The sequence below is a fragment of the Pelecanus crispus genome, chromosome 7, assembly GCF_030463565.1.
Source record: "Pelecanus crispus isolate bPelCri1 chromosome 7, bPelCri1.pri, whole genome shotgun sequence".
NCBI lineage: Eukaryota > Metazoa > Chordata > Aves > Pelecaniformes > Pelecanidae > Pelecanus > Pelecanus crispus.
Genome location: NC_134649.1, coordinates 41,092,940 through 41,237,118, shown reverse-complemented (window position 1 = coordinate 41,237,118; position 144,179 = coordinate 41,092,940). Strand labels below are relative to the sequence as shown.

Sequence of the window (144,179 nt, the reverse complement as noted above, 5' to 3'; positions counted from 1 at the left end):
GCAATCCAACTTTGTGCAGGGCCCAATTAATAAATAGGGCACAACAGCACTGTGGAGGAGGCAACTGAGTTTACTTCCTGCCTATACATTCATAGTTGGCTGAAGCATTTATCAATCCTGGAAAAACAACACAAAAGAAGCTATATATTTAAAAAAAAAAAGTAACCAGTGACTTGTACACAATGATACTTTAACATTACATATCACAGAGAACATAATACTGCTTAGAGGCTAATCAAGTTAATAACCCTTTGTGCAAGGTACCACAAAAACAGAATAAATATCATCCCCTGCTCCAAAGGCCTTACAACTGTGAGACAAAATAGAAAATACATGACAGTGGGATCAACATTTCAAGAAAATAAAAGCCTAATAGCAATCATGCTAAAGATACCGCAGTGAAAATTGTCCCGAGAACAAAGGCGAACAAAAACTGAAAACCAAACAATACGGATCTGGCAGTTAGAAGTTATGGAAGCAACCAAGGTTGAGATCAAAACGCAACTGCACATGAGCAAGCCAAGGAAACCTTCTCAGAAGGTTCCTGCAGAAAGGGTAAAAGAGGTTCTAAAGACAGGAGCTAGAACAACAAAAGGAAATATAGATACAGGTAGATATAGATATGTATACACATACACACAAGATATGTATACACATACACACATGTTTATAGACATATATAAACAGATACAAGGGATTAGACTTTCCTGAAGACTGAAGCAGAGCTGTGAGCTCACAGAGGCTGTGGAATAGGACAATGAAGAGCAATTCTATATGCAATCCTTTAGCTGACTCCCATGAAGCCAAACTCTCACAAACTGCCCCACAGGTTGCTGCATGGAACCACTCACCTCAGCCTTGTTCTGTGCAGGTGCATGCTGAAAGCTGCGGCCTGTCCATAGCTGATGGCATCTCTCCTACCTTTCTGCCAGCTCTCCCTCCCTTTCTCCACATACACACTATGTGTCTTTTCTGTCAAATGCATCCAATCTAGTGGAAAGAGACAACAACTTGTCCAGTAGGCACCACAGAAGAAACAAATGCAAAATGTCTCTGATCAAAACCTGATCATTTCCACCAAAAAAAATAAAATGTTTGTTCTTTAAAAAGGGTCCATAAAACAGTCCACCACTGCACAGGATAAAATATGCCCATTTTAGTAAAACTGAAGCTCCGAACAGCAATGTGAAGGATCTTCCCTCTGTGGGATCAGTTCTGCTTTCTCCCCCAAAAAAGGATTTAGAGGAGTTTTGTTCACTCATGGGAATTTTATTTGGGGTTTGGGTTGGTTTTTTTTTTTTTGGTTGTGGGTTTGGTTTGGTTTTTAATCAGTTTTAATGCCCCAAGAAGGGTGGATGCAGAGGGACTGTTGTTGCATCCAGTAGCACCAATCGTGTCTTTATTCTGAATAACCTATTACTGCCATGCTACTTACATTTGCCTGGTATTCATTAAGATTGCAAGGCACAGAGCATGGCACCAACTTTAATTCTGACAAGGAGGGTTTGCCTTAAATGCACTGGATATCTATACACTTATGCAGCTTGACCGTTCATACAAAATGGCCACCTCTTCCTAGAGAAGGATTAGAAAGATCCAATTTGCTACCCACAGAAACAAGGTGGGCTTGAGGTTTGCAGCTGGATGCAAGGCACATGGCTGATGGCAGAAATGCATTTTACATCCCTTCCCCATGTAAGCCCCTCATAGCTACAAGAAGAAAGGAAACGTACCAAGTAAGAAAGACTCCCTGGTGAAAGTAAACAAGACGCAATAAACAAGTATTCATGTGACTGTTGCTATTGTGATGTTAGATGAATGTTCAAATTCCCAAATACACACCTTGTTATAATCCTGCTGAAGTCACGGCACCCATGAAAAGCCTGCCACTATCATGTTAAAGCCAGAAGGAATCACGTTGTTCTTTTAGAATCACCTTCTCTCATACAACAGCTTTCTTACAATTTATTAGGACTTGAAACTATATTTAGAAAGGGACCTAAATTCCCACACGAGCAACCATGGCCTGATCTTCCTGTTACCTGAATGGGGAGAGGCGTTTAAGAATGGGATTCAGAGCTGCCAGCCTGCTCAGCAGTAAACTGCATATACCAGCCCATAAAGCAGCACTGACAAAACCAACATGACTTAGTTCTGGACCTCCTGAGGGATTAGGCACCTCACTCTGGGTTGCCAGAAGCATTTATGACACCTTAGGTTTCACCACCAGGAACTTGCACCAGAATTTTGATACCCAAATTGTCCCCCTCAGAAGGGAACAGTGATCAGCCTTAAATCACTGTGGAGGTGGTTCCTATAGACATCATCTCCACTAAATACAGAAGCCAGAATAATTAGAGCAGTAAGAGACTGATGTCCCAAGAACTTCCATCACTGTAGCAAAGCTGTGGATCAGAATTTGCCACACCTTAATGATTATCTGGTGTTTTGTCAATACTTTTGAGTAATACTCTAATTCAACTTTACAATGCAGTGATCTAGGGGAATAAGAATAGAACTGGACTTTCAGTACAGAATTGTGGCTTTTAATATTGCTTTTTAGTATTTAATACAACTAGATTCCTTCAAGTCCTTTTGGTTTTGGGGACTGTCATAGGAGATTTTTGGTCCTGATAGGTGCTAAAGTGACCTGTGCTGTTTTCCAGTGCTGAAAGCCAAAGATTTATGTACATTAGTAAAAAAAAATTAAAAAAAAAAAATCTTTCACAAGAGGGCAAGAGCACAGCATGTTGCCAGAAAAGCAGTGCTGCTTACTGCCGTGGCTGGAATGCATTTCTGCAAAGGACTGAGCACCACTTTGATTTAACAGAAGAGCAATGCTGCATTTCTGTATATCAGCCAGTGTAAGATTAATGCCTTCTGATGCAAGACTACTGCACACCAGAGAGAACTGACTGACAGAAGCATTAACTAATGTTTGTAACATGATGGTTTTTCAATCAGTATCCTCATATCTTTTTAACCAAGGGCTCCTATAAAGCAGTAGGCAACACCACATGTCACTTTAATAAGCCTTTAAAACCCAAGTTCAAACTCTAGCTGTTTGTGTGCACAGGTATATGTGTCTGTGTGTATGTGCACATACATGTACGCTCTATGAAATGTCTTTTAAGAGTGCTGGTAATTACTGGTACAGAATTGCACAAACTGAGAATTGCTTTTTCTATGGAAAATAGCAGCATTGTGGAATTAGGTGTTTTCCAAAACTTAGTGAGATTATTTGAGGCTCTAAAGGTACTTCCCTGAGAACACTTATTTATTTATGTCATTTTCTAACAGGGCACATGAAGTTGGTACGAAATCCTACTCCATTGCCAACTAGTAATTATGTTGATTTACAGCAAACTCAAATATGGCTTACAAGTGAGAAGCCCAAACTCCAGCTTTGATTTGTCCTTTACTGTGAAACTGAAATTGAGCTATTTGGGGGTTAGAGATGAAAGAAAGCAATATGCTTGTAGACTCAGGCTCAATTCTAAGCAAAAGCAAAATGAAGAACAACAAAATTAGTATTCTGAAGCCTGTGGTGAACTCTACTGAGCTGGAGACTTCTCATATATCTATTACTGGTTTGCAAAATTTAAGACGTGCCCAGCTTCAGCAAGACTAAAATCAAAACTATTTCTACTTTTCCTCATCACCAATGCAGATTAATTCATTAAGAACTAAGCAAAGACCATCAATCTAGCTTCCAAGTAATCAATAATAAAGTCCTATAGGTTCAGACTGACCCATTTCTATTTTCAGTGGAAAACAATTAGTGGGTTGAGTGTTATTAGAGTATATTGGACCGATTCCGATAGAGATGTAATGAATGGAATTAAACTGATTTAATTAACACCTGCATATTGAAAGACATACAGAAGAGGCCTGGCCAGAAATCTACAAGAAATGTGATCCCAATCTAAATCTTCTCTTCAAGCTGCTCTCTGGAAAAAACAACCCTGTTTTCTTGATTCCAGTCTCTGTCCCATTATTTGTTCTGCAGCTCCCCCTTGATCAGGGCAGCCTGGGAGGCTTTGCTGAGGCCTGACCATGAAGAAGTGCCCCTCTGCTGAGCTCTGGTATTTCCAAGAAGACAGTTAGAGGAGGCAGAGAAGCAATACAGAAATACAGCCAGCCAGATCAGTCTCACATGACAGCATGCAACCCTGATACAGTTCACTCTACTAACTACCATACAGGCTCTGTGGAGTAGAGTCAATGTTTGAAGAAATTTTTTTTTTTTTTTTAAATCCTTCCTCCTCTTTATGGGTTTATAAAAGAAACAAGTAGATACCACTAAATTCTGTTGTAGTCCTATTTTGCACCCAACGTTATAGCAATCTGAACCCTGTAAGAGGTGCAGACCCCAACACAAGCTATACAAAGATTCTAACAGAAATTACAGCAGCAAGAAGACATGTCAAGCCATCAAGCCCACATTCTTGCTCATGTGACACCTTAAATGTATAGAACTGAAGCAGTGTCATCTCCCCATCTTTGCTTTTATTTTTGCAGGTATGTTCTCTGTGTTTCAGCCAGATGATTTTATTTTTTAGTTAATTTCTCATTCACATCCAGTTGTCATCTTTTTTTTTTCTTTGCATATTAATAATAAAGCAGGGTTAAAAAATAAAGAAGGTTCATTTGACAGCAATCCATTCATTCTTTTTAAACTCAAAACACCAACACAGTTCAAGCAGCTACCTCGTATCTCCAGGTTCCAGCAGACTAATAGAAGGACTGATAGCCAGCCCACAAATCATTTCTATGCCTGTGAGCACGTTAAATACAGGGTGTTTCTGTTCTGTGCGAAAGAATCTTTGTATTATCATCCTGTTTCTCCTTAAGATTTTTCTGCTGCTGCTTTTATGTTTCACTTAGGGTGGGGAGAAAAAATTAACAGATTCCTGTTCATCTTTTTCTCTATAGCCACAGTTCAGAAGTGGCAATAGAGCAGATAATGTGTTTGACCTTGTGGGAGTGGTGGGGGCCTCAGGGCACCATGTTCTCATGCTCTCTTCCTTTCTTTGGGACCCTGCAAGTGATGGACAGAGGATTATGAGGAGATTAAAAGATTCCTTTTAAGTTGCTGTTGAAATTAACTGATCAGACTCTGTCATCTGTAGGGTCTTGCTCTTCCTTTTCTTACACTCTCCCTGCTGTGGGAATGAAACTCTGCAAAGAGAACAGAAGTGCCACTCAACTCAACTAAAAGGAGTTCTCTAAAATGGCAAGCTGTTAATGTACATACTAAAGATCATTTCCCATTGTGCTTGTCAACCAGTTTGCCAATCATTTAAGCTAACATTATCTTTTTGCTTTATCTTAAAAGTCTACGAGTTGCCATGACAAGTCTAGGGAAAAAAAAAAAAAAATCTTAAATGCTTCTTCATCTGGAGGAAGATAATTGGTGACATGTTAAACTTGGGTCTATAAAGGCTAAGTACCAATTCCTGTCCCTCTCAAGTCTGTAAGGTAGGGGTGCTTGGGAAAAGAGCTCTGCAGAACTCAGACAATACCTGGCTACAAAAGAACAGCTAAGTAAGTCTTTCAGAAGTTTGTATCAGGAATATTCTCATCAGTGAGCAATACCTGCAACGCTACTGCAGTAGAAGACAAACCTAAGGGCAACATTCCCAAATAACTCATTTTGATGGGTAGGACAAAAACCAAACTTACGATGCATCCACTGCAGAAAGAAGTTATACAAGAGGGACAGACTAGTTCTCCAGTATGAAGAAGCAGCAGACGAATATCACAAATCAAGACTGTCAATGTTCTGTGTGAGGGTTGTCTTTAGGTGAAACTCCTAAAATAATGGAGTCCTGATCTTGCATTAGGGCATGCAGGCAAGACTCAACATATCATCGGCCATCATAATTAAGTGTTGGCATTGGAAGTCTTTTAGTTAAGCCAGTAGTGACTCAAGAAGATGCTCATGATGGAGAAGTAGTTTCAGGGTGGACCAATAAGCATGATTTTCTGCAGGAAAGGGGCAGAAAGGAGAGGGAACAAGAGAAAACAGCTGATGAGCGAGATATCTCTGTGGAAAAGAAATTTATTGCTACAATTATTATTTTTTTTAATCTCAAGTTCACCATTAGAAACGCATGCTTCCCATACAAAGGTGCAATGCAGCATAAATTTGGTGAAGACTATGCTCAGATCAATATTCATTTAGATTGTAAAAAGGTGTCATGGCCTAGAAAGCTCTAAAATTACAACTGCTGTCAATAGAAGACTGTCCATTTGCAGACTCTTAGATTATGTTATCTAGTACCTGATAGAAAAGACATTTATAAGAGCAATCTACAGTGTTTGAGAACTTCTGCTATCTGTATATTACATTTGGCTGATGAGCTCCAATACTTGAGCATGTGCATGCAATTGTTTCTGCAAAGGGCTTTCAAGCTGAGGGAATTTTAGGACACTGAAAATTCTTTCTCTTTTCCTTCTTCATACGTGCATACACTACACTACCTAGAAATGCAGAGGCACCATAGCTTTGAGAATGCTGGAGCTCTTGTAGCTGAGGCAGGAATTTTCTACTCAGAGTTACTAGTTCTTTAGAGAATACCTTTCTTTAAATTATCTCGTCTTCCTTTCATCAAGATCGTTAATTGCATGTGTATTTGCAGTGCTATCTGTGACAGGTGTTGTCACATATCTTTGCCCAACTCACTTGACTAATTGCCTCCAAAGCATGCCTCTGGCTAGGGGGCATGCCACCTTTTACTACAATCCCTGCCAGTCACTAGCAATTTATTTGTCACATGTACATACACAGCCCTAGCTAAGAAGGGCAAGGATCCATGTTACCATGCCCATCTCATTCAATTAATTGCTTCAGTGGCAAGCCCCTGGCCAGGACAAATTTGGGTAACTGCAGTGTTAAATGACCCATGCAAACATTTTGCACATATATACCAAATCCATTTACTGGATTTACCACTCACCCATTTTCTGTCACCATACACCCCTGTCCTTGCCACTCATTTGAAGGTTAAATATCACTTGTGCAAGCTTGGCTCCAGCTGCTGATCTCAGACTCTACTTGCCCTTTGCCCTGCGTTTTGGGGCTAGAACATGCTAGGTGAGATATTGTTCTGCCCAGATCTGAATATATTTCATTAGGTGGAAAGTGTCAGCATTAAGAAGCTAGGTGGTATAAGATTTACATTATGTCAAATTTTTGGTTTTTGGAACTTACCTACATCCCTTGCTGTTTCACAATGCCCAGATAGCTGCAGCTTGCACTGGGTATGCAAGGACCAAGAACTTACCCTTGCACACCCTAAAGAGGATACAAAAGTCAGGATGGGGAGCTGCAGAAGTCCCCAGTTCAATAACTGGCACGTGTCATTCAGGCCAATAAAAGTATTAGGTCAGAGTATACATGCCCATGGACTCTAATAAAAAAGATTGACACTATAACTGCAGTTGTGACCGATGCCTATGCAATGCGAATCAGGCACAGGCATGAGGATAAGGAGAGAACATACTGCTGCAAGTTCATAGATATAGAAAATACTAGATGGGATGCCTTCATCAGAGCCCAAACTTCACAAAATCCAAGGGAGATCAGCAACTGTCATTAACTGCAGCAGGACTCCATCTTAGTCTGGCACTCTTAACTGATTTTACAAAGTCAGAATTGCAACCGGTACACATCACTTCTAATTCCTTCATAATAATGGTTAATCACCAAACTCTCCCTCCCTCAAAAGTTACCCAGTAATGAAAAAAATGTCACGAGAACAGGATTATAAATATGTCTGATAAACAATTCAGCCTGACTGCCAGCAATTATGAGTTCATAACACATTACTTCAATCTCTACATTAGAGGCAGTCAAAACCACCTGAAGTATTAGTGTAAGTAATTTATGGGGCAGGAAGTAACATTTCAGAAAAGAAACAATACTGGGAAAATCCTGCTGGTCTGGCATGGGTGACTCGGTGCTGTAACACAGAGGCAGCTGCTGCTTATGAACCCTTCCTATGTGACAGTTACTCACACTCTGCATCTCACCGGTCATGAAAGCACACATGCTATCCTCAGTCTGAATCAGGTAGAATCAGGGCAAGCAGTTATCTTCCAGGTTCACAAAACTGCACAAAAGCTCAAATATATTCTGGCCATTCTTCATTTAAGAGTCAGCCACACAGCCATGTGTGCACAGCAGATTTATACACCAGTTAAGCAACTGCTGTTCATTCTGGATGCAGGACCACACTCAGACTAACTACTGCAGTACAGCTGTATGCATTGGGAATGATACTATGATTTCTCTGGATATCAGCCACATTTATGGAGCCTTATTTATTGATCTAGCAAAGGTTTCTGATACAGTTGACCGCACATTTTTGTTACAGCAATTTAAGCGTGACACAGATTTTACTGTAGCTTGGTTTAGCAGCAATATAATTGGTCACTGGGTATTATGGGGAAGCTGGCATTGCAACAGCTCTGCTGTATCTGTGCTGCAAAGAAAGGATATTCTATCCCCCCAGATCGTTGGCCTAGCATCTTTTCTGACTATGGCCTATTCACTCACCACAACCTGCATGATTCCCCTGAAAAGTTTGCAATAAACACTATCACTCATATTCCTCAATGGAACCTATCCACAGCTTGCAGCCTGGGCAGACAGAGAGACAACAACAGTTTTAAATACCCTCTCTGCTCCTCTGATTCTGAGCAACCTCAGGACTCTGAAGCCCCCGGCATAATCTTCCAGGCTTTCCCCAAATGCTGCAAGATTGCCCAGTATTTAGTATTGCTGTCTCTAACCCTCATCCTAGCAGATATCTAGTTCTAAGGCTTGCAGAGGGATATGCAAAATCCCATATAAACTTCAGTAAGTGATCTTACTTTGGGTGACAGCAGTCTATGTTAATATGTCTGTTGTTTTAAAAAAAGTACCTATACAAAGTGAAAGAGTTAATTCTGTCAAAACAAGCACTTCCTGCTTTATTTACTGTGCTTCTCATCTACCTCCAAAAGCAGAGCAATACACAAGAGAATCTCATTTACAGAAAAACTATGTAGCATAACATGAGTTCCTAGGTAATATAGTCGTTCTGGTCTCAGAAGGCTAGCAAGCTGCATGCAGGGGGGAGCAGCTGTGGCAGGACCAGTACAGGTCCAGCATCTGGGGAAGCAATGAAGTCACCATTGCTGAACATCATAAAACATCAGAGATCTTACTAAAGAACATGGCTTGAACCCACAACTCAGCCTGGAAATGGAAGGGAAGAGAAGGAGCAAATCTGTGAATTGTTCTGGGCAGGCCCTTTATCCACAAGGCACAGCAAGCAAGAGCAGCCCTTTATTTTCCTCAGTACTCAGCTCAACATTTGAAAAATGATTGTAATCAGCTCTTTCATTTCAGGGGCTCATCTGATCACCTACCAGAGCTAACGAAGAATTTATTTTCCTCCCAATTGAACAGATATACTTGAGCTCTTAAGATTCCTCTACTTCCAGCCCTGAAGCATCAGAGATCAGCTGTAATACATAGGATGTGGTGAAGAGAATTTTCTTCCTCAGGCATCCATGTGTTCCTGGGTGCTGCAGGCACAGGTGGGAGGCATACCCCTCTTTCTCTGCCTGTGACACACATCTGCTTCTTCCAAAGGCTAAACACTTCAGTCTGTCTAAAATCACTGGGCTGAAAGTGCAGACACATTGGTGAAAGGTAATGATCTCTGTTAGTACAGAAATTACTTAATATTTAAGATGTTACAGTGCCCTCATATCACCTTTAAGCCTATGATGACAGTATCTTAAGTATGCAGAGCAGATTAAACTTGAGGTTCAGCAAGAAATACCATGGCATCTCTAAACTGAGCAGTTAACTCGCCTTTTTCCTGCAGAATATGAAATAAATTGGACTTTGAATGCTATATACTTCCCTCAAAATTCCGTAGCAGAAGTGATGAATTGCCCAAAAAGCCCCTCGCTGGAGGGAGGAAGGCACAAAACGTTCCTCCACAAAGCCAAGAATATAGGGAGGTGACCTCTCTTATCCCAACAGATCCTGGAATCATAGAATGCTTTGGGTTGGAAGGGACCTTTAGAGGTCATCCAGCCCAACCCCCTTGCAGTGAGCAGGGACAGCTCTCAGGGACAGAATCCATGGCATGGTTCCTTGATGAAACTTCAGACATTGCAATTTGTAAGCGTTACAATGCTAACACATGTGGCCAGAAGCTCTTATAACCTTACGCGTTTTTTCCCCCCATGAAAACAGCTGCTTAAATGATTCCATACCCTCTTAAATGATTCCATACCCTCAAAGAAAGTTGCTGCATTTTCCACTCTGCAGTATGTTTTGTCTCTATTCCAGTTCATCTGGGATGATATTTCCATACCTTATGTGAAACAGTGAAGCTGATCTCCCTTTTACATTCCGATTAAAGATACCGGAATGCATTTCCTGTACACTTACACACAAAATGGCTTAGGTCCCATTCCAAATTATATGTACTTACTGAAATGGGATCCAAAAATGGATAGAACTTGAGATCACACATTTATATTAATTTTAATGTTCTCAAGATTAGTCAGAATTTTTTAAGCAAATCATTCATTTACTTGGATCCCTGTTTCACATTAGAGAAGATGATTGTACTGAGATTTTAAATCAGTTTCGAAGTCTTTTTCTACCGAGGATTAAGCTTGATGATTAAAGGGACTTTATGTTAATTTCAATAAAATTTTCCTTCCCTTTTCATTTACTATTTTATCAATTCGGTAAAAGAATTTTGCAGAGTCTCAGAGCTCAGCTCTTGAGCACAACAGTTTCTTGGTAGGCTGTTCTTTCTCCCTTTTACACTGACTATGATAGAGGACTTTAGTAATGGTCTCTCTCCCCTTTGACACTAACCTGCTGGAAGACCCCTAATATCCTCCTCCCACCCCACTGTTCTCACTAAATATATTTTGGCAAAAGGTCAGAAAGGTGAATGACCAGCACGTCTCTGTGGCTGCTGTGGGTCACCCTCATAGCTGCTAAAGAGCACAAATACAAATCACGGCCTAAGCACAAAAGCCAAGAATAACTCACGGGCAGCACTGCTGGTGCCTTTAGAAAGCTTTTCACACAATAATGAAAATCCTAGATACTGCTAGACAACATAAGAGAACAACAAACCAACTGTAAATTTCAGCCCCAAGCTACCGCAACTGTTATCAGAGTCTGCATTATGATAGCCCTAGAAGCCCCAACACAAAAATCACAAAAGAAAGGGCAGGAAAAGGCTCCAGGGGCAAACCCATTCCCTACTCCAAGGCAGAAACAACACTTCTAGCCATTCTTCTGAAGAGTTTGTCTTGCCTGTTCAATAACTCCGCCCCCCTCACTCAGGGTCCACACAGCCCAAAAGGACCAGTCCCTGCACCGCAACGGTTAATAGCCGAGAACAAGAAGAACAGAAGGAAGGCAGAATTCACTCCTCCCTTGTTACTGATGGGCAAGAGGGGCCTGCCAGAGGCGTAGCCCCAAATACTTGAGATATCCCAGAACAAGGGGCAAAGCTACCCTTCCTCCAGTTAGATGATAACCCAAAATGCAGCCCTGCACACCAGACCTATGCACTCCGTGTGCACTTAACAGCCTCCAACTTCAGCAATGTTCCCACAAGAGTCTGGCTGGGATCTGGGCTTGGTTCATATGGCACTGGCCCTCCAAGTGCTTTACCGAACTGGGTGCACAGCTTATAAATACAGAGCAGAGACTGATGAAGCAAAATATAAGGACAGCTGGGAAGTCCCAGGGAGCAAGCAGGTAAGACTGGTCCGGAGAGCAAAAGCTATGAAGAAGGCTTTTCACCTAGCCAGGAGAGGAGAACTGAAAATAGAGATGTGTATCAACACAGGAACCTAAAGCAGTTTGGTCCTATACACAGATGGATGAGCTAACAGCCTTTAAAAACAAGAACACACATTTCTTCCTAACCCTAACACCAATCAACTCCATGACACAGGGCCAGCAACCTCCCCAGCCAGTGCCCTTCCTTTTCCCATCTCTTGCTGGCTTCATCAGGAGTTCCTCCAGGTAGGAAGAGTCTCCTAATACACACATCCCCCGTACTCCATTCCAGGGTGTCATGGGCTCAGTTGGGACCTCTGTTCCCTATTCTCATGCAATGAATCCAAACAGAATCAAGATGAGCAGCAATTGCTGTTAACAGAATAGAAGGATGTTCTCTAAACTGTGGTAATAATTTTCAACTTTTTTTTTTTGGCAATTTGCTTAAATATTAGATTTTGCTAATTATAAGAGAAATACTCACAAACACACACAAAATTTCATTTAATTTCCCCCTCAAAAAAATCCTTTCAATGAAAACTGATGGATTTGCAAATAGTCTTTGTTAATTAAGTTCCATTTTCACCAAGCACACCTACCAAGTGCATAAAATACTGTCCAGTTCCAAACATGATACCAGCTTTGCAGACAGAGTACTCAAGGTCAAGCCAGAGGTCAAATAGCTCAACAAATGGTGAGGGTTGGAAACATACTCCTAACCTCATGATCCCCTCCATAGCGTCTTGCTCCTGCGCAACCTCGTCCTCTTTGCTCAGTACCTGTATTAAGAGAAGCTGCAAAACTGACATCACCTATGTCCTGCCCATGGCTATTTTTAATACTTCAAATCTGTTGCAAGACTCTCCCTCATCCCTTTTTAAAGTAAATCTATGAAAGAAATAAGTCCTTCTCTCTGTAGAACATGGAATTTTTCCCCTCAGGAGGTGGGGTAGATTTAAGACCCAACACCTAATGATTTAGCAGAGCCAGAATAAAGAGCTGTTCAGCAGCAGAAAGGGAAGAATTTCAACTTTTTATTCTGAGAAGCATAGGATGTTCTTCTTCCATAAATGTTCCCAAGAAAAGTGTGCCTAGAAAAGAGATTTGAAGTAATTTTTTTAAAGGGTTTTACACTCCTGCTGCGCCCTGTGCTTCTGGACTCACGCCAGCACTACTGAAGGATTACAGTGGATTCCAGCCATTCATTCTCCACCACGCACATTTCAAATTCGTCAAACAGGAGTGGTTTGCTCTTCCTGCTTCCAACGGAGATTGCCAAGCAACAGCAACACGTGAAATGTTTTTGCTTATAGGATGAGGACAGGTTTCGTCGTTGTAAATAGTTTCTTTAGGTCTACTACTTCAAGTCATGGATCTCTTAATAAACATCAGTGCCCACCTTTCTTCCCAGAGTGTGGTTTTATCCGTATCTCAGAAACAAGAGCACCAGGGCCTCAGCCTTTGGTTGATTGCTCCCCAGGCTTCACCCCAGATCTTCTCAGCACTTGTTTCTCCTGTCAAGGGAACCCCTCCCTCCATTCCTCGTCCTCACTCACAGCAAACAGGCAGAAGCTGCCAAGGGTTAACAACAGGTCAGTGGTACTCTCCTGCTCAACAGACAGGTTCTGGGAATCTCCTTAATGGGAAGGTCCAGACAAAGTTTTTCTCTCCCCCTCCTCTCAGTTCTGCTTTGCCCAAGCCCTGGCATCCTTGTAGTCACCAGGTTCAGAACAGAATTCGAGGACCCTTTCTTCTCTCTTACAGAATACCCTGGCCTGTCTTACTGTACCAGGGAACTACCAGGCAAGAAACCAACCAGGTCTCTCACACACTGCTGTACAACGCCCTCCACATACTCATCAGTGTACCCCTTAGACAATTCTTCTCCTTACAATTAAATCTAAAGGATGCTATGCTGTTCTACTACTCAGTCCTACTCGCCAATTCTCACTCAGGCTGACTATTTTATAATGAAAAAAGGGTATAGAAACTGCATTGCCCTATTCTTTAGATAAGCAATGATCCTTGTATTGCTGTCAGCAGTTTGATTAACATGGTTACTGCTCAGTACAGACTCCTGAGCTCCTTTTGAGAGATATGTAGGTGAAAGGTCTGTCTGAGGAACCGACTGGAATCAGTCTGGACTTAAAAAATAGTTTAACATGCTAATGTGACTATTAAATGCACAGAAGCTTATGGCTTCGTTGCAGTTGTGAATGTTATAATAAAGATGGTCCCTAGCATCTCTGCAAAGATATGAAAATCCTTTGTGTTCATCTAGGGTTTTGAGCTTAGCTCAAGCTGAAGCCAACAGTATCTTTTTCATGGTGCAGGGTTCTTAAGATGCCTCTGAAGCTTTTGTCAGATATTTCAGCACACAGTTATTAAGCACAGGTGCCAAAATACAAGAGTACTTCCATCTCCGTCTGCACTCCTTGATGGAAGAAAACAGGTTCTCTGTTCTGTGCCACTGCTGCCATCCAGAGCCGGTACGAATGGCTGTTTTTCAAAAGTCTGACTCCAGCAGTACGATATCTGCTAGAATTTCATGCTGCAGCATTGCTAGATTTTATTTGCTGCATTTGCAATGCCATCCTTTTTCCCTTTAAACAAATTGACCATTAGAGAACATCCTCTGTGAAAACAGCTCAGAGAATGCTGGCAGTTTGAATGTTATGCTGGAGGATGGGAAATTTGTATCTTTTGATGGAACAAAGTCACTGGTTTTACTTTGCTGTCGCTTTTTGTTAAGCATGTGTCCAGCTTCATTTACATGCCTGTCAACATCCCTTTTCCCTTGCTTAGAAACACTGAGGCCAATACCACAGAGCTGACACTGGAAATGGAAACACAAGAATGCATCTCTGTATATTTATACACTCACAGCCCTAATGTCAGTGCCAGCGGGCAGCCAGAAGAAAAATACCCGTGCATTTTAGCTATGACAGACACTTAAGGACCAGCTTTTCTGAATTTGGTGCCAAAAATATGCAGATTTAGTTTTCTAAATAATCAAAGCAGTCTTTGCCATGCACTGAGAGCTTTTGTTGTTGTTGTTGTTATTCTTCAGAGGGATATAGGGGTGTGGAAAAGGGGAGGTTATGCATCCTGCATTTTACTGCTGGATCTATTACATGGTCCTGTCCACTACATTCTGTTCTCTTCTACTTTCCTAATTAAGACAGCTTCACAGCAAGCTCTCTTTGGCACAAAATTTCCTGCCAACTACTGTCAGAAACACAGAGTATGTTACAGTTTTACAGGTTGGATTTAGTTCCCAAAGATGTCAGAGCTCTAACTTGTGACCAGAGTGGACACTGGTCTTGGCATTTGCAAAACTATGCGTGTAGTAGAGGATGGTCACCTGGAATCAAGCAAATCAACCCATCCGGGGTAACATTGCATCAGGTAGAAAATGGGTAAGGCAAGGGCATATATGGGATTTAAACACAACAGAAAGCTCTTTCCGTATATAATATGATGCAGAAAACAGTCTGATAACATGCAAGTGATGCAGGACTGCATATACCAGCCTAACCCAGGTGGTGTCACTGAAGTTACTCAAACCACCATCTGCTGGTTCACCAACATCTGCCATCATATTGGATGGTCCTTCAGAGTAGGACCCCAGTTCATCTACATAGACTCTCAACAGCACCGTCCCATATCAGCATTCCATTAAAATGAACAGGACCATATAAAGACAGAAATAAATATTAATAAGGTGGGCAGAATTCAGCCCATAACAGTTTCAAAAAACATTAAGTATTTTTAGGCAGCATGTGGGCTGTTGTATCAAACTGCTGAATGCTGTAGAGGCATTCACTCACTTCCACAAAATGACTGCCTGTCTCAGTCACGTTAGACTTATTTGTCAGTGTTCTTGGTAGAATAAAATTTTTCTAAATTCAGAAATTCACAGCAGGGAATCTCACTTTGTTTGCAACTTTAGAACATCAGCACCTTCTAGACAAGTTACTACTAGAAGTGTAAATCAAATTTATTTTTTTACATCTCAGTGCTAATAATAGTGGAAAATGCACCAAGCCTATTCAACAGCAGACAAAATAATTTTTGTTATGATTTCCAAGGGCTGTATTGTGTATTTGCATGATGATACACTTAATCAAATCAATCTTATGCTGCAAAGATGAGTATTTAATTTAGTATTTTAAACCATGTTGTATCCTGTGTTCTACATGAGAACTAGCCAGGGTGTATGCCTGTGCCTTAATGAAATGGAGTTGGTCTTGATTAAGACACACATTCCCTTTGAGAAGAAAGGTGTTAGGATGGGATTCAGCAGGTGGCACTGTTACACATAATTTAACACTTTTTTACAGGATAGGTATACTTTTTGATTTGGAGATGGGTTATGCCTTTCTTAGTTTTTCCAGTGAATTTTCTTTCTGGAGAGCAGGAAAGAGAGAAGGACAGCTCTTCCAAAGTGTAGGAAGTTCTCTCTCCACTTTACTCTCTCTCACAGGAGTCAGCAGTTGAAGCAGAAGTTGAGGTATATATTGGAAACACTGGGAGACATGATACATTTAACTTTAAGACCGTTTCTGTTTCAGGAACAAGGTGTACATTTAAATAAATCTCACATCACTTTTAATACAGCCAACATCTGTATTACTCAGCTTCCAATGGGGAGTCAACTTGCAAAAATTCCTGATGGGCAAAACCTTCACATCAATGATGTTCACAATATTCAGTAGCAGTCATATTAAAAAAAAAAAAAAGTTGAGTACCTAATGCTGTTTCTTATGGTGAATGCTACTTTATTGTACTGAAATTGGCTTGCTCCTCTATATGAGCACCAGCAGGTCTACTGGGGTTAACAATGTAAGAAATTTGGGGATACTACTTGAAGTCTACCCTCTTCTCCTGCCCTTGTATTTTTTCTAGGTTAACTGCAGTCCAGGTCCAATAGATGTCAGAAAGGATTTCCTTTCATTATAGCTGCTCCTTGGCTTGGTACCCTCTATCATAACTACTCCCACCACCAGATCTGCCAAGAGGAGATGCACTGATTTGTAGTTCCTCACCAAGGAAGAGTTAAACATTAGGAGAAGCCTTCTAACAGCAAGGAAAACAAATTGTCTACTGTTTTGGCATATCCATCACTCTCTAGTCTACTCTAGATCACCAAGCACCTCCCAGCAATGTACACAGTAGTATTTGAATCGGTCTTGAAGGTGGAAAGCTGGGCTCCAGGCTCCAGCCTTGTTTTCCTAGATCTCTCTCACTCACTCACCTCCACTGTCAGTCATGACAGAATTGGCCTGCTCCCAATCCACCTTCAACAGCATAGCTGGGTCCCCTACTGACTGCCCATCAACTCTTCCCAATAATTTTTGAATTTTTTAAAATGTGATTTCAGTTTCAAAGAACCGATTCTTTATCACTGTTGCTAGTATTGCAAGGAATGAGATTTTGAATCCATGCAGTTTTGCTGCACAGCCAGTGATGGTAGCCAATGCTTTTGAATCAGACCTAGCATTTATTTTTTCCTAGCTGCTTACATAGAATTCACCAAACATGAAACAAATTAGCTTTTTCCAATTTTTTTTTTTTTTTTTTAAATCATACTGTTTCAACTGAATTGTGCTGGCATCAAAGGCCTTGAACTCTATCTAGGAGGTTGAGCTGAGCAAATAACAACAGATACTGCTGCCTAAGCTTTTGGGTAAAGACAAGGATGTGGCAGCATCAGGAAAGATTTACGAAAGAGAACAGTTTTGTCTATTTTGAGGCAAATCTATACTGATTTTAAAACAGCTTTTAAAATGGATATTTGAACCAGGAACCACAGGTGGGAAGAGTCAGATGACATCCTCCTATGAAGCCTAAAGGAAATCAGGAGACAAGATCTGTAAAAGGCACACTGGTATCCATTGCAGACACTGAAGCAAGGGGCCTCCTTGGCAGGCGCTATGTGGGAAAAATTTGGGGAAGTTACCAAAGAAAAAAGGAATTATTGGATTGTTCTGTTTTACTTGGAGGCATTCTTATTTCTTTACCTAGAGGGTGGTCAAACACTGGAACAGGCTTCCTAGAGAGGTGGTCAATGCCCCAAGCCTGTCAGTGTATAAGAGGCATTTGGACAATGCCCTTAACAGCATGCTTTAACTTTTGGTCAGCCCTGAAGTGGTCAGGCAGTTGGACTAGATGATCACTGTAGTCCCTTCCAACTGAAATAGTCTGTTCTATTCTTATTAATTTTCATGCAAGAATAAATGGAACTGAGAGGAACTCAGGCTTCTGTGTATGAATTGTAGAGAAGTTATCAACCTACAGTGGGAACAATTTAAATATAATTTGTTCCTGGATATTGGACAAGAAGACTGTACTTCCAAAGACATGCCTACTGCTTCAAGTTAGCATTGGCCTTTCGAACTCACATCCATTCGTAAAGTTAAGCCTTTGGCACCAAGAAGAGCATCAATGCTATACAGAAGATACCTATTTGGGAATGAATTATCCATCACCAAGGTTCCAGTGACCTTCACAGGACATGATTGATTTCCACGTCTGCAAGTTACTCTGATAGGAAACTAATATATGCAATTTGAAGGGAGTATGTAAGCTAAGAAAGCCAGCATAGAAAACTCAGGCACCAGTATCAGGTGGACTCAAAGAGACTTTTAGTATGGCAGGACATGCAGGGCTATTCTCTCTGTAAAACAATACCATCTGCCTTCCCCCTTTAAAAATTAAAATTCAAATGAAAGCATAATTTTGACTGTTCCAGCCTTTATCAAACTCAACTGTTCAGCACAGCATTAAATAGTATGAAAGGACTCTTGGAGGACTGTGCATACTGCATGAAAGCATTCATTAAGTCTAAGTTATGGTTACTTCTGCTGTCAAGTCAACAATGCACAATCAGCGATGGCTAAAATTTTAGGCTGGTATGTTAGACTAACAAATAGCTTTTGAGCCTATATAAATTCTGTTTCCTGCTAATGAGGACAAATTATATGTCACCATGGGATTAATTTCTTTCTTTGCGCTAAACAAAATAACAGGAAGAAACTTCTTGCAGATACAACTTTGTAAAAACTTGTCATGATTTTTGCTAGAAACAGCACTTCTGTTTTCAGCATTTTGGTTCAGCATAAGAGCATGCAAAGATAGGGCAAAGGCAATGACTAGAAGATTTGGATTCAAACACATCCAGGCTTTGAAGAGAAAAAAACAAAAAGAAATTGAAATTCACACCTATACATGATTCTGCAAGTGCCCCATGTTGTCACAAAGATATGGATTCACATGAAGATGAGGCATCTCTGAAGCTCAGGGTGCACTGAATCCAAAAACAAATTTTACAACCAGGACCATCACTAGTTAGGATAGTCATCCTACAGTATCACAGACCATCAGCTTGAGCTATTAGATTTTATTGAACACTCTTCCTAAAGTTCATAGGCTGCTCTTTGCTGGCTTGACAAATGCTAACTCAGAGTCACTTAAATCAGCACTGCAAAACAATGTCCCTATCTCATTTCTCTCTGACTCTATCACCACCACTTCCTGTAATCCACTTTACATCAGGCACAAAACCTTGTCTCTCCAACTGGGCCTGCCACAGCCAGCCCTAACAGTGTCTCTAATAATGCTGCTGATATCTGTCCAGCCAACACTGCTGGCTTCCATCACCTCAGAGTACTTTTTTCGTACCTCGGTGTCCCATAAAGCTCAGAGAAATTCCCAGCGAACAACCCACCTTCCCTTTGCTGCAATGCACACAAAGCACTTAACAAGCAGGCTGCTGGCACAGTCTGACAGCTGCCTATCACACTAACCAGGACTGTCTCATTAATCTCAGGTGCCACTCATCTGCCCACATCCACCTGTTGCCTCCTCTCTTGTATTCCTATTACCTTTTGAACCAGGTCCTTTGCATTTCAGTACCTACCACAGCAGGACTCTGTCCCAGTATAGAGGTACTTGGGTGTTACTACAGCATAACAACATGCTATTACATATGTTCTTTTCTAAGCTCATCAGCTAGGCAACACTAGTTTGCTGCCATTAGTGCTAGCAGCAGGTAGAGGAAATTCTCTATGCCTTGGTGAAAGAACAGACTACAAAACTAGCCATGTATCTGAAAAACCATTAATTAAATCAAAATAATATGGCAAACCAGGAATAAGAGATCCTAGATGCAAATTAAATATATAGCACATATCCCAAGATTGCAGCAATGCAGTTTTGGATTATACTAAGCTTATATTATCACTTTAACACCAGCTACATTGCTAGTGTACCATATTTATATTGCACTCAGTGTCTTCCAGGCAGGATTGCTAGCACTGAGAGCTGAATCTCCACAGATTTTTAAAATTTATCTAGAAAGTGTTAGGTATATGGTGTTTAGAGTAGGAATCAGGAGTAACACCACTGGCCACATCACCATGGATCACATGAAAAGCATATTACTCCTCATGGAGAACAAATCTTATGCCTCAGGGGCAAAACAAGAATCACACAAGCATTTTACAGTTAGTATGCTTCCCCAGGATCACTAAAACAAAAAATTACATGTTTTGCAGCCCAGACAATGCAGCTGAATCAAAACAAAATGGCCCATGCCTCTATAGAGCTGTACTCTTCCAACGGGCAAAGAACCCCAGAAAGCAAGCTCTGTGTTGGGGCTGCAAGGTGCACAAGCCAACTTGTGTAGAAAAGAAGGGCTGCTTTTCCATGTAAAAGATGGCAAAGCTTGCTGTTTGAAAGAAAACACAAATAAAAGGATAAACCTACCTTAAGCTCATATTGCACTAGAATGAAGGTGAAAGTTTGCACAAAGCAGCCCAACAACAACAGCTTCAAATTTCATCCTGTAATACAAACACTCCTACCCCTATCCAGGTTGCAAAATACCTGAAGGCATTAGGTTGATAAAAGGAGTTTAACCTCTGACCTTCAGCCCATGTGCTCCTGGGAAGTGTAGTTCAAGGTAGTTAAGTGACAAAGTCTGTGAATCAGAGTGAATTACAGAATGGGTCTTCACAGGATTATTTTTTTGTATGCAAGAGAAGTCATTAATTACTTGATGGCTTGTATTATAGAAGATTAAATCAAGTGTTTTCACGTGAAAAGACTTAAATCTTTGGGTTATTGCAAGAGGTTAAATTTCTCCTACAAAATCAAATTAACCTCAGCTCAGGTAAGGGAGTTGAGATGGAGTTATCTTAGCAAATGGCTCCATAAACTTTGACGTGCTTATTGTTATATTTGATAGGAAGTTCTACAGACTGACCTGTGTAGGCTTAAATATTTTATATTAAGTCTTCTAATATTTTTAACTAAAAGAGATATTTTTAACCATCTTTCCCATTTCTCCAAGAGCAAGCCTGCCAGTTGCAGATGATTCCTGATTTCCCAGTGCCTCACAAGGATGTCATCCCCTTCATTCCAAACCAATTCCTTTCTAGCATTTCAGAAGACAGAAATAAAATCATCTACTCACAGTTTTAGCTATAATAGTTCTGAATAATTTATAGGTAGGAAGAGATGGAGATGTACAGCGTATGACTGATCATATTAGCATAGTACAGCCAGATAAAATGTTTTCCAGAACAAAGGCAGTTTAGTTGCATCTTTGTAAATTACACTCTGAAAACTGAACAAGCAATCACTTTCAAAATTTAAAAATTTCTAATGAAAGTGCTGTGTATGAGAGTAGCTTCTCCTACCTTATTGCATGAAGTAGATACTGATTATCTTTCCCATAAAAGCAGAAAAGAATTATTTGACTATTTATCAAAATTCCCATTAGATCAGGGGAAGGTGCACTGAGGTATGGGCCTGAGAAGCATGAATTCAGGTCTCACCTATCCAGCTCACTGGTCTTTCAGAGACAGTGATGGATGGAGCATCATGCTGAAAGTCAGAAGACAAGTTCTGTTCCCAATTTTGCCAAGTGATCCCAGCCAAGACACTTGTCCTGTTAAAATGCTATGGTCTTCACAATATAACAATAGACTTCTATGACTTTAAAATCTACAAGACATGAAAAATCTGCTATGTTTAGTGAAATCAAAAAATAAAAGGGACCTGGTACTTGTTCTAGCATGAAAGAATTAGTGAATTGCCCGAATAATTACATATAATTACCCACTCTGGTTAACAAAGCACACAAAACCTCACAAACAAAAACCACAACTCTCAGTCCAAATTTGTCTACCCCCATGTGCCTTTGTAGGCTGACATCCCCATTAGTAATAGAAATTTTCCAATATATGCCTACTATGGACCTTACTAGGAGGTGAGTAAGTCCTTGGGGATGGGAATAGTCCTTTGCTCTTCAAGTGCAGCCATACAGATTTAATGAAATGGGACGTTTAGAGTTTAACAGGCTCAGCAGATGAGGCAAATTTCACCCTTTGTCTCTACAGTATTTCCTGATTGTTTCATTAGCAGAATGGCTCCCACTAGGAGAGAAGGAAACATGGGTGTGAGTGCAAAGACTGCATGTACTATACACATACAGAAAACTACAAGGGAAGAACTTGATGTGAAAAAAATGAGTGAAATGCCTGAAACAAGACAAGAAGGAGTACACTATCATTTATATGTTACTCTGTGCCCCTCTGCTCCCTAATAGCATCCATCATGATGGTCACTGGAGTGTACATGATGGAATAAATATCTTTAGATATTAAGAAAACCGTTTCTACAATTGGGTCAGACACCTGAGAGAGGAAATAGCACAAGAGCCACTTGACCAAGTCCCTGGGAAGGGTGAAAGCATTGCCTTTAAAATTTAGTCCAATGTGACTGCTCTTCCTTTTCTGTCTCAGTCTTCTGAAGTTGCTTACTGGGAAGTGACAGCTTCCTCACCCTCATCCTGAGCCCCACTTGCAAAGTGGATTCTGGCAGGAAATAAAGGTGCTCAGCTCCTATTTGGACGAGGCTGTTATGTGTTAGTAACCCTGTACAGCAACCAAAGCAGGCTGTATCGAAGTGTCACATCTCAGCCAGTCCCTGCTTAGCACACTGGCTTAATGGAAAACAGTAAGTGAAACACTCTGCTTTCTCTTGTGTCTCTGTAATAGCAAAAAACAAAAGTCAAACTTAGTAAGTCACCAGGAAAAGCGAATCCAAAATTGATATGCAACTTTTCAAAGACTTTTTGCATTCAAGGAGGTCTCTTCTAATCACCTCTGGTACTTCTTATTTTTCAGAAATCCTAGAGACTGCCATGAGGAAACAGGTAATTGATTGGGGCCTCAGGATTTAATGTATTCACTGAACCTTGGTCTACTAACAGCTTATATTCATCTCAATAAGAATTGAATCAGCAGGTCACACCATACCACCAAAATAATTACAGACAGAATGTATGAGATTTTTAAAATCCACTATTTTTTGTGTAGTTTTAGTTTATATCAAGCATGAACAAGGAAGGTCCAAAAGGTTATAGCAAATGCTCAGCACAATAAATGGACAGCAGAATACCATGATATTCAGATCCAATCCTGCTATCTTTATCGAGTCAAAACACAGTTATTTTCAGTTGGAAGATTGTTTTTTCCAGAGTTTTTTGTTTGCCCAAATAACAACTGCAAGATTTGGCCCTATTCACATCTGAACCTAGATGCACTTCATTGCAATTTATAGTGAAACTCAGAGAGCAAATACACATTTAAAAGTATTTATAAAAGCAATCACTTCTACAGTCCACAATTTCCACACTTCAATTTGGATCTTATTTCTTCACATTTTGTTATTTACTCAGTAATTTCTGTTTATCCAAGAGTGCACTGCTCAGATGTAATATCTCGCTTTCAGCAAGCCTCTGCTTCTTACCCGATTTTTCACAGCTAAGTTCACTGGAGTAGAAGAAGGTCAATAAATGACTCTCTCAAAAGTCTTAATATATAATCCAATTATTTTATGCATTTTTTTTCCTTGACAATGTGAAGGGTTGACAATACCAGAGTTAGATAGACACACCAGAAACAGAAGTTGGAGGCAAACTCTTCTGGCTCCCTGGTCTCTGGGTGCTGGCCCTTGGCCAAATCATAGGACTCTTGTTCATCCACACCAAGAACAGTTCCTTTAGAAAGCACATACACCCACTAAGCTACATGTCTAGCCCAATGACTTCAACAGATCCATTCCTGTGTCAGAGTTAGGTGCCTAAATGACTTTGCTGAATCATGAGGAGGACCAACCTTGCAGTAGCTCTTGTAGAGCAGCTGGTAGGTGCTGGCATTTCCACTGTGCATATTGTTAGCATACAGGCAGGGGAGATGATACTGTCAGAGCATTAGAAGCTGGACAGAGCCTCCTAATATTACCAGGTACTCGCAGGTGTTATGGAAAAAGAACTTAGCCCTGAAGAACAATGTTTAATATAACCTAGACCTTAATGTACGCAGACAAAATTGTGTTTAACAAAAGGCCAGCTGACAAGAGGTAAATCCTACAAGAACAAGCTCTACTGACAGACAGTCTTTCACAAAAGCCTCATCCCACAAAGCCACTTAATAAACTATTAATTAAACCACTTGTCACAGTTGTGTTATAATACAGTCTAGTTTTTTTTTACTGAAGACCAGTATAGATGGAATTATGTAGGTGAAAGGTAAATGATGAAGTAAGGAGAACACTGTCAGTAAGTCAGGAGAACAGAAAAACGGCTTCTTGGTTGGTCAGCAGTAACTTCTGTTGAGTTTTGTCCATTGCTACCAAGCAAAATCAAAATACTCCTGTAACCTTTTTTCATCCAGAAAAATCTCTGCTTATCCAGTCTTTGGTCTCTCTGAAGGAAAGGTAGTCTTTTGCACATAAAAAGTGCAAGAAGTATAGTTAACATTGACATGTGTAAGGCTAAGATCTAGACAATTATTCTGATTCTTTGTGCAGCTGAAGACTTAGGTTCAAAAAATCCCATACTTCTTTTTAACTTAAAGATTTTTCAAGGTCCTTCCAGCATGCAAGTATAGCACTTCTTTTGATTTATCCTGTCTGGTCAAAGTAACAGAATGATGATGAGATTTAGAGGATTAAAGGTAGGACTTTGTTGTTACTGTAATAGATTTAATGGAGCTGAGGGAATAGTACGCAGAACTCCAACTTGCTACCCTTTCTGCTATAGCTGAACGGCCTTCTCTGCTGAAGTACAGAAGAGACCTTTTTTTTTTTCAGGACTTTAAATAAAGATATGGGAATTAAAATTCCAAGAAACCAAGTGGCACACAACAGTATCTTTGAATATACATTTAAATCCAGCCTCTGAAAAACTTATGAATGCATCTCTTAGACATCATTATTATGTGGTCTCTCTGCTGATATTTCCCAAAGAATTTTTCCTTCCTACTCCATTCAGTTTATTGCTGTCACATAAACAGGATGCATGCATGAGGTGGCAGACATTGGCAGTACTGGAGTGGTGTCAGTAATAGCTCTATGGCTGGGGAGGTTCCATCTTACCAGGCACACACATGGGAACGCAGCCTCTTCTACAGAAATGACGTCTCAGTCCCTGTAATGGAGCATCATCAAAGTATATACCTTAAAGTCATGGGTACCACACAAGCATACCACAATCCCTCTTAGGACAGCTAAGGAATATTTGACTGGTGTCTTGATGTGAGAAGGCATGTGTAGTAAGTGGGACAGTACAGGAGGGACATGGAAATAGACTCAAGGACAAAAGTCTCTTGTTATTGCTTCAGACTAACTGACAGCAATGGCTGTTTCAATCTGAGAACTATGCACATCCCCATGCCATAGGAACAAGGGCTGTATAATGAGATGACACCTATCATGCTGTGATTGCCATAAAAAATAAAAAGGCGTAATGATAAGATACAGAAAAATAGAGCAGCAAAGTTTATAACTGGGCAACGTGAAGTCTCTTGAGTGACTGAAAGAAATGAAGGAGGCCTACCTAATTTGACTACATCATAGGGACCAAAAGGAATTCCTAATCAGGACAGGCAAGCCTGGCCAGCTTTTCTCCTAAGTAGTGTATCTGCATTATTACAGTCTGTCATTTGTTCACAGTTAAGCCAGAATAGCCAAATTTCCTTTGAACATTCCTTCTTCCCAAAAAATCCTACCAACATTGTCTCTAAGTCTTGGTTAGGGCACAAAGGCATGCCTGTTCTCCATATGTGTGCAGAGATGCTGAGGATTCATTATAATTTCGTATCTTCCCTCAACTGTTTATCATTTACTTGTACTAAAAGTCCAATTCTGTGATGTAAACTTGTGTGCAACATTACCACAGCTGATGGTAGGAATTCAACACTCCACTATATTACCTGTCTACAGCCACATGAGTGACAACAGAATTGTCTTCCTTTTGTTCCTCTAAATAGAGTGACCATCATATGAGCCTCTTGCTATGCCTGGAAAAACAAAAACAATAAATCATGTTGCGCTTTCACTACAGGTTAATGTATAATTTAAGTGAAAAGTTCTCCACAGACAAAAAACAAACACACTATGCATTACTGCTGTGTTGGATGCTTTATTAAAGTGTCTCCTGAGGCCATTAAGTAGTTGACAATGTCTGCTGAAAGTACAATGTAGAGGAAACTTCACCTTGTATGGAGATTTGGTAACGATGCACCCCTTATATACCTTGAAAGTTCATAGGGTATGCATTTCTCCTCCAGAAGATACTATATATAATCAGAAATAATGTTTAGAAACAGTTTCTCTAAAACTCTTTATGGCTGTCATGTAATAGCTGAAGAGGAACTTCCTGTGTTGCCCCAGTATCATAAAAGACTCCAATGAGAAAGACAATCAGCCAGATTTGCCACTAGTTTAACAATCAAAACAAGAAGTTTGCTGCTCACATTTACTTAAAATATACATTAAATACTGAGAAACAATTTTCAGATGGGGAAATTTCAGGTCATTATGCTGCAGCTTGCTGTTTGAAAGATTCAGGATGCAAATATGGTTAACTTGGTATCAACCACCAATAACCTGGCACAGTTAATCACTGTCAAAGTAACTGAAATGTTATTAAAATTATCCTCATAACACTTAGGAGTCACAGTCAGGCATTACAAGTCCTTGACATTAGACACTAGAAAGACAGAACAGAAAGATGGTAAAAGCTTACAGCCTAGTTTATTATATGAGACAACAGAAGAATGAATACAAATAAACAGCAAAATCCACAGACTGAAAATGTGTAAAGCCTGTAGCAGAATGCTCTGTAGAGATCCCCAAGTTTGTTGGTAAGTTCACACAAGAAAATGAACCCGTCTCCTGGTCTAGGAGAAAGGCTACAATCCTTCCAGCTGCATGTTCCCACATATGTCAGTAGTACATGTGTACTGGCTATCACACATATGGGAAGGCAGCAACTTAATCACATTAATTCACTGCACATTCTTTACACTTTCAAAGTGCACGTGCACAGTATATCCCACGCTCTCACTGGGATGGTGCTTGCATATGCCCAAAAACGTCAGATAAACATTACACTTCCCAAAAGTTCATCCAAGATTTTGGCAGCAAAAGATGACACATCTAAGAGCAAACAATATAGTTCTGTTCACACACCAATGACCTCTAGTAAATAAGCCCTAATGCTCAGGCATATTAGCACAAAGGTAGCAAAATGTAAATGAGGTCATCCTGCTTGAGAACCTGTATTAGTCCACGCTCATGCAGACTGAATGGCTGCATTTTGGTCAGTAGAAGCCAAGGCTCCAGCAGAAGTTGACAGTTCCTGTTCCCTGCAGAAGGAGAGGACCCCACTCATAAGTTGAAACTCAGATGGACTGCTGCCAGCAGTTCAAAATCAGCCCACCTTCCTCGGATACATATGCTGCAATTGCTAGCACATGCCCTTGGCTGCCACCAGTGAGTAAGGTCATTATGATTTGTTGCCATAATTTCTTTTTCTGTGACATTTTTAAACAGTTTTAGTCCTAAAACTTGTCCATTCCCTCCTTATATGGCAATTTTGGGATGCCTACTCTAAAATTGTCATGTGGTGGAATACTACAGTGTATGTTGGTGATTAAATATAAACAAACTCCATGTGTGGTTCAAAAGTTCAGCTACAATTTGAATGTTTTGGAGTAGAAAGTGATAAAAGAGCAGAGGAAAAAGAGTGGGGAAATATAGGATGAAAAATGCAGTTGAGAGGAGGAAAGAGAAAGTTGTACATGAGCATAGAAGCAATTTAATTACCATATACAGCACACTTGTCAAATGCTACATTTCCCTGCTTTGATGTCTAATCTACAGAGGAAAGCTGTTTGCTGTTCCTTCCGAGGCAGCTTGGTTTTGCTTTAGTGATTCAGCAGATACCATTGGATCCTCTGCTCTGGACTTCTGCCAAATGTAGCCCAGAGAATTTCACCACTTGATTCCTGCACGGAGCTCAGTAACTTCTTGTTGAACTGGGGCATGTCTTTTAGGAAGACATCTGTTCCTGACTGGATCCATAGGTGAGTTGTTTCAATTATTAATTTCCCTTGCTGTTAAAAAATTTGCACTTTATTTCCCACTTGAATTTGCCAACCTTTGTTCTAACAGTCACAGGTTTGTACCCTGATGACAGCTCATCTATCAGTTCAGCATTAGACAATTCATATGTGCCAACACAGTTATTGGGAAGGGGACAATTCTGTCTTTGGAAAGACTTTCCTTTAGAGGGGGCAAGAAAAACAACCTTTAATAAAAATTCCTTAGCAAGAAAAACAGCCTTTAATAAAATCTCCTTTGTAACTAAAGAGTGAATCACAAACTACAGTGAGAAACAAGAGAGGGAGCAATCGGTAATAGCACTAGAAGCTAGAGTGACAAGCTTGAATGTGTGCAGCCTGAAAGGCAGCTGCTGTTGCAAAACTAGAACACCCTCTCAATGATTTTTTAATGACTCAGTGGTCCTTTGTTGGACTCTGCAAATTATCTCCAAAATGGAAGGGATGAGGTGCCCAAAATTTGTCTATTTTTATCAACAAGGCAAAGTCACTGTAGCAAAAAGTTACCACAGTTATTCCCTGATGAAAGCAAAAGAAAGTTTTAGAGCTGATCACTGTTGCTACTTTTAACTCCTTTTAACTCCTATCCAGTGTTTGTTGCTACTTGCAAATATCCAAACACCACTATATCATCAACACCAGCTGCCCAGAGCAAACAGTAGCACTAGGAGCAGGGAAGTGACTACCTATGGACTCAGCATAGCACCAATGAGTGAAACTCAGATGGCTGAGGAAAAAAACTGTGTGATCTTTTTGTAGGGTTAACCTACTAATGGCAAAAGGGCATGGCTGAGGAACACCATCTTGCTAAAGCTGGCTTTGCAGAACAAGGGGTTTTGACCAAAATGGACAGCCTTCAGGGACACAGGTGACTTTAATGCATATGCACCTTCTTATTCCACGAGGACACAATGCAACTATGGGAAATACTAGTCCACCAATTCTGCCAAATGCCAAAGAGGGAAAAGAATAGAGAACTACCCAGGAAAAAAAAAATAATAACAATTTTTACAGGTAAGATTAAGTATACAGGGGCACAGTAATACTGGCTAGAAGGAAACTTGATCAGGACAGCAGAATCTTGTCTATACCCTCTAGGATATCACCATCTTGGTTTTCCCAGTTCTCTATTAACATGCCTACCATGCGCTTCCCTAAAACCCAACCTGAAATCCATGTGTCCATCTAGTTACTCACTTGCAAGCTTCATATTATCTTTCTCCTTCTATTACTACATATAAATACATACATATACATACATGCATATTTATATAGAATGCATGTATGTATGTACTAGTTTAATTGTAGTCAACACAGCACTTACTTTTCATCACAAAAGATGATTGCTTGCATTCTCTGTCTTACACATGCTCATTTACCTGCTCTCCATTTGAGTTTTATTTCAAGTCCACCTCATTTTCTAGTTACCATTGTTTTATATTGCGTGGATGGAAATGTCTGAAGCAAACAGAAGGACTAGTTTGTTGCTAGAGTCATACAGCAAGCTGACCCAATGTCAACCAACATTCCCTATGTATTCCCCAAGTCTGATATTTTTAATCTGAGATGTAAATGCACATGTGAGATGGAACAACATTTTTTGACCTCGCATGGAGAGCAGACATAGAAGAAATGATTTTAAGCCAAAACAGTTTGCTTTTTACTCTGTGTATCATGCATGAAATTAAAAATCACCAGAGCCATGTCTCAAGAATTAAGTTCAAGTTCTCTTGCAGGCATCTACAATTTTGTCTATGAGAGACTGGCAGGTACATCACTGAGCATTGGAAGGGTTTGAATCAATATATGCTTCTGACTGACAGATGGTCAACCACACAGTACAAAACTACTCCACAAAGAGCCTCCTAGATGTTGCACCATAGCAGCTAAGCAGCTATTCAGGTTAATGTGGAAAAACAAAATGGAAAGGCCAAATGTGAAAAGCTGTGTGTGAGCCGATTACTGCTCTCTCTTCTGTGGAAACCCTCTCCAGAAGGTATGGAAGACCATATAGGACACGTGTTGGCTTGCAAGCAAACTGTTGACTTTCAATGCGGGGAACACCAAAACAGGATGAACAGCTATCATACTGCAATTCAGCTTCTGCTCAGAGCACTTGTTAGATTGCGCTGCCTCACCCAGATTCAATTACAGACAAGCTGGCTTCCAGGAAGATTCACCAGGAAGTCCAAATCACTTATGTCAGATGAAGGGTCAGTGGTGGAAAGCCCAGGCTGATGAATGGCAGGCAAATGCTGACAAGCACCATATGTGCTTGTTTTATGATGGGCTCAAGGGGGGTTATGGACCAAGACAGAACGTGACAATGCTGATCATAACCAGGGAAAAAAATGTGCTGATCACAGATTGCCAAGGCATAAGGGCCCGACACTTTCAGTATTTGTTTAGCAAAAGCACAACCACCAGCAGAAATGTGTTGGACTCACTTTTGAGGAGGCTTGGTTGGGCTACCAGTTATAGCCAAATTAGCAATACAATAGCATCAATGCAAGATGGTAGATGACATCATTTCTTGAAACATAGAGTGTCAGCTGGTAGGCTCTGCCTAAATGATTGCACCATCTATTTTTTTGTCAAATTTGGGATGCAGGTATCACTCCACAATATTTCAAAGATAAATACATCATCTAGAGATAGAAGGAGAAATCTCACTGTAACTATAGAGAGCAATCTCACCACCTGCCTTCACTAGCCAGTACCTTTCTCAGATTCTCCCCAATCATTTGTCCTTCCATCTGACAAAGAGGAAAGTTCTGGACTGAACAGTAGCTCTAAGGAAACTGCAAAACATTTTACCCATATTTTGCAGCTCAGCAAATGAAGGGGAAGTGTTCAAGTTTAATCTAAAACGGGGAGCTCAGCTGCATTTCTATGACTATGCAAGAAAGTTTCAGTCAGCTTTGAGATAACTCTAGCAATCAAATGTACTGCACAGCAGAAAACTTTTCTCACCTTCTCCCTCTGACAAGCAAGGTTCAACAAGGATCTATCATTTAGGCCCTATCCTATTTGTATTATTTTATATGGCAGAGCTGCATCAAAGTGACCTAAACCTTATCATGAATATCAGATTTGCTTTTCAACTGCCATAAGTTTGTTTAACCTATCAGGTTAACACAATGTTCAACTGATGGAGAATGGATGCTCAGTACTTGTCACATGGCAATCCCCTTTTCTACCATACCCTTATGCAGATCTAAATATCTGCCTGCTTAACTATTCACTTTTCTTGTGAGAGTTTTGAACAACTGTGCCAATTCTGAAAGTCTACTGCATCCATATCAAGTTTTCCACTAGACTGAAGGTGTACAAGACTGTCTTGCCTACCACATTGTAAGTCATGACGTTGTTTTAGAGCCAAATTTATCAGCTGGAGAAATTCTACTCCAGCTAAAAGAATATTCAGATACTTTTCTGAATACAGTGGTAAGACTAAGTGATGATTTCTTGCAACATGTTGATTCCATGCTCACAAAAGCACTAATAATGAAGATATAACTGATGGGTCAGGCACACTCTCCAGATGTGAATGTCTTACTACCTCATTTATAGGTTGTATTTAGCATGGAAAGAGGAAGCATGTTTGCATAAGAAAGTGCAGCAAATACATACAAAAGGATTGCTTGTGCAAGTGCCACTTACTGGCTAACCCTCTCAAGATCTTAACTGCAGATAGGTATCAATGGAGTGACAATATGAGGAAAGGCATAGGATGTTTGAACAGAAAGGGCACGTCCTTGGACAGAAAAAAGGTGTAAAATAAAAGACACACAGCATCAAAACCAGAATGGCTCAAATAATGAGCCATGCGAACCAAAGAAATGTTTTGAAAAAGCTTACAAATAGCCCCAATGTTGTTAAAGATACCCTTTAGGTTAGAACTTTAAGAGTATTGCATTATGTGTCAATACAGTGCAAGAAACTGATTTTAAAAACCCCAGATGTTCTATCCCCACTCAGCATGTCTGTAGTTGATAAGCTCTCACAACAGTTCTGAAGTGCATCCTCATCAGCAAGCTTTTATTTTTCTCAGACACACACTGACCTGGCATCCCAGACCACAGAGGAAAATTCTCAGATACACTATTACTGCTGCATACCTACATAATTTTTTTATGAATTGTAGACTTGATTTAGAGAAGAAAAACAGCTGATTTGTGAAATCTGTAACTTAGCTATCACACACCAAAACCAAGATACAGGAATTAATGGAGGGATGCATTCTCAGTTTAGGAATCTATTCCTTTGTCTCAGCTGTCAGTTCTGTTAACCAACAGAAGCTGTGAACACACTTCTTCCTTTTCAGTTCTACACAACTGTCACATTGGGCTGCAGAGTCAGTTACTGTTCTTCCAAAATTTAGAAAATATAAATCAAAATTTACTTAGTAAGTAGCATTATGTCTCTTAGAATCTGGTCCTTGTGTGGCTGCGCTTGTGTGAGACTTTTTACATTCAAATTTTAGATGATAGCTGTTTACAATCTAAATTAGAAAGCACAGCTGGGAGAATATAATCATATATAATGATGTTATCAACTCTAAACATTGAACCTACAGCAGGTCTGGAATGGGAATCCTCTCAAATACTTTTGAGTTCTGTGGGAGTAGGAATTTCATTATTAAAACCAACTGGCAATTGTCCTATTTCCATAGATGCTTTTCATAGCAATGAAAAGGGCCCACAGTTCCCTCTTGCTGACCTGTTCATCTGCCCTAGAACTGCACTCACCAATGGGAGAAACAAAGATTCTGACATTTATATCTAGCACTCCAGCAACATGGATTGCACATATTAGGCTACTGAGTCAAATAGAAAATTATCTATTAATTTAGATATCATCTGTGCTAGGCAGTGTCATGAATCTAATATGACTGTATCCACCAGCAATGTGAGAAAGGGTATTCAATGATGCTGAAAGTCTAGAAAACAAAGGTGGCAATTCTATATGAGAAAGAGGTAGCCAGAGACAGATTCAACAACAAATAATTTAAATCAGCCCTTAAGATAAGGTCCAACCCAAAATTCAAAAACTATACCTCTTACTGGCCAGTTTTGAATTTGGTACCTTTCTTCAAATGTAGTTTTTTTATTTTTAACATTGCTTGCCAATTCTTTAATTGTTCTCACTGTGGCTATGTTACCATAGAGCCATTGCCATCACATATTCAAGAGGAGTCAAAAGAAGTCCTATGGCAAATCTTAATTTTACAGCATTCCTACAAAATAATTTCAAGCTCACGGGCTCCAGGTGACTCTCACATTGATTTTGTGCAGTCACATCCATGCATACCCACAGACTCAAGCACACTTTATAAATGAATTCAAAAGGTACAAGGCAACAGACAGCCACGCTTGGCAAATTATGTAGCTTACTAAATTTTTAGTTAAGTTTCCTAGTGTGTATATTATTATTATTATTATCTATTATTATTATTATTGCTGCTGCTGCTGTTGTTAATGTAATTACTGTTGTTGTTGTTATTGCTTATCACTACTAAATTCTGATGCCCTGATAATATTTACAGGCTACATTCAAACAGAGCTGTGCTGTGCTAGCCTCTATACATATTTGTAAGCAGCTCACCCTGGCCCAAAGGACATTGAACCAGAATTCTGGATCTTTCAAGGTTTGTCCTTCTCCTGTATTACCTTGGTTTCACATTTCACTTTGCATTGGCTATTCCATCATTTTTCAAATCTTTCTGGTTATTCTACCTGTCAAGGAAATGCGCATTAGCCTTCAACAGGAAAAGGCTGTGTACCTGTAAGTGAAAAGCAATTAAGTTAATAATGAAAACAGTCAAGGTTTGTGTAGCTCTGTCAGAAAAATGAGAGATTTATTAATGGCACATTGGCTGGGGAAGAGAAACGTTAACTCCTGTTTAGTTAACTTGTATATACTTTGTACGCATTTTGCTTTTGTAAGAACTGGGGAATTAAACTGTATTAATAGATGCCTATTAAGAGGGCAAGTTTCTGTTCACAAAACCTTTGACCCACCAATCAATATTCACTAGTCCCAACTACACATTGATATAAATGGAGTGCAAGCTTTTTCTGTTGCAATGGGAGGGCACTTACACTTATGAGCTGTGAAGGTTTAAATAGGTTTACAGCAGGTGGAGGAGAGAATATGAACAAGTTCATCTATGAGATGCAGGAGTAAGGATGCTTGAATTTTGTAGATTTGTGTCAAATAGGTCACAAAATACTCCTGCTGTGGGCAAACTGAGTACTTGAAGATACTAGAAATTTGGATCCTAGGACTAACTTCTTAGGAACTGACTTGTTGTTGCCATTCCCAGACTATTTTGCCCAGCATCCTTATCCCATAGCAACTTCACAGCACATTCTCGCTCCAGTTAGTTTAGGTATAGCTCTGTGCTAACAAAGTTATATATTTTTTAGCTCTGGAAGGTAGCCTGCATCTTTTACACTGTTGTGGTGACTCAGAGGCCTCTGAGACACGTTTTCATTGCAAGAAACTTATTTTGTCTAGTAAAGGAAATAACCGATCTATTGCCTGCCCCTTTCCTAGCTCCCTTTCATGTTCTAGCACTGAATGATGGCTAAGGGCTTGCTAGGGACAAGGAGGAAAAGACTGAGGTGCACTGCTTACTGTATTTTTTACCACTGGAAAATCTCATGGAAGTTACAGGAATCCTGAATGCAAGCCAGAGCAGTCTTGAAATCTCTCTGACTCATTGCAAGTCTCATAAGTATCGAGCTTTCTCAATAAAAAACAGTGCAAATATGGCCTAGAGCCACCTCTCCCTTTCTGCACTTGATTTCCTTTCTGACTTCATTCTTGCACTGGCATAAAGAAACAGGGCCATGTTGCTGAAGTATTTATTACAATCCGTGACCACTTGAAATGAAGACTGACTCATAAATAAAGTGGCACAGTCAGATTTGGGGTAAGCATATCTGATTTACAGACTACAATGCTATGCACAGAAATAGCCTTGATTAGCAGTCATCTCAATTTAGTAGCTGCCTACTTACAGCACAGTTTATAATAGACTATGCCTTCATTCATTAGCTGCTCTTGTTTAGTACAATATTTGCTCCTTTATCACACACACCTTTAAGCAAAGCTGCAGGGGAAAGCAATTAAATGCAATTGAAGCAGTGCCTTCTAAACAAAGATATACAGGATGTTCCCTCTGCTAACATAGCTGAAGGCCATGATTATAATTTATAACTAAACAAATGCCCATATGCATGACATTACAAGCTCTGAACCATGATGTGCAGGTAATGAAACTGTACAATCCTTATTTATGCTATGAAACAAGCTGTTACTTTTCTTGCAACTAGATAAACCCTTCTTCTGATGCTGTATGCAGGTGCAGCTCACAGTGAGTCAAGCAGGATTTGCAAACACACCACAGTGGCAGGTAAGGGCTGCCGACTTAAGTGCACTTGGTTTTTAAGACCTCGTACTCATGGGAGATATCAAATTGTCCTAAATGGTTATAATCAAGCAGGGCGAACTGGTTTGAAAACATTTAATAAACAAAACATAGCCTTACAATATATGTTTTTAACCTTCCTTTGCCCCACTTGGCCCACTAGAAAACCATGAAAGAATATGTTCAGTCGCCTTTGTAAAGCACTTTGAGTTCAAGGGATACCAGGTGCTAAGTACTGCAATATTAACAAGCAGTTGCATTACTATAAATTCATCATCATTGATAACCACAAATATTATTATTATGAAAAAAGCAGTACTAGAACTTTGAATTGGGTGCAGCCTATCCTGCTGGAGTATCTCCTGATTATGGCTACCAAAAGACATGGCAAGTTCCCTAGAAGGCCACCCCAGTTACTAAATTAGAGAAAATGTAGAAAGATAAAAATGGTTCTGCATTGTAACCACAAAACATGTGACTAGAGGAAAATAGGAAAAGTGTCAGTGCAGTAGGGTTTTCTTAGCTGCTTAGGAGTGCTAGCAGCTGCATGTTGGGTGGCAGGCGGGCTCCCTGAGTGCTGGTTTGGGCGGTGCAAGGAATAATTCCATGCTCTTTTTGCAAGCCTTCAGCCAGAACTGTCTGCTTCCTCACAGCAGCTAAGAATGTCATCTTGTGTTACTGTCCTTTAGTTTCAGCTCCATACCCTCTTATTACACCCTCATCCATCCTTATTTCTATGGCTGGGACTTTGATAAGAATTAAACCTACTAACACTTTTCTGATGTTAACTTTAATTTCAGTTTCTGCAGAAAAGGTGTCATGAGGAATTAATACCATTGCATTTAGGAATTCAATTAATAAAAGAATATTAAAATTACAGTAGTAATGAGTAAAAAACTATTTAAACCTTTAGCAGTGTCAGAACTCCCAAATTTCAGTAAAAATATGCAACCCTAATGAATTAATATTAACCCTGGAGCCTGAGAACAAAATCTGAATTCTTTGCCATCCAATCACAACTTTGCTCTCAGCCTAACCAGTTATTAATAATTTCTCTGCTGGTGATGAGGGCTATTTTGTAATTTTATTTCATCAATTTCTAGTAGAGCAAAGAGGACATGTAGTTTGGTTCAATTTTTCATTTCTAAAGACATGGGTAAATTATCTGTGGATGTAGAATTTGAGCTTATGACATCTAAATAAATAATTTTCCTCTGTAGAAGTGATAGTAAACAACAGTCAAACTCTTATTGATCTTCACCTCACATTCCCCACACTGGATCGTAGAACTGGCATCCAGAACCTGAATGTAAAATACATATTTTTTTAGCATTACGATTGTAGAGCTAAGCTTGAATTTAGACAGCAACAAAGCATATGTCACAGTTACCTGTCAGCATATGTGGACAGTTTGAATAAAGCTCTAGAGGTGTCAGCTGCTCTGCCCTTCTTCTCAGTGACAGCCAGGTAGACCCCACAACTCTGCAGCTGTACCATGTGTCAATTATCCAACATGCAAAATACAAAATTTTTGCTATGAGAATTGCCCTGCTCCTGGCACAATGTGATATGACTTCCTTCTAGACGCTCTTGAACTCGGTTCAGCTTTCCATCTTTCAGGGAGAAAGGTTTGGAACCGCTTGAGGATCAGTTGGGAGGCAATGGAGCAGCCAGGAAGATGGCTCATAAAGCAATCTAGAAGTCATCACATATCTAAGAAAAAAGGAGATTCAAAGTTGGATTGCTCAAAGAGCAGAATTTTAGGAGGCAAATCATGCAGTTCTTTTGCAAAATATTGCAGACAACCCAATCTGCAAAAATATTGACTGACAGAAACAATCCTTTATACATTTTATGTCAACTACTGTTCTCAAATACGGGACTGTAGATGTGCATGCTTTGGTGACAGCAAGAAAGAGTGAGAATGGCAAACACACCTTGCTAAGAGGACAATTTAAGACAGTAAAACATTCTGGAATTGGTGATATCTAAGGTAGGACTGAATGCTGCAGAACGTGATTCCATTTTGACACAGAGCCTTCACTGAACTTAGTAGCTGCACATGAATGGATTACAGGATTTGATTAAGGTATGTATTCACCTTAAGATTTTTAAAAATACAGTTAAAAACACATTGAGTAAAAACGCCAAAATACAACTCATTACGAAGTCCTAGTAGTGGTAAATGCAAGCGATGGAAAGTGTGTTTTAGAATATTTCTCCCCACCCTCACACTTCTTTGGACTACGTGTGCAAAAATATCTATTTGGCACAAAACCAAATTAATAGAAAAAAAACCCAGGATTTACAAAAATACTTCCCATTAAAGCTCAACATTTCCAGCGTACAGGAAATGTTTCATATACAATTATCTAGAATCCTTTCAGTAGGAAATTTCCCGTTAATAGCCATGGAAGCAAGGCTGGATCCTGAATTATACAGAACATTTTCATTCTTATTTTAGTAATTGCACAAAGTTCATCTGTTTGGCTAAGTGCCGACAAACAGCCATGAGAATGCAGTGACCAAACAGAACTGATGCCAGGGAAGACTGGCACATCATACACGATTAACACTACTATAATACACAGCCAGCAAAACTGCCAGTTACTTCAGACTCCCTCCTCTTCCCCTCAAAAGGAAAAAATCTTCTTACATACTCAGGAAGGGAAAACCGGCTGGTAGGCCAAGCCACTTGAATAAAAGATCTCTGGAATCAGATTTTTAGCTACATAAAACAGCTGTCATGTATCAAAGTCAAGATGTATTGAGGCCAGAACCGCCCAAAGGGAGAGTGTTTGAAGCATGGAAGAATGAAAGGTCTACAGACAACCGCATGTGCAGTGTATGTAATACCATTTCTCAGCTCAGGGAACTGGATTCACACACATGTAATTCGTCAGTCTAAAACATGAGCAATGCTTTGCCCTCCATCAGAAGCAATGTACTTTCATGGGGCTTATCTTCTATAAATATCTTGGACCTTCAGTGAGATCTCCAGGACACTATTTCCCTCAAAACTGTTCAGTACTTCCATGCATCACCCAGGAATTAGTTTTCTTAAGCTGATGACTGGTCCCATGACCTGACTCCAATGAAATTAATTCTATAGCCCTTTTTAACTTTACCCAACAAAAACCTACTCATCCCAACATGGACTTATGGATCATTTTACTATATACATTTATGCTAGTATAATTAGTATTATTAATATAAATGAGAACCCTACCATTTATTTTACACAGAATAGTGATAGAATAATTAAAGCCAGTGAGCATTAGAACTGCCCAAAATATCTTTGAATATGAAAATCCTTAACAACAGATATAAGTTCATTTCCTTAAGCTACTTATATACCTGCATGTCTCCACTCAGCCACCACCTTTTCTAATGGAGACTAGTGCATATTTTCACTACTGTGACAGAGACTTCCAGCAGATCACTGTATCTGTCTCATTAGAAACATCAAAGTCTGGTAAGAAGTATCTCTTCTGTCCAGTATTTAATACCCACTCAATTCACAGACTTGTTCTTTTTCAGCTGTACCTGTCTTCCCCAGAGAAGCTGTATGCCACTTTTCCAGTGCCTCCATATCACATGTCTACAAACGACAAACTATTTTTATCTGGATTTTTTTTCCTCATTTTTAAGGGACAGCCATGCCTTCACCACCTGTCCTTCCAATTATCACTCATCATACAGACCCTTCCTTCTCCAAAAGACCAGCTGAGGGCCACTTCCTACTTCAATGCCAACAAGAGCAGTAACAGTCAGTAGCCATGAGGAAAGATGAAGCTTCTTTATAGCACAGAATAATATCCTTCACCACTTTCAACTTCGGCAAGCACAAGGAACAATGTGGAAAATGATCAGTTATCCTAAATAAAAATTCGAATGTATCCAACAAGTAAGAATTCACGAAGCTTATGCAGCTTGAGAAGTTTGAAGTGGTATTCTGTTCTGTCTGGCAAAAAGTCTAAAACTGGGCACTAAATTTTATTCAAAATCCATTTTCATTTCATGTTAATTCCTAAAATAATAATGCATTTATTTTAATGGGTTTTCAGATAAATTATCACACTCCAAGATTTACGGCAGTTTCTGTATAAGGTAAGGGTTGAATTCTTCATTTAAACTCAGGTGCAGATCCTAACCATAAAATCACCGCAAGTGCTTCCGGAAATCTCTACAGACAGATTTACTGGTGTGGAAAAACACATACTATTACACCAAAATTAACAGGGCCAAGACAATTGTTACGTACTTGAAATAGATTTCTGCATAAACTGCAGCATCTTCGTAAGACATGGAGCTAGAACAGCCCTTTATCTTAAAGCTTTTGCTGAGAGAAAGACAGATTAAGAAGTATGGTTTCTTTAAACCAAAAGGCAAGTGCAAATATCTAATAAGTGATATACCACAAGTATGTGATAAGAAAGAGGATTTCCTTGTCAAGTACTGTACAAAATAATAGCTGTGTTTATATTAGGGACAGATACCTCTCAGCAAAAAAGGTAGCATTTGATTACATGAGTAGAAAACATTCATCTGACAGACTAATTATTTTTGAAGTAACAGCAGCAATGAACTGATTAATACATAGAGCTCTCTATCTCTATGCTTCCAATAACAGTCACATTAAGTAAATTCCATTTCCCTGAAAAGATTCAGACTTACTTAAAGGTCTTTATGTACTTATAAATGTGTCAACAAGAGATAGGGAGGTAAGGGTTTCTAAGAGGTATTACTTCAATGTATGGTTGATAATTAAATTTGCTGGTTAAATTAGCCAAAGAAAAAATATAAATGTCTAATGGGCTTAGTCTACCGTTCAAAAAAGCATATATTTCCAGTTGTAGCAAAGGTATGATGGATGCTTTCTACAATGGAGTATCACAACTAGCAAGGACAGAGATTAATTTATGTCTTTGCAAGTGATACGCTTTTACAATTAACTTTGGCCATGAGCATGAACTCTTCTCCTTGACAAACCAATTCCAATTATCATATTTATCAACTGTAAAAGAAAAAAAAAATCAATCTTTTGTCTGGATTGTTGCAACTTGTCCACTTCAGGAATCCTGTACTGGATATTCACAGAGGGTCACTGATCACTTAAACCACAAGGTATTGCTACTGTTCTGATCCCTAACTGGATTATTGAAACTAGAAAGTGATAAATGCAAACAAACATGTCCATTCTGAACATTTGTATGCTTTCAATTTGTACTGAAATTAATTCTATTTTAAGATTTGCAATTAAAGTGAGGATTCACAGACTTCTGGGAGCTGTTCAGAGTGCACACATTGGGAACTTCATGTCCCCAAAATTAATATAAATCAAGCTCAAAGCTTGTTCTTACCAAAATAACTTCAAATCAATCTAGTTAACAGTTGATTAGCCACACCAGCTAAACAGTTGCAACTCAGTGCTACTTATTACACTGGAGAGCACAGAAGCCTAAAAGTGGAAATCAAAATCTCTTGGATTTAAAGATGCAGAACATTGGCGAAGCCATTTGACCAGCACCCATTTATACACTCAGACTACATGACTAGCAGCTTAGAAGGAACGATTCAAGTGTCAGAAATGTGTCATGTGTTATCATGGTATGCTATTTGATATGTATATCACTTTTGTTACTTCAGACCTCATTGTTTATGAAAAGGAAAAAAACTTAGTGTGATGTAGTAAAATGGTAATGGTATATTTATGCAAATGCATCCTTCTCATCAAACTTCTCAGCAAACAAGATGAATTACACTTCATTCTCAACTTGAGACAAATTATAAAATATCAGAATATTTTAGTTATGCAGTTACTTTCATCTGGAAGAACCCAGTCTGAAGGGATGGTATGAAGTAGTGGAGGACTCTGGGACAGGGTTTCTTTAAGTAAATACATCCCATATTTCTGTAGAGAATTACCTCACATTTCAGAGTTCCATATTAATATAAAATCATGAAAAAAATTGTAAAACTTTACTGGTACGTTAATGGATTTCATCTTCCAAATAGGTGCCAGATTTATATTTCTTCTTATGAAATGCAACAAGTCCTTTTAGATTCCTTCTGAGGTGAAAAGAATTAATGTTCATTTCCGGAAGTGTGAGAAATTATGCTTTATCTGTAAATATAATATCTTTACAGATAGTAGTGTGACATTAATACATCACCACTACATAAAATATATAATTCATGAACTGATACCCAGTCAGATGTAGCAGCCATGAAAACTGAGGCATCTGCAAATCATCAGCATACATCTGGAAAACAAGTGATGTCAACAATCTCATGAAAGTGGAATATTTTTTTTTTAAACGTAAAAATTTTTTACTGCATCTACCTGTTACCTTTGCAATGCAAAATTTAAAAAAGGAGACAATACTTAGAAAATAAGCTATAAAGTTTTTTTGAGAACAGCCAACAAAATCATTATCATGTATAAATAGGAAGCAAATGAGTTGTTACAGACTCTAGAAAACAAACAGCTATATACCATGAATATAATTATGGCACTATCTCTTGGAGAATAGTAGGGGCATATACTGAAACAACGATCTAGCTTATAAGTGTTGCTGAGAGCAGAATTTGGGAAATCTACAGTAAGCAAATCAGGAGCAAGTGAGACACGATATAGGCAGACCCTCACAAATTCACATTTACTTTGAGTCCTTCTTTGTTGTGGACCATATTGTGGAGGGCGAAGGATCCTCCCCCTGCATGTTAGGGTGGTGATGGATCATAGATAGGGTCAGCAAGGGCAGACTGCAGGCGTGGGAGAAGGGTGATCTGTTGGACAGATACAAAGCAGCAGCAGGAGCAGCAGTATCAGCATTACACTCTCTTCTCAAGTTTTTCAGACTTCTCCTACATTGACAATTTCAAGGGTAGAGTGGGGGGAGCACTTCACATTTGCTGCCAGCTTAGATCCTTAGCTCCTTTTCTAAAACTGCTGAAGTATGCTTTCTTTAGTGTCACACAGGATGAGGATTACTGTGTTGTGGGCACCTGCTAGATAGAAATTTGAGTAACGTTGCTATCACACGCCAAACATATTTATTTGAATCAGCCCCATGCATTTACAATAAATCATTGCAAGAATTTTCATCCAGTTATCCACTATTTTAATCATTGTTCTGTACCAGGAATACTTAATTATGTATTGTGAAGAATTATAAGTTAAAAAAAAGAAATTTTAAATAGAAAAGAACCTTGATTATATATCCTAGGCATTGCTGATGCTAAGGAACACTACTGTTCTAGGCAAAATGTAAAAAAAACTAAGATCCTTGCTGAATTCCACTTGTTGGTTAAGATTACTCAGTATTACAACCTTTCCTTCTCGGGTTTTACAGAACTTCATCCCAGATATTCAAAAATTTCTTCTGGTAGAATATTCAACTGTCATACATTTAAGTCATTTACTCCCATCCCCTCCAAGTTTTTCTAATGATTTATTTAGATTTGTGTAACTCTCCTAATCCTCAGAGTACTGTTAAGGTCTCCTCAAGATCTTGTTATTCATGGCAAGTGCTTCTGCTTCACTCTGACAACAAGACTGAATGACCAGCATCCACAACTCTAGGAGCTGGGAAGCTGGAAGCAGAATTGGAGCTGGGCTTTGGGACCAACCCTAAAGGAGAACATGTCTTGTCCTGCAGGCCCTAGTACCTCCTCAGTGGCAACCTCACCAGGGCTGAATCTGGAAAAGCTGTATCCAGAAACAATCAGAGCCAGAGTGGCACAGCCACAACATGCAACATAGTACTTTAAAATGCAGTCTGAAAGACTCCTTTCTTCTGGGCAGATGCACAATCTTGATGTGAGGATGACTGAAGGCATGGAACATAGGACATGCACCACAGAAGCAAAAAAAAGTAGCATATAAATTTGTGGATTAGCTTAATTGTTAGTAATGTAAACAATGCAAAGCCAGATAACCTGAATATAATTTTATAGACAAATAAAAAAAAATATCCCAAACAAGCCACAATCTGTACAACATATTTACTTGGAGAAGGACCTGAGTGGATTTGAGAGAGAGGGTGTAATAGGTGCTCGGTGTCTGATGTAGTAGGTATCACAGCCACAGACTGAAAATGAGGGAACAAAAATGCCTTGCATCTGCCATGGCTGGAGTGCCAGTGTATAGAGATCACAGAAGGAAAAGCAGGAAAAGCCGGTTCAAAATGCCTCTTGTTTTTGTAGCTCTTTACAGAGTTCTCTTTCACGTTTCAGCTCAGTGCCAATGGCTCCACATAACCATTCAAAATATGGCCTGAAAGGCAATTGACTTTGCTGACTGACCCTCAGAGTATTTCCCCAAAGCATTCCTACTCATCCTTAGGAGAAAATGCTGACACGATTTGCAGCATCTTGCACAGAAGCCACAGGAGACAGAGGCCTCATTCTCCTCTCAATCACCTAAGGCTATAGCTAGAAAAAACCTTCTCACATCCATTGAGCCTGATCTCACTTTGCACACCAGATGCCATCCACTATTCTAATGGCTTCAAGCAGCCCTAAAGCCTGTTAGCCAGGCACTGGTGAGCAGCCTTCCTTGCAGATTTTACATTACCCCGGGAAATGGGACATTTCCAGCGCACCCTGAATGCGCTGCAGTCCCAAGCTGCCAGTACAACCTCTGTGGACACTGGCAGACAAATCATGGGAGGTGAGTTTTCACTAAGAATTGCAGCAGAAGTTGGATGGCTTCAGGCTACTTGTGGCATAGAAGACAGCCTTTATGCCACCTTCACATGCAGCCACAAATGAGGGTCTGGCTCTTTGCACAGGACTGAAATATAAAAAGAATGTTTTAAAAGGACACAAGAGCAAAAAAGCATTTTTCACTGGCTTGTCCTGTTCTCCCTGCTGTGATCTCTGCATATTGGCATGCTGGCATTGACAGATGCAAAGCAATTTTTGTTCCTTCACTCTCATTTTGCAGTGGTGGCACACACTACAAGAAACACTGTGAATGTATTAATCAATTACTATCAAATATCCAACTCCTCCTCAGAGCAAACAGATGTCCCACAAACCTGTCACTGCATGTGGCAGGACGTCTTTGCAAAGAAAGTTGTTTAGTTGCTTTTGCTTATATTAAATGAAGAATTAGCAGTAGAAGCTACATGTAAGGTTTGAGGAATAAGCAGGACTCAGTACCTTTAGGTAAAAATAATTTACCAGGCATCTTTAATTTCTTAAATAGAAAGATTTACATATGGTTTAATACTTTCCTATTTTTTTATATCTATCCAAGATCAGGTCATGGGGTCTTAATCCTAAGAAATGAAGAGACAAATATGCAAGAAATTGAATTGATACACAACTTCACTCAAGAAAAAAGAAGACAGACCCTCTTGAAGTCCAGTCTGCTCCTTATTCAAGCCACCATATCATAATAACCCCTTCACACAGTTTTGTCTTAAAAGTCATTAGAATTATTTTTGCCCCCACATCTCTCACAGGAAAGCTGTTCCAGAATTTTACTTCATTGACAACTAAAAATGTCCTTCTAGTTTTCAATTTTAATTGGATTCATGACTGCTTTATACTCATTTGTCCTTTTGCCAACATTGCTCTTTAGCTTCAGCACTTCTTCTGCTTCCTCAGTCATTTCCCATACATGAGCTTGCAACTTATTAGTCTCCAAATGCGTGACCTTGCACCACATAGCAGTGAATTTCATTTGATTTTGACTACTCCAGGCCCTAAGTTCATCCAGTTCTTCCTATCTGACAGGTTGCTCCTATTCAGAGTTCTGCCATCTGTATATTTTACAAGTACACATCTCCTTTTTGGGACAATGATATTAACAAAAATACCAAAAAAGATTGGTCAGTCCTAAAAATTGTACTGTAACCTACCCCTTCAACTAAAACTTTCCAGTGTCTCCTGTAGTTCTCAGACCTTTACATCATTCTTTACTCACTTTGCAACTTTCTTTCTGATGAGCATTATCTCTAAGTTCCCTAAGAGATGCCAAATCACATACACAACTACAGTCCAGCTAGAGGAGTCCAATTGCATTTTCTTATATAGAAAATGAGTTATCTTATCAAAGATGTCCCCATGGATTTATCCTCAATGTATTCCATCAAATCAGTGCTGAGCAGTGGCCAAAAAGACAAGTGGTTGAAAGATTGTTTGCAAAAATGCCAGGTCCTATTTTTTTTTTAATCCAGTCCAGTTCACCTTCATTGCTCATAATCCAGACCTCTATTACTGGCAAATGTGACATCAGTGCCCATGTTTGCCACTGCTGAGCTAAACCAAATTCCATCATCACTGGGACCTGAGTAACCCTATCTATCTCAGCAGCTACCCAGGGGCAGAGAACCTCCCCGTCTTCCCTGTCTTTAGACTCACATTGTATCAAGGTGTGCTGGTTTTGGCTGGGATAGAGTCAATTTTCTTCATAGTAGCTACTATGGGGCTGTGTTTTGGATTTGTGCTGAAAACAGTGTTCATAATACAGGGATGTTTTTGTTCCTGCTGAGCAGTGCTTACACAGAGTCAAGGCCTTTTCTTCTTCTCACTCCACCCCACCAGTGAGCAGGCTGGGGGTGCACAAGAAGCTGGGAGGGGACACGGCCAGGACAGCTGACCCCCACTGACCAAAGGGATATCCCATACCATATGGCATCATTCTCAGCATATAAAGCTGGGGGAAGAAGACGGAAGGGGGGGACATTGATGGCGTTTGTCTTCCCAAGTAACCGTTAGGCATAATGGAGCCCTGTGTTCCTGGAGATGGCTGAACACCTGCCTGCCGATGGGAAGTAGTGAATGAATTCCTTGTTTTGTTTTGCTTGCATGTCTGGCTTTTTCTTTACCTATTAAACTGTCTTTATCTCAACCCATGAGTTTTCTCACTTTTGCCTTTCCAATTCTCTCCCCCATCCCACTGGGGGAAGTGAGCAAGCAGCTGTGTGGTGCTTAGCTTCCGGCTGGCATTAAACCACGACACAAGGTGCAGCACGTTCTGTCATAAAACTCTATCTTTAGCAGTAAGCTCAAAAAAACCCAAAAAGTTCCATCAGGGAAGGGACAAGGTAAAAACATGATCTCTTTTCCCAGGTTCATAATGGCATTCATGAATAATTGAGCCAATAAACACAGAGTTTCACAACATCATGATGTCGTTGGTGTGCAGTTCTCCTGTGAACAGTTATCTCCTGAACTATGCCAGTTTGATTTGTCCTAGGCAGAGTTGTTTCTTTGGGATATATCTTCCTGGGAAGAATTTGGACATACAGAGGAAGGAGGTGATAATGAAACGTAGTATTACTGTATACAGTGATTGGCATCTCAAATTCTCCTGCTCTGTGGCACAACCCCCTGAGCTGAGAAGGTGCTCCATCTCTAAAATCACTCTGGTCTGTATCCCAAGCTTCTACACAAGCCAGGGGTAACACAACAGAAATTGAAGAGACTGAAAAACTTTTTTATATATAAAATATTTTTATTTTAGCAATTTATAAAGCCTATTTGTCTACAGTTACCATGTGTTTGGCTTCATTCATAACACCTAATGATGAAAGCATGCAAACCATATGAGCAGACTTCTGCTAAAACTCTATGAAAGCTCAAATCATCAGTGCACACAAAAACATTGTGTGCTTTCACCTTAGCAATGCACACCGGTAAGAAGAAAATAAACATACCTCTCCACAAACTATCCTCTATGAGGATGGCTACTCTTCCACAGATAACCCACAGCACTTAGTTCATTCATTTAAAATGAAAGTTAGAGTAATTCAAGTTATGCAGCTTTTTTTCTTTAAGAGGAATCAGTTAAAGTCATACAGAATTCATGCTTTGGAAGGGAGCAGTGTATTTATGTCACATTGCCTACTACAAAGTCTCTACAAACAAGCATAAAAGACATAAAACAAGCATAAAAGACTTATAAAAGACATATCACGTTCATTTTGGTAGGTTTGGGTTTGTTCATGCTCTCCTTGTGACAAAAGAATTTGTCAGCTCCCTCTTAGAAATGTATAGAAACATTTGTTTTAACTTGTTTAAAACAAATCTAGTAAGAAATTATCTAAGACGTGGCCCCTGTTCCATTCTGCTTACAACAGAAAATAAAGCTGACTCTCTGAAAGAGGAACACAACTTTAATCTTACCCATGTTGGGGGTTTGGGTAACCAACTACTCAGTCATAACACAGTAAATATCAATTTATATTTCAGGACAAAGATATGAACAAAAGGTCATAGTCAGTCAACTTCCAGAATATACTGTATTACATAGAAATGTAAGACATTAGGTCAAGTACTCCCTGCAAGTACTCAAAATCTTCCTCTCAAAATTTGTGACATTTTTTTAGCCTTACTTCATGTGGAATATCCTAAGATATTAACTTCCTGCAAGCTTTACGAAAATCAACAGCAGGGTGGAGAACAGATGTTATTAATGCTGCCATTAGTGAAAGGTGGAAAGAATGAAGCCACTATTCATTTTCTTCGGCAGCGGCCAGGCTAATACACGCTCACTGGCTATCCACTCAGCACATCTACTGCATTGGACAAACCACAGCACATACTTTCTTTTCTGGCTGCTGAGCAGAAAAAGCACACAGAAGACTGAGGACATCTGGGAGCTCTGCATTGGGGGAGGAAGAATTTTAGGAAAGCAGAAACTGGCCAAGATACAGGATAAGTGACAAGAGATGTAGGAATGTGAAAATACTAGAGAAGAAAAAGGAAAGACAAATGGGGTTGTTTTTAGGGAGTCACAAGAGACAGAGGAAGTTGAGGTTATTAGACTAGAGGACTTTAGGGCATGAATCTGCATGAAATCTGTCTTTGTGAAGACTTTTGTTCACAGAACAATTCCAGAAAGCCAAAATGGAGAACGCTGTATGGAATCCAGTGCCTCAGCCCAAAGAAAATAATTGAAAACTGCAGATGCTCTTCATTTCTTGACATTTGTATTTGGGTTTGCAGGTTCATCTGTATTCCAAATGTGCAAAGAGTTTTATTTGAAAGTACTTGTATTTCTGCAAAACCCAATATTAATTAAAAAAGATTAATTTAAGAGATAGCACAACAGAGGCATTTATATGCAGTGCATACTGTGAGAAACCTTAAACCCTAACAACATGAACAATAAATAAATGAAAAAGCAGTATCAAAACACTAAACAAAAATCTGACAGGTTGGATGAGCAACGTCAAACTATATATTGACTTCTTTTTCTATGTTGTCAGTGAAAATAAAATAAAAAGTGGAAAGAAAAGAAAAAAACCCACAGTAATCACAATGAATAAAGGCTGTTTATCCTGTCTCAGCACAAAAGAACACAAGAAATGTCAGAAGAGACCATTTTGACCCATCGTAACCAATATCTTGCCTTCTAATACTTCATGCTACTTCAGAGGAAATACTCCATGGCATTCTTCTTCATTGTACAATCTGTGTGATGGAGAGTTGAAGAAATTCCTCTGTGAGTCCAGATAGCCATCCATTTTAACCTTGACTCATGAGGCTGCTTGTGAAATTGCAATTTTTATTCTTGTCTATGTAAATTACTAAAACTTTTTGGACATGATAAACTATCTGCCTTGAGAATGTCCCAATATTAGCAAATTACAGTGGTTAAAATTTTATTGTATACATATACATCACAAACTGATAAAGGCCATCGGTTCACTTCAGAGGCAAAATCCTCTGCAGTACTGAGACTAGTGTGGAGATGGTTTCATTCTGAGAATAGCATGAAGATGGGTTCATTCCAGACCAAGAACACTATCATCCGATTTACAATAGATAATGTGCTGAGTGCATAATACAGAAAATGTAGAATGATTTCTTAAGAAGTCATTGGCAACTTAATTGTATTATAAAAATCAATAGTTTATCATTTAATGGCTTTACTGGACAGAGAAGAGTGGCTACACTATTTAAAGTTCCCAACAGTCATTCAGAGGCTGTTTTACTTTAACCCTTCTCAAAAATTACCTGAACCAGAGAGGCATGAACAAAATATAGAAGACATTACAAAATCTCCTTCTACACTGTAAAGCTGAAACAAAACAACCAATAGATCAGTATAGTTTCGAGTGTTTGAAGACTGTCATTACTATAAAGCTCAATAGCAGGTGCACAGAGAACTTTTTTCACTTTAATATAACATGCCAAACTTAAGCACACACGCTTCAGTACTACAGGAAACCATGGCAGGTTTTCACTTTTCCTGTACATTTTCATTGTTATTACATAACTTTAATGAACTGTTTTGAAGGAATGAAGCACATTAGCACACATACTACATAAAGCTGATGGGTCTTTCAGTTAAAGAAATCTACTGCCTTTTTTCAGATGTTATCACATTTATTTTATCTCTAAACAGATACCAGTTGCCACATATTGAAGCAAACGAAGCAAAAAAGAGGAACACATTAATACTCTTTCCAGCTCTGTGCTGGTTGTCTTTCTACATCCAAGAATACTGGCTAACTAGTTAGGCATTCTCAATAAATATGTCTTCATAATTTTCAGGGTTTAAATGCCTGCTCTGAAGTGAAATTTGGCCAACTGATCACATGGGTTGATTCCTATAAAGCCTGACAAGACATAAGTAGCCAATTTTTCCAGCTTCAAGTATTACTGTCTAAGCACTCAGTGCTTTCTGGAGTGGTACAGTGCATTTACTTCACAGAAAAAATATTATTTTTTTGCACGCTTCATGAACAGAATTAGTCTGGTGATAGTGGGATACTAACGTCTTTGCTCTCATCTCAGCACTGTCCATTGTGGTGTAAAGACAAGACAGATGCAGAAGGAATCCACAGCCTCCACAGCATTCCCACCCCTACTGCAACTGCGTCCAGCCCCTTAACAGTCCCTTTGACCATGGCCCTCCCTGGAGTCCCCTTCCAAGTTTGAGCAACAAGACTGTATAGCAGTGAGAGGAAACTTGATGAAAGTCTAATCTTGGAAGTACACACCACAGATATTGGCCCAACTATGTTTTTTTATAACTATCCACAATCCTCAAATAAGGATTCTGCAGAACCTCTGTTGATGAAGTATTTGTGGGGCTTAGGAAAACAGGTTGTGAACGAACTGATTCTCAATTTTAACATATTTACCCAAGGACTGTCTCCTCCAAATTGCTGTGTTTTCTGAATCAAAGGTGTTACTCCATCCTTCTGAAAGAAAAGCCTTAAGCTGATTGAGAGATTATATATATGCATCTCTGAGAGAAATTATTCTGTTCTAGAAGATCAAATAGAGACAGCCAGGATAACTAATGAATTCCACTATTTTGTTTATTTGAACAGTATCTGTATCAGAAGACCAACGTACAAGTAAAAATGAGACAAAATTCAGAGTTCATGGACATGGCTGAAGGAGGAAGCATTCTGATAGAAAATTTTCAGAGATCCACAAATGGTAGTGGATGCAATGGTGACCATGCAGTTAAATTACCCTGCATGATGTAATCTTGGCAAACATGTTCCTAGGAAGGTCACTGGCTGAGGAGGAATGCTCAAAGGAAATGAAGATCGGCCTGGCACTGGAGCAAACATGCTTCGGCTCCATGGCAGCTGTTACCAAGTGAAGGCTAAGCAGGCAGCAAGGCACACCATGTCTCCCTTCCCTGTAAGACAAGAACGGCAAGAAGTATCTACAGAAAAATTCATAGGATGCCTGTGGGTCTTCTTTCTCAGCTTGACTAGTATTTATAATTTATATAGCTCTCAAAACATAACATGGCATTTTACAAATACAGTATGAACTAGAAAGACAAGTTATTTCCAGATTACATGAACTGAGTCTGAAAAGGCATAAACCAGACCACCTCAGAACAATACAATACAGAACAGACTGGCAAACAGTCAATAGAGCTGAAATGTACATAGGAGGGAAGAGAGGCCACTTGCCATGTATGAACTAGCAGGCTGCTCCAAGTGTGAGCAATGGTATGCAATAAGGCAAAGTCAGGAATGGATGAAGGAAGTGTACTATTCCTGTGTATATAAACCCAAGCTATGTCAGTGGGGGTCCTTTAAAAATGGCTGGACTTAACATCACAAATCCAATATCTAGTGCACATTGAATACTCTCCTAAATTAAATTAATTCAGTTCACAGCATGATGCTACTAATATCTTGGTATTTTAATTTAAGACAGGAGACCTAACCGCACCTTGTGCTTAGGTCATTCAAGAGAAGAAGGGATAGCCATATGTTCCAATTTCCTACTCCAAGATACAGTAAAAATCTCTTCACTGAAATATGTTGAACCATGTAAGGGGTTAAGTTCAGAACATAGAAGGGTTGTATTAGAAGATAAACATATATGAGTTCTCACAGTTTTCCCCAAATTATTACCCAAGTACTTGCTGAATACTCATCATACCTTTCCAGGGCTTTAGTAGATGTACACTGCACAGTGGCCCAAAATGTTTAGCCAAAGAAAAATACAAAACCCCACAGCTCAGGTATCAACAGCAGCTGACCCAGAGATACAACCTTAAAGATGTCAGTGTAACAAACACCTTGACTGTCTGATCATTATTTTTACGGTGTTTCCCACATTAGCATAATTCCAAAACAGACCTTGGAAGTATGATGGGCTCAGGCCATAGATAGGCCAAATTTAATGACACAAGGTTCCTTGCTAGTTTTACCTTACCTGCAATTTTTGAGTCATAGCATCTACAACAAATGATACATTTTTTCCTGTAAAACTAGAAGACACAGAGGAAAAAAATTTCCCGTCACAGTATGTCTAAAACCAGTTTTCTCTGGCAGCTGGCAAAGGGGATTTGTGTGGCCCAGTTTTGCCCTGAGCAGGCAGGTAGCTGCTTCCACATGTTACACTCACAGCTGGCTGCTTCATATACCTTTATAACTTTAGGTTCTTCAGCCTGAATCTCAGTTTTTAACTGGAATTTCTTAAATCCTCAGGCCTTAGCATAACTCCTGTCACAAAGGATTCGGGCTTTTTAGATAGTTATGTGTAACGAATTTCAAGATGACTTCACGTTAAACCATATATAGTGAACTATACAGTTTCTGTTGGCTACAGAACTTCCCAATAGCTTTTTAACCTTTCTTTTGCTATCATCATCTCTCTTTTGTCCTTGTTCTATTAACTGTTTTTATTTAATAACCTGTAGCTCAGTTTTAGTGTTATTGTTTTCCTTATCTCCAGTACCCAAGAACTCTAATCAGTGTAATCCAGTGTATGATAAAACTACACTGGATGTGATTTCTTTGAAAATCCCAAGGTAAAATGAGAAAGCTAAATAAATCTTATAATTGATTTAACTCATTCCTTTCCTTGGTAAAAGCAGGTCAGTACCTTTCAGGAGCAAAAGCAAGGAAGGTGAACAGGCTGATGGTGGGCCAAGACGTGGCAGGACCCATCGATGTCTCGGCACTTTCAGTTCATGTATTTCATCAAGCTGTGATGGGTTACAGGGTTCTTAATAATTGTTCTTTGTAGAACCATTAAGACACACTTTGAGGAAGAAAACAGTATTCCATTACTCTTTTGTGAAAAGGCTACAAAGTTTCAGAAAGAACTACCATGATCAAAAAAGCAGTCACTTCAAGGAAAGATCTACTTTGACTAATAATCTCATTATAAAAACCAGGATCAAATTGGTTCCCTGTGACCTTCTTCCAGAGGTTTTTGAAGCCATCAGGAGGTGTTTGTTTACTCTTGACAGTGATGTTAAACTAATGGGGCCATCCTTCTCATTTCCTTCTCTTAGAGAAAAATGCCAGACGTGCAAGTCCATGCTAATTCCTTAAAAACCAAGGACTTTGACGTGTCTGCTCTGGCTTACAGCTTCCTACATCCTTCTCAAAAAAACCCACTTTACACAATGAAGCCTTTGAGAGTAAATGGCAAGCGTGTTTCAGGAGTGGCATTCTCGGCAACATTTCCCCTTGAAACACTTCCACAGGCCCTGGGTGACACAGTGCCGTTTGCATGGCCACCCTCCGCCTCGGGTGCCCCACGGGACACCCTGCGAGGGGGCCAGCACAGCCTTCGCTGCTGGGTTTGGCCAGGTTTCACTTAGTGAGAGCCCGGGAGGCCCGCGAGCAGCCCGGCCACGGCCAGGAGACCCGTACCCCCCTCATCCTCTGAAGAGCCCCCGACGATGGAACCCGAACGGACGGACGGACGAAGGCACAGCTGCACGCAGCTACGACCGCCCGCCATGATTGATCGATCGGGGCACGCCCCGTGCGCCGCCATTTTAAACGGTGCCCGCCCTGCCTCCCCCACTCGCCCGGCCTCAGGGCGAGCTCTGGGCCCGCCCCCTCCGTAGGTGCGGCCCGGCCCCAGGCACCCTCGCCCAGGTGAGACCCGGTGGGGGCCTGAGCCCGGTGGGGTCCTCTGTGGCGAGCGGTGGGGATGTGGCGGAGTGGGAGGGCCGGGCCAGCCCCGGCGGCGGAGGGGCGGGGGAGCCGGCCCGGCGCTGGGGGACGCGGCCTTGCCGCTGTTGTGGGAAGCGGGTCTGCGGGCGTGATGGTGCTTGAATCGCGGGCATTGTGTCAAAACTGTTCATGGTGAAATTTTTATAAACGTGAAAATCTTGATTTAATTTTTTTTTTTTCTTAATTCTGCAAGTTGTATGTAAAGGCTGGCCTTTTCACATAGGAACACCAGTAGTCTTGGTATAGCTTATTAATGGTCTTTCTGCCCATTTATTACGTTAACTTGTATTTTGGGAAAATATATAGCAGTGTTACAAACCCAGCTTTAAATATTCAATATGTGGAATTCATTTGTCTGGAAGATACTAAAACCCTTCATCAGTGATGAACTGCTTTCTCTGGTGTGTCCCAGCCTACCATAAATCAGCACTGGCTTTGGGCCTGTGATGCTGAGTTATATGTATTAACAGTCTTGGGTCTAAGCCTATATTCCCTGCCAAAAATAGTGTGTTTGTGTCATTTTTCAATGCAAATTAGTAGTAGGTGCAAATTCACTTTATTTTGCTTCACACTTTTGACTTTGGAATAGAAAATCATAAACAACTTTTTCAACACAGGGATGTTGATCAGAAAAATGTACTTTTTAAGTCAAGGCACTAGCCATGACTGTGGAGATTTTTAGGACTCTGTGAGTCTGTCCATCCCTGTCTCCCCTGGGGTTAGAACAGTGCTTAGTATTAAGTAATTTAAAGAAGCCTGAATGTCTGTTTGCATTTACTGTTTGCGAAATACTCTTTTGCTTGTAACTTACTAGGGACCAATTGTTTGAATTGTGGGGCTACATAAACACAAAATATCATTGAAATATTGCAATGTGAAACATTCTAGTTTGAAGAAAAAATATACATAAGAGATGTCCTAGGATGGAGATATTTTTGCAGGGTTCTGAATGGTTTGTGTGAATGGAAGGATTAGAGAGCCCTTTGGACTGCTGCTACTTTATCTTCAGTGTGGGAAACATTGTGAAACTAATGGTCAAAGTCAGTGCACAAGTCAGGACCTCACAAGGTAAATTCTGACAGGAATCTATTTTTCCAAAGATAAATATCTTTCATTGTCACTTAACTTTATAAACTACATTCTTGATGGTTTGTCATTGACTGACACTTTCAGCCTGTATTTCCAGTTGGACAGATGTAGATGGTTGTCCTGGTTTCAGCTGGGATAGAGTTCATTTTCTTCCCAATAGTTGGCATAGTGCTGTGTTTTGGATTTAGGATGAGAAGAATGTTGATAACACAACTGATGTGTTAGTTGTTGCTAAGTAGTGCTGACACTAGTCAAGGACTTTTCAGCTTCCCATGCTCTGCCAGGTGCACAAGAAGCTGGGAGGGGGCACAGCCAGGACAGCTGACCTCCACTGACCAAAGGGCTATTCCATAACCATATGGCGTCATGCTTGGTATAGAAACTGGGGGGGGGGCAGAGAAGCATTGCTTAGGGATGGGATGGGCATTGGTTGGTGGGTGGTGAGCAGTTGCATCACTTGTTTTTTCTGGGTTTTGTTTCTCTCTCTCTCTCTTTTTTTTCCTTTTCATTACAATTTATTATTATTATATTTTGTTTCAATTATTAAACTGTTCTTATCTCAACCCACAAGTTTTCTTACTTTGGCTCTTCAGATTCTCTCCCCCGTCCCACCAGTGGGAGGGAGGATGAGTGAGAGGCTGTGTGGTACTTGGTTGATGACTGGGGCTAAACCATGACAATGGTTCAGAGCAATGAAAAAAATAAGTTTGATCTGTGACTTAAAAATGAGAGAACTGCTACTTTATGGCATTCTGTAAAGATGTTGTAAAAGATCTATTTATTTGACGAATATGCAAAAAGAGGAGGATTTATATTTCAAGATGCTGTTGATTTTTCTAAATAGTCCCTCTGGATTTTAAGCACTCTTGATTTTAGAATTCCTGGAGAGGCTAGGAGGAGGAAAGAAAAGGGCAGAAATACTGCAACTATCAGTTTTCCAGACCATTCTCTCTTTTTTTTTTTTTTTAAGCATAGGTTACTATGACTAAAGACAACAATACTTCATGCATAATGAAAGCACTTCTTAATATTATCTCAGTAATTACAGGACAAATACATCATTCACTTAATGTTTTTAGTCGCTACCAATCTTAATAGCAAAGGTAACTTCTAGTCTTCATTTGTAGTAACTTAATGGAAATGGGGAAGTTACAAGTAAGCAATGTATGAGCAAAAGTGTACTGCAGTGTCGTTTGCAGTATTTTTTGCCTTTGTGAAAAACAAGCTGATATTTCACTGAATTGTTTACTGTAATCAGCTTCCTAGTGTGAATGAGTTGTCCCAACACAAATGCTTACACACTTTGGGCCAAGTTTACCTTTCACTAAAGTTAGGTAGAGCCATCTTGTTACAAATTTGATAGTTACAAGGGTCATCAGTGTTCTGAGTCTGTATAAAATATGTTCCGCCAATTACTAAATAACCTAGCTTGCCCATATGTATGTCAGTTTAAAAAAACAACTGCATTGGTGACAAATTTTAAGCCATATTATAAGACTGAACTTTATTTGATGATTTGAAGATTTCTAGTGATAGTATGAGATTTCTAGTCCTTCAATAAGTGTTCATTGCCCCACAGTCTTTTGTATTTCTTTTCACTACTGCATACTTCCTAGATGTTATCTCTTCGTATATTTCTCTACCCTTTCTGTGATCCTTTATGCAAGTCTTTAATTATTTGATCATCTTTGCTATCTTAAGTATATCATTTGAATGAGAACTTTTCAGTTCAGGCACATGCTTCCTCCACTTAAATTTAAGAATTAATTAGTAGCGGAGTTTTTGGTGGGATATAAGTGTGTGTCTTCATGGTGTTTTACCAGTGCATGTATGCTCTTCCTGTGCTCAGAGCCAACTGAGAACTATTTCCATACAATATGGTGTGGAGATAAATCAGTGATGTCAAGCCAAAGCTAATAAGTGCTGCTGAGAGGCAAAGTGTATTAGCACAGTATTGAAACCAAGTTAATATATCAATATAGCTTCCACTCACCTTGCACTGTATACAGAGCTATTTGCATCTTCCTTCAAAGCCCCGTGTGATGTGCCATCAGTGGATTGGCTCTTCTGAAAGCCAGGTTTACTTTATGAAAAAACAGTGAAGAAAATGTAGTATTACTTTCTATGTCTTATGTGTAATTCTGACTACAGCAGTGTCTGCAAATACTGTAGCTGTCCACCTTGCTAAAGAGCTTTAGCCTTTCCATCCTGAAAGATAGTATGGTAATGAAGATGAAACTTGGCCTCTACATACTACACACTAAATGTTTCTGCTGACTATAATCATACTATATATTTCAGAACAAGACTTCTGCCCAGAATATTAGTAGCAGTCTCTGACAGAGATAAGTTATTCTTTTCAATCTCAGAACCTTATATTTTTCATACAGTGACTCTTATATCAGGATCCCTCACATTTATTTTAGTCTTAATACTTTTCCCTGAGATGTAATAAGGCATTACAGAACTGCAAAATATGTGAGGATCGTGTTAGGTGCGTGATGCTTGGCAGATCTGGAACTGATTTTTAAAGCAAAAGTAAGTGAAAGGGCTTTGCTTCAAGAAAAAAAGCAGTGTCTTGCTTCGCACCTCCTTCACTTAATAAATAAAAACTGGAGGACAGTGAAATCCTTAGTCCTAGAAGGGCAAGTGCCTCACCATGTGAGTTACAGTAATACACAAATTGTAAATATGTACCATAGGAGGGCATGACTTCTGTCTCTCTCACTACTGGTCCTTCACATGTAGCAAAGTGAATGAAAACAGTGGGTCACTCTGAGATTAGTTCTGTGGTGTCATTACTTCTCAATAAGACATGAATCATGCAATTTTGAGTAGTTCTGGCTTGTGTAAAGCCTGTAGAGAATGGCAAAGATAGAGCTGCAGATAAAAAAAGTGAATGAACAGTGATTTCCAGAACAATTGCTCTGTATATAAAGTGAATACATACAGAGGGAAGAAATAATACACTGGCTTTAGAAGTGCATTCTGTAAAAGGCATTTCTAAAACGTCTAGTTCATAATTTGGAATAGTTCAATATAGCTATTAATGTTGTCATTCTTAAAAAAACAATTATGCCAACTGAACAAGTGGGAAATTTGCATAGAAAATGGTCCAAAATGCAGAATGCAACTGGTGTGTTAGATGTGCAGTGGCAGTATTAAAGTAATACAATCAAAATACTAATTACAGTTTTTGATAGACCTGTTACAAATACTATGGTTTCCAAATTTCATTTTCCTTATAATCAAAAAGTTTAAAATAAACTAATGTTTCTGGCAACAGCATGGGATACATTTCTAATATCTGATTTTTTTCAATTTTTTTCATTTACAGACAACTTTAAGACTTACAATAATTGTTGCTGATTAAAAGAATTGTGGCTAAACATCAACAGATTTAATCACATTTTCCTAAGTGAATGGTGGTATAGTTTTTAAAATAGGACCCTGCTCTAATCTTTTAAATGCATACATTGTTTATGAACTCTTGCATATTATCACTGAGTTTCTAGTTCATTCACAGTCACATATGTTTTTATAAAATTTTTTAAACTTTTTGTCACTTTCTGGTTGTGAGAGCTAAACTGTTCTTCATGAGAAGCTATACTTATATTCTCCTGGTCAACATATTGTTTTTATCTGTTAAGAAAATGGTTTCAGGCTCAAAAAAAATCCAGTAATTGAAAATAATTTAATTCTTTAAGTGGTCTGTGCCTGATCTGAAGCAATGAACATAAACAAAGTATATCAAATGAATGAGAGACACAAGTCTTGTGAAAGGATTTTTCTGTGAGTTGATGAGCACTTTCAGCTTCCACAGTGAAGGTGTATGTTGTCTCTTGTGACTGGTTCTACCTGTCTTTAGAGATTGACAACTATCTTTTATGTTCAGGGTCCCTTCACCTTCTGTTGACTTCAGATGAAATTGCAGATGCTCAGCATGATCCAAAAGGGATGTGGGAGGCTTCCATTATCAGTCCCTTCACTTTGTACTGTTCTGATTCTCCAACTGCAGACACCTCTTAATTCACATTGACTTTAGCAGCCCTCAAATAACTGAAGTGCTTGGTTTGAGTCTTAGACTACTCATCCTCAAAGAAGAATGCTGAATGTGAAAGAAGATAACTTGTCTCAGAAGTCTCTGCCAAATATCTCTAGATGGAGTGGTTTCTATTGCAGCTGTTCCATATGTTTTTATATACTAAATGTTAAGCTCCTCTTTAATGGACTCTAATGTTTTCCAGTGGGCACTCGATAACAAAGAATAATAAAAAATGTGTATTAAAGATGATTTTCAAGCTTTTTTAAAGCATGACAAAGCCTTCATTGTTAAAAATAAGGGCTGACATAAAATTACTAGTTTTATTTGGGATGTAAGGAAAGGCAGCCCTGAGTACTTGATGCATGAAGAGAACATTTTCCAAGACATCATCAATATTAATTTTTTTTTTGATCTTAATTCCTTTGTGGTAGCACTCTGATGCAGTTGATATACATCCTGTACTCATGAAAAGTATTTCATAATAGTATTCATTTCTTTTAAAATACGGTCGGGGTTTCATTATAGGATTTTTTCACATCAAATCCTGTATAAAGTTTTTTGTTTGTTTTTCAGTATGGTATTTAAGTGTCGTTACTGATTGAGAAGCTGAAATTACTTTTCGCCTGTGAAAGCTGGAGAATGTTCAAAAATCAGTATCAGGTAAAACAGAAATAGTTTTATATTTTTACCCTCTTTCGTTTCACCTCTGAGAGAACTCAATTAAAATGACTTATTCTGGGGGGCAAAAAGTCCAGATATAGAAATGTTTTGGAATGTTTCATTATTCAGTATTTTTATAGGAATGTTATGAAATAGTGGGTAGCTGTTAATGCTGTCAGATCTAGAATGGGCACCAACATGGTGTTACCAACAGCTTTTTGTCTGGTGTGCCTTCCCTTGTGGGCCAGGGAAGGCACACCATCTGCTCCCACCCGGCCATGGAAGCCAGCCCAACTCTTAAGGTACAGTCAGAAAAGGGGGGTTGGTTTATTCTTTTGGTCCAGCACAGGGTTGTGACAGCACTGGTTGCATCATTCACAAACCTTACTATCCCTTTTACTGTTTCCTAGCCTTCCTTTTCACCATGCTTTGCCTCCCTTTCTCTGCATCAGTTCCCTCCTGAGAGAGCAACCCACCCCTAATTACTTTTTTCCCACTGGTCCCAGATGTGCTACATCTGTACCCAAAATTGGTATTTCTTATGCTGTTACCTAGGCTATTTCAGCTTTGTGGTATTTCTGATACTGTTGCCTAGGTGCTGTTGGCTTTTCAGGATTGCGCTCTGCAAAAGATGCCCCATACTCCCCTCCAATTGATTGTGGAGTTTGACAGTTTCTTGCTTAACTCTCCCTTGGCCACCCATGAGATCCAACCATCCTCCACAGCACTAAGTAACTTTTTTCAGCTTCTTGCATCAGTATTTGTTCACCATTTTCTCATGTCATGTCTGGTAGTTTTCAGTGTCCTGTTCAGTTAGTTCAACCTCAAATCAGGGCCTACTCAAGGGCTGCAGTATTAACAAAATGTGTTTGTAAATATGGGAGTAAAAGCTACTTGTTTGTTAAGGCTTGCTACAAGCACATACAACTTGGCAGTTAAGAATCTTTTTTAATTTTGAGAGCTTGATCCTGTAGTCCTTAAATATGTCAGATAACTTTCAAATTGATAGTATGCAATATTTTTTTTTGTCCATTATACATTTAAAAAATATTTTATGAGTGCAGTTTTATGGAATGCTGTTTTGAGTCTCCTTAGAACTTAGGAAGTCTAGTCACTGGGGTTAGCCATGCTACTGGAAGCTGCCAGGTGTGGGTGGGAGGAGGAAAATACCTAATTCATACACAGTGCAGCATTGATGTTCTCTGAAAGCATAATTTGAAGAGCATTTATTTTGCTGGCAAGACTGCTCACCCCTCTTGCTCATTCTGACTTGTGTACAATTGTTTGGGCAGCTGAGCATAAAGAGAATTGGGGAGTACAGGCAACTAGGAATGAGATGGGAGCAGCTGAGTTGTAATGATTGATTAGGTCAACCATGCTGCTAAAAAAAATGCTTATCAAACTATAGGCTGAGTATATCAGTTGTCACAAAAATGTGACATCAGATGGGAAAAATATTGAAGCAAATAATTCCCTAAACAGAGCTGATAAAGCTTACCTCCCCAGGAGGTGGTTAAATTCTTTGATGTGTAATAGGGCACATGCTCTGTGTAAGACATTTTTACCTGGCAGGGGCATTTATAATCTTCTTCCAGTATTAATTCTCTGATGTGTCATGAAGGCTGCGGCATGATTTTTATGGTGATACTGGTAGGATCAGATCTATGACAAGGCTGCTTAAGTTGGCCCAGAAAAGACAGTAAATTGTTGTGAGTTTCCCAGACTGTTTGGTCAAATCAGGATGGAATTTGGTAACTAGTAGAAAAGTTACTGGGAAATGTCTTTGACATACTCACATATGTAACAGAGCCAAACATGCTCACATATATAGACAGATTGTGCAAACTTCATTTCCATAGGAAATCAGACAAAACATCCAATCTGCAAGTTTTTATTTTTTTAACAGTATGTTTTAAAACTCACTTCATTTGGTGAGTTGTAGAAATAAACCATATCCAAATATAAATTACTAATCTCCTGCATGTTTTTAGAGTTTTTACAATAATTTTGCTTTTTAGAGAATGACATTGTAAGTAAGATAATTTAAAATATTCCATGGTATTTCTTCAATTTTATGTTCTGATCCTCTAGTAAAGTCAAATATTAACTGTATGGATTGCTGTATTATAGTAGTCTAGAAGCTGTTAATATTTTGCTGTCTGACTGATCAGTAATACTGACTGTGGTAACAGTCTGATGTGGGGAGGGATTGTTCTTATGTACTCATCTTGACTATTGACAATTTGGTGCTGAACATTTGGTTGGATGATGTATCCTTAAACTGTTTTATCATAGGGTGGCCCATTTGTTGAAATATTCAGTGCTCAAGGCAAGAACCCAGGAGCAAAATGGAAGATTTTTGGCAATCCATCAGCTATATGGAAAGTAAGTTTTTAAAGAAACTTAGAATGTAGAGTATAGAACAGAAAAATGTGAATGAAGCTTAAAATTAGAAGGTAATGAGGGCTTTGACCTGACAGTGGAGTTGTCACTTGCAGTTCTGTCATTATGACAGACTAAAGGACTACTTAAATTAGTTCTTTATGCCTGCTTGCAGACTAGGTTGGTTGCAGTGTAATTTTAGAGTTTAAATATTTAGAAAGTAATCTTGCTATTCTCATAACTAATGGATTGAGTTGGGCCCATTGGATCATGAGTCCTGTTTGTCAGCATTATTTATTCAAGTAAATTATTTATGCAAGTGAAGGGCATATTTCTGTGGATTATATTGTTACCACCGTATTTGAACTACTGTCATACTTGCAGTGCCATCTGCCATTTGTGATTTTTTTTTTTTTTTTTTTTTAAAAGCAGCTTTGCATGTTAGTAGCATGGTTGGTTGTGAGGAGAAGAAATCTATCAGGATGCTTATGTTTGTTTGTTTGTTCCTTTTCGTAGGAATATGATAAAGAAGTAAAAGGCTTTGTTTTTGTACTTGAAGGAAGCAGTCAAATCAACAAAATGCAGCTACCAAAGGAAACTAGACAAACTTGTAAGTATCAAAGAATTAAATGTCTGTGATGTTCTGATTATTAATCAGTCTTATATTGGAATGTAGAAGTCTACATTATTCTCCCTTACGTTGGGCATAATTCAGCATTAGCAAAGTGGGTTTTCATTAACTTTTTAGCAGGTCAGTTACAAATAAGTAAAAGGTATTAAAGTAAGTGCTGTAGGGAAGGTCTTTGATACATGTTGTCCTAGTGCTGCTAGGTTCACTTCTGTACCTGATCCTGCTACAGGCTGATGTCTGGCAAATAACTTCTAACTCCATTCAGCACTTACTAAAGTCAATAATTCTATTGGCATTACAGAATGTGAAATAGATTCCTGTCTCCTTTCTCATTTTACTTTTTAAAGTATTTTTACTGTTATGTATCACATAAGCACTAGCAGTACAAGGAAGTTATACCCAAATTTCAGCTGTGTTTTTGTAATCAGTGTTTGATGGGTAGTATGGAGTGTTTCCTCAGGTTGTCTATTACTCGCACCAGAATAAACCAGAATCAAAGCAGTCTGTGTTTCTCGGGGCATACAGCAATCATCATAACTTACGCCTTAAACTCTGTTGCAGGGTGTTACACCTTATAAGGCTTGTAGTAATGAATTGAGCTGGTTAAGAATTAAGTGCTTGCTTTTGAAAAAAAATTGAGATAGTGATTTTAGTCAGATGAAACAGGAATCTTCTAGTATACTTCTCATGCAGGGTGTATCATTACAAATCAGTTTTTCCAAACAAACACAAAAAGTAAATAAGAAATTGTCTAGTCTGGATGTGCATTAAGGCCTAGATTAATCTGATTTTTATAAAAGAAATTTACTATATTCTTCAGTATAATAAATGTTAGTCTAATGTCTTTCTGAGAAATTCAACTTTAATTTGTTTATTGCCAATGTTACAGTAAACTATTAGAGCCTAAAATGAGGATTGAGAATTAGTGTTGTAGATTATCACTGCTAAGAATAGTTTGGTTTAAAATTTACGTTAGCTAGTGCTGCAATAAGACAGTTAAATTTCCATCTGTTACCATTCTGTCTCCCTCTGTCTCTTCCTCTCTTGAGGTGTATGTACCTCAAGTATTTAATTTATATCAAGTATACAATCTCCCAGTTGTACTGTAATGTTTGAATACTCTTCCAAAATAAAAGATGATATATCTACAAATATAATTTGAAATTTTAAAGTGTCATTTGACCCACAAAAGAAAGGAGTTCTGAATTGGCATTCTTCAGAAGAGGAGCTAATGTTGCTGTTGAGTCTTAAGTCAATGAAGAGCAGCCCGTACCATCCCTGATGGAATAACTAAGAAAACAACATACAGTTCAATTCAGACAGCTTTGTACTATCTGTTTTCCCTCGATAGGGAGCTACCTGAATCCTGAAAGAGTTCTTGTGTTTGTTCCCTCAGTTAAGCTCCTTTGCTATTGTTCTAAAAATCAGAAGCCTCCACTGAGCATTGTTGTCGTGATCTGGATTGCATTTTTACCCAAGGGTTTTTTGAGGTTGTTTAATAAGGTGTACATTGTCACAAACATGAACACAAGTTTCATATGACTATAAGATAATCTTGACAGAAAAGTATTACTTTATTTTATAATTCCTGTGGGATATTTGGTGTCTACATGCTCTTGGAACACAATGTAGAATTGTAAGTTAAAAAAAAAAGTTCCTTTTATTTTCATGAGAATTCCACCAAAGCTCACCATCCCACAGATGGGACTTCTAAAACAACACTTTTATTGCAGTTTGAATTGGTTTTCTTTGAGGTTTTTCTCGTGTTCATATGTTGTGTGACCCTTGGGAAATAGTGTTGCAGGAGCATAGCTGTATGGTACAAAATTGAAATGCTTGATGGTGAAATGTGCATTTGCATGCACACAGCACATGTATTTAATTTTTTTCCTGTTTCTAGTGGGGCTGATCCAGCAATTTCTGACACTTCAGATTTTTGTGCCATTGGGACAAGACTTCTCCACCGAGTTACTGTAAGATGCATAACATTTCCTTGAATACTTAATGTAAAATGAATGCCTGATTGCAGTCATTAATTGTGGTGGCAGATCTTGCATTAAAGCATGGTGACTTATCAAGTCAATAAGAAGTAATTAAGCTAATGAGATCATTATTTCTTGGATGTTTTAAATACTGACATTCCTTTGAAGACAGAACAAACTCTAAAAGTCATGAATGAAGATGGTGAAAAATCTGAAGAAATGAGACATTAATTTATCAAACATATAAAAATACTGGCTCATAGGGTCTTCTGAAGATTCATAAGAGATAATTAAATAACTACTCCATGGCCCTTTGGTTCAGAACAAAGAGAAATACATATTCTAATAATTGGAGGAAAAAACCCCAACCAAACAAATGATAAAAAGCTAGAAAAACAAATGGAGTGCTCAATTGGTATAATTATGTCCATATTGTAAGGAAAGAGACGTATGGCTGAAATGGAAATTTTTTCATTAGTTCAATGTGGAATGATTTAATAGAGTTTTAAGCTTGGGCAATTGTTGTTCGTCTTTGGACAACATTTCCCCCCTAGTGGCACCAGTTGTTTATAACCAACACAACCCACTCAGCTTTGTAGCCAGTAGAACACCTAAGATTTGGATTAACAAAAGAAATATTACGCCATTAGAAACCCTGCAAGAAAAGATGGGTTGAATGATATGCAATTAAACTGAGTAAAGTCAATACAGAGTTTTATTTTTCTTTCTCTTTCTGCTACTTTGCATTCATCTGTACCTATAGGTGTCAGCTTCTTTTGATTGAAGTCTCTTGTGTCTGGAGTAAGGGGAGACAACTCTTGTAGGTTTAAGTCAAAGAGGGTAAAACGAGATGCTGAGAAAATATCATTCCAGCTATACTGTAGTAGAGAAACAGTGTTGATTACAATGTGAATGATCTATTTCATGAAATTAGGATGGTGTGCTATTTTATGTTGCTGGGTAATTCTGTTATCTTCTGTGCCTTCATGTAAGTAGAGTCATCTTGGAATATTTTGTTATTTTAACAAAGAATATGCTAGTGTGAATTAAGTCATATTTATTAAAATTACTCAGTGGATTTATAACAATCCATGCAGGTATTTTAGTCTCAGTGGTTTGTGAGTTAGTGGGCATTTATAACCTACGTCATATTGGTAACATTATACATCCCTCTGTGGCATGTTTAATTTCTAACATTATTTTAGAATCTGAACATGGAGAAAATCTTCAAAGGATAAATTAACTTATTTAGCACAGATCTTCACCAGAGAATATTTTTGCTTCTCTATGGAGCATGGAAATCTGAGAGAACACTGGGCTCAAAATAGTTGTTTTAAAGACAGCTTTGACTCTGTGTCAAGATCTTGGTGCAGAAAATACTAACATTTTACTAATTTAAAGTGAGAAACTGTTGGCGGGCAAGCTAGTAATTGTTGTATAGACCAGAAAACTGCAGGTTTTCAAGCAACTTGCCTTTCATTTCTCTTTCCACAGCCTTTATACATTTTCTGTTACGTTTTCCTTTCAAGGTTGTTCTTTTTATTTCTTACCTCATTTTGAATAATTTTTTTGCTTGGATATTAAAGTATCTCTAACATAAGCATACATGACCTTAAAGCTACCCTTTACCTTTTCTTCTGCAACAGAAAGAGCTTTGTGTCAAATCGCACTGACTCTTCTGTACTTTGAATTTCCCGAGTGTAGTTCTCGTTATACTTTCTGCTCCTATGGTTTGAATTGCTGCATTACTTCTGAAAGTGTGTAACAAAACGGACAAAAAAACTCAGGATATGTCATGCAGTAAACAGAAACCAAGTACATAGATTTGCTTCTCATAGGCATTCCATAGACAGATGGCAGAGACTCAGTGACAGGTACAGGAATTCAGATCTTCTGTAGTGTCATATTGAGTTTGGTTCTTTTGGGTACTTGCCACCCATCTATAACTCTTAACAAGAATCCCTTCTCCACTTTTCTTCTACTAATTTTATTTCTTCATCACTTGCTGCTTTTTTTTTTTTTTTGAGAGAGAGCTCTAATTTTCTACTACCTCTCCTACCTTTCTTTGCCCTTTCTCTTTCCAGCTCATGTCTAGACTTTATGTTTTCTTCATCTTTTCTCACTACTTCCTACTCCCATCATTACTATGTCCCTATTATAACAGTATATGTACTTATTTCTGTAATATTCTTATGTACTTCTATAAATTTAAATGTGTGTATTTTGTATTTGCTATATATACTGTTTATGTAAACATATAGTAATGTATTTACTATATTTAAATAGTTATAACTGTTATTTTTCACTTCTTTCTTTTTCTCATTTCAACTTTCCTGATTCTAAAATAGTATTATCAGAGAGCCTGATAGAAATCCTAATTCTCTCTCCTCTTATGTGCCATGATTTCAGTGTCTGTGTGAAGTAATCTCACTTAATACATTTCCATATACTTTTTACAAAACAATAGATGTTTAATTCAGTGTAACTGTTTCATTACTTAATTACTTATGTTATAATCAAATCATGCTTGTCCTGATAATTACATAAGTTCATCAATGCATTCAAAGTAACTGGAGCTATTTAAAGGTGTATACGCCTAAAAAGCATAATCTTGTTCCCTGCTTAGTGTGACTGTATGTGGAAGTTAATAAAACTTCTTTAAAAATAAATGTAGTACTAAGTTTTGTATTAGAAATCAACTGTAAGTTATTGATATACCTATAAACTCCTTCAAGACTTGCAAACTAGACAGTGTATTTTATCATAGCAGACTCATGATAATCCAGTAAATAATGAAGACAAGACCTTCTTGCTTCACGTGACTGCCATTCAGTTCTTTTCATTTCAGCTGTTTTGAAAGGAATCTCTTGCTTGTTTGTGGACAGAATATTGATTGTGCCGGTGCTTCCTGGAGTTTAATGTTCGAAGATGGTTTCTTACATAATCTGACTACTTACTACTGAATCTTTGAGTAGCTTCAACTGAAAATTGATAGCATACCAAGCCATCAAATTTACTCTATGTAAAAAACACTTTGGCAAGTTTTGTAATAGCTGCACATGATGTTTTATGGTACATTTCATCCTCTCCCATTCTGCATAGAGATGGAAATAGGAATTTAGTTTGAGCCTCATCCTCTCTTTTGCATTCAGTTCAGTGATTGATCTGATCAGCAAACAAGAATTTCAAGGCCATCCATCACTGCTGGCATCAGCTGAGCTAAACCTTCTAAGTTGCTGCTATCAACCAGTCACGCGGGATTCCTGTCATAAACAGTTGTTTGTGCATTCAGTGTTTAAATTGGCTGTTTTGCCTTTTCTTTGGAAGAAATTTAAGTAGGATTTTAGATACTTTGTTAGGTGGCATGATTAGATGAGTATCACCACATTAACAATCAATGTATTGATCTGCCTAAAAAATGTGTAAAATAGATTGTGGATGGAAAATTTGGTGAAGCATAATAAAATCACAACTAAGGTAGAGAGCATGTAATTTATGCAGCCTTTCTGAAGCAAATAATAGCAAAGCTTTTAGTAATGCTAATGTAGCCCTCTGTTGCAAATGTAGTAGCCAGTTGTTAAATCTTCAGTATTATGGCTTTTGCTACCTTTCTGAAAAAGCAAGAGTAACTCAATGTTTGAAAAAATATTTGTGTGTACAAGAAAACAGCATCTGGCTGTGGTGTTGGTATTCTTGGTTTAATTCCCAGTATACAGACATGTGCAGGTGCTAGCACTTCTGCTTGGCATCTTGTCAAGCACATGAACATTCATTCTTCTTAATGTATTGTAATGCCATTGTCATACTTTATTTCTGATACATTTATTTTTGATGTTAGGTGTTAACATGAAACTAGCACATAATGTTACAAGTTTTACAGAAAATGAGTAGAGCTGTTAGTGTGAGAAAACTGACCTTCAAATTGTACCATAGCCTCCAAAAAAGAAAGGTAGAGTGGTCTGAGGTATGAACAAAGATCAGAAGCTTTGTTTCTGGTTATGTACTGAAATACTATGTGGTCTTGTATGAGTCCCTGTAGGTTGCTCAGCCTTTTTCTCCCCCCAGTTCTCTCATACAAGTTATGGGAGTAATATTTACCAATTTATTTTGAAAGTATATTATAAAGAGTTAACTAACTCATTGTTGTATGATACTTTTAAATATATGAAGTGGTAAAAATAGGAATTATAGTAAATTTTAAAATCTGGTGGTTGATCGAGTACATCTTCATTGATACGTAGGCTAGTATGTGCTAATAGTACAGATTTAATATTTGATGTATTGTCCTATCACTGAATAGAGGCCAGTTTAGGGAGACAGTGTTTTTGATGAAAGAGAAGTTTCCCAATTTTGCATTTGAGCATCCAGAAAGGACAAAAGACAGTAACAACAAAATGTGTTCAGACTAATATGTAAAGTGATCCAGCAAGGTTAGTGGCAGAACCAGGTATGGTACTTACTGATGCACTGCTGCAGCCATTAAATCATGTTGTCTGTCTCAATGATGGCCAACTTCGTGGTGCTTCAAACTGCTTGTTTAGATCTTTGGATGGTAAACAGCTATAAATTGCATGTGGCATACTTTGTAAAATTGGAGAGGTCTGAGATCTTGTGTAAGATCCCCTCACCTTTGTGACATGAAAACCTGCACAGCAAAAATACACATCGTCAGTGTGACTGCTGTTCAGTCACAGTCCTTCTGTAGCCCAGAACTTGGTGCCCAATATTAATGTGCCGTGGGACTTTGCTTTGTTGCTGCTTCCTAGAATTACTCACAACCTCATGGACCATCTTGCTGTCATGAATGTGATGAGGATCACAGCATGGTTGCTGATTTACTTTAATGGTAACTATGTCTCTTTATTCTTCATAATGTTTCAACCTTTTTTTAAGGCTCAGCTGGCAAAGAGCTTATCAACAGGTTTCCTCAGTTAGTATCCCCTTGTTCATAGTCAGATTAGCTTTGCTTGCCACTAGCCTTCACCAGCTCCAGAATGCATCAGTGCTTGTTATATTCTGAGGGGAGCACACAACACTTTTAGTAATATTTATATTAATAAGGAATTATTTTTCTGGTAAAGAGACTAATCTTACAATATGTCCTGTAGTCAGTTATCATTTTGTCAGAGATGGACTGCTTTATAACCTTATTTATGTTTCAGTTAAAAATCATTATCACAGGGAAGTGAGGGTGAAAGGCTGTTACCTGCCCTTGAAAAACGTATGTAGCAGTAAGGTTTTCATTTTAAAATATGGAATGATCTGTTAAAAGTTATGTCCTATAGCGTGAACTATAAATACTCTGCTTTTTTCAGTAAGTTATTTGTCAGATCTTGTGGCAGATAATTCATTTGAGTCATGTTATTTCAGCATTTGTACATCTTTCCTTGTACTTGATAGCCATTTCATTTGAAACATGGACAGAGAATGTTTTTAATTTAGTTTATCCAATTATGAATCAGGAGATCAATTAGATGACTACATCTGCACAAATAGTTCAGTAGATATCCAAATGTTCTCTGTTTTATTGTCACTTTTCAGGATTTTGTCATCTATTTGTGATCCTGTTATTTGAGAAGAAATGGAATTAGAAGTGATTACAAACACTATCCAAAACTCTTACATCTTCTTTTCTGTCCTAAAGAGGTTATCTGTTGCCATTCTTTGCAAATTTATCATCAATTAAGTCTTTTTTTCTGGCTTACTGTTGGGTAGAAATAAAATACTACTATATTTTAAGATCCAAGAGAAAACTTTTTAAAACCCAAATTTAATATTACTTTATGATTATTACAAAAGTGAGTGTTGGTAGAAATAGTTTGGATACAAAACTGTGTTATGATGGAAGGAAAGATCTTGTCCAGATGCTAATAAAAATATCCTGAGTAGAGATCAATTCCCATTGTAGTACTACTTCATTCTGGGTAGCTACTTGGAAGAAGGCAGCAGTGAAATTTGCCAGTGGTACCAAAGAATAAAAACTGTCCAGCTGGTAAGTAGATGTACAAAACTTATCACGCTTTGGCAAGAAAGATAAACTCACCTGAAGGTTTTTGATACTCCTCTTCAGGACTATTGGAATAAATGCTGGCTATTTTTGTTTTAATCAAATTGCAGTTATTTGTCTTCATATCTGGTGTGATTTTATTAGTGGAATTATTCCCACAGTCGTTTTCTCCCACTATTTGTAGTTTCATGATGATACTGAGATATTTTTTTTTTCTTCCCTCCGTTTTTCTCACAACCAGGTGCTGAGAGGAAAAATAAAGGACTGCAACTATTCACAGAATCAGATCATAGTTGAGGTTGGGAGGGACCTCCAGAGGTGGTCTAGTCCAGTCCACCTGCTCAAAGCAGACTTGGCTAGAGCAGCTTGCCCAGCACTCTGTCCAGCTGGGTTTTGAGTCTCTGCAAGGGTGGATTCTGTACAGTCTCTCTGGGCAACCTGTTCCAGTGTTCAATCACCCTTAGAGTAAAAATTTTTTTTCATATGTTTAAACAAAACCTCTTGTAAATCAATTTGTGCACATTGCCTCTTAGCCATTCTTTAGAAACTGCTGAGGAGAGTCTGGCTCAGTCTTCTTTACTCCTTCCCATCAGGTATTTATACACATTAGTGAGATCCCTCTTGAACCTTCTCAAGGCTAAACAATCCAAGCTCCCTCAACCTCTCCTCCTAAGTCAGATGCTCTAGTCTCTTAATCATTTTCATTATCCTGCACTGGACTCGCACCAATATGCCCGTGTCTCTCTTGTATCATGGAGCTGAGCACTGGACCCGGCACTCTAGCTGTGGTCTTACCAGGGCTGAGTAGAGGAAGAATCACCTCTCTGGACCTGCTGGCAATGCTCTTCCTAATGCAGCCCAGGTTGCTTTTGGCCTTCAGTTTTGGGGCCAGTCCTGTTTAATATCTTTATCGATGGTCTGGATGAGGGGGTTGAGTGCACCCTCAGTAAGTTTGCAGATGACATCAAATTGGGTGGGAGTGTTGATCTGCTCGAGGGTAGGGTCGCCCTGCAGAGGGATCTGGACAGGGTGGATCGATGGGCCGAGGCCAACTGTATGAGGTTCAACAAGGCTCAGTGCTGGGCCCTGCACTTGGATTACAACAACCCCATGCAACGCTACAGGCTTGGGGAAGAGTGGCTGGAAAGCTGCCTGGCCGAAAAGGACCTGGGGGTGTTGGTCACAGCTGGCTGAACATGAGCCAGCAGTGTGCCCAGGTGGCCAAGAAAGCCAACAGCATGCTGGCTTGCATCAGGAATAGTGTGGCCAGCAGGAGCAGAGAAGTGATTGTCCCCCTGTACTTGGTACTGGTGAGGCCACACCTTGAATCCTGTGTCCAGTTTTGGGCCCCTCAGTACAAGAAGGACATTGAGGTGCTGGAGTGTATCCAGAGAAGGGCTATGAAGCTGGTGAAGGGTCTGGAGCACAGGTCTTATGAGGAGCGGCTGAGGGAACTGGAGTTGTTTAGCCTGGAAAAGAGGAGGCTGAGGGGAGACTGTATCACTATCTACAACTACCTGACAGGAGGTTGTAGTGAGGTGGGTGTTCGTCTCTTCTCCCAAGTAGTTAGCGATAGGACAAGAGGAAATGGCCTCAAGCTGCATCAGGGGAGGTTTAGATTGGATATTAGGAGAAATTTCTTCATGGAAAGAGTTGTCAAGCATTGGAACAGCCTGCCCAGAGCGGTGGTGGAGTCACCATCCCTGGAGGTGTTTAAAAAAAAAAAAAAAAAAAAGGGTAGATGTGGCACTTTGGGACATGGTTTAGTGGACATGGTGGTGCTGGGTTGATGGTTGGACTGATGATCTTAGAGGTCCTTTCCAACCTTAATGATTCCTAGCTTTTACTTTCATTAAAAAATAATCCAGCAACCAAGCCAGGAAACATGAAATTATTACTCTACCCTTAATTGATTTAGTGGTGGACTACCAAGTGCTAGGCTAATGGTTGGACTGGATGATCTTAAAGGTCTTTTCCAACCTAAATGATTCTGTGATTCTTTGTTGTAAAGGTGCTTTGCTGGCTCATGGTCAACTTGTCCACCAGGATCCTCAGGTCATTTTGTACAAAGCTGCTTTCCAGCCAGTCAGCCCTCAGACTGTACTGGTGCATGGGATTATTCCTCCCCATGTACAGGATTTGCAGTCTGTAATTTAAAGTTATGACTTTGTATTTTAAGTCTAGTTTGGGTTTTTTTACTTGTTGAAATTCATCAGTATTAAGGCAGTTGCTTGCTTTTTGTTCATATGTATTTTTTTGCTACGGAGAAGAATTTCAGAAAGCTTGGGAATAATCGAACACAGTCAATAGGTATTAGCTTTGAAAATTTGGCATTTTCCTAACTCTCTTTGGTATGACATCTCAGAATTAGCATGGCCTGAAACCATTATTGTAGCTTCTTTTCACTCTGAGGAGTGATAGTTTTGACTATACATAAAAGCTTAGTGGGTTTATAATACAAAGAGATGCTCTTGATTTATTGAATAAATGGGAACTCTGTGAAGTTTCAAACTCTGGAACATACCTGATAAGGTTTAAGAAGTTTTCTGTCAAAGTTTAGCTAGTTATGTATAGAGGAATCTGCAGGGGAAGAGGGCTTAAAATGTCCACGTTGCTAAAGTTGTTGTACTTGTTGATAAGAAATTTTATTGCAAGGGTTGCGAACAGTGCAGTAGAATATAAATTGTTGTACCATATTTCCTTTTCTCAAACAGTTGTTTCTGTAAATGTAAGTTTATTACTTTCAAATTTTAATAACCAGAACATAGTATATTTTACATGCAGAGCTAATTTATTCGTAGACAGCATAATAGCTTGAATTTATGTGAATTACATGCTATCATAATTAGTCATCATTTTAGCTTTGCTGACAGAGATGTGATAAATTATTCATGTTAATCTGAAGACCCAGCGTGTTTTCAGATACAGAACAATAAAAATACAAATCTTGATTAGTCTCAAACTTAGACCAACCTTTTAAAATTAGAAGCAGGACATAGATGCTAATTCTATCATGTGTTTCTGACAGTATTTGAAGATTTTAGATAGATACTGAAGGTAAACTTTATTGAACAGGTTTAGTTGGAGAGATTAATTGAAATTCTGATGTTTAGTAGCATGAAGCTAGCTCCTTGAATTTTTTGTGAAGCAGGAGTGAAATACAGGAACATTCTTAAAAGTATTAGGGTATGTTAGATTCCATAATTACAAAGGAGATGAACTCATATTTGAAAGTAAACATTTTTAATAACTCTTCCAGTCATCACTTTCACTAGAGTAGCAACACAGCATGGGTGGTAATTGAGGAAACAGATATCCCAAAAAAGATATCCCATGAACAGGGTGTCCGGCTTTCAGATATTAAAAAGGATTCATGCAATTATTATAGAACTGATAACAAAATGCACAGTCTTAGTTTAAAATTATGTCACTAGTTAGATTAGCCACTTGGTCTGAAAGAAGATAGGTGCTTTCTTTACCCCTAGTCAGGATGAATCTGTTACCCTTATTCTGCAAATATTTCTAATTTCTCGCATTTGACTTCCATTGTTTCTGCAGCTGTAAAACTGTTCCAAAGTTGTCTTATATCAATAATTTCATTGCTCATTCAGTTAATCAGTATAAAACATCAGGCATGGAGAAAGACGTTTTCCACTGTTGATCTTCTATTCTAGAGGTTGCACACATCCATATTTACTTCCTGCTTATTGAAGGAATCATTTTTTCCTTGGCCCTGGAACTTCTTCAGAAGTATATACTACTTGTTCTTTTTTCTCCACAGTTATCAAGTTCTCTAACTACTACCTAAAAATTTTTGTTCTCTGCCCCTTAACTGTTTAATTATCAGTTCATCCTTGTCCAGTACATCTTTAGAGCATCTGGATGTTCATGAAAGTGTTCTTTCCTCTGCCCTTCTTGAGTCCATAGGTGTGAGTACCATTTGAGGAGTAGTAGTGGATCTTTCTTTTCCAGCAATGTTTCTTTCAGTATTTGAATGTGTACCCTCTCTGTGCAGTATGAATCAGTTGTGCTTCTGAAAGGTATCAGTCAAGGAATTTGTGGGTTTTAGTGTTGGTTGAACAGATACAGATACATACCGAATTTTCTTTTATCTGAGGAATTGAATATGTGCTCCACCCAGAACTTTCTCAGACATTGAAACTCTCTTTTCCTTCAATGGCTGTAGACTATGTTTAATGTGTGTTTTGCAGAAGGCTCTTTTGGATTTTTTTTTTTCCCCCTCAGGTATTTTGTAGCTGTAAACAAGAATATTCTCAAGAGGGTGATTTCTTGCTTCTTCAGTTACTGAAGGGGAGAACTCAAAATAAGTTTCTCATGTTTTTGTAAGGACAAAAAACTTCTGTTAAAAACTAGAAGTTCAATATTTGTCGATGTACATATTTACCAAGGTGAGAATGAAAGATATGATGCTGGTGGGGCTGAATAAGCATTGTGAAACACTGAGGAAACTGCTCACACCTGGAGATCCAAGTGGCTAAAAAGTTTAATGTTGTCATCTTGGGTTATTTTGATGATAATCTCTTTTATAGTATCTTGTGAGAAAGTTTAAGTTAAAAAAATAAAACTCGCCACATCCGGCTAGAGTTAAAACAGAAGACTAGCATGGTATCTAATTCTGACCAATACATAAACTCTTAGATGCTGAATAGCCTACAGAGGCTGTGAACTGCTTGAAGGTGAACAAGAGAAGTTTGGGTTTGTCAACAATGTAGGTAGACAAGAGATCACACTTCTCTGAATGTTACTATGAGGCCTGTCTTGTCAAACTCCAATGGCAAAGCAAATCATGAGCTTTCTACCAAGTTAATGCTTCAATAAGACACAGTAAAAAATAAGAAAATAGGTTGATTAGAATATTCTGTAGTTGTAATTACATTGAGGGGTAAGGGGACTTGTCAGTGTAGAATGAAAATCTACTTGAGTCAGCCCTCCAGAGTATCCTTTTGGTTGACTGGAAGCCAGGATAGTTAGTTTGCCTTAATGTGAGTGTTCATGTCTAAATAAATCTCACTTTTTAATTTGCTTACCTTGTAGACAGTTGCTTTTTCATAGTGATCTTAGTCTAGAGGTATTAATCTTCAACCCTTTAAGGAAGGGAAGTGAAGTAATAGTGGAGCCACCCCTTTTCTTTTTCAGTTCAAAAAGATAAGGAGTAAGGATTGTTTGTCTATAAAGAATACTGCTGGCATGGTTGTGATCTGACATACAGCAGTAGTGATCATATATAAGAACAGAGTTAGTGAGGTGTACATTGAGTCAAGGGTTGCCGGCCTTATGCAGCAGCTCTCTCCATATAGATGTCGTCTTGTATGTGCAATTACCATTTTAGAGACAACATTAAGACTTCAGTTTATTCAAAAAGAAAATTCAGGGAAATGCCTCATAAAGCTTCATCTGGTTTGAGATTTATTCCTGATGGGAGGTGCAGCTACTTACATTTCAGCTTGCTTTTCGGGATATACTTGCATACACATGATGGGATGTGGAGACATTGAAGAAAATTACATGATTTGACTGGATACCTACAAGCTGTCCTGTGTTCCTAGCTACCAAAGAGTAGGGCATGGCACTGTTACAGATAAGGAGTAAAGCAAGTTATTTAAACAGCCATCCAAATATGCATAGCAGTAAATGCTCCATAATACAAATATACAGAGAGGCAGATTCTGCAAAAACTTTAAATTTGAATTGGACAGATGGGAACTGTTTTCCATACCTTTATTCTTACCTTAACTGGGTATGATCCTTTTAAGGAGAAAAAAATTCCCATATAGTTGGTCAAAATTAGGACAGATGATTCATTGTATTCTTTTCAGTCAGGTCTTTATTGGCAAGCTTTCACCATGAGCTCAGTACAGTTGATGATCCTTTCCTAAATCCTGCCACTAACATTTAGATATTTTATTTTAAATTGGTAGGCAAAACCATTTCACTTGCTGTTCTGACCCTGAGATGCTTTCATTCTCTTACTTTCAAAAAGGGATCAGAGTAAAACCACAGATAAAATAATTTAATTTATTGGAACACTGTATCAATATGTTTCTTAAAGGGAGAGTGCAGTGGGAGTCTAATGGCATAGACCTTGATGAGAATCATAGAATCGTTTAGGTTGGAAAAGACCTTTAAGATCATCCAGTCCAACCATCAACCTAACATTACCAAGTCCACACTAAACCAATTAAGGGTAGACTAAACCATGTTCCAGAGTGTGACGTCCACCCATCTTTTTGAACACTTCCAGGGATGGGGACTCCACCACCTCTCTGGGCAGCCTGTTCCAAAGCTTGACTACCCTTTCCGTGAATAAATTTTTCCTAATATCCAATCTAAACCTCCCCTGGCACAGCTTGAGACCATTTCCTCTTGTCCTATCGCTAGCTACTTGGGAGAAGAAACCAACACCCACTCACTACAACCTCCTTTCAGGTAGTTGTAGAATGATTTTGTTATATCCTTCAGGAAGTTGAAGGATGGGGTTAGAAAACAGTTACCAGCTTTTCCACTGTAAAGATAAACTAGAATTCTAATTTTAGATAAAACTATTACACTCTTCTGAAAATTTAGTAATAAGTAAACTGAGGTCTGAGAAGGAATACTTAGTCACAGATTATGATAATCCAAGTAACATACTTAGTTTGAATCAGATTCTGGGCCAGGTAACTTACAGTGGTCCTGAATTCAGCTACAAAAAAAAGAACATTTTCAAAATAAATTTACCATTAATATTTGTCCATGGTGTGTCTTGAAGCTTGTGACATCTTAAATTTGGATGAGGTCTGATTGTCCTAATTAATGCCTTAAACCAGTATTTTCCAGTTTGCATCTTTCTGGTGATATGATAAAGCCTTCTAGGTAGTATTCAGCAACAGTTTGTGTCTGCAGACCAGGAGACAAGGCAGGAGTCGTCAGTGTGGGAAAGCAGAACAAGCATGAAAGCAGAGGAGGACTGCTGAATAGGTGATTAAGAATGGTAAGGGAAGTGGAAATCATTTCAGCAAGGAGGGGAGAGTGGAGGAAGGGGGCCTCTTCTCTTTCCATGCATCAGTCTCCTTTAGACAGATCACTTTGGGCCTGCTAATGGACAGGTTATCCAGCATTACCACTTATTTAAAGACCAGAAAAACAGAATGATGAACAAAAACACATTTCTCAGACTTGTTTCAGAAACAGCATATTGCTTTCCCCGCAGACCAGAGCATACTCACCAGTCTGCCAAGCTCAAATTAGATACAGTTTGTATAGTGGAAGTCAACAGCTGTACAAAAGAGTATTTCCTTCATCAGGCTGTTGTATCCTCTGAGGCTGATGTTACAGGATTTGTGTTGCAGTTGTAGTATCTGTAAATGAACAGCTAGTGTAATTGCCTTTTGTAAGTGCAGTTACAGATAGTCTTAATTAGTATAGCACAATACCTTTAGCTTAGGCTGATGAAACATTATGTCCAGTCTGTACAGTTCCCCCTTTTTCCACTAGTCACATCAGTCAAAGATCAAGAACATTATCTTTCTGTGTTGCAATATTTCTGCATAAGTTTCAAAATGCCTTGAAAGCAATTATTTTAACCAGTGTCACTTTACCTTTGTTTAAATATATCTTGGATCTGTTGGAACTGATGGAAGAGATGCTTTGTTTTGTTAAGTTTGAACTTGCTGGGTAGTCAGTCTATTTTAACCTATCATATGATATACTATTAAATTAGAAGAGTAAATCTAATCATGGTGTTAGATGATGTCCTGGTGATATTACAGGATAAATTACTGTCTTCTAATGACTTTAGAGAGAAGAAAAGTACTAATTATGTATATTTTGGTTGGTGGATCAATTTAAGTAACATGCAGTAAACTGAATCCTATTTGGTTGGTTGGTAGGGTTTGTTAGTCAGGATTTTCATGTGCTAAATAAAGTAAATGCATGATCCAGTGTTAGCAAGAAAACTTAGTTTTGCCTTTTTAAAGGGCAGGCTTCTTAGCAATTCTTAGTAATTAGACTAAATGGTTTAAATGTGAGAAATATGGCTGTACTTAAGAATTGTTACATATAGCAGGTGTGAACATAACCTTTTCTTTTTAAACATGAAAGGACGGATTGCCTCTTTAGGATAGATAAATTCATGGAAAGAAAAACAAAGTGGAAAGAATAACAGCCAATAAACTAAATAAAAGAGCCAACAGAATTAGTTGCAGGTATAACTAACTGCATTATAAGGGTAATTTGTTTAGATTCTTGAAAAGAAGTAGGCACTAAACTTTCCACATAATACTCATTAGAGTACTTTGTACTGAACAAATTAAAAACTATTTTCTGGAATCACGGTCTTCTAAACAATTTGGCACAGTTAGCCATGCTTCAGAGGAACATACCACCATGCCTTAAAATAGAATTTACTAAATACTTGAAAATAAGAGAAAGATGAGCACATTTCAAAACCAAGGATGTTAAAATACTGATAGAAGTTTCTAGAATGTATGTTATGAATATTAATGACCACTTCCAGAATTATTTTTGAAGCATGTGACGTTCTAAGAGTAATGAAACTTTCACAAAAAATTATTCTTGATCAGTGAAAATACCAGGTCATTCTTTGTTGGAGAATTGATTGCAAATATGTTGATATCTTATAGGGAGAGCTCAGGAATCACCAGTTCTTTGTAATTGCTCATATTTGGAAAGTTTTTCTATTCTAGCAACCAGATTTGATGATTCTTTTTTTGCACCTGCCACCTGTATTACTGCCTTTCTATGGATACTGTTTAAGGGGACTTTGGTGTGGGTTTTTCTGCAATTCTGTCCAGAAAAACATTATCAACAGAAAATTCCAGTATATAAAAATAAAGCTGGTTCTTCACAACTTGTTCCCTAGACCAAGTGAACATATCAATCTTCCTGATCTCTTATTTTGTAGAGATTTGATTGATTTTCAACATAACTAAGTCTGTTTTTATGAGGGCACAGTACAGTGCTCTGGATTTCAGATGATCAGGCAGACAGTTCAATAACATAGTATCTCCTGTAAGACCAACTTACAAGTAGTACATAAAATAAAACATATGTGAAGTACAGACTGCTCCTGAATAAGGAAACATAAGAATCTGTAAGCATGGCAAATCAGCTCACTGTTGCTATTCCTTGGTTTTTCTATCTTTAAAATGGAGATGATGATATTATCTAATGTTTCTGAAGCACATACTTTTTATGGAAAAAATGTTGCTAGAATTGCTAAGTACTAATATACTAACATACTAATAGTTAAGCTTTACCAGAGGATTCTGTCTGGATTTTGACCAGGATACAAAGAGATTTCCATTAATAATAAATTGTCTGGGAGTTGCTCTTTGCTTAGCAACATCAATGGAATACCTACTTTCATGTTTGGTAAACTTCCAGTTTAAGTCATTTGTAAGAAGAAAAACACTTTCATTTTAAGAACAAGTGAGCCTGATAAATGAAGCATCCCTTTAACATTCCACCATCATTTTTTCTAAGTTCATTTTAAGCCTTGAATTGAACATTAACAAATGGTTATAAATTATTATACATACAGAAGCAAAGTGAATAGGTAATCTGAGAAGATGAGTTTATCTGTACTCTTGGGTGGTTGCTACCACTTACTTGCAATCTCACTATAGTTACCATTGTGAGGACAATAGTCAATCAAAGTTGAAGATATAAAATAAAATTGAAAATTGAATTGGAAGGTAATTTTACTTTCAAATGGTTTGCAAATGTAGATGTTAAGTGTGAAATGAATGCAGTTAATGACCATAGCTGGGAGAGTTATGCACCTGCTGATCACAGGAATATTATTATAAATGAGGTTGATTTTCCTGTTGACTGCCTCATTTTTCTCAACATGGTCTCATTACTTTTCTATCACATGTCTGACCCTTAGATATAAATACTCAAGCACAGACATAATAAAAATACATTAACTCCTATATAGATTTTTTTTAATGCATCTTTGAAAATCAAGATGTGTGCTGCAGATGTTTTTTGCCTTTGTAGGTTTAACATAGGTTGTGCTTTTTGATAACAGAAAAAAAAAAAAAGTTTGAGTTTCACCACAAGTACTCTTGAGTCATTTTACAAGTGAGAGTTCTAATATTCTAACTTGCATTGTCTGAATTCTTTCTGAAAAGAGTTTCATCAGACCTTTGTTTTATTTTCCAAGAAGCAATGTAATTGAAAAGTCTGAAAGTTACACCAATTCTCAAATAATTATCTTTCTTCTCCCAGGAAATAATTTTACAGAATTTTAAGACCATCTTCTTTCTCCAATTTCTCCTGTTCTCCAAATTTTACCTCCTTTTGCTTGTAGAGTGTAAATATTTTTAATGTTCTAAATTTATTTACTGAAATAAATGTTAAACTTCTTTAGGTGGGATTATAACTGCCTGCTTCTTTACCACATACATACCATCACAAAAAACATCTTATTTTAGACTTATGAGTCAGATATAAAGCATGTATTTTTATCTAAATAAATGTGGTTTGTATTGCACCTTGGAATGTAACTGAGCTGTACGTTTACTAATGGCCTTTTTATTGCTCAGGTATCTAATATTTTTCAGGAGGGAGAAAGATAAAACTATTTGTGTAAAAATAAATAATATAATTTAAACATTGAGCTAAATATTATAAAGTTAACTTAAGTTTTTATTGCCAGTTGTTTGGAGATATGGATGACTTTAAGTTTAGGCTCCTACTGCTTTGTCGTAGCATCATTTAAAGCAACATTCTCCATTGGGAATTACACAGTTTTGAGTTTTGCAGGAATAGTATTTTTGGTTGTGGTTCAGCGCTCAGGTTACTGCAACTACCTAGCTCCTCAGCACAGTTACTCAGCTCTACACGTAACCAGGAGATCTAGGGCAGTTTCAAGCAACCGCTACTCCAATTCTTTGAAGTTCCTTTGGTGCATCAATTTCTTAGCACTTCTGAACATAGAATCATAGACTCATTTAGGTTGTGAACATCACAAGTTAGAACAGAGTGGAGAGTTTCTGAAAACTACATCCATAGGTTTTTTCATCAAAGGGTATATGAGAAGCAGAGCGATGGATGGAACTAAGCCTTGAGCTGGGGCACAGGCTTAGCTATGCAGCCAACTTGCTGATGAACTTAGGTGAATTATTTCACATCTTGCTTAAATTTCTTCAAAAGTAAGATCAAGTCCAGAGTGCTAGCATTGTTAAGACACTTTAAGGTCTTCTGATGAAATCGCTTTTCAAGGACTTGATGGTATTATTCATCCATCCATAAATATATGTGCACCTGATGCTGAAATCTGTTATGTCAAATGATAGTAGTGGTAAGGATATAATGTTCTTCCTCTGGCACAGTAGTGTAATTTCTGCCTTTGAAGTGCATGTGATTTATGAGAGGAACTGCTAGTCTTTCAAAATGAAACAGCTAGTAGATTCTTCTACTTCGTTTTAATTTGCCTACCCATGTTAGGAGGATAAATAGGTTAAAGATCAGAAGAGAGAGGAAAGAAGCAACAAGTTCTGGAAAGCTGATGGACTTTGTTTGCTTTGCATGATGGTCTTAATGACTATGCGGAAACAAGAAGGTGCCTCTGTGTTTTTATTGCCTGTACTAGTAGAACCTTCTGATGTTTACGTACTTGCAGTGTATTTTGTACTGTCCTTGGTTGAACTCACAAATTGCCAAAAATAGCTAAAGTGTAACTTGCTCCAGAGTTAATACCCTCCCGAGCTGACCTAAGGAATCCTAAGAACATTTCAGGGTGTTTATCTGCAAATTTCAGGTGACAACATTTCATTGGTTAAGCTACAGGTAGTCCTTCCTAATGAAAAAGTATTCTCAGCAATTTAAAAAAAAAAAAAATCTACAGGGCAGTCACAATTTTAAAGTAAAACCCAGCATTTAGATATAATGATTATGAGTAATTATTTTTAACAACACTAAGTATTGACAGAGTGTTTATTGTAATTATTTGTCATCATCTCAGAGGGGCTGCTAATTACAGAGAAATACCCATCTGATAGAAACAGGCTTGTTCAAAAATAATAGGTAAATTAATCATTGTTTCCTCATACAGGTTGCAGCCTTTAAAGTAATGTCTGTTCTCTGGTATAATAAGGTAGGACTGCTGGGGGATATCAAGGTTGTGCTGCTGTTGTGGTTTAATCCCAGTAGGCAGCTAAGCCACACGCAACCACTCTTATTTCCGCGCCCCCCCCCCCCCCCCAGTGGGATGGGTGAGATAATCACAAGAGTTTAAGTGCAAAAACTCGTGGGTTGAGATAAAGACGGTTCAATAGGTAAAGCAAAAGCTGCATGTGCAACCAAAGTTAAATAAGGTATCTGCTACTTCCCATCGGCAGGCCCATGTTCAGGCATCTCCAGGAAAGCAGGGCTCCACTACGCCTAACAGTTACTTGGGAAGACAAATGCCATCACTCCCAATGCCCCCCCTTCCTTCTTCTTCCCCCAGCTTTATATGCTGAGCATGACGCCATATGGTATGGGATATCCCTTGGGTCAGTTGGGGTCAGCTGTCCCGGCCATGTCTCCTCCCAGCTTCTTGTGCACCCCCAGCCTGCTTGCTGGTGGGGTGGGGTAGGAGGTACAAAAGGCCTTGACTGTGTAAGCACTGCTCATCAGTAACAAAAACACCCCTATGTTACTGATGCTGTTTTCATCACAAATCTAAAACATAGTACTATACAAGCTACTCTGAAGAAATTTAACTCTGTCCCAGCCAAAACTAGGACGCCTGCTCACAAGACTTGAAGGAAACAGAACATAAAAAAGAGCCTCTTTATCAGTTTCAAGGAAACCTAATCTTTGTGATCATGGCTGTGGTCTGAATCTATTAGAAGTGTTCAAATTTAGTGTCCTTGATATCATTGTGAAATGACCTGAATAGTGAGTAATAAACTTCTGCATTATAATTCATATTTGAAGATATGTGCTCAGGAAGTAAAACAGACAGATGATGTCTTGTGTCTATCTAAGCAGACAAAGAGTCTATATAAAATGACAGAAGCATTTTTAGGAAAAGCAAGCAAATAATGTTTTTCTAGTTAGCAGGTGACTGTGTGTCCCAAGATAACACAGGCTTGAGAGGCAGAAACAAGTGTGGTTATTAAAGGCTACTGGGTTCTCAGTTCATACAAATTGAATTCTTTCATAGTCTGAAGGGCTATGGAAATCTGGTGAAGAGTGTGGACTGTTGAAATAAAATTAGCATGTAAAGTGATTTTCTCTATGCAGGAATATAGCTACGAACTTTGAATTTGAGAAAGAAATCTCATTACTCATCTTGTAGAAGAAGTAATTCTTAAATTCCATATTTGCTATTACTGACATAAAGGTTCTGCATGTGAATAGTTTTTTCATGATTGCCCAAAGATACTGGATTATTGAATTGACAAAGATCTGTTCCATTCTCTCCTGTTTTTTCTTCTATAGGATAACTGATTTCGGAAATATTAAAAGAAGATTGTATTTATCAACGGTCCACAAGGAGTTGTCTGTAACCCCTCTGCATGCAAAAATTCCTCTGTTTACGATCAAGCGCAAAATTGTAGGTACCTTGGGAATATTCCTTGAACCGTGGTTGAGCACGCTTTTTTATCAGAGATGTTTTATAGACCTGTTGAAATTACTGTTTGGTTTAGAATTCAGTTCCTGCTGATTAAAGATACGTGTGTATGTCCCCTCTACTGGATGGTATCAGAACCACTTAATACTACTACTCTTCTACCTTCTTCTAACATTAGGAGTTCATTCCCATTTTCCAGGATTAATGCTGTTTGTGATTGTGTTTACCTCTCGCTCCTGCTGCCTATTCAGCCTTTGTAAAGTTCTCTGTGTCCCTGATACTTCATTATAGTGCTGCTGTTCATGTGTACCTTCTCCTTTTATTACGTTCACTGGAGCTGCAGGTGGACTGTAGCTGATGGCTACTTTTATGTGCTTCAGGTTCTTCCAGATTCTGGTATACGTAAAACAATGTGTATGTCAAACTGATAAAAATAAAACAATAGCCACTTCTCCCTGTTTCCCTCTCCTACACCCAGCCACAACATACAGTAACAGTGGCCAGGATGCAAAACCTGATCATTACCATATAACCTTGTAAAGACTCAGGTCTCAAATACTGCTTTAGAAAATCATCTGGAGATGAGAATAGTTAGATTTCAAATATTTTAAAATGTAAGTATGCACCAAGAGAACTAGATAACAGTATACTAAGCAGCTGTGGATTTAAGGCTAGACATGAGAGAATATTTTACAAAAACCTATGAAGTTATGACTTCTTTTAAGATAGTTTGGGTGAAGACAGCTGTGATAATTTTAGATTTCAGGAGTTTTCTGCTTTGTGGGAAGAGCTGGTTAGAATTTTTTTCAAATGAATATGCATCAGATCATACCTCCTGAAGTTCCCATTATTTCAAGATCCATTGATATTAAATTATTTTTCTGCAGTGTAATTTCAGTTGGCTGGTCTTGATGTCAGGCTAGCACAAATGTTTCAGGATTAACATGCATTAATGTACACCAAATTAAGTTCAATCAGAATATGAACTGCAGTTATGTATTTTAATTTAGATAATAAAGCAGTAATCAGAGATCTGTCTAAATGCTCTGATCAGTTATGACAAAATATTTTAATAACCTTAACACTTGACCAACGTTAAAGAGTATGTCTGTGCTTCTTAGTGTATCTGAATACATATCTGTCTTCTTTTAAATGGTTATCTGCCTTCTTTTAAATGGTTTTTATTGTTGCTTTTACTTAAAGGAGGGACTATGCTGCTTTCAGTGATTAGATAGATCTTTTACATGGCTCTGATAGTTTAACTTACTGTATATACAAGCTGATCATTATTATCAGTATGATTGGTTGTGAATAGAAATATAATATGTTGTTTGTTCTACCAGTACAACATCATTTACATTTTCATATGCTAGCTTCCTGGATTGTATTCTTACAAATGATGCTATTTTTCAATCTCAGCAATAGAAATATCAGTTATAATTAAATACTGCATTTTCCGTTCTGTCGCTTGATGTCTTCAAAACAAGTATACCTTTCCTTCCAAAATTTCAGACTTAGAAGCTGAATAGTAATGTATGGACCTAAATTTTTTCTCAAAAAATATTTACTAGTTGGCATTTAGAAACTAGTACTTTCACCTTGACTTTATAAGGAAATGAAGTATGTACAATCATTATGTCTTAGTATTCTTCTCCCTTAATAAAACTTTAACCCATTGGCCAACTAAATTTTATACATGAGTAATCATATCAAATATATTATAGTTCTGCAAATTTCATGAAAATGGTTGCATTCCTCCTCAAGGCCGCTTCTGTTTATTTCCCGGTTATAGAAGATGCGTTAGCATCAGCTCATCCCTCACGAGATACCGGAATCAATGAGGAGGAGAATTGTTAGGAACACCAGAACTATGAGCACATGTGTTTTTAAACATCAGAGACTCTAAATGGAAAACATAAAGCCGGAAGAAAACATATTTTGTTAGTTCTTCTGCTTGTGGTATTACTTGTTTTATATGAAACTTCCTTATTTTTTCTAGGAGGGTAATGGAATTGTAACATGGTCCACATGCAGAATAGATACCTGTAACTGCTCATTTCTGCATTATAAAAACCAGCAATGTACAAGTGTTGAATTGAGTGGAAAAAACTTGAAACTGAGAGACTTTAAAGAGCTACTGGAATAGTGCAGGAGAGTGTTGCACATTGATGTCAGTGTTCCAACAGTGTGGAAATGGAGTAATCATCTAACGAGAATTAAAACACGTATTTAAGCAGGATCTTTAGCAACGTAGACAGTTGTCATTATCTGATTTGTCTTTTGGAAATGTCTTACAAGGCATGGATAACATTTATTATAAACATGAAGTAGTTCAAAGATGTTATGATACACTGGAGTCTTGTCCATACTAGAGATTTGCCTGATAGTTTTCAGTGTGGAAGGGGTGCAAGCTTTGGAGAGGTCCTTTTTTATGAATCTCAGAAAGAAATCATCAAAGAATCTCCAGCTATAGCCTTTGGAGCACTTAAGCTGCAGTAACTTTAACTTACAAAGCAATATTGAATAACAGTTTGGGTTCCCCCCCCTCCCCCGAAAACCATCAATAAATACACTTTCTCACAAGCTAGCTGCAAAACATGTTGTAGATATGCTAGGTAACAGAGCTCACTTGGGCTGGCAGTCACTAGGTCATATGTACTGATTTGTTTGTATAAATAATTGTTGTAAGTGCAAAAACAGCAATATCATTTTTAATATCAAAGTGTTATGCAATGTGAATCACAGCCTGTGAGAATCTAATACTCCACAGAGACTTCATTTATAGAGAACTATACGCTAATACTCTTCTGTAATGATTAGTGTTTGGGTTTTATTAAAGAGTATTGTTTCTCTTTTCTAGTGGTGCAATATGTGTATTGACTTGGTAGCATTCACCAGTGAAATATTCAGAGGAGCTGTCTTCCAGTCTTTGGATGGAATTAGTATTTCAGCTAACTGTAAACTGAGAAAGATCTTCACTTTAAAATCCAAGCCTCAAGAAACAGCTGAGGAAGATGGTGTGTTATAATTACCATGTAGTCTTAATCATAACTGTTGATATTATGAAATCAAAAGCTTAGTCATCAGATTGGCAGATTGAAAGATTACATGATTTCATGAAAATTAAAGTGGTAGTACAGCATATTAAATCTGCTAGTGCTGGTCTTTAGGTGACTAATTAAATATATGTGTACTCCTCTGTTTTAAACATTGACTTTCTTAGAAGTACTTTATTGAAGAAATTCTGGCAAGATTTATCAAGTAGAGAGCTTGTTTTAATGAGGGTGTCTTATGCAGATAGAAATCAGGTTTTAGCCAAGAAGCAAGTGTCTGAAAGGAAAGATAAATACTTAAACTTAGCAGCATTTGCTGGGGTTTTTTTCTTAATTTTGGACATTAGCAGCTGATGAAAGATTTCTTCTTTAAATAATCCAAGACAAAACTGTAACAAAACAGTATTATATGAAACAGAGATACGAAACTGTCATAAACACCTCTCTGTGATCTTCAGGTAATTTATCCTAATGTGTCCTTGTTCACTGGGAAAGTAGTATTGGTGGTGAGCTGAAAAGTGAGAGATTATATTTGTAATAGAGCAGGATATTGGTCAAAGGTTTACCAGCCTCCAAACTAGCATCATAATTCTGAATCATTATTTTCCAAGGGAGAGAACTTCATTCCTCACTGATATTTGCAGTAACAGAGGAGGAATTTAAAAAAGCACATCTGGCACTTTCTTATTTTAGAGGAACCCTAGGTATAGTTCAGCTTCAGTTTCATTCAAATTTTCATTTTGTGGCTTTTAAAAAACACACCTGAAAAAAGGGTTCTGGTTTCTGAAGGAGCGATAGTTAGCAGTATTCTAAGTGTGCAACAAAATGTGTCTTCTGTTTGGAAAACCTAAACCAATAAGTGGGAGTATGTGATCATTGTGATTACTACTCTTTTTTTTGTTGGTGAGGTTGGGAAATAAAATTAATTCAAAAAATTACTATAGAGAGAATCTGGTAAATTCTCAGCAGAAACTGCAGTTAGAGGCCTCACTGGCTGTAATTTAATGTAAGTCCATCGGTGCATTGTTTTCTCTCTTCCATTCTAAACAGTTTTTAAAATGTGCATAAATGTTCTAAATAAGTTCCAAAATTCCAAAATGTAGTTAATATAATGAGTAGACAACTTCAATAAACTGTATGCATGGTAAAATATTCCACTTTTAATTACTGGATTATCAATTCTATGATTATTACACAGCTGGTGGGCATTAGTATTTTCTGTATGCTTATGAATTTCCTTATCTAGGCAAGTCTTAAAATGATGTTACAGCTCAAGGTTTGGCTGTATTAAAATAACTCTATACTTCATACCCAATTACAGAAAAACAATAGTAGGTTTTTGTTATTATTAGTTAACCCTCAGTTAACAATCAGGATTTGATAAAGCTTTTTTCCTCTCAGATGATTGGGCCACTTAGTTGAGCTCCACTGAATGCAATGACATTGCAACTTGTGATGAGGGTCGAGTTCTTTGCTTAAACCTCCTTGGTGGTGGAAGTAGTGATGTCAAGGTGCAATGTGTGTGTTATTCTTTTAGTACCGTGTATACAGTATGTTTTCCATTCATACAATGATAGCAGTGGAAAAGAGAAACCACATAGACATTTTTTCTGTACAAGATCATTGAGATAGAAGAGGGAAGAATTAATCTTCTCTGCCCCGTGATATTGAAGCATACAAGCTTGATATATACCTAGTTTCTGGTTTCCATAGTAATCCTGAGGTTACGTGTGGGGTTTTTATCCCTAAGTATTGTCTTACAGCAGTAAATAATGTACCAGCTTGGTGAAAAAATGGTTGAAAAAATATGTCCACTAGTGAAATATAACATGGGACACTTGAATTTTTCTATTAGGATCTCAATACTTGATCCATTATTCGTGTTTGGTTTTGGGGTTATGTTTTCCTCTTCTTATCCTTGGAAAAGAGGCTCATATTCATTAGCTTACTATATTCAAGTCTTATAAAATTTGGAATGAATTTTTATCAGAACATCAGGAATGGTTCTGACTCTGGATGCCTTTCTTCATAGCGAATAACTTTCGTAAACTCAGTCTGTATCGGTTATCAAAGGGAAAGAAAGCAGAGACAGTCAGATCACATTCTACTAGTGCCTGGTGTCACAAGAATAGATAGGTTGACAGCTTTTTAGTTGATCATGGAAATGTAATGGTGTCCAAAGTTTGGAATTAGAGCTTGTCAAATTCTTTATTTGCCTTTATGGGACTTCTCTATTTGCTACTTCAGTCTCACTGACATCAATACCATTTTCAGATGTTCATTTTGTCTGAAAATCAGTATATCAGTATTAGAATTAAAGCAGAGTTGTAATAAAAATTAACAAAATTTATTTTGTGATTCTGTTTTGCTTGTTGGCTTGCCAAATTAAAGAAGCTGATTTACTATGGCTATTCAGCCATTGGTGCATATTTCTTAGTTTAAATGTATTCAAATTTTTGGCCTAAAAAAATACACAGTATCATTTTAAAATTTACATACTTATTATCTTAAAAGTGAACAATTGCAGCAAATTTTTCAAATTACCATAATTATTAAATTGTTAAACCACATGAAATAAAGTATATGTAATCTAACAAACAATGTAAGTTGAATTTAATTCCATTGTGTCATCTGAGTGAAGTAAAGCCCATGTTTTTTGATTCTAGGTATATGTGTTGTTCCATTTATGCCATATGAGCCCACAGATGTTATTCCTCGAACCTGCCAGCTAAATACAGATGTGCCACAAGTTACACAGTTGCTGAACCTGACTAAAATTCACAAGCCAGAAATAAAATGCAGGAGACATTCAGTAACAGTGCAAGAAACAGGTATTCTGTTGTATTAAAATACTGTGAATATGATCTATACAGTATGCATACAACTGACGGATTTTTTTTTAAACTGCATGTTAAGAGTTCTAGTGTCTTAAAATAAAACATGACAACTCTTGCAGAGCACATAGACACATGTCTGTTGTATAGTTTCAGAGATCGATGTGCAGCCTAAACAATTCTAAATCAAGCATGGGATGTATAATAACAGTATTTGAGGTATGTCTTCTGAATGTACATTTAAGTGTGGCTGTTCAGTTGTTACACTTCTTTTTAACATATGTTTACATTAATGAAACTCTTAAAAATATGACCATGCATAGTCTCCTCAGCTTACACTCTGAAAAAGGAGATCTCATCTTATTGGTGTCTCGGAGTTATTTGAATGTTTCTGTAAGCTAGAAGATAATAAAACACGTAATTTAAGACTTTGACAGCATTGCATAGAAGAGATTTATTAAAGAAGCTAGGCAGTCATGTGCCAAGATACAAACTATTGACTTGGATAAAAACTAAGAGACAGAAAGCAAACAGAGGATCAAATTTTAAATTTTTGTTATAGCTTAAGGCTAACAGCAGGAGGCCTCAAAAGTTTTTTGTTCTAGGCTCTGTATTGTTTGTTATAGTTATGAATAATCTCAAAAGAGAAGGGAATAAAGTGGGAGTAAAACTTTCATATGATACAGATAATAGGTTAGTAAAAAGTGGGACTTCAGAGAGTTTTAAACTTGTAAGACAGGCAATCTCCTATGTACTTTTTCATGAAAAACACTATAGAGCAGGTAGCATGCAGGAAACCTCATATTTGGCTAAACAAAGTCTCACTTTACTGTTTTTATTTCTTGTGGCCACTGTGTTGAAAAATTATGAGCTAGGGACCACTGTACTAGGTAAATGTGTAACATGATACCATGTAAAATCTAGCTTTGATAAATACAAAGGATTGTACATTGGGGAGAAATGTTAACTACAGTTAAGCTTTAAAGTGGTGAAATTCAATGACTCAAGGAAGGAAGGTTGTCATCACCACAGATATAGCTCAGTGGAATTCTCAGATTTATATGTAGCTGCATTTTAAAAAACTAAGATACTGGGTAGCAGGAAGTTCAAATTCATATGAAATGGAAAAGGTATCAAACCTTTAAATAAATCAGTTTTGCATTATTATCTGAAATACGTTATATATTATCAGTTAAACCATCTCAGAAAAGATTTTACAGACAGTGAAGTGATTCAGAGAGAAGCAGCATGAATGAAAAACTCTCATGTGAAGATATGCTGAGAACATTAAAAATTGGCTTAAGGGAGTTTATAAAGTAACTAGTGATACAAAGAAAGTTCAATAAAAACTGCTTTTCCTGTGTCATGGCACAAAAGTAAGGCATCATTTGATGTGATGATGCAGTTGAAAGTTAAAAACTGATAAAAGAAAATACCATGTTACACAGCATATGATTAAAATATGAATCCACTGCTACAATAAGCTGGTGAAGTAAAGAAATGTGTATGATTCCAAAATCAGTTGGGCATTTATATGGGTAAGAGTAATGTCCATGTCATTGTGTTTAGCACCAGTAAAAATGTGAAGGGAGAATTTAATCCTGGACTTCTAGGTTTTTCCAACCTTACTCTAAGAACTGTGCTGAAGGCCGATTATTTCATACATCCCTACTGAAATTATCTTGTGTCATTTCTGAAGCATTTGGGTTTGGCCATTGTTTGAAACTGGATGTTAGATAGATGATTGGCCTGTTCTAGAATAGCACTTCCTGTGTTTTTATATTTAAATTGGCATGTCTGTCTGCATAAGATTTGTAAGCCAGGAATCAGTAGAAACTGAACTGTAGAAGCAAATGCCAAGATTTGAATGTGAAATTGCTGAAACAGACTTGGGTCAGACAATTGACTGCTATTTACTAAGGCTGCTATTTTGCTTTAAAACTGTGTATTGCTTCCTACCTGCAGTAAAGTCAATAGCAGAATTTAACTAAGGCAAATGTCTTTAAGGTCCTTAATGTTTTGATTCAGAATAATGAACATCTCTTTAAAACAATTTTTGTAATGAGATAGATAGTCATTAAATAACAACAACAGAATAAGAGACATAGATTGTTTGTGTTCATTGATGGAACTCTGTAGTTGTAAAATTATTCATAAACAATAGTGGTCTTAAGGTAACTATGTAAAGAATGAAATAAAATTTTCAGCTATTGACAGGTTTTTTTGTGGTTGAACAAAATCAGTTTTTTTAAATCGGTTGTTGAGTTTTGAAGACATCAGCTACATTTCCAATGAGGAAATAAATCAATGTAGAAAAAACATATTTTTCACTAGTAGTACATTTCATTGATTAGAGTTCTAAACATATCAAAAATATAATTTCCTCACTCCCAGAATATTACTGGTTTTGTAAATCCAGTTGCACATAACTAATCTGTACTCTTTTTTTAAAGTTATTCTGTAGATCCATTTGCAACAGTAAATATCCTGGACTATGTGCAAGCACTTCAAAAAAAGAGGGTTATAATGGATTTTACAATCAGAATATTTTGTATGCTCTGATTCATGTCCTTCATGGAGAACTGATAATTTCTCCCCTTATAAAATGTTGAATTGATTGTTATTTTCAGCTTAAACTTGACAAGTACATAAACTTCTTAACTGCTAGAGCTTAGAAAAATACAGAGGTGAAATCTATAGGCACCCTCTTTCCTCTACTCTTTTGTTATGTTATTAGACACAAGACTAGGCCTTTAATTTGGCCCATATAATAATTGCAAAGTCTTACTAAAGTTTTTCATTTTCCCCTTACTCTGTACCACCTTTTATGAGTCATTGATTCATCATACTAAAACAGGGTAGTAGGGCAACTTTTGAGAAGGAAGTAGGTCTGAAGTAGTTTAGAAGTGGGTCTGAAGAAGCAAATTAGATAAAGAATCCATTTCCAATACATCTTCATCAGCGTAGGCAATGTTAGAAGTGGTGCTGTAGGTAGGGAAGATACATTTTTATTCCACTGGTTTTAGTACTTTCTCAGTCTTGAGGATTCTCATCTTCAGCGTTTGAATTCAGAGAATAATCATTTCCACCATTTCTGTTAAAATGCTTTGGAAATACATTGGCAAGGTATTGACCAAAGGAATAAGATAAATTACAGGGAATGGTAACTACTGGTGAAGTTTAATACTATAAAAGACAAGACTGTTACAGCCAACAATAGTATTTAAGGTGTAGCATCTCATGAAACTCTAAAGAAAAATAAACTTTGAAAGAAGTATTTCTTTGAGAACAACCTTGACAAGAAGAAAGGTTTAAGAAAATACTTTTTAAACTTCTTTTCTTCTTCTTTTACCAGAATATGAAAAAAGCAACTCATAAACATTTTATCATCTGCACTGAGCTACCATGCTGATGCTTTTTCAAATTGTTAACTTTTGCTCTCTTGAGATACCTCATTAGTAAAGGCAGTCTTGAATAGGAGGGGTTTAAAATTTTTGCTTAGAATAAGACCCTTCATACATTTACTTTATTTAAATTACATTCAGCTTTTTTTCTACATGCAAGTGCCATTTTTATAATATTAAAGGGCAAATAATATTTTTAGAGTATTATTGCCCTACAAGTAGTGAAGCCAAAGTTCTGTTGTGAAGTTTGATTGCACATTTGCATTTGAAATAGCAGAGGAAACTCTGGAATTGAGTTTCTCAGTGACTGTATTCAAAAATTAATACTTCTTGGCTGGATTGTCAAAATACGAGGGACTGTGAAACTTAAATTAGTACAGTAGTGTGAATGATATATCTAAACAGAAAAATGAATGTTCATTTAACAAGAGTCGGGTTTTACCATCCAGACTATGAAGATATATAGCCCTTAGGTATATACAGTAAAATAATTAATGATAACATCCCTGACCTGCATGAAAATGAAATGCCTTCGGTTTAACATTTCATCTTTATTTTTAATCCCGTCTTAAGAACATAGTATTTGTTCTTCCAGACATGCTTTCCAAATTTCAGAAGTTGGCCTTCTTGAAAATGGAAGCTTTGGTATGTTTAAGTACGTTTTAATTGGAAAATGTTCTTTTTATCCACTAAACTTTTGTTTATTTGATAATCAAAAGCCAAAATTATTTTTAGTATCATCCACTTTTAATTGCACATATTATTTCATTATGCCATCAACATGCTGTTATGTGTAGATGTAGGTAATTAATTGCAGCCAATTAATGTGTTCATAAAGAGAGATTTTCATGCAAATCAGCCTTTATAATTGGAGCTAACAACATCCCAAGGTAGTCAGCAAATTAAAGAAATTTATGTTAAACCAAGACAGGTCATCTAATCTTGTGAAATGGCAGCTGTTAGCAGCAACCAAATGTCATATCAGGAAAAAGGGAAGAAGGTAATGGCAGAAAGTGGCTTCTTTTGTGCTTATTAGTACAGTAAATTATGACATTTGGTGGCTAATGCATGATCTTTTTTTCATTTCCTTGATGACACTGGAAATAAAGCTGATCTTGAAATAAGATTAAATAATTCTATGAAAAATGCTTAGGAAAGTCGACAAAATGTTTTATTTCTACTTTATTGCGTTATGAAGGTGTCAGATCTCTAAAGTGAGATAGCAATTTAACGCTGAAGTTGTAGCAAGAAAAAAGATCTTCAGATATTGTAAATTCTAACTGTAAATTAATGTGAAGATACTCTTTTTTATCATCTCTGGAAAGGAGAATTCACTGGCAATCTTGGAGAATTAAAAAAGAGGAAAATAGATATTACATGCAGTTCTGCAACTCTGGTGATAAAATTAATACGTAACTATTTTACTGTCCTTCCCTTTTAGATTTTTTTCAGAACATTGACCTGCGTTCTATGTTTCCTTTTTGTTTACCTTGCAGACTGGTTGGCATTTTCTGTGCTTGAAAAGAATTATAAAAATGTATCTACATTATAAATAGTAAAAAAATAAATTATGACAGGGTTAGAACATTTTGGCAGGAATAGAGTATGTTTGCAATATTAGGGCTCAGCCCTGGTAATACAGTAGATGCAGTAATTTCAAAAAGCAAGCTACACGTAAGTAGTTCTCCTCTGAGCTGTGCGTGATACCTTGGCAGTCTTGCCTCAGTTTTCTTGTGTTTTTATTTATTTATTCTCTTATTTATTAATTAGACTTATTTTTTCTTCCTGTCAGAATTGAGCCTTTCATTGATGTTCTAAAGAAATCATGCAAACCCATTTTTTTTGTTTATAAATAGCCCCTTTTTAAATAAATCTTTAAAGGAGATTAGAAATATGTGTATGTCATAGACCAAAAGTTTCTTGCTTGTATGTTGACACACTTTTATAAAATGTGCATTTGTTATTCCTACATATTTCTAGGGATTGTGCTATAAAGGAACATAATTTTTATGTATGTTTAGTTCATAATTCGTTTATTTCAGTTGATTTGAAAAAAGTATTGATATTTATTCTTTGTAAATAATGTGGGGGGGGTTAACTATTATTTTTGTTAACTTAGGTAGCTTGGTTAATAGAGGACAAGGCAATACATGCAGCAGTAAAACTCGGGATGTATCGCATATTGCATTTGGATCAAAGATCCTTGGGCCACCTCCATCTTCAAACAGAAGAGTCAATACAAGGGTATCTGGAGAGGTAAGAAGGCTTAAATTACAACAAAAATGCTGGCACGTCTACGAAGGAAGAGATTGACAAGCAGAGGAGTCACTCTAAAGGTTTTTTTTTCAGAACTAATGTGAGGCTGTGTCTGGAGTACTGTGTTTGGTTGTGGACACACAGTGCAAGAGATACTGTAACATCCAGTGGAGGGCGAGTAAAATGCTTGGGTGGCTACAGCACGTGACATGGGTTTGTTCAGCCTGCAGAAGAGAAGGCTAAGGGAGAATCTAGTTGGTATTTTCAGCTAATGCAGGGTTGTAGAGAAGACAGGCCCAGATTCTTCTAAGAGGCACAGTGAAAGGACAAGAGCTAGCAGGCCCAAATTGCAGGAAAGCTCTGACTGGGTGTAACGATAAAGTAAACCAGTTCAGTGCTGGAACAGGGTCACAGGGAGATTGTGAAATTTCAAAACTTTTGAAGTTAACAAAACCTGACTGGAACAGGCTGATCTAATTTCAGCATTAGGCCTACAGAGGTTTCTTCCTCCTGAAATTACTCTGTGATTTCTTATCATTCTTACTTTTCTGAATTTTTTGCTGTAGACTGCTGAAATTTTTGTGTGTCTGTGTAAATATTTTTTCTTATGATGAGAGCTATGATGCAGAGGCGAAACTCTGCATTTCAGTATGCTCTAAGTGGATGGTAGTCAGCCATACAGTAGCTCATGTCATGTAGACAGCTCATGCTGTCAGTTACAATGCCAGGGAAAACAGCTGATCTCACTCTGCCAGCAAACAGTATGCAGGTTTTAGGAATCTGGTCGGGACTGCAATTCCCAGTTTAAGACTGTGACTAAAGAATCCAGCCAAAGGAAGTAGACTCTTCTGTAGGAAGTCAATTGAAAGCTAAGACATAAAATGAGATTGCTTTCTCTGAAGAAGAAAGGACTTCTCCTGAGGTCTAGAATAGCCACAAGTTTCACTGTCTTTTTATCCAGATAGTGAATTTGAATTTTTTTTTTCCTTTTCTTTGCCTTGTTTTCCTTTCACTCACTGAAAAAAAACCCTGCCTGTTACTAGACTGTAAAGATTGAAGGTACCACACAGAACTGTACCTACCATAAAGTTTCCTGAAAGATAATATTTAAAAAAAAAAAAATTTGAAATACTTATTTGAAAAATAAGCTTAATTCAAAATGTGTGTTTACTTTTGAGTATTTTGAAAGCTGTTAGTTTTTGTCTTTCGTGAAGAAAATAATGTCTTTCAAGGTAACAAAGACCTGGGGCAGCAAAAGCAATAGATCATGCCGACTTCAAAGTTCAAGAAAGGGAGCTGAATCCGTACAAGATATTGAGAGATTGGAGCTATCGTTCTCACCATGCAATCATTCTTTCGATCAAGGAGGCAAAAGAAATACCTACCAAACAACTAAAGATGTATGTCAAAATGGTAAGAGCGTAAAGCAAAGAATATGTAGGGTTCACAAACTGCCAAAGTTTTTGCATGATTCTGACTTCAGAATGTAAGACTTAATTCTCTGGTTTTCTAATCCTTTATCTACCTTGTTAATTACTGAAGACTTTTATATTAAATCATGGCTTATTCTCCTGTATGAGCTTGAATAAATGCTCATTCTCTCTGCAGGTATTCGTATTGTAAGTGTTTGAGCCAGGGATCACCACCTGCTGGCAGTAGCCACAGGTTATACACATATTCCGCTTTCCCTCATGCTGTGTATATAACTGGGCTGCTGCAGTGGTTCTTGATTATTTTGTAGACTTTTGAAAGCCTGGTTTTTATAACTTCTGTGGTTTGCCCTTCTTCCATGATTTTTACTTTCCTGTGACTGTCATATTGCTGCTGTCCTACAAGACTCCCATGCTGTTTGGAAGATATTTGTATCCCAGGACAGTACTCCGCATGCTGTTTTTCCATACCTCAAGTAAGAAAAGTACACAATATGAGTGTTCACAGGCATTTCATAAGCTTCTGGGTTGTATTTCAGACCCTGCAGTTCAGACTCAGAAAACCTCTGAGAGCAGAAGAGCAGATTTTCAGCGCATCTCACCACAAGGACCATCAGCAGACAAGAACGGTCATAGATTATCTCTAAAAAATGCAGCCAAAAACACATGGGAGATAACCAGTGGTATGGTGCTCATTTTATGTTATTTTACATCTCAGTTATGTGTGTTGGTTGTGACTATCTGTTGTAAATTTCAAAGGACCCAAAAGCAGTGCACATAAAATATAAATATCTGTGTTGTGGGGGATTATGGAAATCAAACGCCCTGCAACAGAATTGCTTTTGAGCATTGATAAAGATTTGCAGGATTAAGCAGAGTACCGGAGCAGTGAATGAATAAAAAAAGAAAAATTCTATGCTCTCATGATTAAAGGGAAAGAACTAAAAAGAATTTATTCTTTAAATCCCTATTAAATTTAACACTAAAGACTCCAAACATCAAATGTACAAGAAATTTTACTTATCCCAGATAGGAGTTTAGGCTATTAATTATGGTACCCATGTAATATCAGGATATTTTGGTTTTATTTTTGAAGTTGTGGTGAATTTTCCTTCCCCCCCCCCCCCCCCTTATCCACAGAAAGACACCTCAGTTTACAGTTTTTTCCCTTTCACACCTATCTACCAAAAGGTGTGGATGTTTTTTGTCATACAGCGTCAATCGACTTGCTTTGCATGTGTCTGGAACACATTAGTGTGGCAAAAATAGCCCTTGTCTCTATGAAAAAGTAGTGTGACTTTCTATTAAAGGGCATAGCCACCAACTGCAAAGCGGGCAGACTACTCAAATCTGCTCAAAATTGACCAAAGAAATTTTCCTTCACATTGTGAGTTATTTCTATTTTGTTTAATCTTTGGGATGTTTAGAAGCCATTATATACTATGACGATGTCAGTAATCCATAATTGCTGTTATGGGTTTCATTATTTGACTGCAACAGATGCAAGATGCTAAGGCAAGTAGAGCCTTCTTCTAAATTACTTCATATTTACCTGAATTTTGAGGATTCTGAGGCAGGAATCACTGTCTTCCTTGTTCTTTATCTAGAACACCAGGGCCTCTATCTAGTGGTAGAATTTCAGAAAAATGAATCAACAGTTGTTATTTTATGTAAATGTAAGTGATATGAAAAAGACAGAGATTTAGGGCAGTAGACTGGCATGTCTAAATGCCCTATTGTAAATTCAGAAGCAGAGAACTGAGGAGGAAAGCTATGTATAAACACTGCTATTTTACTGTTTGTGTTTGTGAGAATGAAAACTGCTTCTTGATTGTGTGTACAGGCAGATAAGGTCACCATGTGAGTTTATAAGTTACAATTCTCTGTGATTGCTTGGCACTGGTAGCGCAGTTTGCAGATTTCAGTTTCTTTTCAATACATGAAGATGTCTAATGATATGTAGATGACTTAATAGTTTCTTTATCCTGTAGTACTGGGTTCATCTGTGTTGAAGAGCTTCCTATAGGCAACCTATTCATCAAGGAAAGTCCTCTTCTATGCTTTGTTCTGAACTTCTTCCAAAGTGGGATAAACTTGACCTCAGAGAATGATAGGCATTCTTTGAGGAAAAGTTCACAGAGAAGGGGGGGAAATTCGAAAGCAGAAACATCTAACAAACAATGAGGAACCTAATAATTTTAAATAAAATTACACCATTCAACATATACATCTGCATAAAATACTGTACAAATCATTTACAAAAGAAAGTGAAGTGTACACTTAGATTATGAGAGAACAAAAAAGCTTCTACCCATTTCTTACCAAACTGTTTCACATTTGCATTTGCATTTTAAGAACAAATACTTTTCTAATAAAAGCAAAGAAATTATGATTTCTGTGATAACAGGTGTTTTAGCTGCTGTTCATGCACACTGTCGGGATTGTAACCCCATAAACCTCATGATCGATGTTCTAGTCAGGAAACCCAGCAATTGCTCTTGCCCCATAGTGAACAACCACAAGCTTGGTTCAGTGGTGATGACTCAGCCAAAAGCATAGTTCTGACACTTCTGACAAAGTGTACATACACCTGTGACAAGTCATTGGCACAAAGCCACATTCCCCAAGCAAGTGTAAGCTTACATGGTTTCTGGCTCCCTGTTTATACTGTGGTCAAAATAAGTTATATCAGCAAGAATCTGTCATACACTGCTCTTATCACCATATTTAGTATTCTTGAGCCCTGTGCAACCATATCCTATTGTGATCTTGCAACAGTACTGCACTTGTCCTGTCATTAGCTTGAGTACATATTAATTTAAATTTCATGGGGGAAGGGGAGCTTTCACAGGTGATCTTATTACCTTAGAGGTTAGTTGCTGGTATTTATAATAGTATCTTTTAGATTTACTGTAGAGCTGAAATCAGCATGTCTTCTGTAGCAGGTGTGCAGTACCTTTACAAAGGTAAATTGTTTTTAAGCAAGGGATAAAATAAAATGAGTGAGCATTGTTTATACTTTTCCAATCTTATTTATGCAATGCTGAAACCTTCATTAAAAATGTTAGGCTGCAATTAGAAGCTTTAGCATAAGTCTGTGTAGAAGAACTAATTAGATGTTTAGGTGATCATTCTTGCATTTATCTTGTTTGCTGCAATGTTGTGATTACATAGTAATTTGCATATTTTGCTAAGAAGATACTCCAAATTGTTCATTACAATTGACATGGAAATGCTGAGTTAAAAAGAAATTCCAGTACACTTTGTGGGGGAGAGATAATAGGATTTGGTTTAGTCCAAAACACCCCGTATCTTTCACTTGTAGACTATTAACAAAATACTACACTGACTACCAGTTACAGAAGTTGCTGAATTCCGTAGCCAGTGTAAAATATCATCTTAAGGCCTTAGAGACTTTTCTGTCTTCCCCCTGCGTATTTCATTACTGTGGTATGCAAACTAATGTTTGCATTTAACTTATTACTAACCCAAGTATATTTCTTCAACAAGTTGAAGCACTTGAAGCACAAACTTCAGCAAGTTGAAAATGTTAATATCATTGCCTTAGAAAAAAAGAGTTAAGAGCATTTCAGACTTAGCACCCAGAATAGCTGAGGAAGAGATCTCTTTACATACAGGAGAGTTGTGCAGCCAGCTGAAGTTTGGGAATAAGTAACATTTTTGTGGCATTTCTGCATAGCACTTTCTGGAGTTGCAGATGTGGCAGCATCCCCAGGGCCAAAGACATTCAAAACAGTTTCAGGCTTGGTGGGCCGTATTCCTATTGGACAAACAATTGGGTACCTTAAAATACGGATTTAGTGCAAGATAGTTTTTTAATCATGCTAGGACACAAAATCAATTGGAAAAAAAATTTCCTGAGTCTTTGTTCTCTAGCATCCTAATACTGTGTTCAGCTTCATGTGAAAAGTTAATGAGAAGATCTCTCTTTTGTTTCATTTTTATAGGGGACGTAATTACTTCAAAAATGCAGATTATATAGATATTAAAATATAGGGAAAGCATAAAAACTGTGAAATGTGAGTTCGTGATTAATACTGGAGATGCGCAGACAGAAAATGAGTGGTTTTTTTCTTATGGTTTCAGTTGGTTTATTCACATACAACCTTTCACATGTAATTCCGATTGCCTGACTAAGAAAAATATGTTATCAGAGGAATGTGACACATTCTTGAGTGATCAAAGACAGGAGGATTCTGCTGTAGTATCCTTCTTTGAAAAACTTGTACTTATTGATCAGAACAAAAGGTCATTGGGTTTACACAAATGAAGGGTGGTTCTTAAAAGTTTTGAATAGTCTCACTCATTTCTTGAGGCTCTTGAAAAGCTAGTCCAAAATATTTGTAAAATAAATGGTATTACTTACATGTTCATCATGCCAGTCTTTTACTAATGAAAAGCAAGGTGAGATTTCTGTATACTTACAAAATAGACTTTTTTATGTACAATAGACAACGGTCTACTAGGTTGTTTTAAACCAGCATGATTATCTAATATGAAAAGAGTTTACTTGAAAAGTCTAGGGGCTTCTGACTGGAGCTGGTCTTCATGTAGAGACAGAAAAATAGTTTCCTCTGGAATCAGTAGGTGCAAGCCATGAATTTACAAGATGTGTTAAGTCCCTACTTTTCACTGGTTCCTGGCATGAACTACTGCTTAGGATATTAACTGGAGTTTGGTAACTTTACTAGCTATCTTCAGTAAACTGGAAAAATCACAGCAACCCAGTAAGAAGACAACTGTTTCTCCTGTCATTCTCATTCTTCTTTCCTTTGCCTTCATTTTTTTGACCCCCAAAGCTGCTGAATCTGCCTGAGATGATAGTTATGTCTAACAAAACCAAAAAGAGTAGAATACCATAGTAAACTTACTGTCTTCTGTGACAGCAAGCATTTTATTATCGCAGTGCTACTTTATTATGTTTTTAGTATTTTTTATTGAGCCTTTTTTAATATGGTTGGTGGTAGCTTCGGTTTATGGAGCCAGAAAGTTTCAAGATCTAGTGAATAATCCACACCACACTACCTTTAATGAAGATAAGGGAGTATTGCATCCTTGAACAATTCTCCTTTTCTCAGATGCTATTTGAGATTGGTTTTAATCAATCAAATTGACATTTTTTTCTATACCATCATTCCAAACAGTAAAATATAAGTTAACAATGAGAGTATAAAAATGGCCTTCTCATGTTTATCTGGTGCACTCAATCTTTAAATCCATTTCTGTAGTTTATTGTTTGTTTTAAAATTGGCAGATTAGTACTGCCTGTATACAGGGAAACTTGGTGAAACAGATATCTTCATACATTTTTCATGTCACACTATTTTTCATCAGAGCTGTAGTTTGAAATTGAGATTTAAACCATAAGTTCTGGACATAAAAGAAAGTGTAGAATTTCAGCAATAAAGAAGGAGCAGATTGTAGTATTATGAACTTTCCACCAACTATGTTTGATTATTTTTTTTAAACATCAGCCACAAAAAATGCATGTAGACGTGGCGCTTGGGGACATGGTTTAGTGGTGGACTTGACATTGCTAGGTTAACAGTTGGACTCAATGATCTTAAAGGTCTTTTCCAACCTGAATGTTTCTATGCCTATAGGAAAAGATCAATAGCCAAATTTAATAAAATTATGTTTTCCTACAATGAAATTCAGTTGAACAGTTTCAAATCTTAACAGCTGAATAGTTTCAGATTTGCAAATTGTAGGCTTGCATGTCGTATATCATAGCCTGTGGATTTTTTGAGCTGTGATCTGGAAATGTTTTGATTAACCTTGCCTCACTTGGAAAGCAGCCTGATCTTTTTTATTGCATCCTCGTCACTCTTCCAACTGTATAAATCTGATAAGCAGAATGTTTCTCTATTAGAAAAACTTACTTTGCTGTACAACTTCCAGAGAAAAAGTGTGTGATCAGGGTAAAATACAATTTACATATTTGGCATTAAAATAAATGTTGTATGTTTCAGATGAATGGGTGTTTCCAGAAAGTTTCGCTGAGAGTATTCAGTTGGATAGGAATGAGCAGGTTGAAGCTACTGAAGATTCAGCCTGCCATAATTTATCCTCACCACAGAATGCCTCTGTTGAACATCACAGCAATGAAACAGGTGATCACCAAGTGAATAATAAAGAGATTTTCACATTTTCATCAAGACCTCAATCAGCTCCTCATGGGAGGTCTCCAAATATATCACCAGAATGTTGCATTTTCCCTTTGGATTTGAAGCAAGACAGTAACAGAGTGCATGGGGAAAACCAAATTGAAGATAACGTTCAAGGAACTGACAGCAGTGAAGAGGTAGGCCACTTTGTACATGTAATTCTTGATAAAGTAGTCTACATCCTTAAAACTCTAGGATGAGATTCTGTCTTCAAGTGAGACAGAGAGGATAAATCATCTTTTCCCTGTATACCTACAGGTAGATTTGTCTTTGTCAGGTTGCTGTGTCTAACTGGATACAGGAGTGAAAATGCAGGTATACCCTCTGTAGCAAGCAGACAAAAGAAACCTAACTCTGTCAGCCCCTATGCTAACAGAGAAATGTGAGTATAGTGCATCATTGCAAAAAAAAGATTTTAGGAAAGCCTGCATCGTAGATTTGAGTGAAATGTAAGTCTGTTATGGTTGAGCAAGAGTGCAGTAAATAAGGCCTCATTGTGCCTTTTAAAACTGTAAGCAGGGACTGTTTTGCTGACCAATATTGTCGAAAGTGAATTAAGAAATTTCAGCTCTTTAATGTCACTTGATGATTGGTATTTCTTCTTTATATCCTGTCTGAGCTGTGTCAGCATCATTCTTTTGCAATGTGGAAATCTTTCAGCAATAAATGAATGAAAGAAGAGAAATATTTTTTAAACAGATGTATCAGCTGATACTATATAGAAATTCACCAAATTGTCAATGCACACTGTATAGTTGCATTGTGTCATTACAGTAACTGCTAAAAGTTTCTACCTTTATGAACATTCTAGTGTATTTAATTTTTAATTATAAAATCTGTTTCTTAACATTCTAATCTGTTGCTCATAGCTGAGAAATAAAATGCAACCGAGTTACATAATGGAGTATGGATGACTCGTAATGGAGATGGACTGAACTCAACAGAAATACTGCTCTATATTCTGTATTTCTGAGAAACCAAATTGCTGATGCTAATTATAAGAAATAAAAATTTTCTCTTTTTTTTTTCTGTAGATGTGGGGGTTTTCCCGTTATCTGCGGCAGTGTATTATTAAGTTAAACCCATAAGACACTGTTATTTCAAACGACGTTCCAGAATTTCAAAATTAAATAAGTTTTAGTCAAGCTGATAGTTCATGAGTAGTGCTACATGAGATACCATTCTGAAGATACAGAACTGTTTGGATTGCAAAGAATTTCTTTGTTATGCTCATGAAAAGCCAGAGAGGTTACTGTAGAAGCTAGGTTAAGAAAATACTTCCATAACATAAGAATTATGGAAGCTTTCCAGCACTGTCATTTACTCAGCTTCAATAGTTTCCAATTTGATTGCTTTTTTTTGGGGGGGGGGAGGCGGGGGAGCATGTTGGGTCATATTAAAGTCCTTTGTGAAGATACGTCTCCAAAGCAGTGTAAAAATGGCAAACAAAACATTCTGAAGAAGTACCAAACAGTGAAGGCCATGCTATGGTAAGTGAGTGAAAATAAAGTGTCTTGCAAAACACAGTGCATATGGCACACTTAACTGATGAACTTTAGTAAAGCAAGACAAATTCATATAAATTAATCAAAAGCTAAATTAATCATTAACCTTTGGTGCTTAAGCCTTTATTGAAGAAGATAGCTAACCTTCCATGCCATCATCCTGCCCCAGAGATCCAGTGGCAAGTGCACAGAGAGAAAGCAGTAGCCAAGTACTCCTGCTTTTACAGCACAAGAACAACATTGGGGCACAACAGTAATGGCCATTCTAGAGGCTTGATGCAGGAGAGACTGATAGAAGAGCCCTATCTTCTTTAAAAAGGTTTAAGTTATTATATAAAATAAAAACTTTCCTTTGACTATGTGCCAGAGGTGTGCTAGGGAACACCTAGCCTTTGTTTCATTCATTATCTTTGGATGACAAACTGCATTAAATAGTGTCAGCACTGCAACTGGAGATGCATTAGACTTATAAAGCTAGAAGATAATTACATTAAACAAATCTACAGCATGCTAACAAATTATCAAGAGGTTTTTTTCTCAGTCTAACTACTACATTAGTAATTCATAGTTTAGCCTTTCTTTCATGTGAAAGAAGTCACTGAACCAACAAATTACTTAGCAGTCATACTTTGCCCATATTCATCCTCTTCCTTGTATGGATATATTCTGTGTTGCTTCTTGAAGTCAGCTTTATACTGATAGTCTGGATACACATTTAATATTCAGATTGCTCTACTTTGCATTACTGAAGTAAACTAGAAAACAGTTTTATTTCAAGCACTGAAAATATAGGAAAGAGGGTCCTGGAAAAGCCGTGATAGCAAAACATAAGACCACTAACTTAATGGTATCTATTTTAGCACAGTTTAAGGTATCTTTGCACAATTACCAAAATTCTTTAGCCCAACCATAACATGTTTCCCGGTTTACTTCATTTATATGACAAAATATTTGACTAAGTTATGCTGAATCTTGCAGTGCTTTTTAAAAGCATATGTTCATTTTACATGCTGAAATAAGCTACACTGTTACAGGTTTTCACACTATTATTGTTTCTCATTATCATTGTTTTGCTTTGAAATTCAAATACATTATGTTTGTGTATAACACACATGTACACACTCTTGAACTGTATCAAATAAGATAGACATCTCAACCTACAATTTAAATAATTGCATGTGAGCATGAATTGTCTTTCTCCTGTAAAATATAAGTAAAACTTAGTTTTAATTAAAAAAAAAAAAAAAAGGTGATTTTGCGTATCTTTGTAGTTTAAATATCTCAGTCTGGTAAAAAGCCCAAAAGTTCCAAAACTTTTCCTTGGGCTTTGTATGTCACTGCACCATGAATTAAAAAATTACAGTTGAAGGGGCTAAATCCCAGTTTCATCCTAGTCTAGTTAGTGGAGCTGCAAAGAATTATTATGTACTTTTTTATTAAATCTGTGAAAAATCAGTATTATCTACAAAAAATATTTACTTAATTGTAAAATATGAGACAGGTTATGCATCAGGATACATTGAACATTGACTCTTTATGTTGCGTATACTTAGAGCCATAACATATGCACAATAACTGTGCTAGAATGATACGGTTTATGTAACTTGTGGCTTTGGGGGAGGAAATGTTTCAGCCTGCAAACTGGGAGCAGCAAGTATTTATAAATTCCCTTTAGTGGTTACTAATTAGTCACTGAAATAGTTCAATGCTATTCAATTATCAGAGTCAATCAGTAAAGGATAAAAATTGCTTCTTCTGTTGGAACCATTCACCATCAAGTGACTTATTTTGTAATTATATGAATGTCCATGCTTTCAGCTCAAATTTCTGTCAGAGACTTTGTATAATTAAACTTGTCATGGCAGCATTTACGGATTCTGTCAAACCCAGAGCAAAACCAAGAACTCTTGCTGTTTGCAAGAGTTGCATGACTCCGTCAGGTGTGATCACGTCACATAATGCTATCAAAATGCTGGTTTAAGTGTAGCAGGCAAGTTCACCAGTGAAGCCTTCAATGAAGAAACTGAGAATTTTTCTGTCCTCATATGATTCAAAGAATAAAGGCATAAGATTAAATAAGATAATGGACCTTTGCAAAGGCTGATAGATAATTTCACTCTCATACCTCAATATTAAAGCGTACAAAGGGACTATATCCCATTTCCTCCTAGTAGGTGGCCCTCTAGAGTCATTAGAATGATCTTCTTAAAATTATAACCCAGCAAGAGCACTCAGTTTTATGTATCCAGAACTGCCCATCTGCATGTTCTTTCAAGGAATACAATACATCAGTGGAAGTGCTCGTTCCTCAGGAAAATCTTTCTCATCTTCAGTTTACATATGCTGCACTATAGTTAATCAAGCAAACTTTATGGATGTTTCTAGCACCATTTCATGATTTAGCATTTAACAAATTATTCTAGAACCTAAATATGCATGGCTGAAGAGACACGGAAAGGTGGGAGGGATTTAAGCTTCGGATAAATCAAAGTTATTCATTTATCTCTAATGTGTGGGGGGAAAATACAGTGTTTTCTTTAGTAATCTTCCATCTAAAGTTAACCTAACTTAATATGAGTTTCCAGCACAGATTTTAAGATAGCTTATGGCAAATAAAAATCCATGAAAAACAGGGAAATACAGATTTGTGTTTCAAAGAAATTACTAAGTGAGGGAATAAAACTATAAACTTCCAAAACGTATATCATTAATAAAATCGAGGGATTATTTTCTTGAATGTGCATTTCATTCTGTGTAATCCAGTCCTGGACTCAGTGAAGTCAGTAACAAACTTGGATCACGTTCATTTGCAGTAGGACTGCACCTTGGCTATGAGAGGCATACTGAAGATGATATTTCAGTGTCTTATTGAATCTTGCAATATATACTGCCTTACCTCCAGTGTGGTAGCATATGGCAGAGGACCAGCATGATGAGATGAAGATGAGGCCTCTCTCTTCCTTTCTTCCTTGAGAATAAGAACATTGAGACAAATTCTAGATGTGCGTCCCCATTATTTTTCTTTCCATGTGTTCGGACTTCCTGTTTGTTGTTAAGATGGGGTATGAGTGAACATCATACACTTGATTCATGAGATGTTTTGCAGAGATATTGTTAGAAGCATGAATACAAGGTTAACCATCTAACCCCCAAAATTCTTAAATGATGTTCAAATGGTACTGAATATGATATTCAATGATATTACCAGAGGTGAGCAAAGTGATCTCAGCAGGAGTTACTCCTTCTACGTTTAAGTTGAAGATGTGATGTGAAAATATGGAATATTAATAATTCAATGGAAAGACATCATTGTCGGGGACTTTTTGCTTACTTTTGGTTTACAGTTGTAATAAATTTTGTTGAAATAATGATTATCTTGTATCACACAGGTTTGGAAGGTTACCAGCATTCTAAATTCAGGACAACATTTTGAAAACTGTGATCCTGCCTCCCTCTCCTCCTCTTTCTACTTTCTGCTTTTCACTACTTGAGATGTAAGAATATGTTTATGGTATACTCAATGTAGTTGTCAGGAAGAGCAGCTGGTTTTCAAAATCCTTGCAATTTTGGAATTAGGCAGCAGAGATTAAAGGGGCATTTTGAAATTTTAAGGTTATGTAAAACTGTATTGTGTGATGATGAGAGGAAATCGCTCTTGCTTTGTTTCCTAAATTTAGGATGACAACAGTGAATTCATCCAGGGTATTGAGAACCTTGAGATCAGCCACAGCAGGCAAGGAACATCTGATTCAGCAGTTTTTAAAGAGATCCCATTAAAGAGGATGTCATGGCAAAATGAATACTGGAAGAATAAGGGACACAGCAAACATAACCTTGAAGAGACCATCTTATCAAAACCACAGAGTCCCACTGTGAGAAAAACAGATTCTGTTAGCTCTCAGAGAAGCTTAAAGCCTACCCTTTCTCTTTCTCCAACTGGAAGTAAATCTGAATCCTTTAAAGTAATTCCAAATGGATCTGAAAAAAGTGAAAGATATGAAGGAGTTTCTGGTCAATTAAAAAGATCCGTCAGTAAAACGTCTCTCAAGAAAATCTCAATGGAATATTCATGTCTGACGACACAGACTTATGTAAGTGATTTTTATTTTGAATATATATTATTGGATTGTGTAGAGAAGCCATATTAGATATACCCATTTGCATGAAGTGAGAAATAATACGTCTTTCATCCAGATATATTCTGGTTTCATCATAACAGTATTTACTGAGCTCAGGCTGTTGAAAGTTGATTTTGTAGTTTTTTTGTGGCACAGAAAATAGTACTCTAAATAAAACAGAAATCACAGAGGTTTATAGATAAAAAGAGGTGTCATTAAGCAACTCACATTTAGGAAATGTGTGAGTTAGAAAGTAGTTTGGGCCTGAAAGATTGCAAAGGAAAATTGACAGACTTTGAATTGATATATTAACGAGTGGCCATAGAAAGAGCATTAATCTAGGTACTTCATAGTCTCTCTGCGACAGCCCTGAAAAATAATAAATTACGTGATTGAGGGCTAGCAGTAAGACTGTGTCATAGGCTAAATCGCCAGGCTACTAAAGGAACTGTTACATTCACCAAAGCGTTGTTTTATTCCTAGTTTTTTCTTCCTGGATTCTCCTTATGGAAACATGCAGTAATTCGAAGAACAAGTTTGTCTGAAGCTAATTATGTTCTTAAATATTTCCTAATAGCTAATAATTGTCTTTTCAGCTTATAATGATGTGCTTTGAATCAGGAACTGGACCTTAAGAATCAAGTGTATTCTGTAAATCACAAATGAGACAGTATGTTACTGTTCCATGTTTTTGGATAGAATTCTTCAGGGCTTAAAATTACTGCAGATCCATATCTTTTAACATGTGACCTCTTCTCTAAATGTGTTATGACTAGATTAGATTTATTCCTGAGCATCTGAGAATGGAACAGGCCAAACTTCTTCCTCAGGCTTCGGAGATCTTTTTTTCAGATGTCAGCTAATACCCTATGAGACCAAAGACTTACGTAGCCAGCATCTTCCGTCCAGCAGCAGTCGTAGATGGCTAAGGAAAAAAAACAGTGCAAAGACGGAGCAAGCATCCAGCAATACCTTGCCAGCATGCCCTGCAGACTTCCTTGCAGCAGTCCATAGCTTAGCAATTTCTTCAGTGAAAAGCGTTGTCTTTTTGGTAAATAACCGGTGGTGGAATTTTTTCCACAGATTTGTGTAGCTGCTTTTTGTATCTATATGGTCTTTGCCTTGTGACAGTGAATTTCAGAGTTTTAACTGCTACTGTGGGAAAAAATATGTATCTCCTTTTATTTGTTTTGAATGCACTGTCTCTGTCTCACTTTACTGGTGCTTTCTCAGTCTTGCGTTTGCTATAAGAAACAATGAATAATCTTTTTTTAATGATTGTTCTTACCTGTGCCACTTACTATTTGATGGCTGTATATCATATTCCCCTGCAATTGTCTCTTCTACAGGTCAAGGAGTTTTATGGTGTTTAGTCCCAGGATTGCTGTTTTGTGATTTTGTCATTTTTACCCAAGGATGTTGAATCTAGCTACTGCGTGATCATTAATGTAAGAGTGGTTTTTGGATAGTAGTATCTTGAATCAGGTATTGCACACTGCTGAGGACCAGAAGAATAAACGCTTCTCTTTTTTGTGGCTCTATGAAGCAGTTGTGTATCCTTTGGAAAAAAATATCTATAGTAATATCTTGCAACATGACATATACCTCATCTGCATGAAGGAAATGGACGTCTTCCATCACTGTTGTGTTTTCTGTCCTTGTAGCTGATCTCATTTGCTATAGGATACCGCAGTTACCATTCCAGTCAGGGGGATATGCTGTCATTCTGCTATGGGAATTTTAGTCTGTAGCAATTTTGTTACTTGTTGGTACAGTTAATTTTAGTTATCTGATTTGACGGCATCTATGAAAGGGGAAGCAGGAGTGTCTACTTGCATGGGACAAGGCTGCTACGGCTGAGGGAGGGTCATTCTGCAGAATGGTTCTACCTACCTACTTTGGCTGCTATGGCTGCTGAGGATGGACCACACTGCAGCTAATTGTGGATATAGAAATCTGGGCATTGGGCTAGGAAGAGCAATCCAAACTGGGCATCAGATTAAAGAATAGTGTCTAGGAAAGCATATGTTCAGCTTTTCTGTGTATCTTTGGTAGGGAAATTACATACTGCCATGCCACTGATGCTTCAGTGCTTTTTTGTGAAATGAGTCTCTTTTAGTACTGTTGTATGGGTTGGGTTTTATTTCTCTCTCAGTCCTGTGAGATAGTCTTTCTGATTGAGGGTTCTAGAAATCTCTGTATTCTGCAAGTAGCTTACTGGATTGTGTAAAGGCCTTGCACTTTTCCTGATAAAAACAGAACATGCTTTTCCATGAAGGGTGTGGAGACTGGTGTCCTTTGGGAAGGAAGCAGATTAGGGGGAAGCAGGGGGAATGAAATACAATAATGCAGATGAAAATCAGAAGCAGTGCTGAGACCTTATGGTGATGAAAAATATCAGTGGCTGGTGATCTTAAAGACAATAAAAAGAAAAAGATTTTTAAAAAAGCAGAGAAAATCCTACCAATAGCAGCATATGCTCTATGTATTTATTATCTGGAAAAGACACTAGAATTGCCACTAGTGATGTAGAAAATGTGGAAGAATGCAATGCATGTGTTCTTTTGTATTTGGGAAGAAGTAAGATAATGTTTCTGTAATTTTTAGTGATAGGAAAACCCCAGTTGATACTGATAATCTGATTCTCTGTTTCTTAGATGTGTTAATATCCATGTATCTGTCTGTAAGTGTAAACCAAAATTTATTTACATTTTACATTCCCTTTCCCTCCTAGTTTTATCTATAGGAATTTATTTTTTCTAGTTTCCAGTAACTATTCACATTTGTATGATTAAATATATTCCTCCCTTGTTTCCTGATTCGTTTCAGTTTTGGAAAATTGTTCCACTTAAAATTCAACTATGTTTATTACTAATCATGACTGTAATCTATTTGTCCGTAACAAATTAAATGATATGTTGATTACTTTCCTAAAAGATTTTATCAGTGTTTAATGCAGTGATCAACTTTGTCCTGTAGAACATAACTATGTAACTAAGTATAGACTACCTAGGTGGATTGCCATTAAGTTTCTAAAGTGTTAGCTATATTTTACAACTTTTTTTGTGATATTTTGTTTTAAAAGATGAAGGAAAACAGCTATCATTTTCCTCTGCTTGATAAATAGTTGATTACTAAAATAGACAGTAGGGTCATTACCATACTGCACTTGCAGCTGTAAGTGTATTGCACATGTAATTTGTTGCTTGTGCAAGGACAAAGACTATTATCAATGTATAGAAACTCAGTAGTTACAGACTTCGTTTTATTGCTACAAGATAGAAGGTGAAAGTGTCTGGCAGCTTTAGCTCTCATACTTGATTTGATCAAGTAATAAAATTTTGCCATCCAGAAGCCTTTCCTTGCAATTCTTTGACACTTCTTTTTATACTAGGCCACGGTCAAAATTTAAAGCCAAATTTGAGTGCCACTGACTGCCTTTTAAACAGTAGTTGTTTATATTAGAAAGTATGTTCACCTAGCATTTATAAAGTCAAATATATCTTTTTATTAACTTTTATTAAGAATGTTGCCAATAATTTTAAAAGTGTGTAATAAGCTATTTGAACATGGCCTTTTTCTGACCACATACATATGTAAAGCTTTTTTTGTATCTGCTGGAGCAGTTTTGCAGGAAGAAACCAGTATTCTAGGTCCCCAGAAGTTTCAAGAAAGTAAGTGCTCACATATAATATTGTTAACTACAGTGATACAGCACTGGATTTTTTTTGTTGGCTGTGGGCATGTAGTTCTTTTATTTACATTTTGAAACTCTGTTCATTGTTTTAAGAATTATGTATGAAAGGATAGTTTCGTATGAAAGGGTATTAGAATGAGAGTTTACAGAGAAGGAGTTTCTTCCAATCTGCTCATACAGAGGACTGGTAAAGAAAAAAATGCTTAACCAACCCTTCCTGCAATCGCTTTGCTAACTACTTAATACACTTTAAGGACCTGGTTGCTTGCAATGTTTTATTCATGTTTTAATAGAGCTCTCTATTATTAATTCAGATATTTTCAATTAAGAAAGAAGTACAGCCCTCTAGGTAATATTGCAATCATGGAGATAGCTGGGAAAGTTTTCCACACTTATAACTACATTCAAACAATTCTGAATAAATCATTTGAACCTAGAAGAATGCAAATGTCATTATATATGAAAAATTTCCTTTAAACAACAGCTTTTGTCAATCTAGCAAAAGTTTTAAGCACATAATAAAAATACTTTATCATAAGGGGAGGATATGCAAAAAGACAAGATAAGCTTTTAATTACTAAATGAAATACTAATTTTAGACAAATTTACAAGTATTGCAAAATTACTTCTTACATCAAGAGTTTCTCCTAAATTACAAAGTGAACTTAATCTCAAATTCAGTTTTCAAATTCTCTCTTTGAAAATTGGCTAATATAAAATTTGTGAAGAGGTTTTTTTATAGTAGTCATCTGAAGCTACAGAATAAATAGTCCAAACTATTTCTCCTTTATTACAAGGAGTTTATGGTACAGGATGTTTAACACAAAAAATTGTCATTACCTCTCTTCTCCTTTCTGAGTATGGTATTTCTAGAGTGAGACCATTACAAGAAAAGAAAACAAAATGACAATTTGAAATAAGCTGGAGAAAAAAAACAATAAATGTTTTAAATTGGTTTGTAAAAATTCCAAAAATCTATGCATCTTTCTTCATAGGTGTAAAGGAAAAGACTAGCAGAGTTGGGCAATGTTTTGCTTTTGTTGAAAAGAGAATGAGAAAAATGTTCTTTCAATGCTTAGTGCTTTTATTCTGCATAGCACTAGTTCATGCTGTCATTGTAATGACAGCATGCCAATTGCTTCTTACATGAGGTAAGAAAGATAAGCTGAAGCTTCTCTTATAATAATCAAATAAATGCAGAAGGCTTCTATATAGGAAAATTAACAAGAAATCAGCATCTTCAGTAAGATCAATAGAAGTTATAGCAGCTGTAGGTCTGGTAGAATACTAATACATCAGAGCAAAGCAGACTTCCCAGACGTAGCACAGCAAGCTTCCTATGAAGTGAACAAGTAACTAATAGTAACTGAGCTAATAACATACGTTCAGTAAGGGTCTAGAGAAAACATAATGTATTGGTTTAGGATTAAAAATGGTAGTAATAATCACACTGTTCAAGGAATGAAGCTTGAACCTCAAATGCCAGAGGTAAAAAAGGGGTGGCAGCAGTGCTAGCAGCTTCTGTCATCTTCTTATACCTTGTACAAAATGGCAGACTTCATTTATCTGTGCCAAAAAGTAGCCTCTGAGTGCTTGAGGTGATTCCGTAGGAAAAATCTTTACAAAGACATTTGACTTAAGAATTTGAGATACATAGTAAAAAATCAAAAATGTTTGCAATAGGCTTTAGAATTAATTGTCTTTTTCACAAAGATTTGCATATTTGCACATACAACTGTTTCCATGTGAGTACCCTTCAGTCATAAATCCTGTTTTATGTGATATATTTACCTGCTGATTGTCAGCTTGCAGGCAAACTTCCCACCAAAAGTGGTTTACTTTGTTATTTCAGTGCTAATGTTCTTTTTGACCGGTTATTTGCAATAGATGTCTTTAAGTGAAATCTAATATTATGGTAATCAGAATGAAACAGCAGAAATACATGATAGAGTTGCTACTCCCAAAAACTTAATGTTGGGCAGCAATCTTTACTGAATGGAGGTACTTAATTTCTTAACTAGAATTAAAATAGGAAGTATTATTTTACATACTACTGAGATAATAACTGTTGATTTCTTTGATGGCACCCATGAGGAAATAAAAATATGCTACATATTTATTTTATGCTACATTATTTTATTCTAAAACTATTTTTGCAAATACGTGGTAAAATATTCTAGCGTTTGAGCTGAAATCAAGGTTCGGTTCATTGCATGATGCCTTTACATGTATTATTAAAAAGGAAAGGTTTCTCCATCTGTCCTTGGTCCAGAATTGCCTTCCAATATGCATTGTATTGCACATCCTATACTTTGAGTTTAGCACTGTGAATGAATCTATGATAATCTTCTGGAGGGGAAATAAGTAATGTGGTAGCCTTCCTTCTCTAGCTTTGCTCTGATCCCAAGAACAAAAAAAGCTGGCAGGAAAGCGTATCAGATGGACAATAATGCTTTTCTGATTCCCAGAAAATACAGTTTTATTAAGGTATATGGAACTCCCTAAAACAGAAAAAAACTACTGTGTGTCACTGAAAATAACCTCCTTTTTCAGCAGTGTTGTCATATAATCTTTCTGGTGAAAGTGAGCACTTTGCATGTGAAATACTAAGCAATATACATGAAAATCTAGGATATATACATATCTGTTTGCACAGTTTCCTTCAAATGAGGAAATCAATGTCCAACATGTAACATCATTTGTGGGCTGTATACATCATACCTCTGTGGAGCGGAGTAATCGAACCCGTAGAATATTTTATTAATCACTTGCATATATTCATGAGGGTTTTTAAAAGCAAATGTTGTGTTTGTGTGATGTCGTAGCCTGAAGGTATTGAACGTTGCTGTACTGTTTCTCTCACTAAGATAGAGCTGCAGTTCAAGTTTTCGTCTGTCTCAGGTGTGACCAATTCATGATTATAATCCACATGGACTTAGATATGTGTCTTGTATACATAGGAAGAAAGCAGAGGAGGTGGTAGTAGTAATTCCAGTGTGTGACTTTTGTACCCCTGGAAGACACACTGAAACATTACGCACTGGATTTCATAGCAGGAAAAGCTAGCAATGTTCATATCACTAGTACTGCTGACCTGCTTGTGTTCTTGAGGTCCTCGGTTCCCCACAGCAAAACAGACTGTGAGATTGCCTCTTCTGCCAGGAACACGATAAACTCCTGGTCTAAAAGCCCTGTTCTCTTCAATAGAATCAAAGCACTGTCCCTCTTTGGGTTACTGTTATGTGGTGTCTTGGAGCCCACTGGCCATATTCCAGTGATTTAAATCCTCTGAAGTTCTGGTCACTACTTGGATTCACTTTTGAAGCAGAAATGCTCTGTAATTCCATTCAGAACCAAAACTAGCGGCCTCAAGTGTTAGACCTGTTCCTTTGTGAAACAGCAATTTATGTGGACCCTTTAAAAAAGGGAAAGTTTTTCTTGAAGGAATTCTTTAAACAAAGAAGATGCCACAGCAGGTTGGGTGAGCTTAAACAATCTTATCATGAGTTTTTGAGTGAGCCATAAGTACAAATAGTTAATACATGTTTTCAGCTTCTGGCCTGTGGATCAAGTTTGATATGACAATTATAGTTACATTAACAATTCAACCATGAGTATAAAGAAAAATGAAAATAGTGATGTTTATTTTTAAAAGTATATGCTAGCAAGTTACCAAAATAATTTTTAAAATTTAGTGCTGACGTGTAGCTTTCCAGAGAAATTTTATGCTGTGCTTGACAAATAACTAAATGTTATGTTGATGGTGTTTATGATACTATAACTGTGTGATTTGGTTTATTTCAAGATTTGCATTTAATGCTTAAGCAATTTTAGCTGCTGCATTTTTTAACTTCTGAAAGCCTGCTTTTATCTTCTGTTTTTAATTGCAGTGGAACAGCAACTTCACCAAACACCCTGGATCCAAACTGCAGTCCGTAACAGTGTTTGTGTTGTTCTTCCTTCCTGTAATTATGTGTAAATATGCTTGATCTTCATAGCTGAACAGAAATCTGTTAACTAATCTTTTCTAGTAAACATTTTGTTTCTCTTTTAGTATCGTAGCCTCTTGAAGATTCCCCAAGAGATTCTCCAAGTTATCTGTTTCATTCATATATTCTGTTCCATGATCCTGTCTATACTGACTTTTCCATTTTATTTCACAGGAGTATGACTGGAAGAATTACCAGTCAAATAGACTGAGTTCATCTGAACTACAGATGCTGGCTAGCATGAAGAGGCAACAAAATGAAGAATTAAGGGATATTGGGATCTCACATGGGCTGAGTGCATCACAGATAGACAACTGCAATGTTAGCATAAGTACAAGCAGTGATGATACAGCAACCTGGAACTCTTGTTTCCCACCAGTAAGTCTAAAGCCACAGTATTGTCTCTATATAGTTTCTGTCACTTCTGAGACTCAGGGGTCTTGAGTATTAAAATTTCTTTGAGTAGCTTTGACATTTAAAGTATCATTACCAAATGTTTCTTAGAACTTACTGAGTAAAACACGCAACCAAAACACATGCAATTCCATCAGGTTCTGTATAACCACCATGGACAAAGAGCAAATCTATTACATATATTCCTTCCTAGAATCCTGAATAATCATGTAGGCTGTACAGCTTGTCACAATAGTGGCTGACAACCTGCAGGTGTGTGATATAGTACTTAAAAATAGTTCCAAAATTAATGAAACCCAGATATACCAGTCAGCAACTGCATTACAGTGTGAGTAATGGAAAATAATTGCTTCTTACAATGATAAAGTCTCATTACTGAAAAGCTAACTGTTTAAAGACTGAAGCAGGAGAACAGTGGCAAAAAGCTGCAGTAGTTCTGAGCGCTTAGTATGTGATCCTGCTCTATTTTACACCTTGTATCCTTATTTGTCGTGGTACAAAGTGGTACAAAATCACACACAGCTGCACTATGTGACAGACTACTGTTGTAAGAAGCAGAGGGGAGTATTTGTTACAGTCCACTGAAGAGTATTGAATGTATGAAATCACAGAATAGCATTTCACCAACTATATAAAGGTACTTGCAGGAGCTGCTGTAAAACTAGATAACCTCATACTCCATTTATCTCAGTAATGTAGTTCTTATTTTATTATAGGTGAAACAAGAATAAACAATGAATGTGGCTTAAGTAGAGCACACAACACAACTCTCAGAGGCAGATCCGACATTAGAAGAGTAAACACTGCTGTGTTGCCCCAATATAAACTATTGTAGAGTAAATGCTGTAAAATGCTAGGTGCAGATTACCTCCGGGGATCTATAGGGCCCAAATAGAGGCCTGTAGTAGCAATCTTCCGTAGTGAATGATCAACACAGCGTTGGAACTTTGTAGTACACTGGTAAATGAAGGTTTCAAATGAGAAGAGATGTATCAATAAGTGGGTAATTGTACAAATAAGAACTTGGTTTACAGAGTAATGTTTTGCAGGATATCAGAGAAACATGAGTTGGTTTTAACTATTTGAGATATGTCAACATTACACACTTAGTTGATTTCATCATATTTCCAATGCGTTTTCTCAGTACTCACTAAATAGACTCAAACATGGTATAAATCTGCAAGACTGGACAAATGGAACTCAATTAAATAAAGAGAATAGCAGTCTCATTAATTTTTGAGTAGTTTAATTATAAGAAAATTGATAAGGATATCTAGACACATCAGGTTTGGTTAATACAAATTACATGACTAAAACAAAATGAACTTTTAAAGTAAAATGTACTGCACCAGTATTCAGTGAAGCACAATGTGATTACAAAGACAGTTCTTTGATCTTACTGCCTTGATCAGCTTCTGTAGCTTCAGACTAATAGCATCAGTCTAAAAAAGTGTTTAGATATAACAGGTTAGTCATTTAAATTGTAATTTAATATAGCTGTAGTTTTTCATAATAGTCCTGCGTGGCCATCTTTCCCTACATAAATCAAGTGTAAAAGGCAACATATTTGTCTTTGAGAGAGAAGTTTTTCAAATGTCATTCAGTTGACTGAAGTGTTGATGTCTTACACATACAGCCTTGCCAGGTTTCTCCTCTGAATTTTGCAAGGTGGGCATTGAGGTTTTAAGATTTAATGGCAAGAACCTCATTTCCAGGAAGAGATAATTTAGAAAGCAAACCTAATCTTTCTCAGATAAGGACTAAGCACTTAGTCCCTTGCTACAACAAAGACTGCTGAAATTCAGCTTCCACAGTCTTCCCTATCCATATACCTCTGCCTTTACGCAAAGAGACTCTCTGTACCAGCACAATGTCACTTAGTCCACAGTATCTACTGATTCCATTTTCCTTTCTGAGATAGCTACAAGTTTTTGGAGTATGGACTTGTGTGTTTTAACACTGCTTGATGTAATTCTGTTCCAATATTTGGAAAAATGCAAGTAGTCATGTGAGGGTGATAGTCATTTTCTAGACGTTTAGTATCTAAGGTTATAAACAGCATTGATTAGGGAAGGTGATGATTTAATCATCCCAAGTTGTCTAACACAGAAGCTTTTAAAAGAATAATTGGGGGCATTTTTGATATGCTGGTGTTACATTTTAGTGTATTTTGATATGCTTACAACGTTTCAGAAGACTTTGAGAGTAGTGATGCTGTGCCAGTGTTCAAATGGGTAGCTGAAATGAAAAAGTTAATGTAGGCCAGTTAGTCTGATAACCAGTGAAATATCTGGTGTGGGATTCAGTTAACAGAGATCTAAAGGGTGGTAATACGGTTAATGATAGTCAAGATAGTTTTATAGAAAATATGGTCCTGTTCAAAAAAATCTAATTTTCTTGATAAAGTTATAATTGATAAGGGAACTGCTGAGATGTAACATGCTAAGACCATTGTAAATATTTGTTTAAAAATGAGCAGCGTACAATATTGATAAAGCACACCTTGAGTGAATTTAGAACTGGTCAACTAACAAATATCAAAAGCAGTCAGCAGGGAATTATCTGTGAGTAGCGTATATTCAGAGGGACCCACTTCACAGTTCATTCAGTTCTAGATCTGATATTGTTCAGTGTTTTTTATTGGTGATCTACAGTTTAATAGCCTGTCATATACATATGGTCATGAGTTGATCTAATTGTTCCCTCTGGCTTTCAAATCTATGAGTCTGTCAGCTGATTTCATATAGCTGTTTTCAGTGCATCCCCACACATAGCATTCACATGGGCAGTACATGTGTTAGTGTATGCATAGGTGGTTGACATGACTGCAAGATCAAAATGCATCCTAGCTGGAGTGATTAGAACACGTTCGAAGGTTGTTCCTCCTGGATTTCAGTCTTCTGCCATACATGATCGTGGTGTAAGACCTAAAATGAGTAAAGTCCATCATTTCGTCAGCTTCCTGTTTTTACCAATAAGTGTTCCCTATATATATAGTTATTACTTATATAGAGTATGTAAAAAAATATGTGTAGAATAAAAGCAAATTTGTTTCTGTCACTGATCTTCAGTACCACTATCACCTGAGTTGAGTCAAGAGAATTTGCAAATGATCAATCCTTCCAAAATCAGATGTACAAACCGCAGAAAAGTTTGTATATATCTGTAGCCATCTTCCAGTTGCCTAGGCAAATTATTTTAGTAGCACAGTATATAGAAAAGAAGTAGAAGTAATCATAGTATTGTAGTTTGAGAAATTAAGGACAGCTTGAAATTCTTGTCATGATTAGACTTTTATGCTTACATGTGTTTCCAGGTTGTATCTTTCTGATTATTTAAATCAGTAGTATCTATTGCTTATGTTCTTCAAAGATAAGTAAGGAGTATTTTTATTCCAAATTTTCATTCATTTTATACATTTTTGTCCCTTAGTGGAATCTATGGCAACAGCACCACCAGAAGGCAGCTTTTTTGTATCTTTCATTTTGAAATACCTATGATGTTTTGCAAGACAGGGCAGGATATAATCATGTTAGATAGTGAACTTATGTTTCAAAGTAATATTTCATATATAAAACCCACATTTTTTAGTGAGTTTATTTTTTCCATCACTTGCCATTGTTAGTCTGATTTCCAGATTCATTGAAAATTCTCATGTTACTGACTCTAATGAAACTCAGAAACCCTTCTGAATGTAAAGGCACATAGATCCATCATATTGCTAAGTTGCAGTTAGAACAGATGTCCTTAAACAACTATAAAACAGATATACTAAAACTGTATTTTGTAACCTCTGATAGTTTACCAAGAACTGAATGTATGCTGTCAGGAGGAATAGTTGAAATGTAAGTTGTTTAGCAGCTGCTGTAAACTATGACAGACAAAAAGGAATAAAATAGCTTTGAATAGTATACATTACCCAGCATAGCTATCAGTTATAAATATGAAAAACTTCTATTTTAAAATAGATTTACTTCAAAGGAGAATTGTAAACCCTTGTAAAATGTGTGTGGGGCACAGTTCCAAATCAATAACATGTGTATGTGGAACTAAATATTTCAAAATACTTTATTTGACTGTGTCTTACCTGAATGTTTTCTTAAATCTTAAGGTCTATGAAATTCCATATTAGCTTTGCAACAATATGAAAGACACAGTTCTGTATATTGCAGAGTATAATGTGAAGCTTATACCCACACATACATACATTATTCAAGAAAAGTGGCAAAGCTTACAGAATATTTCTTGCTTTGTTCTAGAGATCCAGTAAGACCTTCCTGCCCTGTCAGGAAATTGGCCCATTCTTGGATAGCTGTTTCCACACTTCAGGCACCACTTCAGATAAAACACAGACATTCTGGAGCAAGATCATATATAAGAGAATTCAGGATATCTTCTTTCATATGGTCCCTGATTCTCAGTCACAAATGCAAAGGAGAAGGAATATTCTCCTAGATTGCTCACTGATACATCCTAGAAGCTTGTAGTGATATAATGGTCCATTAGCAGACTCCAGCATATGCTCACCACTAAGGCCTGTCTTTCGAGTAACGAGTACTCACAGAGAAGAAAGATTACTTGTTCCCCAAGCAACTTCCTAAATATAAATTCAGTCACATAGGCCTCGATCTGCAAAATATCTGAAAAGGTACTTCCAGGTTCATACCTAATTTGTGGAAGGTCTTATGGCCTCCTTTGTAATGATTCAGAAAAGAAAGCCACTTAACACAAAAATGGCCTGGCAGAGCTGAAGTCTGACAGACAAGAGGAGTGATATTTAAACCCAGAATTATTCCAACAGAGAGCTCAGTTTGACAACCCCTGGAGGGATCTGTTCACATCAAGTTAAATTGCAAAACTGAGGCAGACTATTCTTTACTATGAAATGAGACTAAAAATTATTTAGACAGATATTCTGGTTCACAGACTGACTAATTCACTTTCTGTCTCATCCTCAGTCTTTCACTAGCCATCATTTGGGAATTGCACTATCCACCACCAGGCAGTGACTCATATTTGGCAGTAATTAGGATGTCATTCATCCTGAACATATATTTTGCAAAATCCCTCCCTACTTCCTGAAACCATGAGAACATACTTGTTTTTATATTGATTTCTATAAAAAAAACAATTACTTTCACAATGCTTAGTATTTATTTTTAGCATTTCATGTACTAAGTATTGTTAATGTATGCTTGTATTTTCACTTCTTTTGCATTTGCTTCAGTGATTTTTTAGAACTGCTTTTGAGGTTTGTGATGATGGCAAGGGTGGTCTCCTCTGGAAGCACTACATATATACTGAGAGAAAATTATTTCTGAATTTTAAAATTCTTGAATTTTTATACCAGTTTGTGAATACTGATCTTTGTTGCAAATAACTGTTCTAATGCCATAAACCAAATGTAGTTTAAAACCTTTGGGGCGCATTCTTACCATGGGTAGGTAAGATCTGAAGACTGTGGAAAATTATCATATTTTGTATGAGTATTCATACAGTCCACTGTTAGCTATTCATGAACAGCTTAATCCAGGTTTCAAATCAGCAGTGCCATAGAGAAGCATTCGTGCTTCAGCAGACTTCATTTGGGACTGGTAAGATTGCTGTTGATGATGCTTCTGATGAGAGAGGAACTGTGTCTGCCAGCCCTATTAGCTCTGGCTTAGTGTTCGCTAGTCTTAAGAATGGTTGGTTCTGCACAGATCCAACTAAGAATCCCTGCACTATGCTTCCTATACACATACAGTCCAGACTTTTGTATCAGACAAGACTTTGCCACCCTTCCCTCTCTGTTTCCTGACTCTGTCCCCACACTGGCAGTAGAGAAATGACCATGTGGTTGACTCCTTAATTCATATGTATTTCCACCCAGATGAGAATCATGTGTTAAGTTGTACTTTTGCACAGTTAGGATCTGAATATCCCTTTTAAATTTCACAGATAAGAAAAAAGACTGTAAAATTCTAATACCAGAAGCTGCAAATGTGTGTGCTCATAAAAGATCTCTTACATACTTCTAAACATTCTGAAAGAATATTTGCAAAGTTATTTTCTCACTATTGTTTTTTGTTTTCCATAGCCCATCAGTCAGGAGCATCACTATCAGAAAGAAATGAGCCCACTTTCTCATTCCAACCCACGGTAAGATTCCATTTATAGCCTAGGCAGTAAGGATTCAGTTAGAGTGTTCTGAATATTAAATGTGACATTCTTTGATTTAATCTTAAATCTCTCTTCAATTGCAACCTCCTCTCAGAGGGCTTTACTATTGCTCGTTTTAGTCTCTGCAGTTTGTCTGCATTGTCCTGGAATGCAGAACTGAATTCTGCATGTTTTGGATGTACCACTGTGTATTTAAAGTAACTGACATAGGCCTTGCTCTTACACCTGCTTTGATGCGTGATTCAGCAAATCTTCCTCGTCTGACATACATACACCTATTTCTTTCTCCCTCTCTCCCTCTCTGCTTTGAAGGCTTAGAACTAGAATTCTGTATGTGACTGTAGGTATCAGGGAATCCATTTGTTACAAAAGATTTTAATGTTACTTATTTAGATAGGACTTTTCAATAGATAGCCCAGTCAGGAGAGGGTGTTACAACGCTGTGGGATAGTTCAAAGAGATCCTGTCTACCCTATACTTTGGCTGTCAGGTTTTTAGCTTGATCTGTTTTGTTTTGAATCAGCAACAAAACCCTGTGACTTTAATATAAGGTGAGATGGGGATTTGAAGACAAGGGGAGAGGGTGGCTAGGGGGAAATAATCAAACTGAGACAATCAAAATTAATTGTTCAGTTTCAGAACTGCCTTGTACCTGTGAAACCCCAACATCACTTTGTCAATTTTTTAACAGCCTGAACAAGAGGCATACTGATTTTAAAAAGTAGTCCTGTTTCATTTTCACTTGGTGTGATTAATGTGGCTTTTGCTTGTCCAAGTTTTAACTGGACAATGTGTGTGTGTTGGGAGGGATAGGAGGAGAGGACATTTCAGATACAACTTCTTTATCAACAGTCTGAAATGTTTTATGATAGTGCACTGCTAGTCTGTTGTGCAGGATAATATGCATTTCTCCTCACACAGATGTCTTTAGTCACTTGTCTCACTTGCCATCCACATTTTTATCTTCTTGTTAGATTTTATGAAGTGAACACTATGAAACTTGCTGTGCAAGTTCACCCAGACACATCAGTTACAACATGCAGCCATATGTTTCCTAGTGCACACAATATATTACTGGAGTTAAAGTATAATCCTGGATTCCTGTTCCCTTTCACATGTAAATCAAAGTGCTTATGTTGGTCTAGAAAACCTCTCTGCCTTGGGTGCTGGTTATCAAAGAAACTATCTCTGTCCTTACGAATTGTTACAATGGCTGAAGTGGACTGAGACACTTGGCTACAGTCCACAGAGTAAGATATCAGGTACCCTGTGACTGACATTTTGTCAAGGACTCTCTATTCTGGAATCAATTTCATAATTCTGATGGCATCAGAATTGCCTGTATTTTAGTGCAAGCTGCACTGTTTGTCTTCTTTTTGCTCATACATTGGTTGAGTCAGGTTTTATTAAGTTATTTTTATGCATGTGCTAAAGCAATTTGGTACTTGGTACATTTTATATACTGAAAAACAGAATAAACACCATTATCTGTAAAAATAAAGCATTTCATCATATCAAGTTAATATGATGAACAATGAAAACTTGTATTACCATATAATAAAATTTAAAACAAAATAGTATAAATTACAACTTAGTTCTTATGCTATTTTAATCCAGTACACACAGTAGACTTAAATTTCTCTAGAAATCATTTTCGAGAAATGCAGGCAAAGTATTCGTAAAATACCTGACTTGCAAGTGCCTCATAAATTCAGTAGCCCTTGTGAACTGCCAGAAAAGCATTATTGGGTTGTAAATACAGAAGATGACAAAATTATGAGGTCAGTTTGCATCATGATATAAAAACTGGAGATTATGTGACTTGAATACCATTATTCACATCATTACCTTTCATTTATGATGGAAAACTGTGTAATGTTTTTCACCGAGGGTGTGTACTGAAATGAGAGGGAGATAAAATCAATGGTAATTCTACGACTTAGTTCCTAAACTGTTTTTAAAGCCAATTTTAACAAGTAATGTGTGAGCAACTGGAAAATGTCTAAATCTTTGTAAGCCTGCTGTAGCTATGTAGGGGAGCACACAGAATATTGCAAAAATTGATATATCCTATGTAGATAAGTGGGTGTAAATGCCATGGCGTGAAGACAGTTAACGTGATGCACTTACTGAAACAACAAATAGTTTGTTGTAAAGAGTGATAAAGAATTTGACAGGTCTCAAGTAACTTTAAAAAGTGTAGTAGTGGTATTTTCTGGGAAATGAAAAGAGAGCAATGTGGAAACTATTGTCCAGTAAATGTAGCTTCTATCCATAATAAGATAAAAGAACAAGCCAGGAAAGAAAGCACCTGTGAAGATAATGGAAATGCAGTCAATAAAAAGACCCAGCTAGATTCATTTTCCATTGGTTCCACTGGGTAAAGGTCATAAGTCTGCCAAGAATATTGCTACTGCAATACAAATCACCTCCACATCATGCTGCTTTGCAAGGCATAGAACTAGTTAATGAAAGGAGACAGGCTGACTGCAGAGGCTACACAGCCAGATGAGCAAGATGATGTGCAGTGTTTCAAGCCTTAGCTATGCACTTTCCACTGACTGATGTGCTGTATCGTCCTAGCTGAACTTCAGAATTGCTCCCTTCTCTCCAAATAGGAAGCTGTAACTATCTATGTTACTTCTTCCTCCAGTGCAGGGGCTGGAAATTGAAATGTACCTTGCATCTACTTAGTAAGCATTTGTCCTCCAAAATATTTGTGTTGTAGAAGGTTTGGAAGTTTCATTAAAGGAAATGCTGAAAGAAAGTAAATATTCTAGAGGAATTTCAGCCATACTGAACTGCAAAATGTGGAGCTGCTCTCTGAAAAAGGGCACTTGAGCCTAATTTTATGAATATATTTTCTGAACTTCTAGATGCCCTCCAGAAAATGTATTTCTGATCAAAGCTGATTTTTCCATCTTTGAGAGAGGGGTTTTTTGTAAGTTTAAACCTATCTTTATAAGCATTGCCTGACCAGATCCTCTGTTGGCATCCTACTCCACTCTTCCCAAGCTACCAAGTAAAATTTGTTCTTCTGAAGTTCAAATAGCTGTTCCCCAGAAACCACACTAAAGTAGGACACAAATATTTCAGCATTTCATTGGGTATCCTTTCACAAGACGTATATTTTACTTCAGCAATTTCATACAAAATGTACACAGCCAATTTTCCAGTTAGGTTTTACCCGGACATGTAACTCTATATGTTAAAAAATACGTATTCCCATTGTGAATTGTGAGCACAGAGATTTGATGATCGTAAAAGCCTGATTTGGATTATAGCTGAGAATGGATCAGGACAAGCATCATTTTATGAGAAAGTCTATTGATCAGTGGTCTCAAACCAAAGAATGAGTGATCAACCTGTTTCATTCACAAGTGAAAATAATTGTTGAACTTAAGTTTAATTTGTTGTCCCTATTAGTGGCTGGTGGGTTTCATATGTTAACAGCTCTAAAATCAACAGCCTTCCCAAACTACTCCATATATGTGGGGCTGACAGCTTTTCCAAGGGTGGCTGGAACCTGCAGAAGTTAAGAAGTATATCAGTCAATGAAAATGATCCTTTGAAGTATGTCTGTGCCACTGCTGTAGGCTTGGCCAGGGTTACCTGCACAGAATTAACAGGAGTAAATAGAACTGTACTCCCTTGTTAGCTCCACCTCTATCTCCTCTGCACTGCTGGAAGCTCACGCTTGCCAGGCTGGTATGTGAAAGCATGTATGCATCAGTATATAATGTACCCTACCCATTCAGCCCTGTGTGTTGGAATTCACCCCACCTGATGGATGATCATGACCCAGTGTGGGGAACAGGAGGGGAGTCTTAAGCCTCCTTGCTGATACTGAGAATCCATCTGCAGCTGATGATGTAGATTGTCAGCCCCGAAATTCCAGGAAGAATCTGAAGAAGCAATGAGACATCATATTATCAGGCTCCCATCTACCCTTTCCAGTGTCTTGTTCTTCTCCATGACCCTCTCACCTGCATCCAGGGAGATTATCTCCATAGGTTTTGCTATGAAAAGTGAGTGTTACAGTTGCTCTGAAGTGGTAGGGTTCTAGACGATCCTCAAGCCAGTCCAGTAACTAACTTGTAAAATAAAATAGATTTATCTGCTCTGTACATGCAAGTCAGTTGCTTTTTCAATGGGATTTTTTGTGTTTAAATTAGATTCCGTCAGTGGTTTTGTTGTGAATAGAAAAGAAGCCTCTTAAAACTAAAGAGCATGCAAGGTCCCTAAAATTTTAAGAAAAACCAATGATACTTTGAAGTGTTTACTGAAATTGCTAAATGGAAATATGATGCAATTCAGGCCAGCATTTTGTCTAGATTTATGTTTTATCTATAAAAAGTGCCACTACTGTACTGTGGTTTAAATCCTTTGTAGCCTTGCCACTTGCAGATGTGGTATGAAGTTCCTTGTATCTATAATTGGCTGATAAGGGCCTGCGGTCTTTGACAAATGATTAATAGTCACTGACCTCATTTCACATGGGCTTGGTACGGGGCTGACTAAAGCAAGCTGTCTTGTCATTGTAACCTACATGTGTTACATTAGACTGATCAGGATATCATCATTCTTCTCTCCTCTAGAATCAAAAAAAAACCAAAACCCCAAAAAAACCTAATAATGTTTTCTTCCCTTTTTTGGTAAAGGTATCTCTCCAGTTATGATAAATGTTATAGGTTTGAGATTTATCATTACAAAAGAAATGTTTCATTGACTTGCATGTTAACGCATTTGAGGAGGACAGTAACTATAAACTTTTCAGAAGAAGTTGTAGGTTTTACCTTAAGATAAAAAAAACAGAACCCATATCCTTAATTACTACTTTATCAATGTGATTTTCTTATTTTTGTAATGATATGCACCCATAGTAGTTCAGATAATTAATCATGACATGGATAAACATTTTTCTTTAACTAAATACATGTTGATTTCTTTTCAGACTTGAGTATTAGTAAAATTCTGGTAAATTAGTTAATGAACACCTTTCTGTGCATAACTCTGACCACTCTCTATTGATTTTAGGACAGAAATTATTTCTTTCACTTTCTTTAAAAGTTTCTGCTACAGAAGTCTTTTTTTAGAACCTATTGTTGCCATAAATGTTGCCATTATCATGGCATCTGAAATTTGCATAATATATCAATGATTCCAGCACAAAACCACATCCACTGCAAACTCTCAAGTCTTAAAAGTATGTTCAGCTTTGTGACTGTCTTCAAGTAATCTCATCTGTCCCAGATGAAAACTAAACATTCCATAGCTGATTAATGTGTTATTATACCATTGAGAGATTCAGTAAGATTAAACTCATCTACAAAATGGTGCAGTAAAAGAAGGATTGTAGTTATAACATTTATTTGCACTATACCAGAACTTCTCCAACATGCATGCTATGAAATTCAGACACAAAAGGTCTTTGTCTCCCGTATTTCCAAGGAAAGGCTTAAATAGCAGAGTACCTTAAGGTTAAGAAGCAGATTGAGTTTTGCAAACAAAGCAGCATATTTATTTTTATGATTCATTACAAGATCAAAGTCATGCAACTCCATTAATTCTGCAAAACAGACAGTATTACATTATGAAGTATTATAAAATTAACACAACAGTTGTCAAAATAAGTGAACAGGAACAATGTATCACAAAATGTACTTTGGTTTTTCATTGTATCGTTCACTTACTTTACTCATCCACAAAATAGAGTAATTTGCAATAGGTCTCCCAGTCGTTAATCTGAATTAGCAAAGTTCTGCTGCATTTGTCAGGCTATAATATGCATGAAAAAGAACATGACAAACGAAGCAAATGGCACAGGAAACATCTAATTGAAAAGGTTAAATTTTTTAATCATGATGGTAAAAAGCTTAGCTGCAGAAAGGTTGTTGAGAACCAAGTAGCTAACACATAAAAGCTTGTTAAAATAATCCAAAAATGGCTTTCCCTTGTACAGGAATCTGAGAACATGAAAACGCAGCATATACACTAAGGGTTTGAATATAAAACATTGCAAATGCTTCCAAACATGCTGTTGCATCTATGTTAATATAGATTATCTCTTTTTTTTTGTAGCTTCAGGACTTATTGAGAATATTTTTTATTGGTTCCACCCTTTTTCTGAATATTCCTGGGCCATTCAAACAGAGTTGTCTGACTGTGCTTATATGTAGAGATGGAGAATAGGCAGTAAAAGATTTTACGTGCCTCTAAGATCTCTTAGATTGAAAGTGAGAGATAGGTGTTATCTTGTTACAAGTCCGGGATTCCCTGTTCACAGAGTGTTGCAATCTCTCCTTCAGTACTCATTTGAACTGTTGCTATGGCCCTTTGCCAGGGTTTGTTCTTCCAGGGGATCTCCAGTGTTTACGGATGACAAGACGCTTCGGTCCAGCCACGTGCTAGTATCTAAGGTCTGAGTCAAACTTCTGACAATTCTTGGAGCCTTGGGATTATAGGGTAGTTCACAGGGCGGGCAAGCTTCCAGATAGGTTTGTACCAGTTGTATTGTTCCCTTTTCTGGAGAGAAAAAGCTTACTACCTCTAACCAGCCCCCCATCTATGGAAATATGTATTTATTCCTCCATCTTCCTTCTGAAATGGAAGCTTTTTAAATACAGACAAATCAGGCTCCTTGACTGACATCCTGTATGCATACAACATTTTCTTACAGAGCAAAAGTGTCTGGGTTTCCAAGGGCACAACTACCCACACCTCCCTTTCCTGCCATTCCAGTATAATTTGTGCAAGAGTGTTGGTTTTGATTCCTTTATGTTATTTTACATTTGTTGTTCACAAAACTTGATGTTTTTGAAGAATTAAACTGAGGTAGTGTACTTCTCACTTTGTGGTAATTATTAAGTTTCCAGCTTCATGCTATACCATTCATTGCATGAATATACTAAAAGGTCAGAGTTTTCTTGCCTTTTTTTTTTTTTTTTTTAATTTTTCTGGAAAAGAAAGGTAGTTTTCACAGACTGAGAACGTCACCTTTAACAAGTTTGATAATATTAAAGTTAGTGTTCTGTTGAGTCATGTCTCTCCATTGATTTTTAAAAGCCCTCTGGCTCCATGTCATCCATTAAAAGTTAAATGGGATGCAGGCGACATCCAGGATGCACAGAACAGTAAGATGCTGTTAGTAGCTGGCTGTGGAGAAAAGGAATCACTTTAATTACAACAAGGCTCGTTAGGTACTAGATTCAGGTGTTTCCTGAACTGGTGGAATATTAAAATATAATATTTAAAATGAATGGTTTCTTTAATTGTTAAAAATACGTTAAAAAAGGAAGCACACTGGACCTGATGGACACTTAAATGTGCAAATCCATTTGATTCACTGATCAATGACTATCTGCTGTAGTTATTAGAATTTACTTGCTTAAGATTAGATTAATATGAAGGAATTTTAAGACACCTTTGCAAATTCATTACTTCCAATTTATACAACTGATCTTCTGATAAACGAACCAAAACTAGCAAAGAAGAAAGAGCTAGTATTTTACTTAAATTAGATGATAAAACACTGTTTTTCTCCACTAGTGTCATTTATATTGCTAGTGAATATTGAGACTATAATCTAGCCAGCAAGCTATCATGGTCATGAACTAGAGGTTTAGCCTTTAAGTAAATTCCGATGTTACTGGCATTTAACAGAAGCTATGATAGAAGTTTCATGTATTTAACATTGAAACGTTGACCAAATAGCATGATATGTTACTTACTAAGCTGTTAAACTTCCAAATTCAGGTCATTCGTATTTTTAGGCTGATGTAGATGACTGTATGTTTTTAATAATCTGCACAAATTTATCATTTGAACTTTGATAATGAAAGAAAAATGGGATAGCATTAACAGGTCAAACTTTTGGCTAATACCAGTCAGCGTGATTATACTGTACACACTTGTAATAGCACCTTACACTATCTAAATATCTTGTTTAATAAGTAGATTTCACATCATCTTCGTTATCCTTGAATCTAATCTAGCACCCATTAGCCAGTTCATTTACAGATTTAAAAGAGCAGATTCAAGTCTTCCATGCACAGTTGCGCTTCTGTTTTTTATGATATTTTTTAGTTACTAGTTCATTGAAAATTAAATAATTTAGTTTCTAAGGAGGTCTCTGTGCCTCCATTAGAAGTATGGTATTTGGCAGGCTGGACTTGCTGAAGAGGTTTGGAGGAAGGAAAAAGGCATTCTGTAAATACGCTTGTGATTTTCTAAATTTTAGTGCTAGCAAAAAAAGAAAGTTCTAGTAAGGCATACAGTAAATGAAGATATTATGTATTAGGGATGGAATGAATCTGTCACTTTGACGGATTGTGAAGCAAAGAACAGATTAACAGATTACTCATAGTCAGAATGCAGCTCACTGAAAAATGTGCAGGAAATGATAAGTGTTGGTTTGTGCTGATTTAATGATATTTTGAAACGACAATAACACTCCAGGAGAACACTACAATGTGGCTTATGGCTTGCATTTTTTTAATCATCAATGTATTGCCAGATTGCCTTTAAATACTTAGGATATGTCTTTTTAAAATAGAGCTTTCAATTAATGCGAAGTCATAGAGACATGTGTATTTCTGTTATTTTTCAAGCTTTTTATTAAAATGTGCATTCAAAAATCCTTGATTTGTATGTATAAGTATACGCTATTCTTTTGGTAGTATATCATCTTCTGTATACTCACTCAGTTTTTTATAAAGATACTGGTTTTCCCACCTAGAGCTGAGTAGCACTGAACAGTTACTGATGTATTAAGTTAACATTGAATGTTTCTTGGTTTATGGCATATTTATGTAAGAACTTTAAGAATGTTCAAAAATTGAAATTGTTTGAAGTGTTTTAGATACAATAATGGACAATTTAAGGCTAAGATGACTTCACAATTATTACAGACATACATAGGGGCAGGAACTGAAATTTGATTTCAACATTTTTTCAAATATGATTGCAGTTTGTACACAACACAAACACATCTTATTGTTAATAGCCTTCATAAGTTCTTGCTTCACTATGGAAACTATTATTGAAGGGTTTATTTCTATGGAAATGTTTCTATTTAAAAAACCCCTCCCATTATACATACATCACTAATATATTACAAAGCAGAACCCAAATAGGTGTGTATAGGTAATCTGATTTAAGTTAATGAAGTTACATGTGCATGAAGTTCAGCAGATATGTAAATAATTGAAAATACAGATGTGCTAATCTAGAAGAGCCTGGCAAGTAATACATGCTCCCAAAAGTGTAGCAGGGAATAGGTGAGGGGTGTTACAAAGCTAGGTGACTTTTTATTGATTTCTCTGAGAACTGAGTTAGTCTCTAACAACCTTTCTTAAACAGATACAATTAAAAATCCAAACACAAGAGAAAAATAGGTCTTTGTCTTAGCTGAATTGAATATTTAGGCTATACTGAACCATGCTTGTGATATGAGTTGGCACTTTGCATTGAGTGGATCATGGTAAGGTATTACTTATTCACTTTGAGCATTTGCAGCAGAATTTACTTTATGTGGTGTTAAATATTACTAATATAACAGAAGTATGTGCTGAGATTTTAGCTGATAGTTGCGCAAGATGTCAGGAATTGGTCCCTTTTTCCTTAAAATATTTTTGCATTCTCTGGCCCTCCACAAAGTTAGTCAAATTATCCACTGTAAAAAATAATTCAGCAAATGTGCTCCTCATGTTATCACTCAGGCATGAGCCAGTTCTCCTCTAGTATTCATAAAGATTTACCAAGTAGCTCATGCAGTTAAGTATCATCTTTTGTCTTTTTTATTGATTGTACTCTTCAGATGCTTAATAGTCTGTCAATTTGATGTGTTCTTAATGATACAAAACTGATAACTGTTTTTTTCATTCTGATTTGATATAATGTAGCCCTTGCCTTATGTTTTTTAAGTATATTGCCAGGCTTACCAAATAATTTGAATATTCCTTTTAATTCTTGTATAGATTGCTGGACAAAACCATACTAAAACTTTGAAGCATTTTAATTTTGTTAATAATGTGGATTAAATGATCCCATTGGTTTAAGTAATATAAATTAAATCTGATCCAAAAGAAATGCAATAAAGTATGCTATCTCAATTCACAGCAATGTTAAAAATCTTTATTTATTTATACTAAGCGATTTGCCATTTTCTCAGTCCAGGCAGTAGGATAGACTAAAAAGCAAAAACATCTGTAAAACTTCAAAGTATCAAAGGTGTTGAGTAAGATTTAAATCAAAACCCTCTGATTCTTTGGATTTCTACTGAGGGTAAAAATTTTGATACATTGTCATTGATAAGTGCTACTTAATAAAGCATCACTAATTTTCTCAACAGATTTTACTGAAGGATGCCATTTTCTGCAAATTTAACATACTGTCATAAAAGTGAAAATGGTGTTCATAAGTCCAAAAGATTCTTTTGCTTTCCATCACATTTCAGCTATCATGTGATATTTCAATATATAACAATTATTTTCTGAAAGTATTTTTTAAGAAAAGACCATAATATTACAAGATTATATAACATTTTTTATTATATTTTGGTATGGAGACTAACTTTCAGAATAATGAAGAATTTCACTGCAGTCATTAAAGGTGTGTGATGCTTTGAACGTGTGTGGAAGCTATTCTGAGCCTTCATACAATGCAACTCACAATGTCAAAAGACAGTACTTAGCATTCCACATTGTTATCAGGGAAGCTCTACATAGTTTATTGCATGTTGATTGTATTAATTACAGCTAGAGGCATTGATAGCATAAATAGAGTGCCTTTAATTAGTCAGGATGCATGATTAGCTTTTCTGTTTTAAGGAGATAAACTAGCTTCTTAAGGAAGTTCCCAAAACAATACTCTTTTTCAGTCAGACTAAAAACGCAACAAATGGGAACACAGGCCACAGTCTGCATTTCTCAGAATATTGCTGGTTGTCTCCATGCTGGGCTCTACTCTTAGGCAAGGCCTACAAATTTTTCAGGATATTTTTTTTTTTTTTAAACTAACTCATACACTCTCTCACATACACACATGCTTTAGTTGCTTCCTAAAAGCAGCTGCAGATTTCATTGTGGAAAAGACTGTCTTAACTACTAGACTACAGCATCTATCAGAATTACTACTGTAATCCTACTTTTCCAAGGTTTATCAATCAGCTGCCCATATTTACTCTCTACTGCAATTTGGCCAAGAAGATTTCATCACTTATGAGATCCGCCCCCCCTCCCCCCCCCCAACCAGGATTTTAGGAAAAGTTGATTTAGACATTGCTAAGTAACATGTGGAAGTAATAAACCAGTCTTTAGTATGTATTGTTTAAAATGTTTCAACCTTAAAAGTAATCTTAAGTCAACAATGGATCCCTAATATTGTAGTGTTTTGATTGCTTGTCTTGCTGGGAGGGGTTTGAATAGCAAAACTATTAGTTTTTCTGGGACGTTGAGAGGAAAAAAACATGAACTGAATCTAGACTGTCTTAATAGGAAATATTAAACTTGCCAACACATCTCTGTTGCCTCTATCACAAATATATACTCCTTTGCCTCCATTTAGAACCATCAAAATCCCTACATCTTACACTTGCACCTACTAGGGAAAATAATAATTCATCTACTAAACCAGATGCATCAAAATAAATATAAGGATGAAACTGAACAATTCCTTTACATGAGAATTGACTCCAATAAATGGACAAAATCAAAGACAAAATCATCCAGCTACTCACAAATCGTCCCATCTCTGATCTCTCAGCCTTGATCTTTCAGGAAGACCTTCCAGAGATGAATTTTCAAACAAATTCATAAATTTCCTTAGTAATAAGAACTATTAATTTAACAGAAATACTGGTTCAGTGACACGATTACCTCCGTCCCTCAATGTTCTCTAGGTGAATTGTCTCTTTTCCATTAGTGGTAATTACCTTACCTTTCTTTCCTTCTTACTAACATCCTCTCTGCTTTCCAGGTACCAACTATTTTCTTTAGAAATTATCTGACAGATATATTATATGAAAAACACCTATCTTCAGACTCTTCTGTTTTGTGCCAGACCTGTAGAACTGCATATATACTCTAAAGGTTCTTTACTTTTCTAACTACATTTGTTGGTCTGACTGAGATAATTCTCTTTAGAAGCAAGCACTGTCTTTTTTCTGTCCTTGCACCACTTTTGCTTCAGCAGACTTCCTAGCAGAAATATTCTAGTTCTTCTCTGGATCTCAAACATCACTGTCTTTTAAAAAAGCTGTAGTGAATTTGGAAGAAAGGGTAGCTTGGGAAGCAGACATATAGATCAGTACTAATAGTTCTTCCTTACCTTGTCTAAAATTGCCACGGTTTCTCCAAGAGATTGCCTTTGCTGACATTGTGTTTCAGTGCAATTGTAGAGAATCAGGTAAGTGATAATGCTTTACGCTCTCTGACCACATCCTCTGAGCATGGTCAGGTTCTAATGTTAGGCTTATACATTGGCTGATTCTGAGGCAGCACAAACCACACATGCAACTGGCAGAAATGGAAAATATATTCTACCATGCCATTGGATATCATAGCATGCATTTAACTGTTACTCCTAAAAACTTCTGAAGCTTTGCTGTAAACCAAGAGTCTTTGGCTGTATTCAGGGAATGTAAATATGATGAGCAAAGACAGAGAGCGCTAATAATGAGATGTCTAGGCAAGCATATTGCTGTGTGGATTAGTTGTACCAGTTCTCACTGGCATTAGCTGAACATCAGAAGAGGAGGGTTGCTTGTGAAGTTGGCCATATATGTGAAAATAATATGATGGTATAAAAAAATTTGAAGTATGTTTTTTACATATTGAAATGATGGAAAATTCAATATCTCTTCCTTTAAATCTGCTATACTACTTGCTGGATTTCTACACCAGCAGTTCTGTTTCCTGAGGCAGAAAATTAGTTTTTTCCATTTTGACTGCAAACAGATAGGTGGTTGTCCCCTGATTCACCCCAGATTATGCGTACATGCCAACAGGAGGTGATGTGGAATCAATAACAAGTCTAGAAGTAGCAGAAAAACTAACAAGAAAAAAAAAGCAATTGGCATATTTTAGCAATTATAACACATGAGTGAGCCTTGCCAGTTTTCTCTGTCAGAAGCAAATCTTACATGAGATCATCAAGGCTTTTCAGAAAGCAGAAGTACATTACCTGTTTACTTGGTGTTGGACAATTGAGTTGAGACAATTACAGTCTGGCAATGTAAAGAAACTGTCAAACTTTGGAAAATGTCATCCCTTCTAGAGGAAGCCATGGATGTTGAAGTTACCTCTACAGCACTGACTAATCTTCCTGGCCTCTAGCACCACAAGTTTGCATGCATAATGCTTTTGTGCCAGCTGTTGGAACAGCCATGGCCAGACATAAGTTGAATCAACCCCAAACCAAGTTTAATTTACTTGGTAGAGCTGCTCTGTTTCCCCCAGGATGAAGCAAACATAAGGGAATTTAAAGACCCCTTTCCCTTCCATTCCCCTTGCCTTGCAGTGAAATAGGTCAGTCAAAAAGGATGGATCTGGTTCTATCAAAATGAGACGATTTACTGAGGTCCCTTGAATTCTGTGTTCAAGTGTTAATTTGCAGTTATTTAGTCTAGTTAATGGTTATATGGAAGCTTTAATGTATTACAGCTCTTTACTGTTGGAGAGATGGGAACTTAAGGAAGCATCAGCTATGCACAGTGCACAGAGATTAGTTTCATATATGAAGAGAATTACAAGACATGGTTACCTGCACAAGCAATGTCTGGAGTTTGTGACTTAGATGTGTCCTTCCAGGGCTATCTTTCTCTGATTGATACTGTGATATGAGTGACCTCTCATTCTTGTGTTTCCTACCCACTTTTTCAGTAAACGTCTGCATTTCAGTTTGCAATAAAATACAATAATAATAAAAATTACTGTTCTGTTTTCCTTTCTTTGAGCTGTAACAATCAAAGAGAGTGTGTCATAAAGTGGCACATGTGAAATGAACATTGAACTTCACATGAATGTATGCTAACATGAAAATCATCTTTAAAAGCTATCACAAAGTAGTGTTTGGGAGAGGCATGAATTGCTCATTCAATTGAATAGGTGAAGAAAGTCTGTACTCCCACTTCTATGATAAAGATCCCATCAAAACTTCTTTTTTACAGAAGCAAAATAGATATGACAGCCGTGATGAGAAGAGTCCTTTGTATAGTCTTGCCAGTAGCTAAAATCATGTTACACTCAGTAATAAATTTTTTATTTATAACATGTAACATTTTATAGCAATAAAAAATTGTTACAAACAATTGTTCATAACGTATTTAACTAACAAAGTTTTTTTTCAATATCAACAATTCTATCAACAATAAGACCCTGACTCAATCCAATGTTTCCTTCTTAAAAACACTAAAAAACTGTTAGTATGTTATTCTTAGCTCTGATCACTAATTCCATCCCTGTCAGCTGTCCCACAGTTCATGAGCACTGAGTTGGTATCACACTGTTGGTGGCATCCATCTTATGTCTAAGCTCAGCTCTAACTCACCAGCCATCCAGACTGTGAAAGATAACAGCACTTGCTGTCGCCCTATTACAGGGGGCTCCAAGCAGTGCCAAGTCAGTGGTAAGCAAACCCATCTCTTGTGATTGTCTTTAAACCTTGTTCCTTAGAGAGGGTAAGGATTTTTAATCAAATTGACCCCCACAGTCTCATCAAACATACGTTGTTCATCCCAAGTCTTTATTCCTCAGAAAAAGACTCTCATGAGTCCTGTAGGCTTTCAGAGTATAGCTCTGTGGATTATGGATCACGCTTCATGTACACCTTTCGCTGAGAGAGCAATACCAGCTGAAATCTGCAAAACAAACCTGACTTAAAGCACAGATTTTTAGCATGAACAGAACAGGTGGAAAGGCTAAGGAAGGAAGGAAGGAAGCCAGCCTTAACATTTAAGAATTGTATGAACTGTAAAGTTTATTTTTATAATAACAAAATCTGGCTTGATTTTGTTTCATCACACTCAACAATCTGAAATTTCCTTTGAAATTTTTTTTAATAATCGAAAGAATTAGAACAAATAGGAACATAAACTGTGCTTTTATGAATGGTATTTTGATTTGTATTTTTCAGGGACTGGTTGAACATGTTCAGTCCCCCCATCATTCCTGGAAACAAACAACTGGAAGAGCACACTAAATCTTCAGCAAATCAGAGTATTCCAGGTAGGAATTTATGAAGCCAATGAAAGGGACTGGGGTAGAAAGATATTTCTAAATGCTGTTTCTGTAGTGCTGGTGCTGCCTTTTCTTAGTTTTCTATACTGCTACATTTTGGTTCAAAGTTTTCTTATTTATTATTCTTAGCTCAAGCTAGTAGAGTTTTCTGTGCAGTATTATTTGCCTCTGATAGAGGAATAACTTATGCAGTTGTGCTTTCCTAATGTTCTGGCTCAATACAGATTAACTCATAAAAAATGCATCTTATTTGTTTTACGTAAGGAATTTATGCTAGTGGGGATGGCAAACCTATGAAAGAAAGAACGCAAAGACTGAACGTTCTTATTCAGAAGCACAATTACACTTACATAAGTCATACTTCTCTTGTGAAGAAAAATTTCAGATTTAGCCTTAAATGAAATCTCAGTGTGATACCCTGAGTAAAGACTGTTGTCACCACCTAAAGAGTTACAGGTTTTTTGTTTATTAATGGTGTTCGCTTAGAGAATGGCAAAGAACTTAGCTGAAACTGGAGAGTCAACAACAATAGAATAAAACAAATACCTTGTTTTCTTCAAATGCCCTTTTTTTCTTATTTGTTTTCCTAGGAAACAGGGTAGATGTCTACATTTTTCTTTAAGTCTGGGGAATTCAATGTGAAATCTCGTAAATCTGACCTGTGTATTTTGGCTGCCCGAGGGATGAAGATGTCTCCGTGATTTACTCTCTAAAATAGATTATGCCCCTGAAATTGGGAATGTTTTCATAGATGTATATTTGTAATCGTTTATGACAGCAAAATAGAATTTTGCTGTCAGGAAGGGACCTTGCTTTGAAGAATCAAATAATATGTTTTGTTAAGGGTCCTAAGTAAGCCAAAGAGAATTGGACAGTAATCCTTGACTTAAAGGCATGTTAGATATAAATTTGTGAAAGGTCTCTGAGAATTTTTTATGTAAGTATTATGAAATCCAAGGCTTGCTGCAGTAAAGCTAGAATTTCTGTAAACTTTCAAAAATTGGATTCTTTAAAAAGCTTTAAAAAAGAAGCATACTTGGGAATTGGATGGATTTCTTCTGTTATTCACACTAGAATGTCCAAACTGTTTTGTGAATTGTTCCTAAACTCATTTTCCTTTATGCTGAAATATTTTACATCACATGTTCATGATTGCACATTTGGAGAACAGAAAATCTCTATATACTGTAGCTTTTTATTTTGGCTTTTTATTTTTGTGCCTTTATTCAATGCAATTAAATTCTAAGTCATGTATATGTATGGTATTTGTAATTTTGATAACTTCACATGGAAACTTTTCTATCTCCAAATACTCCAAAAAACCTGCCATAGTGTTGAAATGATCAAGCTTCGTTTCCCCAAGAAGCTGGAGGAAACAAGAGAGAACAACAAAGCCATTCCATGACCTTCTCTCCCCAAACAGGACAGTTTGGATATTTACTGAAGTACTAGACACCCTTCCCTATTAAAGTAGCAGAGAAGCAGCAGAGTAATCATAGCAGCTGTGGGTAGGGGAGGCCTGACTGGCAAAGGGGGTACCTGTACAATATACAGTATCTTCAAGCAACTCCAAACCTCCTTTTCTGCATATTTACAGTCCATGGAAAATAATTTCCTTGCACTATATTGAGAGAAAACTGACATGGTTTTGCTCATATAAAAGATACATTTGAGTTAAACACAGATCTTTGGACATAATGTGTGTGAAAATGCAGTGCTGTGTAATACATGCCTGTCTACAGATTAGATTGTACCTAATCTACAGATTAGATTGTACCCATCAAACATTTGAATCTGGGTGTTTTCCTAGATATCTTGGTTTAAAAAAATCTTGATGGACCATGGTGACTAGATGGTTTGAAGTACCGTTTTTGAAAGAGATGATAAATAGGTCTTGTCCTGTGATACTTCTTTAGCACTTCAGAAAAAACTTTTTTTTTCCTTAATCAATTCACTTGAGGTTAGTTATTTGTGTGACAAAAGAACTGTTTTATTACTGACAATTAAGTACCAGATCTGATCAACAGACTGAATGCTCAGATTCGTTCCAGAAAATTCTGCTGCCCTACTCACTGTTTTTTTTTAAATATCACATTAGAAAATGAATTATGTCTCATGTTGGGAAATTACTTCAGTGTCACAAGATTATTTTTTGTGTGTGCATTTTTCCGGTATTCCAAGAATCACGGGTTAACAAAAGCATATTATCAGTACTGAAAATCTGCAGTGAGTCATAATGTATTCAAGATATTAATTTTATCTAAAAGTATCCTTAAAGAAAAATAGATACTATAGCATTAGTATATTTATAAAAATTATTTCATTCTGATATTTAGAAAAAAATCTTTAAGTTGGGGCACAACTTTGGGGAAAAAAGGTAATTCATTTCTGAGAAAGCATTTTACTCTATAGTTCATTTCTTAACATTTGCACCATCCATAGTAAACAGTTAAATAGGGAGGTGTATTGAGAAGTAGTCTTCTATTCAACAAGTTTCACAAGACAATCAAGAAGAATTTAGACTCATAAATATGATAAATTTCCATAGATTTTTCCCTTATTGGGCATTGATATTTCTGATTTAAAGACAATTTCATTTATCTTGACATAACAAGTCATACAAGAAGATTTCGGCAGTAAGTGACAAAGGAGGAGTCATAAATTCTCTGGAACTTACTTTATTGTATCTTGCTACTTGCCTTAAGATAATGATCTAGGAACTGCAGCACTAAACAGTCTTCTTTCTTGGACTACAGCTGTTGACAATAGTCATATGGTAACCCTGCAGTGCATGATTACAGTATAGATTTGAGCACTGTAGTTCAATGTTCAAGGATCATATCAGAGAAAATATCAGCACTGTTCTTTTCAGCATCCCTTCTGCTGACAGCTGATGATTAATTTTATAGTCATTTAAGAACAAAATCTTTGATTTTGCTTTCACCATGATATCCAAATTAAACTGCCAAGAGGTTTTTTCATGCAATCCTAAGCAACTTCAACCCCAAAAGTGTGGATGGTGGCAGCATAAACAGCTATGAAAATTTTCTTTGAAATGTTTATCAGTTAATTTGGCCATGGACACTTCATTCCTACATGTGGTCAACTTGCACACAATATACCATTTGAAAGTAGAAGGATGCCTTCTAACACAACCATTACACGTTAGTTGCGTCTTGTAGAAGAATGTCACTTAATTTAATTAGTACTTCTTTTTACAAAGTAGAAGAACAGAATTGAGGTTTTCATACAGTTTTTTAATCTGTTCAAAACTGAATACTCCATGCTGCCATTGCAAATCTGTTACAACATCTAGAAATGCCTTAAAATGCATTTGGGGATATTGCAAGATGCTAAAAGAAACAAGCCTGACTTTAAAAACAAGATCTAGAAAACTAAGTTCTCTTCTTATTCATATGAAAATACATGCAGGGAATTATTGCTATAAAGGTATAAATCCAGCTAGTCCTGGATGCAGTCTAATTCTGATCTGGTATGAATTCAAGGCATATAGGGAAAGAGGTACGCCCCTGATGAGTCTGAAGAATTTTTTACTCCTAAATCAAACCAGGAAGTGTATTGAGAGGCCAGTTCCTAGGTAGAGAGGGAAGGGGATTTAAGCTTAGAGAAGAAAAGAGAATAATTTTGAAGAAAAGTATAGGCAGGCAAAATGATAAAAGGAAGAATTAAATGGAAATAACAGCATGGTTTCAGGTGAAAATGTAAGGCTATGTGAGGGAATGAGGCATGAATACCATTTGCTTGTTTACTATGATCTGAAGTGTAGAAAAAGACATTCAGTTCTACGCCTTCTTTCTGCACTGCATAATTCTTCCCAAGAGCTATCCAAACAAAATATCTCAGTTAACCTCATTTAGCTTACTAGGCCTGATGAAGTACCCACAGCAAGGAGGGCAACAATTTAGCTTTACCTTTTTACCTTTGGTTACAGTAAGAGACAGTTTCTTTCTGATGGCTTTTGTTAATGCTACCGAGGAAACAAGAATGAAATCTCTTCCCAAACAATAAAGTGCACACTTCTGTATGCATTAAATGCACCAATCTACTTTCTGGTCTCTAGATAATGTAACCTATATATTGTTGTGTGGTCCTGGCTGTAAATAGATTCTGAGCGTTGTGAAACTGCTGCTGTTAGCATAACAGGCCATTACTTACTATGAAGTGTTAGGACATACAAAGCATTCGGTATTAGCAGTCTGAGAACGAGATGAATGTTTATGATGAAATTCGAGATACAGATTGCATTCAACTGTGAATTATTTCCTATCAAAAAGCTATAGATCATATAACTTACATTTAGCTTATACGAAAGATAGGTTTAGAAAAGGAGCTACAATATGTAAAGCATCTGTAATAAAAGTCTGTATGGCTTTATCATCAGTGTATTTTAGGCTAAGGATTCAATTCTGTTACCTGAAAATGTTCTTACATTTTACATAACTTTAGACAACCTAGATTTAAAATTTTTATTGTCTGAAAGAATCTTATTTCCTCTCTGGTATTGAAAGCTCTTTTGTACAGACATAGCTATACTGGACATTTAGGTGACATACTGGATACCAGCCATTCAAATGCTTTCATTCTTACAGGCCTTATGTACACTGACTGTCTTTGGTCATACTAAAAGATTATTGTTTAAGAAAAATACCACTTAGGAATACTTTGATCCACTGTCAGTAAAAGTACTTCTGGTGAACTGCTCCATTGGACTTCGTAAAGTCCAGTTAAGCAAACTCTGACTGATGTCATTTCACCTCAGCTAAATACAAGTCTTCAGAAATATAATAAAAATGTGAATTACTGTTACCTTGAAGGTAACAATTCAGAATTCAAAAGATTATACACTTTAAAGAAAAATTGTCACATCTGACAAAAAGGTATTTCCATGTTATTGTCTAAGTTAATAAGAATGATTTATCCTTACTTTTCACACTTAACACAGGTGAAGATGACCTCAATGCTGAAGAAGATGAAGTTTTGACTCTTCTGTATGATCCATGTCTGAACTGTTACTTTGATCCAAATTCTGGGAAGTACTACGAATTGGCGTAGTCAGATCATGAGAGGATATCATTTTGTATTCAGAGTAGGTTTATCTTTTAACTGTTTGTAAAGTGTGACTGAGCTGTATAATTTATCATGTAACTTAAAACTTCAATTAACCAATAGTTTTGCAAATGAATGTATTTTGTAAATAGTGTCTTATTTTTATGGTTTTGTGTTAAGTTGTAATGCAGTGGAAAAATCACATAACATAAAAGTTCCTTGTGACTAAGACATTTATTTGTTAGTCTAATTTATTTCCAATATTCAAAGGTTCCATATG

At 37.2% G+C, this 144,179-nt stretch overlaps 1 protein-coding gene across 4 annotated transcripts; it reads left to right on the top strand.

Annotated features, from left to right (window-relative positions):
• The first annotated feature begins 59,926 nt into the window (after nucleotides 1–59,926).
• Nucleotides 59,927–143,905, top strand: CFAP20DC (CFAP20 domain containing). Of its 4 annotated transcripts, none has more exons than XM_075714412.1 (17): nucleotides 59,927–59,953; nucleotides 62,249–62,338; nucleotides 62,852–62,945; nucleotides 64,867–64,939; nucleotides 84,414–84,528; nucleotides 87,407–87,563; nucleotides 90,266–90,430; nucleotides 95,957–96,093; nucleotides 97,326–97,506; nucleotides 98,063–98,206; nucleotides 103,517–103,848; nucleotides 108,894–109,307; nucleotides 117,195–117,345; nucleotides 118,422–118,423; nucleotides 123,514–123,575; nucleotides 138,729–138,820; nucleotides 143,796–143,905. In XM_075714412.1, the coding sequence occupies exons 1-17, from the start codon at nucleotides 59,933–59,935 to the stop codon at nucleotides 143,903–143,905; spliced, it is 2,340 nt and encodes a 779-aa protein (XP_075570527.1). In that variant the 5' UTR covers nucleotides 59,927–59,932. The 4 variants fall into 4 exon arrangements, with proteins under 4 accessions (XP_075570527.1, XP_075570526.1, XP_009491810.1 ...); XM_075714411.1 differs by lacking the exon at nucleotides 118,422–118,423 and adding an exon at nucleotides 89,137–89,142 and having other exon boundaries at nucleotides 59,933–59,953; nucleotides 117,195–117,398; XM_009493535.1 differs by lacking the exon at nucleotides 118,422–118,423 and having other exon boundaries at nucleotides 59,933–59,953; nucleotides 117,195–117,398.
• Nucleotides 143,906–144,179: the final 274 nt, after the last annotated feature.

Coding starts and splice junctions, on each gene's coding strand:
- CFAP20DC (XM_075714410.1), top strand. CDS start 59,933: ATGTTCAAAAATCAGTATCAG. Junction 59,954..62,248: donor TGTTCAAAAATCAGTATCAG/GTAAAACAGAAA, acceptor GTTTTATCATAG/GGTGGCCCATTTGTTGAAAT. Junction 87,564..90,265: donor AGAAACAGCTGAGGAAGATG/GTGTGTTATAAT, acceptor TTTTGATTCTAG/GTATATGTGTTGTTCCATTT.